This window comes from Mirounga angustirostris, unplaced genomic scaffold, assembly GCF_029215605.1.
Source record: "Mirounga angustirostris isolate CCGP_5_RB_7025 unplaced genomic scaffold, mMirAng1.0.hap1 SCAF_15, whole genome shotgun sequence".
Lineage (NCBI taxonomy): Eukaryota > Metazoa > Chordata > Mammalia > Carnivora > Phocidae > Mirounga > Mirounga angustirostris.
This window is the reverse complement of record NW_026991723.1, coordinates 74,737,753-74,874,551: the sequence shown is the minus strand read 5'-3', so window position 1 is coordinate 74,874,551 and position 136,799 is coordinate 74,737,753. Positions and strand designations below refer to the sequence as shown.

At 50.5% G+C, this 136,799-nt stretch overlaps 1 protein-coding gene and 1 long non-coding RNA gene across 6 annotated transcripts; both read left to right on the top strand.

Annotated features, from left to right (window-relative positions):
* Positions 1–19,189: 19,189 nt before the first annotated feature.
* On the top strand, positions 19,190–22,093 carry LOC135362686 (uncharacterized). Its single transcript, XR_010407647.1, has 2 exons — positions 19,190–19,543; positions 21,831–22,093. It is a non-coding gene; the product is annotated as an uncharacterized LOC135362686 (long non-coding RNA).
* Positions 22,094–44,975: 22,882 nt separating this feature from the next.
* WHRN (whirlin) lies at positions 44,976–135,774 on the top strand. Of its 5 annotated transcripts, none has more exons than XM_064580142.1 (12): positions 44,976–46,352; positions 68,990–69,208; positions 80,971–81,096; positions 114,840–115,042; positions 115,987–116,023; positions 117,229–117,441; positions 118,205–118,414; positions 130,024–130,095; positions 131,391–131,913; positions 133,739–133,917; positions 134,473–134,595; positions 134,887–135,773. In XM_064580142.1, exons 1-12 carry the CDS (start codon positions 45,735–45,737, stop codon positions 135,067–135,069), a joined length of 2,706 nt encoding a protein of 901 aa, XP_064436212.1. In that variant the 5' UTR covers positions 44,976–45,734; the 3' UTR covers positions 135,070–135,773. The 5 variants fall into 5 exon arrangements, with proteins under 5 accessions (XP_064436212.1, XP_064436211.1, XP_064436215.1 ...); XM_064580141.1 differs by having other exon boundaries at positions 133,736–133,917; XM_064580145.1 differs by having other exon boundaries at positions 133,736–133,917; positions 134,768–135,023.
* The last annotated feature ends 1,025 nt before the right edge of the window (positions 135,775–136,799 follow it).

Below are 136,799 nucleotides of genomic sequence, written 5' to 3'. Positions count from 1 at the left end.
GTCCTCTGAAATTTTCAGGCTGGTTTGTCTTTTCTGGTTATGTGAGTGGGTGTTAGTTGTCAGAACTTGGGTACTCCGGGGAGATGTCCCAAAATAACTAGGAAATGAGGGTGAAGCAATCACCCTTCAAGGGAAGCCTTGAAGTCTTGAGCCTGCAGTCCAGAGCAAAGATTCACAAAGTCGTCTTAAGGATCCCAAGTGGATCCCAGACTTTGTATCCCTGATGAGTGAAAGTATTAGCACATCTAAGAAAAGACTGCCCATTCAGATGTGTGGCTTTTCAAACACAAGTGGAAACAAGGTGAAGGAGCAATGGTGACCTTCACAGGCTCCAGGTCAGCAATGACTCAGGGAAGTGGGGCCTCTCATTGCCTTGCCTAAGGAAACTAGACGGCTGGGTTCAAATCCAGCTCTGTCGTTTACTTGCTGGGTGACCTTGAGCAGATTACTTCACCTCTGTAAGCCTCAGACTCCTCATGTGTTAGAAATGGAGCTAATAATCATATAATAGGGTAATTGTGAGGGTTACATTAGTTAATATATGTAACTAGCTTAGAATGTACTCACCACTCCTAATAACATAGGTATCTCAATCCCTGTGGTAGTGACTTCTCAAAGAAAAATAATCAATGGGCCTTTTACTTTTATCTGTTAACCTGGTGTACTCAGTGAATGGAAATTTGCCTCAGACAAAGTGACTGCCCTAGAGAGACTTTGCAGGGCCAGTGCCATGGCTGAACAGGCTGTTCACTACACAAGGAAGTGCGACTATGCTCAAATCCAGCCCGCGCTCCACCTACTCTACCCAGAGGGAGCACCTTTCTCTCATTCATTTGTAGGCTCCATGTGGTCAACCAGGAGTCCTGGAACAAATCCAGGGTGGGGGCCTGACTTGCCCCATGGGATACTCACAACGGCCCCAGCCCCACTCCCAGCCCCTATGAGACGCTTCCTGGCCTCTGCATATACATTTTCACATTGGAATGCTGATGATTAATAGTTAACCCTTACTCTTCCTTGGCTTATACTGAAAATAATTCTAAAGAGACTAAGATCACATTCTCAAATCTTAGTGGTGTTAGAGAGATAATATTTATCCTCCAATGAACCCAGTTTTCTGTGTGTTGCTGAGATAGTGACAGAGTTCAGGACACGCCAACCCAAAATATAGCATCTTGACATATTGACTATTTTACACTGAAAGAATTTGAGAATCAGCAGGTGCAGGAAGGACTCTTTGACCCTCCCTTGAAGCAGGTCATGAGACCTTCATGTGAGAAATGCCCTCCCTATATCCAGAGGAAAGGAACATCCTTATCTCCAGGACCCCAAGAGGCTAGTCTTTTTTTTTTTTTTAAGATTTTATTTATTTATTTTGACAGAGAGGGAGAGACAGCGAGAGAGGGAACACAAGCAGGGGGAGTGGGAGAGGGAGAAGCAGGCTTCCCACCGAGCGGGGAGCCCAATGCGGAGCTCAATCCCAGGACCCCGGGATCATGACCTGAGCCGAAGGCAGATGCTTAACAACTGAGCCACCCAGGCACCCCCCAAGAGGCTAGTCTTAATTAAAATGTGCTCTCATTATAAAATACATACCAGATTTCAAAGGGTTTGTATCACAGAAATGTAAAATATCTCATGATTTTTTATTGATTATAAGTAGACTTGATAATATTTAGATATACTGGGATAAATAAAATGTCTTCTTAAAATTAATTTCACAACCTCACACCCATTAGGATGGCTACTCTAAAAAAATAACGAGTGTTAGCAAGGATGAGAAGAAATGAGAACCCTTGTGTGATGTTGGTGGGAAGACAAAATGGTGCAGCTATGAGCCTATGTCCAGCAGCTTGTCAAAAAAATGAAAAGTGAAATTATCATATGATCCAGCAATTCTATTTCTGGGTATATTTCCCACAGGAATGGAAAGCAGGGTCTTGAAGAAATATTTGTACATCCCCCATTCATAGCAGCGCTATTCGTAATAGCCAAAATGGGGAAGCAACCCAAAGGTCCCTGAATGGATAAACAAACCATACAATGGAATGTGATTTAGCCTTACAAAGGAAGGAGATGCCGCTACCCACTACAAGGATGACACTTGACATTATTCAGTGAAAAAAGTCAGTAAAAAAGACAAATACTGTGTGATTCCACTTATCTGGCATACTTAGAGTAATCAAACTTATGGAGACAGAACATAGGACTGTGGTTTCCAGAGGCTGGAGGGGAGGGGAACAGGAAGTTGTTTAATGGGAAGAGAGTTTTGGTTTTGCAAAATGGAAAAGCTCTGGAGATTGGTTGCACCACAACGTTCAACGCTACTGAGCTGTGCACTTGAAAATGGCTCAGATGGTATGTTTTATATTATGTACATTTCACCACAGTTAAGAACTGCAAAATTAAAACACAAAAGTCTTGAATTTCACCTTTTCTTTTTACTTTTTCCAAATTTGCCAATGGGAAAATTTACTATTACACATGTGGCTCGCATTGTACTTCTATTGGTGCTGCTCGAAAGGAAAAGAGTTTTGATCTCCATGGATTTTTGTTTTTAGGAAAAAAAATAACCATTCATTAAAGTAGTTACAGAACCTTTGTTTGCTCAAAATTTAATAGTGCTTCACATGTTGTGTTTGTGAAACAATTTCTATTATAATGTTTATAACCCAAAATTTCAACAGATTACAGATTTATGTAAACAGTCACTTGTCAAACACACAGTTGACAACCTTGAGGGGAAAATACATCAAAGGCATTTGTACAGTTATGGAAGTTCTTATTGTACATGTATCATGGAAGATACATTTATCTATCACTTTTTACATATTCTAGAAAACATTCAAATGAAGATAAGTCACTTCAAAGTAGTTGATAAATTTCTGGTGGTTGAGGGATCTCCGGCAGTTTTTAACTAAGGAACCTGATTTGTACTGAAAAGGAAGAAGTAACCAGACAAACTTGAAGTGTCTATACTGGGGTGGGGTTGAGGTCACGAGGGGTGGAGAGCTTTCAAGGCAGAGAAAACGACTCGGGCAACAGTTTTCAGGCAAAAGAGAGTGTGGAACATTCCAGAAAGAGCAATGAAGGCTGGAATGCACAGATGGAGAGGTAGAAGGCTCTGAGGTGTATGGCAGGCAGGAACCAGATCAGGTGGGCCCTGGAGGCCTTGATCAGGATTTTGATCTTTATTTCAAAAACCATGGGAAGCCAGCAGGGAGGGGACAGGGATGCATTTGTCTTTGGAAAAGATTGCTCTTGCTGCATCTGTGTGTATATGTGTGAGTAGTTTTTGTTTTTATTTATTTGTTTACTTATTTACTTTGAAGATTTTATTTTTAAGTAATCTCCACACCCAATGTGGGGCTCGCACTTAAAACCCCAAGATCAAGAGTCGCACACTCCACCAACTGAGCCACCCAGGCGCCCCTGTTTTTATTTTTTAAACAAATGAGGCATAATAATGTAATTAAATGTAGTTTAATGTTGTTTTTTTTTTCGTGAAATTTACCATGTTAAACGTTCTCTGAGTCCTGTGATCCTGGAAGACAGCAGCCGTTCAGAAATCTCTTTTCCTTTGTTTTCCAAAATCCCCCCATCCTTGTGTGTTCCTAGAAATGACTTACCCAAAAGAACCACTCTTTCCCATGTAATTTAGATAAGACTCCCTATACGCTCATTGTCGTGACTACCACAAATTCACAGATGACTCCCTTGTTTACCTGTGACAAAACTGAACACAGACAACCCTCCCACTTCCCATTCTTTGTCTCACCAGTGATTAAGATTAGAATCGTTTGTCCCTCCAAAACCAGCCACACGCAAAGATAAACATTTCCTGTTCAGCTGGCTGAGACTTCCTCTGACTGCAAAACAATTCTAGTTCTACCTCACCCTACCTGTAACTTGTCTATTCCTCCCTTCAGGTCTAAGGTAAAGCCACCCTGCCAAGGCACTTTGATCTTCACACCAGGATGGCTCTCTCTACTGTGATAACTTGAACAAAAATATCTTCTTAATTCCTCTGTGCATTTTGTCTCTGACAAGGTCTTTCCAATAAACATTCATAAACCAGAACTTCTTGGTTTGGAAACTATGATCTTATGTACCCGTATGTACGATGCAGCAAAGATGGATTCAATTTGGCTGAACGCACCATTCATTGAGCATCTTCTATGTGCAAAGCACTTTGTGAGGCTCTAGATTGTGGGATGAATAAACCTGCCAGGAACAATATACAATTACCTTCTAAGTAAATTGTTATCACCACAATTTTCATTGAGCACTTACAACAACCTTTTGAAAATGATACCCTCAAAGAGTGCTTGGGTGACTCAGTTGGTTAAGCAGTTGCCTTCAGCTCAGGTCAGGATCTCAAGGTCCTGGGATCCAGCCCTGCAGCCGGCTCCCTACTCAGTGAGGAGTCTGCCTGTCCCTCTGCCTCCCCCTCTGCCTGTCCCCCTGCTCGTGTGTGTGCTCTCTCTCTCTCAAATAAATAAATAAAATCTTTTTTTTAAATATTTCTTTCTTTTTTTTTTTTTTGTCAGAGAGAGAGCACAAGCAGAAGGAGAAGCAGGCTCCCCGCCAAGCAAGGAGCCCAATGTGGGACCCGATCCCAGGACCCTGGGATCATGATCTGAGCCAAAGGCAGACGCCTAGCCGACTGAACCACCCAGGCGCCCCATAAATAAAATCTTTTTTAAAAAAGAAGAAAATGATATCCTCAAATAGGCATTATTATCTGTTTTCTTAGCCTCTGTTTTCTCTTCTGTGAAATGAAAATAATAGCGCTATCCTAGAGGAATGTGGCAGGGGTGGGGTTGGGTGGTCAATGAGATAACGCATGAAATGTTAGCCTGTTATTATGGACTATGATGGAAAACAGTTTGGTCTTCTGGAAGGAGAGGTCATTGTCTACAAGAAGAACCTAGATCACATTCAGTGTCTGCCACTCTCGAAGCTCGCTTATGAGCCAAGTGGCCAGAGGCAGATCCTTGCGCACAGGTCATCATGCTTTTGCTCATATAACCCTGCCACCCTAGTCTAGCAGAAGCTGTCATTGCCCCACCCAGTTCCCCGTGACCTTTTAGGGGGCTCTAGCCCATCTGCAGCGGTCAGTATCTGCATCTCTCAGCCTGAAGACTTTTTTCTTTTCCAGAATTGAGGACTGTGGCTCTCCCCAGGGACAGAGCCAGCTGAAAGTGACCAGGAACTGACATCCCCAGGAAGCAGCCCTCATCCAGGGACGCTGGGGAGCTGGTGTATAAATACCCCCAATTCCTTGACCTTTGAGTGGATTAATTCTAAGGCAAATGTTTTGTGTTGGGTTTTTCCTAGGGAATTAACTCTAGTCTCCCACTGCAGTAGCTGGCTGAATAATGTACTTCCCCTTCCTTGGATCACTTCTGTCCTCCCCTACCAGTCTGCCCTGCACCTTCCCAATAAAATCTTGTGCTCAAATCACTGCTTCAGGGTCTGCTTCCCAGAGGACCCACACTAACGATCAGGTTCAACTGATTAGACAAAGATTGAGCCTTGATCCAAGACAGCCACCAACCTTTGGCCAGAACGCCACTCTGCACATGATTACAATTAAGCAAAGCCACCCGATTCTTTCTCTCAGGGAGCAGAGAAGAAAGAAACTAAAGGAGGAAAAAGGAGACAACAATAGATGGGCTGGATGCTGGGAAAGGTGACCCGTGGCATCCCGAGGCAGGCTGGTGGCAGCTCCGCAATTTCCTGGGTATGTGCCTTTCTCTGTGCAGTTTTATGCCAAATTCCACCACCTGAGTCAAAGCATGGTGATCCTCACAGTTCTAAGAAGTCCGATTCGCATAGACATCAGGGTCAGATGGACCCAAGTTCAGATCCGTTCTGTGTGGTCTTCAGCAGATGGCCTAGAGCCTCTGAGCCTCAGTTTCTTTAGTACTGCATGGGATAATACTAACTCTCTTGCAGGTTTTTGTGAGTATTAGATAAACAGATGCTAAGCAAGCTGGGACATAGTTTATTGTCAGTAAACATAGCTTCGTCCCTTACCTGAGATCTTCCACAGGTACTGGCATCTACAAATAGTTCCTGTCTTCTGGTCACCATGGCGACCCCAGACAAGCTCATAAATTTCCTCTAATGAAGCTGAGATATTTTCACTTTTCCCTGCTGTGCTTGTCTGTGTCTTGGATAGATTAAAAACTCCCAGAGGAGTCACAGTTTTGAGTATACAGTCTGGCCACTTATAATCCACATCACTTACTGTGATATGGGCAAAAACAGTCAAATAGGAAAAATAGAAAGGGTTCAATTTAGTCTTCCTTGAGCACAAAGTTGCCTCTATATTTTAGATGGTTCAGGGAACACCTAGAGGGTGGGAATTAGAATAATTGTTGGTTGGTTTTAGAAGGAAGATCAGCCTTTGGCCAGTTGGTGTAATTCAAGAGACCACCAAGCTAGCTGCCTGCCTTTCATTCTGCCTTCCCTTTGGGTTTATAATTCATTTCGATTCCTCTTGAGTACCTGATCATAGCAGGTCCTGAGCTAAGCAGGAGGGTCCCAGATATGAAATTGGCTCACCATCCGTGACATCATTTGCCTTTTTCATAAGATGAAGGCATTAGACCAAGTGATTTTTAAATCCCTTCTCATCTTGAAATTCTGTGATTTTTTATGACTCTGAGGGCAATTCTAGGAGGAAGGCCTGTGAAGAGAGGCTTTACTTGAAGATAAAGATCAGGATGGGAGATAATGGAAATATCATGGGTTTTTGCAAAGAATCTAAAATATTACCAGAATCTTCCCCTAAATTTAAAAGACGATCACAAAACTGGGACCCTAGCATGTGAATAAGCTGCATCCACTGCTGAGATTCGGAATGTCTGGGCCAGACATCCATAGTCAGCTGAGCTTTAACATTTGCTTTGAAATATGAATTTGTCCCAATGCCATTGACACATTGGTGAATAATTTGAGCATAATACAAATGTTTATTTCATCCACAAGAAACACTGGGTGAAGGCAGAACTCTGCACCCTCCTGGACCAACTTTGTGGTATCAAATAAAACACAAATCTGGACCAAGACAAGCAGACACTTTATTTGAAAGGTTTTGGCAAGGGTGGTGAAGGAACAATAGCATTAGGGAGGACACTCCCACTGTGAGATCTGCAAGGCTCAAAGATTAAGCAAAAGGATTTTTCTTTTACGGAGAGGAGTAACCAAGGCCCGAAAGAGCCAAGCATGGAGAGAAGGACGAAAGGCTGGCATGTTCAAGACCAAGTAGCTCAGAGGATGTCAGCCTACACTCAGGAGGACCCTAAGGAGGGGCTGTGTGCTGGCTCAGGTTGAGAGTGGGCCAACAAAGCTTAGGGACCTGGGGGAAGGAGAGAGAGCTTAACCAAAGTTTGGTTGACAAGCATTGTGTTCCGACTGATCAGTGGGACAAAACAACTCAACTAATCATTTATAAGGCGAAAAAAGGGAATTTGGAGGATCTGTGTCTGGCCTTACCATAGGTTAACAAGGGGTCATCTGTGGGTCTTACTTACCTAGGTCACATGGGAAGTGTGGTTCTCTGCAGTAAGCTGCTTCTGGAACACAAAAAGGAGAAGGGGGTTCTCTAGTCTTCCCTGTTTTCCAGGATCGTAGGACTCCAGTTAAATTCAACATTGCCAGTAGGATTACACAAAATGCACACATACATACACCTCGTACGTCATCAGCTGCCTGAGTTCTTCCCCGGATCTGGGGTTACAGCGGTCTCTCCGACTTCAGATAACCCCCCTCCCACCACTTCACCATAACTCACAAGCTGTAACCTTCCCCCACTTGTACAAGCAGACTTCAGGTCTTTCTCAAGGTAAGGGGCCATGTGCATTGTGGTATTGATGTATTTCTTAACCATTTAGTATGTGCAAGATTGTGACATCATTTTTATTAGGTTCCTTTCTTTCTTCTTTTTTTTTTAATGTGTTACTGAAAAAGTTTTTGAGTATGGTGCCCTAAGTCCATTTTCCCCATCAGCCTGTGGTTCGTCATTGCACAATTTTACATCACACGATGATTTCCAGGAGCTCACATCGTGTTAGAGCGGAACTGACCATGTCGGCAATGGGTCCAAGGAGCTTCCTAGGAGGGTAAGCACCCAGAGCAATGCTCTGGAGTGAATGAAGCACATTCCAGGGAACGTGGGTCTCCCACATTCTCTGTGGAGCTGCTCTCCACCCGGGCCATGAAGGTTGTCATGACTCAAGACAGTTGGGTTGGGTGGGGGCTGAGATCCAGAGCTTGCTCTGCCTGCCAAGCCCATCGCTCTGTCTGCTCAGAGGGAGTTCCCCGAAAAAGCAGAAGGAGAGTTTTTAATTGCATTTGGAATTGGAGTGAGTTAATTAAATGAACAAGATTATATCTTAAGCACCAAAATGAGACCCTACTAATAACCTAAAGAAGCGCTTCCAAAGCCCGTAGAGTTAATTCCCAGTCTTCTCAAACTGTTCCCAAAAGATGATATTTATTAATCACACATGGCCCCAGGCAACTGGCCAGGAGCTCTGACTGCCCCAGACCCCACCCAGTCATTTTCGATTTGGGAAAAATGGACTGAGGGTTCAGGGGACCCAGTGTCCCTGCGCCTTCAGAGTCCAGTGTGCCACGGACAGCTTTGACCCAAAGAGAAGATAAAATCGAAGAATCTTACCACAGTGAAATCATGGGACTACGACTAGGGAAAGGGGGAGGGGGGAGGGAAAGAGAGGTATGTGACATTGAAGCACCTACTTGAAGAAATAAAGCTGTTTCTGTTAAGGTAACCACGCATCCCAATGCAGCCAGCATAGTCCTAGTTAATGTGACCCCTTTTATTCTCTAAAGGGTTCCACTCACCCTATTTATATTCTAAAAAGTTGAGACTCCTTAATAAATATTTGGCAAAACTGTGGTATAATGAGAAATATACGTTTGGTCTTTGTCCCTGGTATCTGGCGTAGAGATCCTAAACCCCTTGCAATTTCCTGAGTGATAGGAGCATCTTTTATTATTCATTATGACCCCTTTTCAACCATACCTGAGTTTATGCTAATAAGGTGAGTCTTTGGTGGGCCCCTAGAGAGCTTCAGATGGAGGCTGGTCCCCACAGAAACCAACCATGTGATGATAGGGTTAGAACTTTCAGCCTGGGAACCCTCAGGTTGGAACTCTTCCTCTGGGAAAGGGAGAGGGGCAGTCTATTACGTTCAATCACCAATGGCCAATGATTAATCAATCATGCCTGGAAAGGGGAACTTCCATTAAAACTCCAAAACCATGGGATTTGGGAGCTTCTGGGTTGGTGAACATATCTAAGTGCCAGGAGGGTGGCACACCCCATCTTCCTGCACTCTGGAGCCTTCAGAATTTCACTTATATACCTCTTCATCTGGCTGTTTCTTTGTGTCCTTTATAAAAAAGAGTAGTAACATTAAGTATAGCATTTTCTCGAGTTCTGTGAGTCATTTTAGCAAATTAACAAACCTGAAGGGAGAGAGCTTGTGAGAGAAAGCCTCTGAATTTGGAGCCAAGCCAAACAAAAGTGGGGGTAGCCTGGGCCCCCCCAGACTTGTGACTGGTGTCTGGAGTGAAGGCAGTCTCATGGGACTGAACACTGAAACCTATGGAGTCTAGCTGTGGGTAGTTACTGTCAGAAGAAGATTGAAATGTTGCACACCCAGTTGCTCTCTGAGAAGCAGACCCAACCATTTCGAGGTTTAATTCTAGCACCCTCTAGAAGACCTACAGTCCCAGACAAATGGTTCGGGACAGATCTGAGTGGCAAACGCCAAATCGAAAATCGCCCCTCCCCGTCAACAATAGCGGCAGTGATCCTGGGCCACGTGCCTCCCTGATAGGCAACAGGGCTGCCATATTGCATCATTGCTCCTCGGGCACCATTCACCGTGTTTCATGTGGAGGTGTGGACCCCATCTTCTTTAGCTCCTATGAAGGGGGAACTCAGGACCACATTTCTGGCATGCTCTCTGTCTGATCACTCCTGACTCGGCATCTCTTTAACGATTTTCTTTTCCCCAGCTCAGGTAGTAGATGAGAAGTCGTGCAAACCAGCTGGCTAAATAGATGTCTGTGCAACAAAATGCCGGTGCCCTTTTTTGCAAACACCCCAACTGGAGCCCTGTGCTTGTCTCAGTCTTTGGGAGGGAACAAGAGGGTCTCCCCGCCTGAATGCAATGCTATCCACAAGGCCAGACACATGCACCTCCCTCAGTCTACTTCTTCCATCTCTCGGGGAGGGTGTGGATCAATCCACAGTAATATTTGTGGGGCCGTACACGCTCTGAGGAGGACATGTATCCACTATCACGGCAACATGGTTGAAACATCTGCCACGGAGTCCTGCTTCTCACAGGGAGGAGGGCTGAAGCTAACCAGGCCTCTGTTCATTCGTAAGCACACGTGAGACTCCACAGGGGCCCCCAAGAAACATTAGGTGAGACGAGACGTCACCAGGCTCTGGGGTCCTGCGTTAAAAATTGAATTACCGGGGAGCCTGGGTGGCTCAGTCGTTAAGCGTCTGCCTTCGGCTCAGGTCATGATCCCAGCGTCCTGGGATCAAGCCCCACATCGGGCTCCCTGATCGGCAGGAAGCCTGCTTCTCCCTCTCCCGCTCCCCCTGCTTGTGTTCCCTCTCTCGCTGTGTCTCTCTGTCAAATAAATAAAATCTTTAAAAAAAAAATTGAAATACCCATTCATTCATATACATAGTTGTGTGTTCATTCAACAGACATTTAGGGAGCACGTGCCTGTGTTAGGCACTGGTGATTTCAATCTAATCTAATGAGAGAGAAGGAAGAGGTGATCTTTTTGGCCTGGCTCAAGGGTATTGCCTACTTTGAGCCTTTCTCCATCCCTCCTTCACCTCCAGCTAGAGTAGATCACCTCCTTCTCCGAGCCTTGGTGGTGGAATAGAGACCTAAGACTTCAGGGCTTCACTTTCAGCCCTCAGGAATACTTTTTGGCTACAAGTAACAGAAAACCCACATCAGCAGTGGCTTAAATAAAGCAGACATTTACTACTGTACCTAAAGAGACAAGGAATCTGAGAATCCAGGGCAGGTCAGAGGTCCAGTAAAATCCTTCAAGGCCCCAGTCTCTTCCTAACTTTTGGTTCATCCTTCTTAAGTTGTTAGAGTTTTTTGTTTTGTGTGTTTGTGTGTGTTTAAAGATTTTATTTATTTATTTGACAGAGAGAGACACAGCGAGAGAGGGAACACAAGCAGAGGGAGTGGGAGAGGGAGAAGCAGGCTCCCCGAAGGGCAGGGAGCCCGATGCGGGGCTTGATCCCAGGACCCTGGGACCATGACCTGAACCACCCAGGCGCCCCAGTTTTGTTTTGTTTTTGTTCTTCATTTCCACACTCATCATCTCAAGATCACACTATGGCCATAACAGGAGTAAGTCCTCATACCAACATCCCAAAAAAAGAAAGAAGGGGCATAAGGAAAAAGCCTTTTCCTTCTGAGGCTCAGCCTTTTTTTCTAGAAAATGAGGGCTGCAAGCAGACCTCCCCTCTGGTGTCTTTGGCCAGAAACACTCAGAAAGAGGGATGGGATTGCCAGGGCTGCCTTAGACATATGGTGACTCACCCCGGGGCTGGGGAGGGATCTTTGTCCTTCCTACACCCCAGAGAAGGAGGTAGAGAGCGGGGAGTGGCCACTGGGCTCTTAACCATGTGTTTTCCCTTGCTGGTCAGTCCCTCAGGGCCTCTGCCTCCACAATGCCTGCATCCTTCTTGCAGACATCCAAAATGGCGGCCCCTCCTCTCCTCTCTCTCCCAGGAATACTGCACTTCCCATAAGGAGCTGGATAGCACTCAATAAATGTTTGTAAGGAAATGACAACCAAAAAGAAAAAAAAAAAGTTTGATTTTATGGAGGGTATGGGGAGAAGAATTTGTTTCATAGACTTGGTGAACAAATAGAACCCATAGATCAGGAGTGCTTTGCCAGGAGACCATGCCTGAGTGTCAGGGGGTTCCCTGAACCCCTGAAACTGTATGAAGCATCTGCATAAATGTGTATATGAATTTTGGGTGGGCTGTGTCCTTGGTTTCTATGGAATCCTGAAAGGTTCTGCAACCACCAAAAGACTTGGAAGCCCCACCTTCAGTGGCCTGTGACAACACTGTCCAATCCCCCATGGGCGTGCCAGGAGCCAGCGTCCTATGGTGAACCATAACCTGACTGGGCAGAGCACCCAGAGCCCCCAGGATGCCCCTGGATTCCTACAACCTCTCCTCCCAGGTCACAGACTACATCTGTCCTATTTTAAAGAGGCCAGTCCAAATGGGTTATTATTCTGTCTTCCAGCACAGCCTGGAAAGAGTCTCTCACCGTGACTCACCACCATCCTCCCCTGAACAATGGTCTGTGAGCTCTGTCACTCACTCTTGCTGACACCCTGGACTGGAAAGAGCTGATTCTAAGTGACTGGTTGTGTGGGTATATGGAATACTGAGGGCAGGGGCAGAGGGAGGGAGGTGGGGTGGAGGTAAAGCCGGTGCCCACCATCCAGATTTACCTTACCTGTTAGGAGGGAACGGAAATTTACCTATAGCTGCTGGAGGCTGGTGAGCTACCTGTTAAGCTCCAAGCAGCCTCTGCATGGCCCAAAGCTTGTATGTGGGAGTGGGGAACTAAAAGAAGCCCCCTCTCCTCTCCTCCCTCAGTGGGCAGCTCCTTCCCACCAATCAGGATGGAGAACAGGCTGCTGCTGAGTCCGCTTTGAGAGGCTGAGTGAGCTAATTGGAGGATAACACCCCACCCCATAATTCAGAGTGAGACCAGACCCAGGACAGTTTCCCCTGTTCAGCCTCCCTGGTTCGCACCCTGGTTAAGCCCTGAACTTGTTATGTGATCTTGAGACACATGTCTGGTTCTTGGTTGGTTTCCTTAAAGAGAAAGTTGCAGGCCTGGTTTTTACTATTGTTTCCAACAGCCTCTGATCACATGAGGTAACTCTAGAAAGGTTCCAGTGAGGATCCCAAGAGACCAGGAGGACTAACAGGAGGCCCCCTGGGAAGAGGAAAGAGACAGACCCTGGCCTCTGGACATCTGATACCTGTGGTTTTCCAACCAGGCTGCTCTCTCCAATCAGAGAGCATTGTCCGTATCAGGATTGCTTACCCCTTACCTACTGACTCAGAATCTTGCAGAGGATGGGACCAGCACCTGGACTTTTACAAAGCTCTCCACGAAATTCGGAAGCAGCTGGTGGTGGAGATCCAAGTTCTGAGCCAACCCCAAGAAGCTGCTGACCATCCCTTTTCTAGCCACTCCACTGCCTGCATTGGAGATGCCCATTCCAGGGACGGTCCCCCCTTCGAAAGGAAAGGAAAAGCCTCTGAAGCCAGGACTCTCTCAAAGCAATGGGCTCCAGACCTCAGCCAGGTTCTCTGGGGCTGCACATCTGCTTCCAGCTACTCCAAGCCCACTGAGCCCACGCACATCTGTCACCCTGCACTGCTGGTCCCCTCTGAGAGGCATCCTTCCCAGAGCCACCAGTCTATCAAGACCCTGAGTGGAAATATGTCTGTCGTTTAGCTGGTGATAGACACAATACCAAGAACAGTGTACTTATTTATCACTGGAGGAAAAGAAAATTGAATGGGTTTCTGCATAACCACGGAATGGTTCACACAGTGTGCAGGAATTCATTATCGAGTTGGCTCTGCTCCTCTCAGACGTGCCTTTGGCACTCTTGGTTCTGAAATTTGCATTCCTAGATGGAGGATAGGGCTGCAGAGAGCAGACAGCCGAGATGGTGTGGGGAAGGGAAAGATTCAGAAGCGGGCTGAGTGGTGGTTGCCTAGGGAAAAACCAGTATCAGCTGGAATTGTTTGGTTGCAATGGCAGAGTCTATGTGGTTTCAGAAAAGCAAACATGTTTATTAGCATTCATGGAATGGCCCAGAGTTATACCTGATTCAATGTCATAAGGAATCTTTCTCCGGCTCCTGGTTGTGCTTTCCTCTCTGGGGGCTTCAGTCTTGGCCAGGCCTGCCCAATATGGCAGCAGAGATGGTCCCTGTGGCTCCAGGCCCATGGGCTAGCAGCTTAGCCACCTCAGGGAAAGAATTCCTCTTTGTCCTAGAACATCCAGCAACAGACTGAGGGTGGGATCTCATTGGCAGGTGTGTCAGTGGTCAGGCCTGACGCCGAAAGGTGAGGTCAGCTCCACTCAAACCACGTGAACTAGCAGAATGGCAAAGGCTTCTTAAAGGGAAACCAGGGTGCTGTTATTAAAAAAGGGGGTGCCATGGGCGCCTGGGTGGCTCAGTTGGTTAAGCGACTGCCTTCGGCTCAGGTCATGATCCTGGAGTCCTGGGATCGAGTCCCGCATCGGGTTCCCTGCTCAGCGGGGAGCCTGCTTCTCCCTCTGACCCTCCCCTGTCTCATGTACTCTCTCTCTCAAATAAATAAATAAATCTTAAAAAAAAAGGGGGGGTGCCAGATGCTGGGAAGGCACTCAGGAGCAGGAATGAAAAGCACAGGCTCTGCCTTCTCTCACATGCAGTGCTCATTTCTACTATAGATTTTTCTAGATGGTTATTTCTTCACTCTCCTCCACTGGTAATGTGCCTTGGGGGTATCATCTTGACACTAGTCACTCGACACCTATTCTTTTTTTTTTTTTAAAGATTTTATTTATTTATTTGAGAGAGAGAGAATGAGAGACAGAGAGCAAGAGAGGGAAGAGGGCAGAGGGAGAAGCAGACCCCCTGCTGAGCAGGGAGCCCGATGCGGGACTCGATCCCGGGACTCCAGGATCATGACCTGAGCCGAAGGCAGTCGCTTAACCAACTGAGCCACCCAGGCGCCCCCGCTCGACACCTATTCTATAGGAGGTGCTTAATAAATCCTAGTAGAATGGTGTAAATAACACAGAACAGGGATTTAAAAATACTGGGGTTCTATCTTGATTCTGTCCCTAACTTGTATGTAAACTGTGACCAGTGTCTTCTTCTCCTTGGGCCTCTTTCTGATATACCAGATGAGGGGTTAGCAACTTTTCTTTGTAGAAGACCAGAGAGTAAATATTTTAGGCTTTGTGGGCCACAGGGTTCCCAACTGCTCCGCTCTGCCTTTAAAGCAGACAAGCAGAGAAAGGCCGTATGTGAGTGAACAGGCATTGCTGTGTTCCGATAGCATTTCATTTACAAAAATGGGTGGTGGCCCACATTTGGCTATCTAGCCATAGTTTGGCACCTCTCTAGTATGTGGTTCTTTCTTTGCTTTCCCTATTGCTGTGTGACAGTCCACTCAAACATCCAACAGCTTAAAATAACAGCGAGCATTTATTTTGCCAGTGAATCTGCAATCTGGGAGACTTGTCAGGTCACCTCCTCTCTGCTCTGGGCAGTTTCAGCCGAGGAAGCTCCACGGAGGCTGGAGGAGCCACTTTCAAGACAGTTCACTCACATGCTTGGCAAGCTGGTGCTGGCCGTCAGCTGGGAACTCCCGGGGGGTAGTTGGCCAGGGGCTTGATACTGTTTCGTGTGGGCTTCTTCGTGGGGCTGCTTGGGCCCCCAAAGTTGTTCTCATCCAACACATGGGAAGTAGAAGCTGTCAGAATCTCAAGGCCCAAGTTCAGAAGCTGACACAGTGGTGGACTCTTGGTCAAGTAGTCACAGAGCCCACCTAGATTCAAATGGAGGACACACAGTTGACTCTTCTCAAAAGGAAGAATGTCAAAGAATGTGCAGCCATTTACAATCTACCATAGTGAACTCTTAGGGCTCTGCTTAGTTTGGATGTCCCATGGTTTGAGGGCTTAGGCTGCCCTTGGATTCCAGGAACCACTGTTCAGTTCCCTAAACTGACTCTGTAAGAGCATCACCGTCCCCCATACTTGAATCCCTCAGGTCCTTCGACCTTTATAATGTCCCTGCAATCTATCCCTCTTCTCCCTCCCTGCCACCACCACTCAGAGCAGCCTGAATGTTACAGTGGCCTCTTAACTAGTCTCTTGGTTCCCAGGCTATCCCCATCTGCTTTCAGAATTGTCCTCCTAAAGCACTTCTCTAGTGCTCCCTAGTCAAAATCGTCAGTGACTCCCTCCTACCACACTGGGTTCCGCTTCCTCTTCTAGCCTTACTTCTGAAAACTTCTTTCAGGCTGAAAAGAGCCAACTTCCTAAAGCCCCTTGATGCTTTTCCTAATGCGTAGACTCTAATTGTATGGTTCTTTTCATACGGCACGGGACCTTCACGATCTAGCCCTCACCTACTTGTCTCTTTGTTGCTGTCAAATCTCTGTCCTTGGATCAGCTTCCCCCATCCCATTATATGACACACTTCAGATGCTCTGAATTATTTGTTATTGTTTTTTAAAGAGAATGTTATTTTGTTTTGTTTTTAAAAAGATTTTATTTATTTATTTGACAGAGAGAGACACAGCAAGAGAGGGAACACAAGCAGGGGGAGTGGGAGAGGGAGAAGCAGGCTTCCCGCTGAGCAGGGAGCCCGATACGGGGCTCGATCCCAGGACCCCGGGATCATGACCTGAGCCGAAGGCAGACGCTTAACTGACTGAGCCACCCAGGTGCCCCGCTCTGAATTATTTGGAATCTCTGAAAAGATGGAGCCTTTCGTTGCCTTGGGACCTTTGCCTGTGTTCTTTCCTTTTCCTAGAATGCCCTCCTTGTTCTGTCTAATTGAGACTCAGCTCTAATGCCACCACCTCCAGGAAGCCTTCCTTCAATCCTTTCCTCCCCTCCCAACCGGTTAGGATGCCCTCACTCTGCACCCAGGGACCCCAGGGTTTCCCTTGGCCATAGCAACTCTCACACTGTGCTCATGGCACCTTTGCAGAAATATCTGTTTTCCACTAGACTCTGATCTCTTAGATGGTAGAAATTTGGGCTTTTTTTTTTTTCCTCTTATAATGCCAATGCCTGGCACAGAGCCTGGCATATACTTGGCATTCAGCAAGTGTTTATTGGGTAGATAAATGTTTGCTCATTACTTTTTAGACAATCTTGAAAAACAGACTAATAAACCTTAAAAGTCAAATAACACACTGCGGAAAAAACTAAACAATCATTATAGATATGATAAGGAGCTAATATATCTATATGGCAAAGATCCTTTATAAGCCAATAAGGAAAAACTTAACCTCTGAAGAACAGAAAAGAATAAACCCAAATGGCCAATAAACATATGGAAAAAATGTCCAACAAAGCCTTTCAAATTAAACATTATACCATTTTATGTTTCATATTAGTAAACACAAAAAGTGGCAATACTTGGTTGGCATGAGGTTGTGAGGAAGGGAGCATTTTCATCCACTGCTGGTAGACTATTCTTAGGCTCATTTTCACATGTTCTAAAAGTCTTTCAAATGTGCAGCCCCTCATAACCAACCGTTCTACTTCTAGAATTTTAATTCCAAGGAGTTAATTGGTAATACATGTGCATCATCACCTACAGGTCCTATTAATTCCTCAATATTTTCGGATGGATCACTCAACAGGCTGACATTATGGTCATAGGTGCTGATAGAATCTTACCTAGTGATAGTATCATACCAATTTAGGGCCAAGAGCAGAAACTCCCTGACTTTGGTGGTGGTTCAATTATTGGACACCAGCCTGGGGGAAGCATTTCTAAGGTTGCTATAATAAAGTTGGTCATGATTTATATAGGGGCTGACAAGTTCCTGCATCTGCTGGGCCAGTTGGAAAACACCTAGCAATGACTTGAAAGATCAGTTCGGGCATGGAATTCTAGCTTGGCAACTAGAAAGGAAAAGTATTTATTGAGCACCTTCTATGTGCCAAGAAGTTACTTATAAGACTTCATTTTAGCTCTTCCTGGGCAGTCAGGATTATCCTATTTTACCAATAGAAAAACTCAAGATACAGTGTGAGGAGGAAAACTAAAATAAGAGCCAGGCACGCCCCACTCCAAAGCCCATGAAAATTACCCCTGGAATAATCCTTAAGAATTTAGCCCTTGGGCATGCTGTTCGTTGTTTATGCAAAGGAGATTGAACATAGCTTTTCTGGTTGTTCTTCATTAAATGGCACTGAGTGAAATATTGTACGACATCCACGTTCAGGAGCCTCAAATCATCTCCCAGGTACATAATAATAACCTATCATTCAAACGGGAAGGAAATAATCTGATTCGGAGCAGGACAGAGTGGGACAGGCTACTGAATGGATTCTCACGTGGGGCATTTTCTTTTAAGCAAGTTCTCAATCAAGATACTTGAATATATTGTGATCATTTTTTTTTAAGATTTTATTTATTTATTTGACAGAGAGAGACACAGCAAGAGAGGGAGCACAAGCAGGGGGAGTGGGTGAGGGAGAAGCAGGCTCCCCGCTGAGTAGGGAGCCTGATATGGAGCTCGATCCCAGGACCCCGGGATCATGACCTGAGCCGAAGGCAGACGTTTAACCGACTGAGCCACCCAGGTACCCCTATATTGTGATAATTGACTGGGGACAGACTGCCCTGCCCTGGCAGCTTGGAAGTTCCTCTGAAATTATTCCTTTTTGTACATTCTGTAAAATAAACATGCAAGCCCTAAATGTGCATTTGCATCCACACCATAAGCAAATAATGAGTATTTGGCTGATGCCTCACGCCTCCACCCGAGCCATATGTATTGGTTTTTCTTACCTCCAAGGCGCCCTGTGGTGAATGTACAGAACCTGGACCGGGGTCTGAGACTGGGGTCCGCAGCAAAGAGGAGGGACAAGAAAATATTAGACTAGTTAGAAATGACTTATGGGGTCTTTTTGTTTTATTGTTGTTATTGTTTTGGGGGGATTGGTTCAATTCAGTTAAACTTTCAAAAAATACTTGGATTTGGTTTGTTGGAGGTTCAACAAATACATGTAATCAATTTGTTTTTGTTTCTGTTTTTAGTTTGTTTAGGTTTGTTTTTGCTTGCTTTAAGTTCAAATACCTGCTTTGAAGGTACGATAAAATATAAAATCATACACAGACATACACCCAGCAATAAAGCCAAGGGATATCATTGTAAGCATTCATAATAAAACCAAATGGTACCACTCATATCAGCTGTCTTCGTCCATCCTCTTGGTATTCCTGCTTATCCCCATTCTACAGATGGGGAATTTACTGAAAAAAATAGTTAACTGACTTATGGCTTGTCTAATATATCCAGTGATTCTCAGTCTCCTTGTGGGAGAAGATGCCTTTGAAAACTGGAGTTTGGGGCAGGCCACTTGGAGGGAAAAGACTTAAAATGCCAGAGTGCCAGAGCATTCTAGAGCATCATTAAAGGAGACAGTTACCACACCACTTCCTGGAAGGCACCACGCCCTGCAACTATGGACCTCACCAACTACACTGCTTCAGTACCCTGACGGTGCCCCGTAGATATTCTAGCCCCGCATTGTCCAGTATGGCAGCCACCAGCCCCATGTGGCCTTTGAGCACTTGAAATGCGGCCGTTCTGAATTGAGATGTGCTGTGAGTGTAAAATACACACAGGATTTTGAAAATTGAGTACAAAAGAAGGAAGGTAAAATTTCTCAAAAATAATTTTTTCTATGGGTTGCATGTTGAAATAACATTCTGAATATATTCGGTTAAATAAAATATTAAAATTCATTTCACCTGTTCCTTCTAACTTCTTGTAATATGGCTACCAGAAAAGTTAAAATTACCTATATTGTTCACGTTATATTTCTGTTGGACTGTGCAGCTCTGGAGGTCAAGTTCTCCCATGTTCCGGAAAATACAGAACACCTCATTAGAGCTGGCTTGATGTTGCCCTTTGTTTTTTTACCTGTAACAGGGCAGTGCAAGGGACATGGTTCCTGAAGATCTCACAGGATTCAAGACAAATCCTGAGCAAGGAAAATGGGTACATTAGTTTACCTGCTAAAGATGTGCAGCCATGAATCAATAGCATAAACCCAGAATACAATGCATCCCAGCCCCTTTCCAGTTTGGAAATTATTCTTTCCATGGTGCTTTTTTTTTTAATTTCAATTTAGGGGAATTTGCATCCTTTCACATTTTACATGCAGCCTGGAAGCTTAATGAATATGTTTTACATCACACCATTTAGAGTTCACCAAATTCAGACTTACTTGGAGGACAGGGAGAGGCATGTCCTGCTCTGCCCTGCATCTCATAACCACTCAGTGTCCCCTGGACAGAGAATACAGAGTAGCATCTCTTCTCAGTTATAACCAAAACGTTTCTTACATAGTGATTAAAGCTTTGCTCCAGACGGGTAGAGACAATCTAGTGGTTGAGAAATGCTGAATTAGTCAGGATGGGAGCAGGGCAGGAAACAGGGCAGAGAACACTTCTTACCCTCAGCCTAACATATAATAAATAGCACCAGTGTTCTGAGTGTGAGCTTAGCGCCCCTGATGGGGAAGGGACCTCAGAAGTCTCAGGGCGGCCCTCCACCCCATGCAGGAGTCTACTTGGCATCAGGTTTCGTAGCAGCCATGAGGCTTCTACTGGAACCTTTCTCATAATGGAAAGCCCCCTCCCACTCTAGGAACCAGGTGGTTAGGTTTGGGCGTTTGTTTTCAACAGCCCTGGCTGCATAGAGTTCATGCTTATGATGTAGAACGTGGTCAGATGTTTACTCTGCGGTGAACTAAATGAGATCTAGACTTCAGATCTCCCCCAACAAGGCTGAGTTTGAACGCAGGCTTAGCTATTTATGTGTTGGCATGCCTCATAACCAATTTCAGCGCAAGTTGCTTCATTTAAAAAAAAAAAAAAGGAGGGGGGCAGCGAGAAGACTGAGCTAAGTTGTAAAGAGATGGGAGAGGGGAAAGATGCTAAATGCTGCATGCGTGCTGGTCTATTTGTCTTGATTCAGAGTGCCTACTTCTTTAAAACAGGCAGGGGCTGCCTTCCAAGTGCCCAGCAAGCTCTTGCTTTCACAAAGATGCATTGGCAATTACTCAGCCCTGCTCTCGTCCAGGCGTTTACAAACTGATTTGTTCCCATGTTTCCAGGTACAGAAGGTAGGCAGCTGAGTAATGATCCATGGGTGAGGACAGGGAGTCCAGGGTGGGATTTGTATATGGAGGAAGAGGTACAGGGTGAGAGGAGGTGACCCAGAGACGCGGGGGAGGGCCGAGGCTGTGTGCGTGGTGTCTACTAACTTCAAGTCAATGGCAAAAACATAGAGAATGGGACAGAAAGAGCACTTGATTTGGAGTCAGCCAGACGTGGGCATAAATCCTAGCTCTGTCACTTACCCGCTGTGTGGCCTTGGAGAAGTCCCGTCATCTTTTTGATTCTCTTTCATCTATAAAATGGGAATAGCAATAGCCACCTTGCCGTATAAAGTGGTATTTAAGTGCTTAGCATCTGGAGCCAGACTGCAATTTATTAGCTGTATGACCTGTGGAAACTTGTTTTGTAACAGATTTATGGAGGCATGATTGACATATAATAAGCTACACATGTTCGAAGTGTACAGTTTTATGAGATTTGACATGCATAAACACATGTGAAACCATCACCACAGCCAAGATAACGAACACATCCATCCCCCAAGTTTCCTGATGCCCCTCCTGCCTCCCGGTGTCCTCACCTCCAGGGACCCACCCCCCTGCTTTCTGTTCTACAGATCAGGTTGCATTTTCTTCGTTTAGTTCCAAATGGTTTCTATTGCTATGTCACCGAGTTCACTAATCTCTGACGTCTAACGTTCCATGAATCTCATCTAATGTATTTTTATCTCTGACATGGCAGTTTTCATCTCAAAGAACCTCAATTTGGGTATTTTGGTTTTTAAAAATATCTTCCTTGTATTTTTTTTTTTTTTTTAGAGAGAGAGAGAGTAAGGTGGGGAGGCGAGAAGGAAAGAGAAAATCGTAAGCAGGCTCCACACCCAGGAGCCCAACGCGGGCTTCCATCTCACAATGCTGAGATCACGACCCTGAGATCATGACCTGAGCCGAAATCAAGAGTCCAACACTTAAAATCGACTGAGCCATCCAGGCGCCCCTCTTCTTTATATCTATTTAACATGTCTGATCGTCTGATCCTTCCTCTGGCTTCCAGAACATATGAAATAAAGTTATAATGACTATTTTCCTGTCCTTATCTGCTAATTCTATCATCGATGTCATTTCTGGGTCAAGTGTGATTGATTTTTCCCCTTATTTTGCTGCTCCTGCGTGATTGGTCATTTCTTTCCTGGGTGCCAGACATTATAGATATTACCTTGTTGTGTGCTGGACCTTGTTGTATTAAACAAACAAACAAATTTGAATAGATCCCATTTTAATTTAATATACTTATAACTGCGAATGATAAAATGTATAGCCATTTTAATTAATTAGTGTATTTTATTTATTTTATTTTTTTACTTTTTACACATTTAGTCCATCCACTTAAACATCTCTGGCCAGGCCACAGTTATATATTTCTAAAATGTATCTTCGAGCTGTTTTTCTGGGATGTGGTTCTGTTACTGGGAGGCAGTTTGATCCTTTGAGGGCTTCCTTTTAAGTTTCCCTAGGCAGGGCTGGAGCAGTATCTAGTCTAGTGCTGATTTTCCCCACTACCGAGGCAATACCCTTCCCAGTCCTCTAGCCAACCCCATACATGATGAGAGTTTCCCACGCTGGTGGTAAGACACAGGCACTAGTCTCAGTCCTGGGTGAGCTCTCAGCAAGCAATGTGTCCTCTTATTCTCTTGGGTGGGTCTTTCTCCTTCCTCAGACTCGGTTTCTTTACACACAAGCAGTGATCAGTGAACTGGATACTCGCGTGTAACCCTTTGCAGAGCTCCAGAGTTCTCTGTCCATGAAGCTCCCCTCTCCCTGGTGCTCTGCCCTGCAGACCCGAGCTGCCTTGACTTCCTTGGATGTCCGGGTGCTGCGTCCTCAACTCAAGAATGTGCTGGGCTCTGCTCGATTCCCTGTATCTGCACTGTGGACTAGAAACTCTCCAGGCCGCAAGCTGGATCATGCCTAAGGCTCACCTCATTTGCTTCCCATCTCTCAGGGCTCACTATCCTTCATTCACTGATCGCCAATATTTCGAGAGCTGTCATTTGGTTTTTCAGTTATTTCAAGGAGGAGAGTAAATCTGATGCCTGCCTGCTATTTCAATTTGGCCAGAAATAGACGCCAGGAAAGCTGTGTATTTAAATTCTCTATGACTCCATTTCCTCACCTATAAAATGAGAATAAGAATGGTGCCTACATCACAGAGCTGTTGTGAGGATTAAATGCATGAATACTTGAATCTAATGCATAGTAATTGCTCAGCAAGTAGAAGCTGCCATTGCTCTGATTGTGGTTGGTGGTGGTTATTATTATTATTACTGTATATCTGTAGATGGGTTGCTGGGATCTGCGAAACTCCTGAATTTTCAGTCTCAAGCGTAGGACTTGACAATTCATTGGTATTAAATATTTGTACTTCTACTATTCTACCCCAGACCTCTCCAGCAGGTAACTACTCATCCTCTTACTTTGGAGCAGGCTAAGAATGATCTTTGAGATCTTTAACAGCCATAATTTCTATGCCTCAGAGATCTAATTGATATTCTCATCGAGCAAATTAGCATTTGCAGCAAACATACCTCACTCCAGATTTATTATGCTCCCTAAATTAATGTAACAAGGATATTCTGAAGAGCAAACCAGAGTTTAATTCGTAGGAGTCTGGAAGTCAGTCTCTGAGTTAGCTAGAGGAATTCAAGGTAGGAAAGAAAAAGTCGATTCCAATCCTTCCCAGGCTGCCCTTCTGGGCAAATGGGATAGAAAACTCAGCTCTCAAAAAAAAAAAAAGAAAAAGAAAAAAAAAAAAGCCCAAAACAAACAAACAAAAAAACACCAAACGAGCTATTTGGGATATGCAGTTAAATCAAAAGATACAGTGACTCCAGCCCCTCAGTCCCCTTAATCTCCCATTCGGGCTTTCCTTCAGTGTTGATGTGACTGGGGTCAGATGCAATGTTCCTAACTCTTCATGGACCAGACATCTGACTGAGTCCTCCTGGAGGCCTGGGGAAAGCCAGCACATGAAGCAGGTGACAATGTGTCACCTGACCAAGTAGGACCTGCTCCAGGGCAGCGTCCGACAAAGTCTACATCTCAGTCTTCCCATGAGACTTCTTCCCACCACCTGCTTCCACCACCAGAAATAGGGGCTGCCCATGCTTTTCCATCTACCCAGGTGGTGCAGAGACTTCCGTCTCCATGGCTTACTCATGCCCCAGACATGAAGCAGGAGCCCCCTTGTACTGTTTTATCTTGTTTAAGAAAAGTAGTTTTATGTCATAAGAACTAAATTCCTTATGCTCGAATCAGCGGTGACGTCTTGGTACACTGGTTTCTCATAATTGTACTCACAGTTCATTAACAAACTGGCATTTGCCCTTTTTTCATCTCTGAAAGCAAGATAATTTTCACAAATATCTATGCACTAAAAAAGATGAAGTCTGGTCCCAAAGGGTATATTAGGGTTGATGGGGCATGGAAGGATCCATGACGTTCAGGGAGCATGTCTGCCCTTAAACCTGGGGCCATACTTTAGGGCTTGCATCGATTCTTTTATTCAACAGTTATTAAGAAAAGGTCTGAGATAATCTCCTATTCTCAGAGGGCTGCAGTTCAATAGGGGACATAAGACAAAGACATAAATGATCGGAACTCATGGTAAAAAATGCTTAGGGCTCGGAAGTTTATCACTTGGTAGTTAAGATTTAGAACTTTGTGGAGTCAGACCTGCATTTAACCTACTGGTCTTGTCCTTGACGAACTGTGTGTCCTTGGGCAAGTCATTTTACTTCCTGAGGCATTGTATTTCCCATCGGTTTCCTCTTTGATAAATTGGAGATCAGAGAGCAGTTGCGTGAATCAAACAAGGTGAGATATGTAAAGTAGTTAAAACATTGCTCACAGTCAGTTAGCTAATACTATTGTTTTCCTAGTCCAAAAGAAGACAAGATCTTAAACAGTTTCCCATAAGGAGTGGCAGCCACTTGGTGGCTCCCCTGGACCGGGAGAGAGGGTGGGGTTTGGGAAGCTGGAGCATTCTGCTTCTGCTCCCTGCAGGTTTCAGGGAAAATTCAGAATGGTTCTACTTCCATCTGGAGGCCAGAGCAGCCTTGGTGTAGGTTAGTAAGTCTCTCTACTGCTTTTCTTGCCTTATGCTCCTTGAAAATTTCATTTCCTCTTGGAGTTTGAACTCCCACCCTAAGATTTCGTATCTCTGGACGATGCAGCTTGTCCCAAACAAAATGTTCCCCCCTCCATGGCTGCAAACTCACTTATGATGGCGTCATCTTTCCAGGGACTGAAGCCGGCAAACTTACTGACCCCCTTGGTAGCTCCTTTTTCTCCTTTCTCTTGCCCATTCCCCCATGCTGATCCCATACAATCAAGTCTTGTCAGTTTGATCTGCTAAGTATTTCCTGAATCCATGCCCACAGCCACGGTCCTCTGCGGGTCATCGTGCCCCTTCCCCTGATGGGCTGCAGCAGCCTCCCCCTGGTGCCTCTCCTGTTGGCCTTGCCCATCGTCAACCCATTCTTCGTGCTATGGGAAGGATGCATGAAATCCACCTGTGGGTCTATCCTGCTGATAAGTCTTCCATGGCTCTCTATACAAACTTCTTCCTACTAACCTTATGTTCTTCCCCATTCTTCTTTTCTAATAGATCCCAATTTTGCTTGGGGCAGCCATATGCTCAGCTAAAAATTTTACTTTCCAGAATTCCTTGAAGCTTGCAACCAGGTTCTGGTCAAGGAGATATAAGCAAAAGTCTGTGGGCTGGGCTTCTAGGGAAATTATGTTTTTCCTGATAGAAAGGAAGGGATTCAACTGGTACAAAGCACCTTTTTCTCTTCCCTCTTTCTTTCTGGCGCACCGACTGATGCCTTGGGAGTAGTCAGCCAGCCCCCAGGAAGATGAAAGTCACCCATTAGGTTGGTAGAGCAGGAAGCTAGAGGAAGCCTATTGGCTTGATGACTTCCTGGACCAGCCACAGTCACCCGGGAGCACCCAGCTCCAGATTTCTTGTTACGCAAAGAAAAGAAATCTCTGTTTGGTTGAGTAACTGCATCTTGGTTCCTGTTACAGAAGTTGGACTCAGCCTTAACTGATCTACTCTCTCATCAACTAGAGGTGCAGTTTGCAAACTTTATTGAGCGTCCAAATTGCTGGGGCACCTGATAGAAATTCAGGGTGGGAATCCCACCCCACCGGATTCTATTCTAAGTGGATCTGCAGTGAGGGTCTGCCACTGGTATTTACTGATGTTCCATGTAGAACAATTAGAAAAACACCAAATCCTGGAAATTACACTTAGATGGTTAAGGAAGGAAACAGAGATTCTGTGTTTATAAGGAATTTTATGAGCTGGCCTCCATACCTTCTCCGGTCTCATCTCTGGCCGTTCCCTCTGCTGTCCCTGCCCAGAACTTACCATTTAGTGACTTGACTTGTGCCATTTCCATGTCTACGAAGCTCTTCCCACCTTTCTGGCCCTGGGCCTTTCCCAGACCACAAGATGTAGCTTAGGTATCACCTTACCTGGGAAGCCTTCCAGGAACCCTCAGACTGTCCTTGTTGTCAATCACCAAGGAGCCCTTGAAAGGTTCTGGATGGAGAGAAAGATCCAGAAGGTGGGGAGGGAAGAAATGGGAGGATATGTTTGTATAATCAGATTGGCATGGCCACCTGCTCCCCCTGCTTTGGTTTGAATGTGGAGGTAGGAGGGTGGGAACTGTAAATTGTATTGGTTTTAGTTCCAGCTCTTCTTTTATGATAACTCCTAGGGACTGGGATCTGCAGCCAGAGTGGAATGCCTGCCTCAGAAAATTATTAATTTTAGTGGGCTGTTCTCTCCTTTTCACTTTTCATTTACATTTTGAGAGTTAGAGTCAACACCAAGCATAATAGAAGCAATCAGATAGGCTCCGGTGGAAACCAGGAACATCTAATTAAATCCTTATATTTGCAGGTCTAGTTCTCAAGGGAGGAAAAAACATGTGACTGGTTCGATATTTATAGAGTGCCTTCATTCATTCAATATGCATTCACTCATTTAGTCACTCCCTTACACTGCACTGACAAGATTCTCCTGGTTACAAATAAAAGAAACACAACTCAAGCTGTGTTAAGTCAGACAAAGGGAATTCATTGGCTCCTGTACCTGGATGGTCCAAGAGTTCAACCGGCTTCCCACCCTGGGGGCTTAAATGATGTCCCCGAATGTGTCTTCCTCCTCTGTTCCTTCTTCTTCTCTCCTCATTTTCCTTTTTCCTTTCTCCTGCCTCTCCTTTTCCTGTCCTTAAGTCAGGCTCTTTCCTTGTGGCAAGTAAAGGAGGCTTCAGCAGCTTCAAATAAACGTCCCAGCAGTTTAGCAACCCAGGGAAGAGAGGTTGTCTACTGCTAGAAGCAACCAAAAAAGTCCCAAGGTGAACGCTAATCTGGCTCATGTTATATGTCCCTGCTTGAAACCAATTTGTGTGGCCAAAAGTTTGGAATAGTCTGATTAGCTTGGCCTGGGATACATGGCCAGAGTGGAGAATGTGAGGGGTCAAGTTCAGCCCCTCCTGTCACAGGGAATGTGTACAGGATACTGAAGAGACATAACCAACAAATCCCACCATCACATCCATCCAACAATCCATCTATCCACCCATCCTTTCATCCACCCATCCATCCTTCCATCCATCCACCCACCCACTCATCCTTCCATCTTTTCATCCATCCATTTTTCCATCTAACAAGCATTTTTTAGAGACTTTTCTATGCTTGGCACTGCACGGGCACTCATGTCAGTTCATCTACCACACAGTAATGGGCAGGATCTGGACTTAGCACAAAGCTTAGCCCAAAGTAGGTGTTCAGTAAGTGTTTGAATGGATTAAGAGATGACCTGAGTCTTAAGCCTGGGTCCCTAGGAAGATAGGATCCCTGATGTAAAATGAGAATGTGGACAGGAAAAGTGGCTCTGGGGTGAAGGGGCTATACCACGCAGAGTGCTTGAGCATCTCAGGTTGCCCCCACGATGGACGGTACACCTCCTCTCCCCTGGTAGCAGGAGAGCTGGGCAAGGACGGGAATTCTCTGCTGCTCTGCACAGACGGTCCGAGACTGGGGACTGAGGCAATTATTCTGAGCCATCAAATGAATAAATATTTTGCAATGAGAGTCAGCAGGGAGATGTGATGGGATTTAAATGCTGATACAATATGCCAAGCTGCTTTCAGGAGCCGTAGTCACTGGGCAGGACTGGGATTAGGCAGGCAAGAGTCCATCAGCCAAGGCACTCACGCACCAGTAACTAGGGTCCTCGTTCCCTTCCTCTCTTTCAGGGGATGCTCCCAGGGAAGGGAAGGACATCTGCTCTGCTCTCAGACTTGGACTTGGCTGTAAGAATGTCCACCATGATGCTTGCCACCCAGCATTAAATAAACATTAGCCCTGGGGCGCCTGGGTGGCTCAGTCATTAAGCGTCTGCCTTCGGCTCAGGTCATGACCCCAGGGGCCTGGGATCAAGCCCCGCATCGGGCTCCCTGCTCCACGGGAAGCCTGCTTCTCCCTCTCCCACTCCCCCTGCTTGTGTTCCCTCTCTCCCTGTCTCTCCCTGTCAAATAAATAAATAAAATCTTTAAAATAAATAAATAAATAAACATTAGCCCTATAGGTTGAGCAGGGTTGGAGCTCAGAGTTGGTTGTAGAACAGGATTTTTATGAGCATTCTCAATTTTCAGTGAATTCATTTTTTGTTTGATTGTTAATTCACTCATAAATTTCCTTCTTCCTTCATTCACCCAACAAACATTGGTGAGGTGTATTATTAATGCTGCACCCAGATCCCTTCTTACTGCTTCTGTGCCCTACTCCCCCTCCTTAGATGGGCCTTCCCTTCCAACAGCCCACACCTGTGACTCTTGCCAGGCCTGTCCTGGGGAATATTCATCCTCCCCATTCCCAGGGTGCCCTTAACCAGTGACTGCAGAGTTCAGGAGTCAGAAAGCCCCAGATCCTGACCCTAATCAAGAAAACCGTGGATGCAATTTATATTCTAGCGGCCCCACGGGATCAGACTGAAGCTGCTTGGGAGGGATTTTGTCTGAAATCACATTCCTGCCCAGGAGGCTGGGACTAGGATGAAGCAAGTGACGTACTGGGGCACAGATTTTAAGGGGACACTCACCCTGAGATCCGTGCACCAACCTTCACGTTTTTGCATCCCTTGTGCCTCCCTCAGCTCCGCCCGCCCTTGCCCTGCTTGCTGGCCCTCCTCCTCTTCCGGTCTGCATCCCCTACTCCTTTACGGACTTCCTGGGGGAGCATTTCCATGATACCCACTTGTCTGCACATCTTCCTCTCAGGGTCTGTTTATGGAAGCCTGACCAAAGTTGACTAAGTGCTATGTGCTGGAAATGGTCCGATACACACAAAAAGGCATGTGACCTGGTCTCTGCCCTCGCAGGGCTCACGTTCTGCAGGGACCACATGGTGCAAGGCCCTCTCTCCGCAAAGAACCGTGCCGCCTCTGGGTGTAGTCCTGAGGACGGGAGAAGCTCAGCCCAAGCGCTCCATTTACCGGCTTCAACTGCCTTGTCACTTAAAGCTGCCCCAGCCTGCTGCTTTGAGGGGGATCATAGCATATGAAAAATTAAAACACTTTTTAAAAAATAATTGGCTCTGGGGGCGCCTGGGTGGCTCAGTCGTTAAGCGTCTGCCTTCGGCTTGGGTCAAGATCCCAGAGTCCTGGGATCAAGCCCCGCATCGGGCTCCCTGCTCGGCGGGAAGCCTGCTTCTCTCTCTCCCATTCCCCCTGCTTGTGTTCCCTCTCTCGCTGTGTCTCTCTCTGTCAAATAAATAAATAAAATCTTTAAAAAAAAAAATTGGCTTTGTACAGTCAATTGCTGAGGACATCCACGGATTTGCATGCTTTAAAGGCAAAGAGATTTGTTCTTAATGAAATTATCTTGCAGTATTTGGATTTGAGGTTGAGCACAATCCCAGCCGCAGGGGGGACATGTGCCTCTTGTCCCCAGAGTGCCTTCGTGTAGAGATCGGGCACGAAGCTAAGGTGTTCTGAGGCCTCTGTGCAGAGGAACCATGGAGTCAGCACAGGGATTCCAGTCTCGGGGTAAGCCTCAGGGAGCCCCCCAAATTCACCCTTGTAGTGGGTGGAATGGTGTCCCCCAAATCCTTGTCTACCTGGAACCTGAGAAGCAAGTCAAAACCACGGACTGGGCATCAAGAAATCGCACAAAGTGACAACTGACTCGCAAGCCGGATGGGGTCCCTGCCGGTCTCTCACTAAATCTTTATGACGAGGCAGGAAAAAAGAGACATAAAGTTCCCACCCATGTGGGGAACTAAGATGGGCCTTCAAATTAAGGCCAGAGTCTGCGAGGAACTGACACTAATTTGAGGATACTAGCGCAGGGGAGCTGGGGCAAGCCTACCCAGGCTTAGCTGCAAGGTGTACCCTCCTTTCAGTCGAGGTAAGAGAGAGACAGCCAGGTATGGTGCGCCACAGAGAAGAGCTTCTCCAACTGGGGGATCCTGTTAAAATGCAGATTCTGATGCAGCGGGTCTGGGGTGAGGCTGAGGTTCTGCATCTCCAAGGAGCTTCCTGGTGATGCTGACGCAGCCGGACCACGCCTGGATAACAAGGCTTGAGGCTGTGTTAGAACGAGGCACTGGGCCTGGGAGGAAGATCCAATCACCCCTGATGGGCTGCTCACCAGGGAAGGCCTGCTGGACCCCGGCAGCTGAACTGAAGTTGTGGTCGACTGTTCCGTATTTACTGTCCACAATATCGGATGGCCCTTCGTGCAGGAGAATGCTACCGTCCTGCCCCATGACTCGCTCCGGCCAGGGTGCTGAGGGTGGTGGTGGTCAAGGCTGATCAAGGCTTTCAGAGCATCGCATGCTCCCTTGTCCCTCTGCTGAACGGTTGGCTGTGCCGCTTGCTAATCCCAGACCCACGCGGCTCTACTCTGCTCTTCAGTGCTGGCTCTTTAGCGAATGGTTCCTTTTGGTTCCGCCATTTACTCTGGATTGAATGTTTGTGTCCTCGCCCAAATTCGTATGTTGAAACCTTAACCCCCAATGTGATGAAACTGGGAGGTGGTGGTGGGGGGGTCTTTGGGACGTAACTAGGGTTAGATTAGGTTCTGAGAGTGGGGCCTCCTTATAAAAACAGGAAGAGAAACAAGATCTGGCTTTCTCTGCCGTGTGAGGACACAGCAGGGAGGTGGCCCTCGCCAAGAACCCAACCACACCGGCACCCTGATGATCTCAGCCTTCCAGCCTCCAGAACTGCAAGAAGTACAATTCTGGGGTCTGAGCCGCCTGGTCCAGGGCATTAGGTAATCGCAGCCCCGGCGAAGCCAACAGCAGTGGGCACTGGGGGAGGCTACAAGGCCGGAGGAGGGGAGAAGGCTTCTCCTTGTGCCTGTTTGCCTGCTGATCTGTCTGCTGCCACAGCAGCAGCCCTTTGTCCTGCACAAGCCACTGCTCCCAGTTTCCAGGTGTTCTAGCCCTCCCAGAGCCAGGCTCATTGCGCCCACGGTGAGGCACCAGCCGGCGGCGGCCGCATCCACTCTCTGCGCACCAGCTCTGTGCACTTGGCTTCAGAGCAAGTCTTCCGTTTGGTCCCCCAGACCCAGAGTGGTCTTTGCTGCCTGCAGGGCTCTCTGCAAAACCTCCTGCTTCCCTTTGACTTGTCAGTCCTCCAGCGCTCATGAGAACTCCCTGTATTAAATTCTCTCTGTTAGGGGACACCTGGGCGGCTCAGTAGGTTAAGCCTCTGCCTTCGGCTCAGGTCATGATCTCGGGGTCCTGATATTGAGCCCCAAGTCGGGCTCCCTGCTCCGTGGGAATCCTGCTTCTCCCTCTCCTCCCCACCTGTATTCTCTGTCACTCTCTCTGTCTCTCTTTCTCAAATAAATAATTTAAAAAAAAATTCTCTGTTCAAACAGCAGAGCTGTTTCTATCTCCCTGACTGTGATGTCCCATATGGGAGCTGCTCTGGGAGCCTCGATCCAGCAATGATGATGTGGCAGAGTCTCGGCCAACCTGCAGTAGACACATGGTCTGAGTGAGAAATAAACCTGGGTGCTGCAGCCCGTCAAGACTTCTGGGGTCATTCTTTTAGGCAGCACAGTCTAGCCTATCCTGACTAACACAGAAGCCGCGAAGTCACATCGTCCTCTGGCCGGGCTCCTAGGGGAGGATTCTCTCATAGCGCCGGTGGGCAGAGAACTGCACCCACAGCAAGCTACACACTCTGCCAATTTTACAAATGCCCCAAAGTCTGCGCAGATTTGCTGTGTTTGAAACTCAGTCAAAGAGAAAAGCCTGGAGTCTAAGCGTGAATATTTTTATTATATAAAAAGTTTTAGAAACAAATAAGGAAGAGACAAATACCCCTGTGGAAAAAGGACCTAAGGTACATATGGGAAAATGCTCAATTTTACCAGTAATGAATCAAAATTTCAAGTATGTAATCAAAAACTGCCAATCAGTCAAAAATTCAAGTATGTAATGCCATCGTTCTAAGTTGAATGGTGCCCCCTTCGCAACCCGGCAACAGAAGGTATACTGAAACCCTAACCCCCGGTACTTTAGAATATGATCTTATTTGCAAATAGAGTCATTGCAGATGTAGTTAGCTAAGATGAGGTCTTACTGCTCTAGGACTGGGTCCCTGATCCACTATGACTGGTGTCTGTATAATAAGACGACCGTGTAAAGACAGAGACCCAGGGAGAAAGCCATGTGATGATGAGGGTAGAGACTGGAGTTATGCTGTGCAAGCCAAGGAACACAGAAGACTACCAGAAGCCAGGAAGAGGAGGAAGGATCCCTCTGCACTCTTCAGAGGGAAGACGGTCCCGCCAACACCTTGATTTGGGACATTAGCCTTCAGAACTGTGACACCATAAATTTCTGCTATTTTCAGCTGTACCGTTTGAGGTACTTCGCAAGAACAGCCCTAAGAAACTGATAAAACCATTTGTTATTTTTCCTATTGGAAAAGAATAAATTACCCAAGGCTTGGTAGAATGTTGATGAGGGGTGAGGCGCAGGCATTCTTATGCATGGCTGAAGGGAGACCAGACTTGTCCAGTTATTTTTGATGAGTCAGTTGGCAAAATGTATCAATAGCAGCCTTAAAAATATTTATATGCCTTTTGGACGTGGCAGTTATAGTTCTACAAATTTATCTGAAGAACCGAGAAGACAAAAAGATGATTACAGCTATATTGATAATAGCTGTAATTATCAAGGAAATTATTATATCCAGGCAAGTTAAAATAATTGTGTGTACAACAACGGGGGATTGCTAAAATAACTCATTGCATATTCTATGCAGCCATTAAGAATGAGAGTGTAGATTTATATGTAGCTTCATAAAAAGGGATGTATAACAAATCATTGGAATGATAGACAAATTTAAATGATAAAACACATATGTAAGATGATCCTGGTTTTTGTAGGAAATGATGTATATATTTTCACATATATACATATGCAGGGTTTGGTAAAGTACTTGGCAATTGGTAGACACCGTAAAAACATCTATTAAATAAATTAATGAATAATTAAATGAATAAAAGTTATAAACCAAAATGTTAACGTTAGTCTTCTGTAGGTGGTGAAATTATGGGTGATGGTTTTTTTAAACTGTTTTTGTTTTTGAATTATAACTATTTTCTCATTTTTATACAATAAACATGCATTATAACTGTAATAAGGGGGGGGAAACCCTGGTTTTCTATTTCAGTTCTGCCATCAACTTATTTGCTGATCTGGGCCCCTACAACCCCAGCACCGCCCTCCTGCCTCAGTCCCCAGAAAAAGTGAGGGGCTGGTGAGATGACCCCCAGAACCTTCCCCAGTGGCCTGGTGGAGGAGGGGAGGCATGGAAGTCTCTACAGAAGAGGAAAACGGGAATGAAATAGAACAAAGAACAGTAAAGCTTCTGCACAAGTCCGAGGTAAGCAGGTAGGTGAGGGAGCCACCGGCCATAAATCCTGCCAGAGCCTCAGAGGCTTGCAGGAGGCCCAGGCAGAGCTTGCCCAAACCCTGTCGGCTTCACTGGGCCTGAAGCCACATCTCATCTGAATCCTGGTCTATAAAAAGCCAGCAAAGGAACAAAGCAAACAACAGCAAAGAGGGAACTAAAAGTTACATGTATAAATGTTAGCTTAGAAGGCCCCCAAGGCTGTAAAACTCCAAGGCTCCATGTAGCCACTTTGGAAACAACCTAGCAGCTCTTGGAAAGGGACCCAGGAATTCTACTCCTGAAAGAAATGAAAACTTATATCCACACAAAAGCCTGTACATGAATGCTCAAAGCAGCGTTGTTCACGATAGCCAAGAGTGGAAACAACCCAAATGTACCTCAACTGATGCATGGACAAACAAAGTGTCGTGTAGCCACACTGTGGAATATTATTTGGCCGTGAAGAGGAATGGAGAACTAATACATGCTATCACCTGGAAGAACCTTGAAAACGTTATGCTAAGTGAAAGAAGCCAGTGTACAGCTCTTGATCTTGGGGTTGTGAGTTTGAGCCCCATGTTGAGTGAAGAGATTACTTAAAACTAAAATCTTTTTAAAAAGATAAATATGGTATTAATAATTAAATTAATTTTATATTTATATGGAGTTTACGGAGGACAAACCATGCTTAGCACATTATATGCATTATCTCACTGAAGTCTCAAAACAACCACAAAAATAGGAAGAGTCAATTAACGTAATACTTGAAATACATCAACCTCAGGTAATTATTATTAACCATGGGTATTAATTTCCTAGGGCTGCAAACTGGGTGGCTTAGAACAACAGATATTGATTCTTGCACAGTTTTGGAGATCAGAATTCACAAATGTGCTGGAGCCTGAGCCCCAAGTTACAAATCCATGATTTTGAGATATTTGTGTCAGTTATCTTGATGATCATGCCCACCATCAACAGCGCCTAATGCATGCTCAATAAGAAGGTGCTGCTGGATAAGCTAATGTTGAAAATGGATCAGCTATCCCTGAGATTCCTCCGCCAACGACCATTTCGGCCCATGGTCAGGTCTTCCTGGCCCCATCACCTACAAGAAAGAGGAATGACCTTGGCTTATTCTGACATTGTTCAGAAACAATGCCACAAATCCTTCTCCATGTGACCAGCAGAGGCCCCCACAGTTTCCCTGAGCCACCCTGCCCAACCTCCTCACAGCTGGGTAAAAACTCCTCATTTCCTACAACTCCAAAACCAGAACGATGTGATTCTGAGACATAACTGCAATCTCCTTCTTGCTACAGTGCCTTTTAATTAGGCATCAAAAGCCCTGGAGATCATCCTGCTCCCTTGTAATGGTGTGTTCTGGAAAATTACTGCCATTGGATTAAATTAAAGAAAGGTTATTCAGCTGCTTTGTTAGGCATATTTCAGTGGGATTGGGGTCCCATCAGGACATGTGTTGCTGGTACTATTAGTTACAGAGCGAGGCGTGAACGCACGTCCTTCTGGAAGGTGATTGACGAGACAAATCAGTTCTTATGGAAGAGCTAGAATATGAGAGGCTGAGAAATCATGCCTGCAACTGGAGCATGAAAATTTTCACCATCGGAGGTGGAGGAAGATGTACTTGACGTTAGTTAGTTAAAGAATATACTATTGTGCGCTGAGTTGTCCCCCCCCCCAAATTCCTATGTTGAAGTCCCAATCCCCAGCACCTCAGACAAACCATATTTGAGAATAGGTCTTTAAAGAGGTAATTAAGTTAAAAGGATGAACCCTAATCCAATATGACTTGTGCCCTTGGAAGAAGAGGAAATTTGGCAAAGGGAAGACCATGTAGATACAGAGGGAGAAGGTGGCCATCTGCAAACCCAGGAGAGAGGACTCAGAAGAAACTAACCCTGCCGACATCTTGATCTCAGACTTCCAGCCCCCTGGACCGTGAGAGAATAAATTTCTGTTGTTTAAGCCCCCTGTGGTCCTCTGTTTGGGCAGCCCTAACAGACTAACACGCTCATACCAGAGGAGCGCTTGGTGTGTATAACTGCGTTTGGTTCTCACTACACTTACTTGTGCAAGGTCTTACCAGCCGGCAAGTGGCAGAATCAGGATTTGAACCCAGGTCGATCTGATTCTGAGGCCTGCCACACACAACCGAGCTGCACAAACTGAGGCGAGGAGAAAAGACAGTCACTGGCTGGCAGGAAGTTTAAAAGTTCCTTCCTACATAAACAGTTTGTGGCTTGGTACGCCGTGGAGGCTCAGACATATTTTTAGCAGGCTCTGGTGTCTATCATACTCTTAAAAGGGTGCCACTCTCCCTGAGGATTCTTTATGAATCTTCTATCAATCTTCGAGAACTGTTAGAAAAGGTGCCAAGAATCCGAATCCGCACCTGCAAACTGATGGCTCTCTGTTGCTTGTAGAATACAGTCAAAAGTGCTTAGCCCACCATTCCGTGTCTTTCATGAGTCACTGCTGCCCGCCTTCTCTCCAGCTATATTCTGGCTACATGCTTGCTGGATCCAACTATGCAGAACTTCCTTGCAGTTCCCTGAACAATTTGTAGTCTTTCCTGCCTTCGTGTCTTTGTCGACGCTGTTCCTTCTGCCCAGAGTGTCCTTTCCACCTTGTCCAACAGGTGCCCCCCCACTCATCCTTCAGTTGTCACCCTTCAAATGTCCCCTCTTTCAGGAAACCTTTTTTTTTTTTTTTAAAGATTTTATTTATTTATTTGACCGAGAGAGAGAGACAGCGAGAGAGGGAAAACAAGCAGGGGGAGTGGGAGAGGGAGAAGCAGGCTTCCCGTGGAGCAGGGAGCCCGATGCGGGGCTCGATCCCAGGACCCTGGGATCATGACCTGAGCCGAAGGCAGACGCTTAACGACTGAGTCCCCCAGGCGCCCCTTTCAGGAAGCCTTCTTGACCTCCCCCTAGAAGAAGCAGGGGCTTCCTCCTCTGCACACCTGTTACCCTTTTTCCTGCGTGGCACACACACCCTACAGTGACCCGTGCAATGAGTCACATCTTTGCATAATCTCCTCCCCTTCCATTTGGGCAGAACCAGGGACTTGCTTCTAACTATGGTATAAGGCAAAAGTGATGGGATGCAACTCCCTTGATTAGGTTACTTTATATGACAGAGATGATGGGATGGCACTCTTAAGATTATTTCACATTATAGAAGACTCCATCTTAGTAGACTGGAGAGAGAGATGCCTTTGCTGGCTTTGAAGAAGTCAGCTGCCATGTGGGGACCACATGGCAAAAAAACTGTGCCTGGCTTCCAGGATGAGAAAATGGCCCCCTAGCCAACAGCCCGCGAAAAGGCGGGACCTTCAGTCATACTGTCACAAGAAATGAACTCTGCCGTTGACTGAATGAGTTTGGAAGTGAATCCTTCCCTAGTCAAGCCTTCACATGAGAACACAGCCCTGCCAATACCTCAATTGCAGTCTTGTGAAATACTGAGCCAGTGGAACCAGCCAATCCATGCCCAGACTCCGGACCCATGGAAACTATGAGGTAATAAATGTGTATTGTTAAAGCCACCAAGTTTGTAGTAATTCATTACAGAGCAATATATAACTAATATACTCTATTATAACACAGAGTCAGCATTACTTGTCACATGTTATTCCCAACTAGATGGGAGGCATGAGAACAAGGACAAGAGGTCAACTCTTTCAGCTCCCACACAGTGCCCTGATACACAGTAGGCACTCGAAACATGTTTGTTGAATGAATAAATGAATATGATCTTTAAGGTTCTACCCGGCTTTAAAAAACGTCACTACGATTCCAAGGTGTTGAAACTCCATTTATTGTTACCTTCATAGAAGGTCAACGAGGATATCAAATCTCCAAGGAATAAAGAAGAATTCAGAGAGCAAGCATTCTTCTGTAACAGTTATAGATTCTTTGACACAATTTGCCAAGCAGTTGGGCACACCGGGCCCTGTAAATGTAATAATGATGTCTGCCGAGGGTCTTTAAAGATGGTCAAAGTCAAAGGCAAAATCACAAAACCTGATGAAAGGCAGCTAGGACCATTAGCTGCTATTGGAAACCCGGAGGCAAAGAGACATTATGAGCTTCAAACCAGTCAGAGGAAGAGTCATCAGTCAGCCAGGGAGCCAGGGACAGAATTCTAAATCTAAGTCTGCCTAGAACCCCAGAAAGCTCTTCCTGCTTCCCCCTCATCCTTGCCTTCCCCTCCCACCTCCTCCTCTGCCATAAAAACAAAAACACGGTTCTCAGAGCCAGAAAGGCCTCCAGATCATTGCCTCCACGTCCCTCATTGTACAGATGGGAAGACTGAGGCCCAGAGAGGAAGGACTTGGCCGACAGTATACAGAAAGCCCCGGGAACAGTATTCTTTTTCAGAATCCCCTGAAGACTGAAGTTAAAAATAAACAAAACAAAACAAAACAAAAAGTCTCCTTGAGGATCAGTGAGGACATGAAGCAATTAACCAGAAATTTAGCCACCTCATTATTAAAAAAAAAAAAAAGAAAAAGTCTTACAGGATCCACACAGATAAGCGAAACTAAGAGTTATTTTCTCAAAGCAATTCTTTTTCTTTTTTTTTTTTTTTAAGATTTATTCATTTTAGAGAGAGAGAGAGCGCGCACCAACGGGAGGGGCAGAGGGAAAGAGAATCTCCAGCAGACTCCATGCTGAGCACAGAGCCCGATGTGGGGCTCCATCTCAGGACCCTGAGATCACATCCTGAGCCGAAACCAAGACTCAGATGCCCAACTGACTGCGCCACCCAGGTGCCCCTCAAAGCAATTCTTAGAGCAGCCTAGAGCTGCGCTGGTCCCAGGCACCATGCTAAGTGCTTTACCTGCATTATTTCCGTTAACTTTCCAACCATTACTCTTTTATAGCCCTTTTTATAGTCCTTTTTTTTTTTTAATAAATAAAGAAACTGAGGCTCAGAGAGATGACACGATTCCTCCAAGGTTACATAACCAGGAATTATTTCACCAAGTCTGCCTGCAGTACGGATAGCACTTTCCTAAGATGCCAAACAGCCTGGGAAGCTGAGGCTCAGAGAAGGGGATGCCAGCCGGGGAGCATTGCCTGGGACCCTGACATCAGAGGTCACCATTAGCATGTTTGAGGCTCACAACACAATAGCTCCTGACCGTCAGCTCCAGGAGGGCAGGAACCCTGCTGGTCTTGTTCCTGCTAAATGTCCAGAACGTTGCCTGGCAGAATGGAGGAGGAGCTAAGTAAAGTTGGAATGATGAATGAACGAACGGAGTGAAGGCATGAATGGATGCCCCAGTTAACTACGCTGATGTGTACATGGTAAAGATGTGTCCTCTGGGGGCTTCCCTAATCTGAGCCAAGCTGATATGTGGAGTGAGTACCTGGGGGTAACCAATATATAATCCTCTGATTAAAGAAGCTCTTCTCTACGTAGCAATCGGATTACAACACAGCATGCCTGATAAGGTCACTTCCACGGCTCTGCCTCTTTTTAGCCACAAACTGGCTCCCAGCAATTTATTATTGCCATCATTATCATTTGTTATTTTCCCCAAAGCTATATGAGAGAAGTCAGCATCAATCCCATCTATCTTGATGCCAGGTGCAGAGAGGGCGCATTGTGGGTTCGTACGGGGGGGGCGATTAACGGTACAGACTTTGGGGGAACCGCCTCAGCGCCTGGACACAGTTTTCTTAACTGTTAAGTCGGGTCATAGGATTATTGTGAGGATTACAGACAGGATGCCTTTACAGTGCTTAGCCCTTTCATTGCAAGTTCTCAGTACATTTTCCTTTTAGCTGCTCATGAGACCTTGAGACAGGCACCACTGGCGCCCCGTGGGACAGTGGATAAGACAGCAACCTTCTCTGGCCCTTGATTGTCCTATCTGTAGTGCAAGAGTGGGAGAGGGAGAGTCAAGGATGCACAGAGAGACACAGAGAGATAAAGAAGCCCATGGCTCTATTCTTGGGGGGGCTCCTGTGTGGTAAGAACTTTAACCACGATGGATGCAAGCCTCGTGGGAACACCTGGTCCTTACCAAGCACTGCACATCCATGAACTCAGGCAATCATAATGCTGATGACAATGGCACTGTCCCCATTTCACAGGCAAAGGGCCCTGAGGCACGTAAGACCTCCATGACTTGCCCAAGGTCACACAGTGAATGTCAGAGATGGGTTTGAAACCTGGAGATCAGTTCTAAGCTCTCTCACCCTTCTAGCACAAATATCACCTAATTCTTTATGACCATGAGACAGACTCTTTGGAGATCTTGCCAAGGCCAAGATAAATGCAGGTATCCCCCGCTTTTCAAAAGGTTGCTTCACGTCACCTCACTTTCACAAAAGACCTCCGCTGGTATCTGTTTTTGCTAACCCAAAGAAATTCGAAGAGGATTTTTGCTTTTAGGGGGGAAAAAAGGCAAAAGCAAAAATAGCATTCAGGGTTTGTGTTGCAGTGAGCTGTCACAAAGGCAGTGCAATCCCTCCCACCAGCGAAAGTGGCCCCCCAAGCTCCTTCCCCAGAAACCACACTCAGCATCAGGCCACCATAGCTCTGAGCTGTGTCTGTGAGCATCTGTGCTGGATCTTGACTTACTTTGTGCATCCGTTAGCAAGATGTGTCCTAAGGTATCAGAACAGCCTGAGAAAGGTTATTTTTGGCGTCTGAGGACGCTCAAAAGTTTTTCCATAACAATGAATGTTAATTCTTTCTTTGCTTCATTTCAGCTTCCAAAAGTTTTCATCAGAAAACACTCTACTTTTGGATGGGGGGGGGGCTGCTGTACCTGTATCCTCTTTTCCTGATGTTTTGTTCTTTCTCTTTTTCTCGCCTCTCTCTTATCTCCCTGCACTTCCATCAATATTGTCTGCATTGTCTACCAGTCATAGAGGTAAACATTTCCCTTTTCTCTGCTGATACCATCCCGACTGACATTGTGGGGTTTTTGACATTGTGGCGACCTCCCGGAGTGGATGTGATAATTCCAAAGCTGGGAGATACTCCCTACGACACCTTGCATCAGATTGCTTTGAGCCTCTCTCTCCGTATCCAGCCTGGATCCCAATCCTCTCTACTCCCATCTCTCTCAATGAGGTGTTCCTTATTAAACACACCCCCACACGTTCTCCCCTCCACCAAATGTCAGCTTACCAACTGGGAATCATTAGTATGTGGCTTGTGTTTAACCTCTGACGTTTCAGCCCAACTTTCAAGGAAATATGGCCTTCATACCATTCCCATCTGGGACCTTTTAGCATCTTTGAACCAAGCATTTGGGAGGCTGCGCATCATAGTGGTTGAGTAAGAACTCTGGAGCCAGACTGCCTGGGTTCAAATCCTAACCCTTCCATTAACTACCTCTGCAATCTTGGGGACAGTTACATCCCTATGTCCTGATTTTTCTGTCTGTTTTAGCAGGATGATGATGGTGATGGTAGTGGTTGTATCTCTCTTTACAGAATAGTTGGGAGGATTGAGTGTTCAAAACCGCGTCTGGCACTCAATAAACATTAGCTGTATTTTTCTTTATGTCCCACAGGAAAGGCATCTTAAATTAAATTAATCTCTATTGTCTTCTACAGATACATTCCAGTGGATAAGAAGAAAGAGGAGGAGTTCCAAATGACTATGCAACAGAAAAAGGCTTTTTAAGATTGCCATAAAAAAAGAGGAAAAAAGAACCGACACCTTCATGCTATTCCACGAGCTGCTGCTTGCTGTTTTGCTGGACAGGACGTGGCCTTTTGGGGACACAGGAAAGGTTTAGAAACTCTCCAGATGAGAAGGGAAGCCATTTGTTATGGGGCACTCCACTAGTAAAGGGACGTTCTGGCCTGGAATAATGGTTTCTTTCCTGATGTCCAGAGTGCAACTCAGTATGCTCTCTCCTCATTAGAACAAAAACATAAACAAACAACCAAACGTCCAGTTTGACACAAAGCACTTTGGACTTGAATACAATTCACTCTTCCCTCTGTGTTTCAACTGCTCCAGTGTCTTCAAGGTTCCAGAAACATCCATAGGAGAAGGGCATTGATTCGCCAGAGTTGGGGCACAATAACGCACTACCGAAAGTGACTTTGGTGAAGTCAGCCAAGGGAAGCTGCAGCATATGTGAGAGAATAATGCTTTTCTTCTGAAGAGGGCAGTATGCAACCAAGGCTAGCTCGGCTCCCGGAGTCAGGGCTTCCTTCCAGGTCTGGAAGCCCTGAGGCAGTGTAGCCCTCAGGAGCCCAGGCATCTTGGGTTTCCAAGAGCTTATTTCTGAAGGACAAACACATCTTCCGACATGAAATAGGATTCTTGAGGTTTGAGCACAGTTACACACTGCCTCTCATCAGAGGGTACACAGTGCAAACTGATACTAAGGCGGTTATGCAAGATGGATGGAAGAAGCCCCAACGAGTTCTTTTTCCATGCTCTTGTACTTGTCTGCCCCCCCCACCTCGAAACTGGCCTCTATGAAATTAAATGATAGCATGGCATCCCAGATGGTCTCTGATGTTTGCGGAGGAAAGTGTTTCTTTCTACACTAAGACGTGTGTGTGATGTAGTTTCTACTGCTTGAAGCAAAATACCTTTTCGCAAGCATCCTTGCACCGAGATAAAGTGTTGGGAATGGGGAATCTTAGCTCCTAGGTGCATTTATCAAGCCAATCACAGTAATTGTAATTAGAACCACAAACTAAGTGAAAGCCGAGCATGAAATACATTTGCAGAAAACCTGGACTGCCTATAATTAAGCCCTGCTTGGTGTCATTTTGAGATATGTCATTAATATACTTGGGGGGGGTGGGGGAGATTGATTTTTTTTTTTATCTAAATACCTTTGGCTTGTTGCATCAAAGGCTTCAATGGCAGTTAAAAGGGAAAGAATGATACACATCATTAACTGCTAAACTTAGGGCCGTGAGAGATATGTCCAAAGGTAGCTTAATAGGTTATTTAAAACACTCCGTCAAATACCCGTTCATTGGGTATTAATTTAACCTAGATCTGTCTTAGGGAAGTGAATAAGACACCTGAAGATTGGGGGTGAGGGGGAATTTAGCTTCGATTCCCAGCCTCAGCTTTGGGCATGCACTGACCTAACAGTGCTGAAAATCCTTCTGTGATTACCCAATGCCCAGAAAAGAAAGCCCATTCTCCTTAGGGAGACCTTGTTCAGGTGTCACCTCTTTGATAAAGTCCTTCAAATATTCCCCTCCTCTAAACCTGGGCTCTCTCAGCCATCACAACACTTACCATACTGCTTTTTAACTTTATTTATTCATGTGGTCTTTCTCCCCTGCGAAACAGTGACTTCCTTGAGGCCAGCGATTTCATTGTTTTTTAAAATTTTATTTATTTACTTGTCAGAGAGACAGAGAGAGCGCGCAAGCAGGGGGAACGGCAGGCAGAGGGAAAAGCAGGTTCCCCGCCAAGCAAGGAGCCCGACACGGGACTTGATCCCAGGATCGTGACCTGAGCCAAAGGCAGATGCTTACACGACGGAGCCACCCAGGTGTCCCTCGATTTCATTTTTTTTAAAAAAGATTTTATTTATTTATTTGACAGAGAGAGAGAGAGCGAGAGAGGGAACATAAGCAGGGGGAGTGGGAGAAGGAGAAGCAGGCTTCCCGCCAAGCAGGGAGCCCGATGCGGGGCTCGATCCCAGGACCCTGGGATCATGACCGGAGCCGAAGGCAGACGCTTAACGACTGAGCCACCCAGGCGCCCCTCGATTTCATTTTTTTAACCACTGTCTCCAACACCCAGTACATGACCCAATACAGAATAGGTGCTTGGAAAACACTGAATAAAGAGTGACCAAATAAGTAAGTGAATAAATAAATGGATGCTCCATCTTTCTGGGGCTAGCTCAAACTACTCTGTTAGGTGATATTCGATCTCTCCCACGGACATAAGTTTTCACTGGCAATTCCACGCTGTTTTTAGGGAAAATAAAGCTTTCTATTGGATAACAATTTAGGAGAGTCAATTGATTGGAAGGTGTGTGTGTGTGTGTGTGTGTGTGTGTGTGTGTGTGTGATCCTTAGAAAGCCACCTTTGAATTTAGATCACATTTGGGGGAGTGGGGTGGGACAGGAGGGCTCTAGGCCACACCTTGGAATATCTTCCCATTTCGTCTTGGGATGGGAAGACGCAGAATACTTTTCTTCCCAATCCCTTATATAAATTTTTAAAATTTTTATTTTGAGATAATTGTAGATTCACATGAAGTTGGAAGAAATAATACAGAGACATCCCATGTTTTCCCCTGTGTTTACAAGATCACAACCAGTACATTAACATTGATATACAATCCACCCACCTTGTTCAGATTTCACCAGTTTTGCACTCACCCATTTGTGTATGTGTGTACGCGGGTTGTGTACACTTTTATTTCTGAAAGCGGCTTCCCCGCCTACCAGGCAGTGTGGTCCAGTAGGCAGGCACCAGTATACGCTTGTATATACTCTTGGACACAGTAGGTGCCCAACGATCGTCCACATAAACACTTGAACTCGTATGTCAGGGCGTGCAAGAGGGGAGCGCAACGTTTTAAGGTAGAAAACCGAGCCTGGAGCGTTTGGTATTTTAGAGGCAAAAAGTTGGCTATTTTCCCCCATAATTGTGAATTAGCTAGCCGGCTAATTGCTCCAAAGCGGTCCTGAGGCTTAGGCTTCGATCCCAAAAGAGCACAGGTTTGCAGCCCACCTCATCTCAACTTGGGGCTGGAGAAGTGGGGGAGGGGGGGCTCGCAGTGCCCCCGGAGCTCCTCCCACCCCAACCCCCACTTTCACCCCTTTCTTCCCCTGGGCTGGACTGTTTCACCCCGTCTCCAGGCAACCGCCAGGCGCGAGGCGGGACGTCATTTCCTGAAGAGCCCGTGGGGGGAAGGGGTGAGAGAGGGGGAGGGGCAGGGGGCGGGGCCAAGTCTGGGCAGGCGGCGGCGGCGGCGTCGGAACTCGCTGGAAGATCGGCCCCGGGCAGCTCAACAGTTCGCAAAGTCCCGGCTCGCGGCGGCGCGGCTCCGTCTGAGCTCGGGCGGCGCAGGAGCGCGGCGGGCCCCGGACTGCTGCAGCCCCGGACATGCCCCGCAGCCCCTCGCGGACGCCCGCGCGGCTCCACCGGCTGCGGTTCGGGGGGCTCTGGGACTAGAGCGCCCCCCACCCCAACTTATGACTTTGGGGTCCCCCAGCCCGAGAGGAACGGGCGGCCCGGCTGGGGGAGCCCCGGGCATGGTGTGACGGGGCGGTCAGCTTTGCTGCGCCCCCCACTCCGGACACCCGCCGTGTCTGTGCCGTCCAGAATGTAGCGGCTCTCTCCGCGTCCCTCCCCTCCCCCCCGGACTCCAGCCGCAGTCTCCGCGACCTCCGGGCTCCAGCCGCCAACTCCTTGTCCCCCAGGACCCTGTCGCCGTCTCCGCTTTGCCCGGACTCCGGCCGCCGTCTCCGTGTCCTCCCGACTCCAGCCGCCGTCTCTGCGCCCCTCGGACTCCAGGATCGCGACCCCTCCGTCTTCCCGCGCCCGGGACTCCGGCGGCGGTCTCCACGATCCACCCCCCTCCCCCGAGATTCTGCCACTGTTTCCTCGCCCCCCCCCAACCCCAGACTCCGGCCGCGGTCTCCGCGCCCCCCCGCCCCCCCCGGACTCCGGCTGTCGCGCCAGTGCCGGCGAGCGCAGCAGCTGCCCCTCCGCGCGCCCCGGGCCTCGGCGGGGAGATGAACGCGCAGCTGGACGGCCTGTCGGTGAGCTCGTCCTCCACCGGCTCGCTGGGCTTGGCGGCCGGGGCGGGCGGCGGCGGGGGCACGGGGCTGCGGCTGCTGTCGGCCAACGTGCGCCAGCTGCACCAGGCGCTGACGGCGCTGCTGAGCGAGGCGGAGCGGGAGCAGTTCACGCACTGCCTGAACGCCTACCACGCGCGCCGCAACGTCTTCGACCTGGTGCGCACCCTGCGCGTGCTGCTGGACAGCCCGGTCAAGCGGCGCCTGCTGCCCATGCTGCGCCTGGTCATCCCGCGCTCCGACCAGCTGCTCTTCGACCAGTACACGGCCGAGGGCCTCTACCTGCCCGCCACCACCCCCTACCGGCAGCCCGCCTGGGGCGGCCCCGACGGCGCGGGGCCCGGGGAGGTGCGCCTGGTGAGCCTGCGGCGCGCCAAGGCCCACGAGGGCTTGGGCTTCAGCATCCGCGGGGGCTCGGAGCATGGCGTGGGCATCTATGTGTCGCTGGTGGAGCCAGGCTCTCTGGCCGAGAAGGAAGGGCTGCGAGTCGGGGACCAGATTCTGCGTGTCAACGACAAATCCCTGGCCCGGGTGACCCACGCTGAGGCTGTCAAGGTAAGGATGTGGTTTGGGGACAGGACAGAGTGACAGGAGCTCTGCCGGTGTGCGTCCTTAAGGCAAATTTACCTAATCTTTCTGGGCTCCCTTTTTCTTAAAAAATGTTTCTTTAAAACAGGAACATCTAGTTTTGTTTTAGCAGATAGATGCCAGGCACTGCGGATAAGGTGGTGGGCAAAACAGACTTGGACCCTGCATAAAGGCTAGCAGCGTGTGGGAGACAGACATCAAATACACCGGCAAATGTATGACTACAAAGTGTGAAAAGGCGTAGGGATTCTTATGAGCATTAAAAAAAGAAAAGGAAAGGTCCCCTCTTGGCATATGGTTAGTAATCAGTGGGTGGTCTCGCTTCTGCTGTTGCTATTCTCATTGTTCAGTCGGGTTTTGACCCTGAAAGAAAGTTTTGTTAGCACCAACGTGGCCCAAGGAGGCCATTCTGGTGATCCACAAAGCTCTAACCTGACTCTGCTGTTTATGTACCTGGCTGTGTATCCTGGGACCAGACGCTTTTCCTCTCCAAACCTCTGGATCTCCACTAGGAAAATGGGGCAACTGGACCTGCTAAGTGTCCCTAACCTTGTTGGAAAGGAGGCCCCTGCCTGAATGTCAGAAATAAATCCTCCACCCCCTTGAGAGTAGCTGCACTTTTTGCATCTGTTAATTGAGAAAAATAACCTCATGACAGCAATCTCCTAGGGATTTAATCAAGCTGTTTAAAGCAGTTTCGTGTTTGCTAATCTCACACCTAGGGCTGTTGAAAACCAGTTGGAGTTTGAGATGGATAGTGTTTGGTATACATGTGGATTCGAGAATCCCTTGAAGGTGTTTACACACACACACACACGCACACACCACCTTTGCCCACCTTTGAACAGGAAGTGGAGAAGTTTGAGGAAAAAACAGTGACCTACTCAGCTTGTGGGCGGGGTGGGGCAGGGGAATGCTTCCTAGAGGTTTAGGGTGCCCTGTGACCCAGCTTCTCACCACCACACCTTTTGTCCCTGCCTTGGGTCCTCCCCAGCGCAGGTGATTGGAACACCGGTTAAGGGCCTGCTGGGCTACTTCCGTGTCCTCTTCAGTGACCCGTGGTCAGGTGTGTATTGAGCCCATTTCCTGACTGTTCACTTAGGGCACAACCATCTCCTCCCTGACTCTCGCTTTCCTTGTTTGGTTGCCAACTCTTCTACCCCCTGCCCCTTGAGGATTTCAGACACTTCTCTGCTGTTTCTGGGAAAAGCCCGATGGGTTTATATTGTTGGAGGGGGGTGTAGCAGACAATGGTTCTGGATTTCCATGCACCTGCCCTCCTCTCTGTCTCCTCCCCCCACATCAGTCTTTCCCCCTTCTCTGACATTCCATATATTTATAAAGAAATAGCCCATTAGCCTTTGGCCCTAAAAGGTCTGGAGTTCCCAGATGATAAATTTATACTGAAAAGATACTTGATCCAAATGGTCGATTATAATTGTGGATTCAATTTTAGTGGCAATTTTAAAAGACTTGTGTAATTCTGTCATCACAAGGTGACAGACTTTGGAAAGGCCTCCGGTAACCTGGACATTAAAAGCACAGGCCCTCCTGTCGGTCTGCATCCCAGTGTCAGGCATGTCCAGAGGCTGGAGCTGCCTGGCTCTGAGCTTCGGCTCGGCCCTCCTGTATTTCATGGGAGTCGCTCTGCATGTCGTGTCTGCACCCTTCCTGACTTACGCCTCAGTCCCGTTACTCTGTGACTTGGGGTGGGCCTTAGCTCATCTAGTAAAACCTAAACTCTCCGTGGTGTGGTTTTTGAGCACCCAAAGGAGCAGAACTGCCTTCGGATGTGTGTGGGAGCCCTGTGAGCTGAGCAGCCACCCGGGTCCCTGACTGTCACTTTCCCTATGGAGGGGTCGGCTAAGGCCAAATGAGCTCCTGCCTTGGGGTGCCCCTTTTCTGGCCAACGCCAGACACAACCGGCCCGGGACACACCCCTTTGGAACCTTCAGAAGCAACAGGCAAAATGAATACGGCTTTGTGTCACCTTAACTCCAGGGGGAAAGGGGACCAGACTTTCCGTGTGGGTGGAATTTAAAACGGAGGAGGCGGAACCTGGCTCTGTGGTTGCAGGATGGGCAGGCGGTTTCAGGACACTTTAGAAGAACCCCTGGGGTCTATTGACACATCTCCACAAAATTAAGGGCATTAAGTCCCCGAACTGAGAGCCAAAAGAGGCCCCAGCTTCTCCACTAGTTACAAACTGCCCGAAACCAGGATTTTTCTCCACTTTCAGCCCCTCTTTATGAGCTTCAGTGCCGGAAGGCACCGTGTCAGGGATTTTTATGGTGTAGGTACATTCCTTTTAACTGAACTTCAGGCTTTAGTCAAATATCACCAGTTTTTCTGCATTTTCTGTACCATATACCGCACTGCATTTAGTACAAGACCTGTTTTATTTCTCCTTCAATGTTATTTTATTTGTTCATTTATTCATTTGTTATTTCCTCCCCCAGCTTTCTGGAAGTAGAACTGGCAAATGAAAATTGTATATAATTAAGGTGTACAATGTGATGATTTGTGATACATGGTAAGAGGATTACCACAATCAAGCTAATTATCCATCACCTCACAGAGTTATTTTATTTTTGTGGTAAGAACATTTAGGATGTACTCTTTTAGCAAATTTCAAGCATACAATATAGAATTATCAATTATTCATTTTATAACTGGAAGTCTGTACCCTTTGACCAATATTTTCCTGTTTCCTTCCCCGCCCCAGCCTCTGGCAACCACTGTTCAGCTCTTTGCTTCTGTGAATTAGACTATTTTAGATTCCACATATAAGTGAGATCATCCAACATTTGTTTTTATGGGTCTGGCTTATTTCACTTAGTATAATGTCCTCCAGGTTGATCCATGTTGTCACAAAGGGCAGAATTGCCTTCTTTTTTTTGTGGCCGAATAATATTCCTCTGTGTGTGTGTGTGTGTGTGTGTGTATACTTTTTTCTGTTCATCTGTCAATATACACTTAGGTTGTTTCTGTGTTTTGGCTCTTGAGATGTGTTTTCAATCTTAAAACCTTTATTTTTCTCCTGCAGGTAGAAAGAGGGGGAAAAGATCCTCTGAGCATCCTGAAGGAGAGATACTGTGTGTGTGTTGTGTGTGTGTATAATAAAAAGAAGATTAAATTTTAGGAATCAAGTTACTTAAGAGTTCATGAATCAGAGAGGGTCACCTCCTCCCAGGGAACAGAGGAGAGATTGAACATACAAAGTTTTTTCCACTTCTCTCTCTCACAAATCAAGTATCCATTGTTGCTCAGAGTGTTTCAGCAAGGATTCTGTTCCTCTGTCCAGGGGGCTCCCATTCCTCTCTTGAAGCCTATTTGCTAAATCATCAGTGACAGGTCCAGATAAGGCAAGCCATTTACTATTTGCAATTATGTTGAAATGTTTGATTTTTGAAAAATCTATCTTGAATGAACAGGAGCCAAACTAATAATAATAAAAAAGTAGACCTTTCAGAGGTTTTCAGCCAAAAAGCGTTGGTAAATTAGCCAAGGGGCCCACAGACCAGGGCTGCTGCACTGGGCTCTGCCACATGCTTGCTTTGTGACCATGGGGCCAGTCACTGACCCTCTCTATGTCCTAGGGTGGATGGGCCAGTGGCTGCCCAGGGTCCCTTCCGGGCTCAGACAATCTGCGATTTGCTCAGTATGTGCTACACAGAAGGCGTTTAGAATGTCTAATCCGGTGTTTTCTTGTTCTTTTGGAATTGATTTCATTTAAGGCAGAGTTAAGAAAGTTGGCTAAGGATTGGGAGATGAGAATCTTGGCACTCTTGTGTAGCCTCCTACTAATTCAGGAAATTGACGGGTTACACACTGTACTGATGAGAACTTGCCTGCTCTCCCTTGACCCAAGAACACCAACCCCGGTGTTGTTCCAGAGTAAATGAGAAGATGACCATAGGATTGTGGCGTGTACAGCATTGCCCTGGGAGCTCTCAAAACCACGTTCACTTTCCGGCTTGCCCTCCGAGTCCCTAATTCTGCGGGTAGCAGGACACGGGGTAGCCGGGTGCTGCCGGGATGTGTGTGTGGATGTTTGTGTTTCATCTAGATAAAAATGAAATGGCTTCATTACCATCTCAGCATCCCCCCACCCGGAGTACCTCCAAGGGGCATATTAGAATTTGAAACGTTCCAGAAGATACAAACAGCGGCCGGCCCTTTCATTTAATTAGAGTCATCACACCCTCCCTTTCTCTGCATAATAACCCACAAAAAATCTGTCCATGTTAACATAAATCACTGTGTTTAGTCCAGCACATTCTAAACGACACATTTGTCATTTTCCCATTGTACATGGTTAGCTGAAGCCATTATAAATTATTACCACTTCCACCTTTGTATCTGAAATGCAGCTTCTCCCATTGGTGTGATTACTGTTTTCCAATTTGGAAACCGTGGGTAATGTGTTCATGGGGACGCGCACACTTTCTTCTGGCCCCGTCCTCTTTCTTGGGTCCTGCGGGTCTTGCCAGCAATGACATGTTGAAAGCTCACTATTAATAAACTCTTTATTGAATAGATGTTTGCTTGCTGGATCCAGAGTCTGATGCAGTGCATTGAGAGGGTCCATTTCTTTAATTTAATCTTACTTATTTATGTGGCCCAAGCTGATACTCAAGGTTTTAGACAATGACAGTGCCCAGGGTAGGACAAAAATCTTCTTGCAACTGGTTATTTCCTCTTCAAATGAGGGAAGCATTTTGTAGGCTGGAAGAGAATGCCCTTATTTTTTTGGGGGGGGGGGGATGATATTATTATTAGAAGATTCCTGCCTCTTGGCTTTCAGCTGGACACGAAAGAGATAGAGAATTACCCCGGCACTAGCTTCTTGGTTTGCTGTCACCTTCCTCTTGCCACAAACCTGGCGTTGTTTATTACCTGCCATAGATTCATCATCTGGATGGGGCTGCAAAGATACGTATGATCCTGTAACCCCCGACTAATTGGATTTTGGGTGTGTTGTTGCTTTCCACCTCTGCCACACTGCACACAGCCTGTACGCACCTGTCAAGTGCGCGCCGCCCCTCACACCCTGTCTGCTCATGCGCCCAGCACATGTGCATCTCCTCCGAGTCATAATCCACTCCCCACCCCCACCCCCCTCTGCCCTGCAGAAGGCTTTGCGCTGAAGCAGGCATCCGTGGGGGATTAGGCTCCAACTGGCTTTCCAGCAAGGTTCTTTTATGACCTGGAAGAGCAGCATTTGGTCTCTGCTGCTCAGGGACCCCAAACTAGTGCCCAGCAAGGACCAGAGAATTTGATTAGAAGGAATGACATTTAACGGCTGGAGGTGGTTGGAGGTTGAAATACAAATCTTTCGAAACCTATTCTTTTTCTTCCTTTTTTTTTTTTTTTTTTTAAACCCCCAAGCAAGAATCTGACGTTAACAGGGAGCTCACACAGGCTTCTAGTTGTGCCCCAGGGTGGGGGGGCTGCTTTTTAAAGATTTCCTGTGCTGCAAACATTTCATTTGACTTTTATAGCACATGGCAGGTGGCAAAGGGTGCCGCGAACAGGAATCAGACCATTTGTTTCCTGTGCACTCCTGGCGTCCTCTGCAGGAGGCAGCACCATGGGGCGGGTGCACTTGTGTTTGAACTTCGCTTTACTGGAACGCCGCCGGGAAGAGAGGAGGCTGGTGTCAGTGAGTGAGCCCCTCCTCTGTGCCAGGTGCTTTCTCCTTCCCAGGGGAGGCAGGGAGGCCAGGCAGGTCAGGCTCCAGGAGGAGAAATTGACCAGTCCAGGGTCACCATGGGGATTAGAAACGAGGTGGCCCTTCTGCCCTACCTTCCCGCCTGGAAGCCAGCCCTGGTCGTTATGCAGCCAGCCTCCTGGAAGACACGGCCAGGCCCCCCGCTGGAAGGCAGGCAGCCGGCATACTTTGTGCCTGACGTTTGGGAGCCTTTGAGGAACCATCCACAGACTTCATTTTATTAAGTGGGGATTCTGATGCCCATGCTTCAAGGGCAGGCGGCGTGTTTGAGCCCCACCTGTGCCCGTGGGAGCCCTTTATCCATGCAAGCTCTGAGGGGGGCACTTAGCTCCCCCAGGGCTGTGGCTGGTCCTTGGAATTCAGAGATGGATGGTCAATGGCCCCTGCCCTCGGGGAGCCCTGGGGCTGGGGGGGCATGGACCCACCCAGGGCCACGGGTCACCAACGGTTTTAAGAACTGTAACATCCAGGGCGCCTGGGTGGCTCAGTTGGTTAAGCGACTGCCTTCGGTTCAGGTCATGATCCTGGAGTCCCAGGATCGAGTCCCACATCAGGCTCCCTGCTCAGCAGGGAGTCTGCTTCTCCTTCTGACCCTCCCCCTTCTCATGCTCTCTCTCTATCTCATTCTCTCTCTCAAATAAATAAATAAAATCTTAAAAAAAAAAACAAAAAACTGTAACATCCACGTGCCTCCACATCCCTGCCACCCTCTCTCCAAAGCAGGCGCCCACGCCATCCCCTCATCCCGCTGGAATTTCCTTCAGCACACCGGTCACTATGAGAAGGACATTTCACCGTGTTTGTTGGTCATGTGCCTGCCCCACTACAAATAAGCTCCACAAAAACCAAGATTTGGTCTCTGTCGCTCCCTCGCCTACCCCAGCGCCTGGAACACAGTAGGTACTTTAGTAAATGAATATTTGCTGAATGAATAGAATGATCTCGCATCCAGTGCAATGCTGGTGAGTTCAGGATCCCTTGGTTCCTGAGTGGGATATCCGAAGAAAATCTATGTGTTGCAAGGCAGTGGGTGCTTGGAGAAAAATGTCGAGGAATGCCCTAGACTCTAATGTATGCTTTACCAAGAAGCTGATGGTGTGGCTGTGAGCAGATCACGTGACATCTCTGGATGCCTCAGTCTTTGGAGCTATGAAATGGGCGTAGCCATATCCTACTTGCCTTTCCGGGATGGGTATGGAATCGTATGACTTAATAGGTACAAAAACATTTGGTAAATAGGAAACCCTATACTACTACTTTTTAGTGAAAGACCTTTAAAAAAAACCAAACGTCTGTGCCTGGGTGGGCAGGAGCTTTTCCCACCCTCTGCAGCCCAGCCCACCCTACGAGACCTCTTTGGTTAGTTCATTTGTTGCTTTGCTCTTAATTTTAAAACCACATTCCCAGAAGTGGGTTATTTCTGCAGCCTGTGTCTGTGATTCCAAAATAGAATCATTTGTGCATTCTGAAGCAATCAATGAACCAATTTTGGGTGAGATATATCTTCTGGCTTTTTGTTTAAAAAAAAAAAACAGAAACAAAACCCAGCACAGTTCAGGTTTTAAGAAGCCCCAGCATTTCAGGTAGAGGCCAAGTTCCTGCTAATCACATGTATGTTTAAAAGCTGCTTTATTCTCTATCGAGAATGCACAAGTGAATTTATTTTTTTCTCCTTTTCCGGTCCCAACCCCTTTACCTCCTTCCCCTTTGAGAATTTTTGTTCCTTATGCTAAATTGGCTGTGGTTTTGCTTCAGCTGGCAGCCAGTTTTATAGTTATTTTTCCTCTCTACCTGAATTTTCATAATATCAGCATCCTCTCAACTTTGAATGCAAAGCAAATATTTCAACCTCCCATAAACAAGTCCCAAAATGTCTTCTTCACCAGATTCTAAAGCTGCAGGTTACAGGGAAGAACATGGCAAAGTGACATCTAAAAGGGTATTTCTAAATACTCTAGAAGTCGTGGTTCAGAAATGTAGCTTGCCCAAGAATTAACAAGCTCCCTAGGCAAGTCTTCATCATACTGAGGTTTAGGAAGCACCACCTTCCTTTGGGATCTGTCCCCATCCCCAACATTTATCCACAGAAAGACTTGACCAGAGAGGTGGACCCATCCTGAGCTGTTTTGGAGCAGGACTCCAGAGGTGCAAGGTCAGCTGATAAGTTGGACAATCCAGGGAAGAGAGGTTGGAGATGGCTTTTGGAGATGGACCTGGGTTCATCTGACTGGGTTACTTGGCCGTGACCTTGAGCAGCTCCCTTGGCCTCTCTGTGATGCAGACCCCCTCACCCTTGAACTTGGCCCCTAGCCCTCACAGTTTATTGTTGCTGTCGCACATCACAAGTTTGAGAAATACGGCCACGGAGGTCTTACTGCAGTATTGTAATGAAAAATGTTATCGACTGCATCCTCTTGGCTTTGAAAGTCTTCTGTTGCGCCTGCTTAGTCCAAAAAAAGAAAAAAAGGTGCCTTTGGAAGAAAAGACCGGGGCTCAGGGCCTTCTTGATGCATGGTAGCTGCTTGAATTGCAGAGTCATTTACTAAATGTGGTCAATATTCCCACATAGAGTTTCCTTAAAAACGTTAACTGCTCCTGTTCGGGTTTTGGCATCTGCATTTTCTTTCGTTTTTCAGTGGCAATAAAGCCCAGGGATCGGATGGAATTGCGTGTCCCAACCTCCCTTAAAAACGTGGGGCAGGTGCATGGCTCAGAGGCCGGTGTGTGACAGTGTGCTTCCCAGATCAGCTGCATCTCCGGCCTTGTTCCCCAGCATCCTTCCCTGCTGGGCTCCCCCGGGGCCCTGATGAGAAGGGAGAGAAGGTAGCTGTTTTTCCAGAACCCATTAAAGCAATTAATGCAGGTTGAAAGTGGTGATTTGACAATATGGCATCTGGACTTAAAAAAAAAAACAACAACAACAAACCCTGGAATGTATTTGAACCACATCTGAAATGGTGTGTGAGGCTTCATTAAGGGGTTTCTGATTAAGAAAAGAGAAGAAGAGTGGTCCAGCTTTCAGAAGTTACCCTTCCATGCAGGTGGGGAAGGGGGGAAGTCTGGGGGATGTCTTCCTTCTGCCGTTTCCATCCTGCGGGCCGTGGAGGATGTGGTGTCCTGCGGTGTGTCTGAGGCCAGCGGGACCTTCATCCTTGCTCCATCTCTCCTGCCACCTCCTCTTTCTCCTCAGGGGGCCCCAGGCCTATCCCAGGTTCTCCCAAACTCTCTTAAATCCTCTCCTCCCTCCACGAGTTCTTCCAGTCCTGAGGGTTTAAGTCAAGATGTTCAGTTTGTCCCCAGATCCCTTCCTCTCTGCCGTGCTTTCTCTGAACAGGACCTGGGCCTCCTTTTGGTATCTTTATTTTTTTAATTTATATTTTCAGCTCTTCCCCAGTATTAGGAAAAGCATTTATTTGCCTTGGAAGTCAAGGCTCCTGTCTGACCCTCTGAAGGCACCTCATCCTCTTGCCCACAAATCATGGACATTCCCCAAGTTAGTAACCTTGACCTGCTATCCTCTCTGCAGTCTCCCTGTTGGGGATTGCATGAGCTCTGGCGAGCTCAGACCCTCCAGGCCCGATCCCTCCCCAGCACATCCCAGACCACACTGCCATTGGAGGCCGAATTCTCTGCCATTGGAGACCGAAGTGCAGCGGCCCCCTGGCTGGCTGGCTGTCTCCGGTCTTGCTCATCCAGTCCATTCAGCATCCCGGAGGCAGGGCACGCTTTCGAAATTTGTCTCTCATCAAGTGGTGCCCTGCCTAGCACCTTGCACTGGTGCTGAGAGCTTTCAGGGCAGAAGCCGAGCTCCTGAACCTGATGTTCAGGCTGCCCATGATCTGATCCCCTTCTGTCTGCAGACAGTCCTTTTCTCTGGCTGTTCCCCGAGTGCCATCGGGCAGCACGCCCTCCTCTGAAAGGCGGCTCTGTGTCCCTGCACCTGTCCACACACACGGTCCCCGTGAGGCCAGCCCCAGTGGATCGCCCTGCCCACCTGCAGCTACCCCATCTGCAGGAACCCCTCCCCTGCGGCTCCATCAGCCTAGTGACCCTGTTTCACTTGTTGGGACACAGATTATACACCCCCCAGGGTTTCCTTGAATTGCTCTGTGGCCAGTAATAACTTCTGTACTGAGGGCTTACAGTAATCCGGACGGCATTCTCAGGACTTTCTGTGTATGAACTCACTTGAACCTCACACTAGCCCAATAGGTTCAAAGGAGGTACCGCTTTTATTGCTTCGTTGGGCAAAAAAATTGCAGAGTTTGTCACTTGCCTGTTGTCACAAAGATGGACAGGAAGGCAGAGCCAGGAATTAAAACCAGGTTTTGTTGACTTGAGGGGATGTATCTGTCGCTCCAGAGCCAGGGAGAGGTGGCCTCCCGTGATGCTTCAGCCTGGGCTCTGGAGCCAGGGGCTCTGTGCACCCGTGGGGCCTTGAACAAATTCCTTGACCTCTCTGATTCTCACATGCCTCTTTGATAACGTCGTAATGCGAATAATAGCCAAATGGTAGGCAAGTTTCTTAACTTCCCTATTCAAGTTCCTCGTCTCTAAAATGGGGATACCAATGGCCATGCGGGTAACCGTGAAAGCACTGGGGTTATCTGTCGATTTGAGCATTTCATGATTACCTGTTATGTTCACCCCGTTGCGCTGGGGTGAACATAGGGCTTTTCCCTACCAGGTAACACTCTTCCTGGTATAAAATACATAGCACCTAACGTGCTTATGAACTTGTAATACTGAGCCCACGAATAACTACGGCCCCCAGGGACGGGCGTCTCTGTGCCACCTGGAGTTCTGCGAGGGCTTGCCGCAAATGTCCGCACCAACCCTTGGGCGCAGCCCCCAGGGACAGGAGGCCGAGCACTGGGAAGAGGAAGGGCCTGGCCACCAGTACACACGTAGGAGGTGGCAGGGCTGGGATTTGAACTCCTGATCTTCTTGCCTCCCACGTGTGTGCTCCTTGCCACCTTCTGGTGGGTGTCCAGCCTAGCACCGCGCTGGCCGGAGCCCCATTTCAGTAAATGTACATTTCCTCTCTGATGTTTTTTTTCCTTATTGAAACGGTGTTGCAGCCTTTTGATCAGAAAACCCAGGAGTGAGCAGACAGCCCAGGCCACGGCCGCCCTGCCCTTTCCTGGGCGAGCTCTGTGCATCTTAATTGACTAGACGTCAGGTACCCAGGCGGCCCTGCGCACTCTTGGCCTTTTTATCCGCCCCCCTTCTCCCCCTCTTAGCTCTCTTGCCATGCCCCGACCTTTGTCAGGATTTTATTTTGTGCCTTGTCTGTGGAAATTCCCTAAACAGATTAACTGTGACCTCACCTCCAGCCCCATTAGGATAAACCCGTGACTTCGGAGATCATCTCATTGATTGGCGGAGGCTGCGAATCTGTGTTGCCTGCTTCGTGGGCACGGCGCGAACAGGGGTCCCCGGGCCTCTTGTAAGAGGCCGGTGGTCGTCAACACCATCACAGACTGGACAAAGGAAGGGCCATTTTGTTTGGTTCATAGGAGACATGAGGAGCAGAGGAGTCCGCCTGCGCATTTAAAATAAAATATGTGTGTGCGTTAATGACCCGAGAGAGATGGGTTCAGTTTAGAGAGCTCGGAAACCCCAGGAAAACACAAAGGAAAAGGACCCCCCCAATCATCGATAATCCGCTCCACCCAGAAATAATCACTATTGACAATTTGATTGTCATCTTTCCAGTCCCCCGCATGCCTACGTGTGTAAATCCCTATTGGGAATTTTCTACAAAACTGCCTTTCTGAACATAGTTTTTGAGCCTGTCTCACCAAACAGTGGATCATGACTCTTTTTTGACCCCAATAAATGTTTCTAGAACATGGTTTTTAATGATTACGTCATAGCAAAGAGGTGCGTGATTTATTGGACTAATTTCTTCTTGTTGGACAGGTTGTTTTTTAAACGTTACCCACATTGCCGCTTTAGACAATGTGTCCTGGCATGTTAATCTGGAAGCATGTCTCTAAAAATTCCTTGGGCTGTCTTTCTAGAAGTGGCATTGGCTCTGGGCATAGGCAGAATTTTAAGACTTGGGTAACTGTTGCCAGATTGTTCTTGGGGAAGCAGAGTTTGTTATTTTACAGTCCGCTCTACCAGTGTTAGCCGTGTATGCGAAGCCTCGTTTTCCCCCAGCCTTGCCAACACCGGATATTATATTTCTTTTCCGTTTTTGCTTATCAGACAGACAAAAAAGTATCCTATTTTAATTTGCATAATTTAAATAGTGAAGTTGAACTCCTTTGCATGTTTATTATTTGTATAGCTGCATATACGTACATTATTATGTATGTATGTGATATATATACATTTATTTATTTTTGGTGTGTAACTTATTGATGTCCTATGCCCATTTAACCACAAGAATGTTACATTTCCAGCTCCTCAGATCTATCAGCCTTTTTCTTTAAGAGATGGTTATTAGGAGTAGCTGTTAGGTGGTTGATTCATCCACCTGGAATTCAGATCTTTCAGTTCGAGGGTGAGTTAAATTGGAGGCCTATCCCTTGTTAACGGAGTGCACAGAAAGTGATGAGGGACAGGAATGTTAAGTGTCCTCCAGGACAATACACCCCATCCATGTATCCGCTCTTGGGCCAAGAAAATGTTGATATATAATCAGATTTTTCTGATGGTGGATGTGCTGTGGACATTGGTTCTAGATCACAACAACGCCATTGGAAACCCATCGAGGCTCACCTTGAGTGATTATGTTTATGACTCCTAGAATCTTGTTTGTTCTTCCCAAAAGAAAAACGAAAAGAATAAAGAGACCAAATTTAAAAGAACATTTGTAAAGCAATTTACTTAAATTATAAGAGACTAAAAGCCAGGCTTAGTGGATAATTGAAGAATTGCATTAAAAGGGAATCAATATCTTTCTGGAATCTGCTCTGTCCTCATCTTCTGAGTTCTTCTGCAAGGGGATGGCGACTCTGTCACTGTCTTACAAATTTCTCATGGCATTGTCCCCAAGGACAACATTTTCTCTCTCTCTTTTGATCCTTCATGTTTTTCCTTTTCCTACAGCCTTAACTCACTGAGACATTTAGGAGCAAAGATACCAGGGATCAGGGGCTTTGAAATGTCAGGTCCCTGTTCCAGCCTCCGGGATCCTGGTGTTCCCAGTACTGGAACAAGGGCTGCCTTCTTCACCCCAAGCCTTTGGAGAAGGTCAAACTCATAAAGAAAGAACAGTGGAGGGGATGAAGAGTTGATTTCTTGAACTCTACTTTGTAAGGCTCCAATTAAAGGCAAACTGAAACAACATTAAAAAAAAAAAAACAACTCAAAAGGGGAAAAGAAGATGTTGATTATTCCACCTTCCTAACTAGCTGTCGTTTCTCTGCCCTCTCCCCTGGCCTTTATTTCTGTGCATTCACATTCCTTGATGGTTGGATCACGTGCTTCTGTTTATTTTTGCTTCATGCATATGTTGAGCTGCATCTCGTGGAAGGGGGGACTGCTCTGCAGTCCATATTGATTTCCCTGAGGATGTAGCCCCTTGAAGAGGTGAGGTGGCCACAAAGAGCCAGAGCAGGTGTGGTAAGCTTTGCCCCAGATCCTGGCCTCCTGACGGGCACACAGCTGTGAGGGACACCAACATGAAGCCACCGTTCTTTGAGACCCAGTGACTTTCTCAGCATACCACTACCCGCTTATGTCAACGTTCCAGTAGAATATAAACTAACAGTTTTTGGACTTTTATTTAAGGGAATGTTTTTAAATGACATGATTCTGAGACCAAAGTCAGCAGCAGTAAAGTATTTCTGGGGAGTGGAAGGAGAGAGTAGGATGAGAAAGCAGAGTTATTGCCCAAGCATCTATGAAAATATCTCTGCCTCCAACTCTGTGTATAAGGTGTCTGATCCTTGAGATGTACTTCAGCATTCATTCATTCACTCGGCAGCTGTTTTCCTGAGCTCTTCCTATATGATTGGTGTGATTGAACATCCTCTTTGAACTCCACATGTCCTATTTACTTACTTGTTAATATATTTGTGATTAATATTTCTTCCTACTTCAGAAATAATTGAATGACTTAACCTAGAAAGGACATCATGAAAAAGTCACAGAGCTCAGAAACCATATTGGAAAGTGTGTGTGTGTGTTGCCTTTAATAAGAATAATATTTCATATTTAAGTGGAGTTGTGAGCTTCCTAGCAACCAAGGCAAAAAGGGAAATTCATGCATTGTTTACATTCTACTAGAGAATTCATTGGTATTTCAAGAGAGGTAAAATTCTTCATTGGCGGTCAGTTTTAAAAGGAAGGCAATCAATTTCAGAAGGAAGGCAATTACAATTGCATTTCTTCATTGTCTTTCATTTTATGTGGAATCACCCACGATTTCCAGTCTTTCATATTTATTGACACATCTGTGCCCAAAACAGAAGAATTCCCCGACTTCTCTATCTACTGAGAAGGATATAAATAAAATAATCACTGTATACGTATGTTGATGTATGTACCTTCAGGGATAGGGAGCAGCACATGCAAAGAACTTGGAGCGTTTGATACTGTAAGAAAGGCCAGTGGCAGGGACAGACGATGAGGCTGGCAAAGAGGCTGACCAGGCAGGCTCTAGGGCCAGCCGCACAGGCCTGAGACACACTGTGAGGTCTTCGCATTTTACATCAGAAGCAGTGGGACCGTTTCGGCGGGGAGGGGACAGGGTCCACCTGCATCTTAAAAGGATGTCCTGGCTGCGCAGCAGAGACTGATTTTAGAGGCTGTTGCAGTTAGTGGTCTCTGTAAGAGGTAATTAACACAGATAAAAATGTGATGCAGAGGAAAGGAGCTCTGAAGACAGGACTAATTAGGGCTTTACTTTTTCATGACATTAAAATACACCCCTGGGGCAGAGAGCACACGCCATTAATTTCTGTCCTCCCTCAAAGTGGGGCTGAATGGGGAGGGTCTTTCTAGCCCATGTGGCTGAACCCAGCACCAGCTCAGGGTTCAAGAGTTCGGGGGGTTCTCACTTGTTTATGGTCTGTAAGTCCCACATCCCCTCTTCAGACCTTCTCCTTGTCCATCTTGTGAGGCCAAGACAGAGGGGTTACCCTTGGGTATCTGAACCCCCTTTCACTACTGGTGAAAGAAGCATGAGTTTGGAAAGTCCAAGATTCAAATCCAAACCCTGCCTCTTATCCTTTTTCTGACCTTGCTTAAGACATGCCACCACCTAGAGTCTCTTTACTCATCTGGGCAATGGGAAGAATAAAATGTGTGGTCATCCCTATAACTTTGCTGTTACCAATAATATTAGCCACCATGGTTGGGCACCCGCTATGCACCGTACTTAGCGCAAGGTGCTTTGTGTACATTATCTCGTCAGTCCTCACTTTGTCCCCACAGTAACTCTGTAAGAGTAGGCATTAGTAGCCCCATTTAACAGGTGATAAAGCTGAGGCAACTTGTCTAAAGTATCTTAGCCAGGAAGAGATAGAACTTTGTTTGGGAATGGCTTTCTAGTGAATATACCTTTCACTGAAAAACTCTCGGGGCGGGGGGGAATCCTCACCCTAAGATACCTTTTTATTTTGGTGCTTGGCAATTCTCTAGTTTCCAGATGCGGTTGGAAAATAGAGCCAAGGTTTGCCTATAACTAGATTTCTGGAGCCTGTGGAAGAAAGCATAAAAGAGGATGGATCCCTGCACCAGAGTGAGCTCTGCTTTGGGAAAAGGCATTGGAAAGCCCGCACCCAGTCCCATCCACAGCGCCTTCTGTAGGCACGGATGTCATGGTGCTGCCCCCTGCAGGCGGTTGTAGGAACTACAACAGGGAGGGACAAGGTTGCATATGAAAAAAGATGCATTAATTTTGCCCGCTGCCTTAGGAGTTCCACTTATCTCTGATCTAGAGAATTAGACCCGTGTGTGCTTCAAGATGCATGAAAAGGTTTGTTATCGTAGCTTTGTTTGCAGTGGCAAAAACCGAGAAACCACCTACATGTCCGACAATAGAGTGAGAATTCAGTGGTGGAGCATCTCTGCCAGGGAGCGGGCCCTAGTGCATGCACAAAGACATGAGCTTAATGTCATTGAACTGGTGAGCAAAGATCTTCAAAATACATCTTTTCAGCTGGAAAAAACATGGTGATGAAAATGTTAAGTGTGAGTCAATTTCTATGAAGATCAGACAACAGTAGTTTTTTTTTTTTTTTTTTTTAAGGTTTTATTTATTTGACAGAGAGAGACACAACGAGAGAGGGAACACAAGCAGGGAGAGTGGAAGAGGGAGAAGCAGGCTTCCCACCGAGCAGGGAGCCCGATGTAGGGCTCGATCCCAGGACCCTGGGATCATGACCTGAGCTGAAGGCAGATGCTTAACGACTGAGCCACCCAGGTGCCCCGACAACAGTAGTTTTGTATATGTGCATCCACATATTTATAAAATGCACAGAACATTCTGGAAGGACAGACAGTGGTTATCATGGATGGTGGGTTGAGACTTCTACTCTGGGTTCCCTATTATAATCATACCTAACCCTTTTGCAGCTCTTACCTGTGTTCCAGGCATTAAACATTTTATGCATGTAAACTAATTTAATCCTCACAACCACCCTGTGATATAATACCGCTCCTAACCTGTCTTATGCCTGTGAAACTGGGGCACGGACTGGTAACTTGCCCAAGGTTGCCATTGGCAGCTGGCAGAGCTGGGATGGGAATCTCGGTAGCCTGGCTCCAGAGCTGTAGCCCCCCGGCCACTCTTGCTTTTCTCACCAAATCCCATGCATGCCTGAGGTGATGTCTCCCATGAGTGTGGAGAAGCATGGGGTGCTGACCTAAGGCTGCCTGAGCCCTAGTCTAGAGCACTGATCTTTCTGCAGCCTCATTTGAACAGATTCCCTGGGGGCTGCCTGGCATTTAGAGAGCTCAATAAATATTTTGTTGGAAGAGGTTATAAAGAAAACCGAACATGCACTGTGTCTCAAGGAACATATCTTGTAGTTCTAGAGGCAGGATGTATGAAGCTGATGCAGAGACTCTAGTATACATGGTAATGAAAATATAGAAGCGTGCTGGGTGTTCTTGGAGATGGAGGGTCAGTCGCAATCCAGGAAGGCTTCCTGGAGGTGGCGGGCATGGGCTGAATGTCAAAGGCAGGGCAGATGTGAGGAAGTGTGGATTAAAGGAAGGAAGGATGTTTCTGGAGATGAGGAAAGTCATGAGAGAGGCTAGAGCTGCCTCTGTATTTGTGTCCATGTAGATTAGAGCTTTAGGGAATTCTGGGGCTTGGGTTTGGGAGAAGGAGCTGGTAGACTCAGGAAGGAAATTCACATTTAGTACCTACTATGTGCCAGATGCTAGATACTATGTATAGGCAGTCTACTTTTTTTTTTTTTTTTGAGTTTGTTTAAGTAAACTCTACACCCAACGTGGGGCTCGAACTCACGACCCTGAGATCAAGAGTTGCACACTTCTCTGACTGAGCCAGTTGGGCACCCCTATGTTATCTTAATAATGTTTACAACAGTTGCATCTTAAATGCAGAAACAGACACAGAGAGGTTAAGTAATTCGCTGTGTGACACAGCAAGTCAACAGCAGAGTCAGGATTGGTGCCCAGTGAGCCCCAGTTGGGCAGGGTGGGGTCAGGAAGAGCAAGCGCTCATCCTTCTTTCCTCTCTTCCTGATCACTAACCTGAACCTGGCTCTTAGACGGGCTCCCCTTCCTGAGGCTAAGCATCTCTGTTCCAGAGAAGAGAAAACCTCGCCCTTCAAGGTCTGTGTCCTGAAATAGGCTGGGTGAGTCACCATGATGTGCCCTTCCTTGAGACTTCGCAATGTGTCCTCCATGCCCCTGAGGACAGTAGTCTCATCATCCTGTGACCTTGTGGTTCACTTCACACTTGCGCTTTGGTGTGTGTTCTTGAACATAGGAGCATCTGTGCATCTGCCGTGTGAACACACAACGCCCCGTCCCCTTTATGCTGTGGCCATCTCCCATGGCTTTCTCTGTCCTCTGCTGAGCAGAGAATCCCGTCGCCTGGGCTGTGAATCCAGTCGGCTCTGAAGAGCTGAGTGACGCAAATTTGCCTCCTGAGAGCATTAATCCAAGTAGCAAGTTATTAAGTGTGAAGACATACACATATAATTTACATTTCTGTAACCATAACACGCTGCCTCAACAGTCATCTGCTGCTGGATGGTATCTGAACCATGCTGTCTGCTGGGTCAGATCGAGATTTCAAGGATCTGACTCCGTGGAACGCACGCGAGCCCTAGGTCAGGTTTTAGCAGCAAACCCATGGTAACAGCGTGGGAGTAGTGCTCTGATGACCGCTCCGTCTATAGTGGACTCTCCCTGGGTCTCACACTGTGCCCTTTTTAAGCCACAGCTCATTGAATTCTCCAGTGATAGGCACTGTGCCATATAGGGCCCCTCTATCCAGAGAGAGAGTGGAATTATGATCTTCGTTTTACAGGAGAGAAAGAGATGAACAGGGAGGGTCAGTAACCTGTGTGAGGTGGCACAGCTAATAAACAGTTGGTTCAGGAGACCGGCTGTGCGGGCCGCCACGCAGGAGACAGGCATGGGTGACAGTCACCAGCTTGCACAAGCAGAGCATCCACGTTGCTTTAAGGTGGGTATTGGATGTGGTTTTCCACCCACAGGCTGCAAGGAACAGAGCTGCACAGCTGCAGTCCCATTGGAGGAATGTCTGTTTCCCCGGCCCTCGGGTCCCTTGGGAGGTCCCCTGCTGCCGACAATAAAGCTGAGTTGCCGCGTGCATCCTGCCACACCTCGGATGCTCCGTCTGTCCTTCTGGCTGTTGGTCCCTTCCGGCTGACAGGGAGCCTCGGAGCCCCCAGGCTCAGGATCTGGTTCAAGGACCTGGTAGCAGCCTCAGCCCACGCAATCTCGAGGACTCACTCCCTGAGAGCTGCCTGGACTCTGTCCCTGTGTATTTCAAAGCCCCTGATCTCTTTGCTGCCATGACTCATGACTGTCATGGGTAAATACAGCCTTTCCTTCTGGATGGAACCACTAACCAGAAGACATTGAAGTTTCCTATGGGGGCAGGACCTCCGCTGTTAGTGAGTTCAAGCTGCTCATTGCCAGTTGGCAAAACCGAGGCCCAGCGAGAGAAGGGCATAGCCCTGGGCCACCCAGCGAGCCAGTGGCGCAACGGGGACGTGCTTGGGCCGCTGTTTCGCAGCGGGAGTTCCTTCTAGGTTCCTCTGCCGCCTAAGCTGCGTGCTATATGGAGGCTCGCTCCGGCCAGAGAAGCTGCTGGTTCTGAGAAATGAATGGCCGGGTGCACCTGAGGCGCAGTCGGCGCCCGAGCCCGGGGGTGGCCTTCTGTGTGCCAGGCTGGGGGCACCGGCCAGCCCTCTCTAGGAATTCACTTCTCCGTTCAGAGCCACTCTTTCCAACAAGCAAGCGGCTGTCTGGGAAACTGGAGACAAAAAGGCAGTAAGAAGACAGAAACCAGCTTCTTAGACCATCCCCCGCCTCCTTGCCTTCCGTACGTGACACATATTTAGTTGAAAAGGGCAGTGGGCATTCGAGCGGCGTCTCCCGGCCCCTGCACCCAGGCCTATCCTGAAAGCCTGCTCTGGCGTGGCAAGCGCTGTCTCAGGAATCTCGGGTTTGTTCTTGGGCTCGTTCAGTTTTGGATGGTGATGTTCTTGCTCTCCAAGACCCCACTGGAAGCCCCCAGTTACCAAAAACGCCAACATCAGAGGTTCTGGAAGGGTCTCCACTTGAGTGGCCGTCAGATATTCTGGCCCCTCAGTCTTGTGATGGGGAAACCGAGGTGCACAGGGGAGGGGGCCTGCCCAGGGCTGGCCTCCTGTGTGTCCTTGGCTGTCCTTTTCATACTCGTTCCCTCTCTGTCCCTTCCCATGTCGGGCTCCCACAGTCCCCTTCTGTAAGATACTGGAGGCAGGCAGCACGTGGGGGACTCGTTGTGCTCCCAGGCCCTCCCCAGTGCCCGGTCTCCATGGTCTTCTCATCAAAGGCACTAACCTCCTCTCCGTTCTCAAGGTTGCTGCCTGCCTATTTATAGAACTGACCAAGAGAGTTCCACTCTGGCCAGCCTACAGAATACAAAGCGTGCTCTCCCCCACCTGCTTCCTTGTGTAGCTCCTTGGACGAGGCTTTTCTGCATCTGGTTTCCCTTCTCAGTGCAGACACTCCTGGAAGAGCGGCGAGTGGGCTCAGCCCCGCTGAGCTCCTCCTGTGTGCACAGGCTCTGGACCTCCTGCGCATGGTCTCCTGGAATCCCCACCGCGCTGAGAAGTGGGTATTGTCCTTTCATGGTGCTGCTTTCAGGCAGGAAGCGCCGGCCCCGGGACTCATGACTCATAAGGGACAGAAGTACGGCTTAAATGCAGTTCTGCCTCCGTCCACCGTTTCTGTTCTTACCACTTGCATTCCTCTGTTCCTGATTCTGGCGTTGCCAGACTTTTCCGAGGACCTGCCAGGGGAAGTAGCATCTCTAACCGGCTGCAGGTGCCACGAGGATGTGCCCACCTGTTCTCTCTGGGCCCGGCACGCAGTAGGCCCTCAAGTCAGCCCTTGTCGAGTAAGTGGCGGGCTCGGGCCTCACAGTCTGTCGAGGGAGGGAGCGGGGAAGAAGCCGGCCAGTGGGACCGCCTCCAGCCAGCAGTGCCCTCACGGGGGAGGGAGCGGAGCCCTGGGCGGGGAGGAAGGGTCAGGAAGGCAGAGGGCCTCACAGGTATCTGCTGAGGTTGCTTCCGCCCTGTGACGCCCCCCTTCCCTGTTTGCTCCCCCAGAGGCCTCCTTGCTCACTAGCCTCTCCATCCTGCCCCTCAAACTTTGCACAGATTTTATCTTCCCAGCTGTCCTATCGGGGGAGTCCGGGGGACTTGCTAAAAGGGCACCAACTCTCTCCCTGCTCATCTTCTCAGAAATCTTTTGTAAAAGCAGCCTTTTGGAGAGCTGCCAGATTCTCATTATCCCTCCACCGGGGACTGGCATTTAGCTGTGGAATTGAGGGGCCCCGGCACCTCCCGGCTTACCCTTCCTCCTCTGGAAGAGGCTCAGACATGCAGCCGGGGTTCTCCCCTATGGGGGAAAGCTCCTCCCTTGGTCCCTTTGGTCTGTCCAGAGTCCTGGGGAGTCAGGAGAATGCAGTCCGGGGCACATCCAGGCAAGCTTGGGGGAGGCAGAGAGCTAGGTACTTCCTTCCCCCTTTTTGAGGCATATTCTTGTTTTCTGAGATCAAAAGCAATGTATCCTCATTCTGGAACACTTGGAAAATACTGAGACACAGGAAGAACAAAATAATAATCACCCATAATCCTGCACTGTTGGCATGTTGGCGCATCGCTCCTCAGTTTTGTTTTGTTTTTCCTGTGTGATTTTTATCTTAACGTCATCACTGAGATCATACTGTAAGATTCAATGGGTGTCCTCTGACCCCACTGTGCGGTAGAGCGTATCACGGATCCACGGCGTTAGGTACTCTTCGTAATCATTTATAAATGTGATTTTAGCAGCAGCGTGGACTTCGTGTGAGCAGCCTCCGGCCCCCCAGTTGCAGGGTTTGCTATTAATCCTCGCGCTAAGTGACTGTCCCTCAATAAACGGCGTCATTCAGCTCCAGGTGCCCCGTAGGAAAGCAGTATGGCCGATCTCAGCATCCACCCCGGGGCAGAGAGTTTGGACTCCTCTCTCCTCGAGGTGCTTCCATCCCCAGACTGGAAAACGTAGAATGAAGGTGGTGTCTACACTCAAAATTAGTTACTATGGAAAAGGAACCCCTCCCTTCTAATGTAGGCAGACGATTTCCCTCTATTTCTTCATCTGGATAATGGACCTCTCTCCCGACAAGATTGGATTCCATGAGGATTTCAGGAGGAGACAAAGCATGCCAGGTGCAGGGCTGAGTGACACAGGCAGGCTCTTTATAAACGTCCGGCCATCATTATCAGTCATTTCATCTCTTGACTCTCTTGTCGGGGCCACTAAGACTACCCCTGGGTTCTGCGAGGGCTCACAGGTTCAGCATATAGTTGTACTTTGGCTCAGATTGATGACAGCAAGGGGCACCTGGGCGGCTCAGTGGGTTGAGCATCTGTCTTCGGCTCAGGTCACGATCCCGGGGTCCTAGGATCGAGTCCCGCGTCGAGCTCCCTGCTCGGTGGGGAGCCTGCCTCTCCCTCTCCCTCTCCCTCTGCCCCCTGTCCCTCGTGCTCTCACGCGTGCTCTCTGTTTCTCTCAAATAAATAAAAAAAATTTTTTTTTTAAGATTTATGACAGCAAAAGGATACCCAGCAAAATGAGCACAGGGAACAGGTGCAGGGGACAAAGTCTGTAGGAAACCAGGCGCAAGCCTCTGAGTCTCCCTTTGCTGCAGGATGAGCCCAGGATGAGCTGGGAAATATTGTCCACCAGGGATGCTCCTTAGAGAATCAGTGCCAGGGCTTTTATTGGGGTATGGTCACATAGGTCCTCTCTGCCTGGACCCACATTCCAGACCCCAACATAGTTTGCACAAGGAACCTAGGCACGGTGAGCCACCCTTCCCAATTAGGGAATGGGAGGAACACTCAGAATCCAGGTTCCTAGGTGCCAGCCAAGCAGGCCTTCTTGAGGATGCAGTCTTAGGCCTGCTGTGTTAACTCTTCTCTGCACAGCTGTGCTGAGAGGTTTGATCCACTTCAAGATAGGGTGGGACGGATGTCCTCGTTTCCATAGGATAAAAATTGAGGGCTAGAGAAAAAAAATGGGGGATGATTCAGGGACTGGCCTCCTGCTCCCGGTGTGGGAAGTAAGTTCTGGGTACTGGGAGGGTTGTCCCTCACTGCCCCCTTCCTACTAACCCCTGTATCCCTCTCTCTCTCTCCCTCTCTAGGCTCTGAAGGGCTCAAAGAAGCTGGTGCTGTCTGTGTGCTCAGCAGGGCGCATCCCTAGGGGCTACGTCACCAACCACATCTACACCTGGGTGGACCCACAGGGCCGCAGCATCTCCCCGCCCTCAGGCCTGCCCCAGACCCACGGCAACACCCTGAGGCAGCGCGAGGGGGACCCGAGGAGCACCCTGCATCTCCTGCAAGGCGGGGATGAGAAAAAGGTGAGCTGCCTGGCCTCGGCCTCAGCAGGCCGGCTAGGGGCAGAGGGCTGGTTGGGGAGACTGGTCCCCCGAGACCCCGTTCTCCCTGCCACACCCAGAACAGGGACGCTTCTTAGAGGCTGGACAAAGAGGCTTGGTTCTTTCAGGGTTCTGTTCTTCTCTCAAGGCCCTACCGAAGGGTTTCATCTTGTCTTCTTTTCTTTTTGACCCATGCAATGTATATTCTGATACAGCCTAAGGTCCTACCAACCAAAGAGCCTGAAGACTGTGACTTAAATCAGATCATTTATTTCTCCCTGACACAGAACAGAGGGGATGGTGGGGGCTGGAGTGGCAGCTCTGCTCCCCATCTTACTCTGGGACCCACCCTTACCCCCATCGTCATCCCCTGGGCCCTTGCCCCTTCTGATGTTTAAAGCTGCGCCATGCCAGGTCCCCCATTCTAGCCTCTGGAGTGGGAAAGGGAGAAGAGACAGCTCAGGGCCCCCCTTCAAATTCAGCATGATTCAGCTTCTCAGTGGTCAGGACCCAGGCGCACGGCCACACGCAGTTGCCCGGACTCCAGGCTCCACAGGGAACCCCCTGCAGCTGGGCGTCTCGGGTTGTCAAGAGCAGGAACTGGTGCTGGTCACCTTGTACCAAGTGAGAATTCACGGGGCGGGGTGGGCAGTTCCAGAACCGAAGCGGAGGAAGGAGCTCAGCGTGCGCCTCCCGGGGCAAAGGGATTTCCACCGTGTCAGCTCTCTGCCTCTTTCCAGAGGCAGGCTTGTGGCCCACGAGCACCAGGGGGTGTGGTCACCTGAAGACGGTGGGGCGGGGAGGGGGGGCATCGAAGCCCTCCTCCCCTCATATCGTGACTGTTTCAATAAAAAAAACAACCAAACAAACAAAAACCACCCACCGGGAGATGATTCCCCCGAGTTTCTGAGCGTTGCTGTGGGTGCTGTTTGTACCGCCCCCCCTGGTTGCTCCGGAGACCAGGAATGTAAGTCCTGCGTGCAGTTCTCCCGGTGTGCTAGGACCTGGACACCCACAGCCCGGGGGCCACGTGGCTTGGGGTTCCAGGCCAAGGCCTGCCCTCTGGAGACCCTTGCTCAGCTCTCCTTTCCCGTCCATAAGGCCGCCCGTCCATTTAGCGTGCTTTGTGTTCTTTGTGCAGGCGGCGGGTGAGAAGTGGCGGGGAAGCCGGGCGGTAGGCCCCTCCGCCGGAGCCGCCTGGGCCTCTTTGTAGTGGCCCCGCTGGGTGGGGCAGAGGTGGGCTCGGACCCCCTCCCCGCCAGGCGATCCATGTTGCTCCGCAGCGGTCTTGAGCCAGCAAGGCTGCCTGAGGCGTGGAGTCGTTTTCAAGGCCAGCCTTCCAGAACTGGGCAGGGAACTGGCTTTATCTTTCCCTTGAGCCCCTTTCCTGCGGAGGGCATGGCGCTGATGGGTGTTGGGCGCTGTGCTTACAGCGTCTTAGTGAATCCTCATGGCCACCCGGCTGAGTAGCTGTCCTCGTCTACATTTCAAAGCGCAGGAATCCGAGAGAGACTCAGAGGACTGTGGCAACTAGGACCCATTCCACAGGCCCCCCTGGTCACCCCGTACTTAGTACTTAGTGAGCACCTGCAGTGCGCTTGATGCTGTGGTAGGGGGGAGGAACAGAGAAACGGATAGGAGAATGAGGTCCTGCTGTGGAGAAGCTTCTAGTGAGTTTGGAGGTCATGGGAGGCGTGAGACCGTAATCCAGAAAGGAGCATGAGTGAGCAAGATCATTAAGGTGGTGAAGAGTGATGAAAGGAAGTAAAATCCAGAGAGGGAGGGGTGGAGAGTGACGGAGAGGGAGGCACTGCTTCGGATGAGGTGGTCAAGGAGGGCCTCTCTGAGGGGATGACTTCTGAGCTGAGACCTGGGGAGGAAGAAGGAGCTGCCATGCACTTGGAAAATCCCAGGCAGCAAGGACAGCATGGGCAAAGGCCCTGAGGTGGGAACCAGGTCACGTCCTCAAGGCTTAGCAAGAAGGGCCCTGTCGCTGGAATTGAGTGGGTGGGCGGGCTGGGAGGAGATAAGGTGCCCTCTAGAAGTCTTAGAATAACCTAGGTAGGAACGTGGAAGGCAGAGACTTAGAGAATCGTGCTCCGGGGAGGACCAGAGACCTCAGGGGGCAGGAAATACCTTGGACCACACCAGAGTGGCCTTCACAGATCTCACAGCTCCAGACAAGCCCCTGCCCTCCCTTCTGTTCCTCTTCTTGCTGGATGCAGCCTGGAAACCCCCATTTCCTGTTGTGAGGGTTGTGGGAAAGTCTCTGGGGCCTGCACTTCTGTTCCCTGGGCCCAGAGCTTGGCGGGCTCTGACTCTCTTCTCTCTGGTGTCCTGGAATTGTCTAATATTCCAGATCCCCACAACCAGACTCCCAGACTTCCTGTGCCAACCTTCAACACTCCTAGCCTGACCCCAGTGGACGCACACCTTCTAGGGACAGAGTGCCCAGGGCAACAGTGGATGTAAAAATCCCACATGTCGTAAAGCAACTTGGGAAAAGCACCTGACGCTGTCCACTGAAGCTGGTTCTAGCGTTACGGCCGTTCGTAGTAAGGCTGTTCTCCACACGGAAGTGTGAGAGCCGTCCCGTGAGGCTGAAGGAAGGAACAGAAGGGAAGAACAGATGTAAATCTCTGGGAATCAGACCCATCAGCTCTCAGGTTACGGTCACGTCCTCGGAGGCAAAGAGGGGCAGGGTGCAGCAGGGCTCATCACTCCGGGTTCCCAGTCCGGAATATCCCTCAGCCTCCACGGCTGCAATAAACTGGAACGTGCTTATTTACACGGGATACTGTCAGTACGACAGGGCGGGTAAGACACCGGAGCCAGGCTCCGCCGCTTGCCAGCTGTGTGACGCTGGACAAGTTGCCTAACTGCTCTGAGCCTCGGTCTCCTCTGCAAGATGGACACAATGGTGGGGCTACTCTCCCCAGCACTGTGTACGTGTCACGGCAGTACGGATGTTGATTCTGTGCCCTGGCAAACTCACAGTGCCTGGATCAGTGCCTGGCACCGTGTAGGCGCTCAGTATTTATTACATGAATGACTGAATTAAAACGAAAACACCTTGCCAACAGCCCGGGGCATGGTAGCAACTCGTTAAATGCTTGCTGGGTGTGAATCTGAGTCCTGTGTGATCAGACCCTCACACACTGTTCTTTGCAAAGTCACAGAGGAGGATGTGGCCATCTGTTTCCCCAGTTGGCATTGTTGTGTGGGCGTGAACACCTGCCACCCTGTGCCCTTGGGGACTGCTGCCCAACCCGTCACTGTCCAAGGAGGAAAGGCACGTTCTCTGTCTCTGTCACCTCTCCTTTACCCACAAGGGAGGTGACGCTCATCCGAGCTCAGCAGGTGTCATGCCTTCCTCTTTGGGGTTCTTTCCTGGTTAGCTGGGGCCGATGGGGTGGAGCCCACTGGGGCCCACCCTGCTGGGAAACCTTGAACAGTGGCTTAGGGGCAGGGTGATAGAATCCCAGTGCTCTGGGGTTTCTTTTAAATTGTGGCAGAACACACGTAACATATATTGTATCTTCTTCACCATTCTAAATGGTACCAAGTTCAGTGGCATGAGGTGCGTGCGCACTGCTGTGTGACCCCAACTCTAGGATGCTTTTACTCTAACCAAACTCAAACCTGTTAGAGGACAGTCGCCCTGCCTCTCTCTTCAGCCCCTGCCAGCCACCAGTCTTCTGTGTGTCTCTGAATTGGACCACTCCGGGCACCTCGCATGAGACGGTATTTTGTCTTTTTCTGACTCATTTATTTCACTTTGCCTTCACGACCCCCGAGTTCATTCCGGTTGTAGCACGTGATGAGATTTCTTTCCCTTTTAAGGCCGATAACATTCCCCTGTACGGAGGGACCGCATTTTGTTCACCTGGGTGGTGTCATCCTTTTGGCTCTTGTGGATAACGCTGCTATTTGTGGGTGGGCAAGTATTTCTCGGAGACCCTGCTTTCAATCCTTTCAGGGAAATACCTAGAAATGATGTGGCTGGAGCATGTGGTAATTGTATTTTTAATGCTTTGAGGAAGCTCCATACTGTTTTTCCACAGCGGCTGCCCAATTTACATCCCCCCATACAGGGCACGAGGGTTCCAGTTTCTCCACAGCCTTGTCAACACTTGGTATTTTCTGGGGTTTGTTTGTTTCGATAGCAGCCATGCTAATGGGTGTGAGCTGGTATGAGTTCTTCCCCAGTCTTCACGTCGGACCTTGGTGCCACAGCAGAGCATGGCAGTGCCCGACAGCACCCGCCTGGGAGGGGTGGAGTTCAGGGGCAAGGCCAGATCTGTCTCTTTCCAAGCCCTCTGTCCTGACATCACCCTTGGCAGCCTTCCCAGCGTGAGGAGCCCAGAGGAGGCAAGCCGAGGTGCCCCAAGGTCCGGTGTGATGCATGCTCTGTAAAAGGGACAGGGAGGGGGCGCCTGGGTGGCTCAGTTGGTTAAGCGACTGCCTTCGGCTCAGGTCATGATCCTGGAGTCCCTGGATCGAGTCCCACATCGGGCTCCCTGCTCAGCAGTGAGTCTGTTTCTCTCTCTCATGTGCTCTCTCTCATTCTCTCTCTCTCAAAAAAAAAAAAAAAAAAAAGGGACAGGGTGGGTGCTATGGTGTGCAGAGGAGGGAGATCCTGCCAGCTAGAGATTTGGGAAGGCTTCCTGGAGGAGGTAGCCTTTGGAGTTTGGCTACATGGCAGTGGCAGGAACGGTGGTCCAGGCAGAGGGAAAGGTGTGGCAGTGGGGGAGGGAGGTTAGGAAGAACCAGGTGGGTCTGGGGAACCCCCCCCCGCTGGTGTCACGTGAGAGTTACAGTTGGGGCACAGAGTGCAGGGCTGGGGTGGCGGGCTAGGAGTGTGTGTGCCTCAGAGACATTTTCCTGTAAGCGGCAGGGACTCACTGAGTATTCTCCTGGCCAGCAGGGGAACAGGGGCGACATCCATGAGAGGTCTGCAAAGACCTTTACAAAAGTGGGAGGAAAAAGGGGTGCTATGAGCTCACCTTCAAGGGAAGTGGGACTGGTTGTAATAAAGATAAAACCAAAAGAGACCCTGGAGCCAATCATGATGTTTCTGGTTCTAGAAGATGAATCTCAAAGGTGGGAAATAGGTCTTGGGGAAGTTTCCAGGGCTCTGACGGCCTTCTCTCTGTGGGCTGTTCAGAGTAAGATTGTTCTTGAGCTGGGGGGGCAGGGGGCAAGCTCATTATTTCACATGGCTTGAAGCAGAGGGTGGTTTGAACGTGCTTACAGGGCTGGGATGTGGTGGGAGAGAAGGAAGGAAGAGCGAGGTGGGTCGCGGGCCATCTTCAGGGTGGAGGGAATGAGCGTAGTATTTCTAGGTCAGCGCCTCCCTACCGACCTGCCACTGATTCTGACCTTCTGGGCACAAGCACTGTTCTTGGGTTCTTAGTTCGAAGGGGCAGTCGCTCTGGGAAGGCACGTGCAGAACACCCTACAGAAATGGAGAAGGGCTTTCAGAAGGGGCTCTTTCTCCCGCTTCTGTTGTTTCCATAGGCCACACATATGTTGTCATCCTCTTTTCTTGGAGAGGGGTTATGAATTGGGTGATGCATGCCAGCAACCAGCACAAGAGAACCCCAGACTCCCAGCGGCTTCCCATTTTCAGATTTCAATGCGATTGCATAGAATCATTCGACTCTGAAGCCAAATCTGAGAGTAGTTGCAGATGGTAGCAATATTCCCATTTTCCAGATGAGAAAATGGAGGTGCAGAAAGGCTGAATGAATTGCTCCAGGCCACACAGCCTATGAGTGGTGGGGCCAAGTTGTCCTCAGATCCTAAGTTCTGTCGTCCTTACCTTCTGGTGCCTGAGGGGGAAGAGCCTCCCCTTTCTCCCCCCGCCTCCTCCAGTGTCCTCTGGCTCTGGCTCTTCAGGCCTGGTCTGCACACAGCCTCAGGAGAGGCCCCCTCTGGCTGGACTCACAGCAGGGCCTGGCTGCTCAGCACCTGGGATTCGCTTAGGAGAACGATGGGGTCAGGAGCAGCCAAGCGTAAGGCTCAAGGGTCACCCACCCGGGGCATTTTTCCCTGAGCAAATGGGCAAGTCCTAGGCTACCGTGGTGTCTTTGGCCCTCGGCCCCCACTCCAGGCTGAGTGATCAGACCCCGCTCGGGGAGTGGCAACTGCCCCAGACTCACTATATCAGCCACAGAGACAAGATGCGACCTGCACCTTGGCTCAGGCTGAGGCCCAACCTCGTACAGAGGGAGCCGGGACTTTGGGCCTGGGTTTGAAGCCTGGTTCCTGAACTTCCTGACCGTGTGACCTTAGACAAGTCACTTGCCCTTGGGTTAGTCACTTAAGCTTCCTTCTCCACGATACAGGGATAGTCATGGTGGCCATGTGGGATTGTTTCAGGGGTTGACAACCACGTGCAGAAGTGCAGAGCATAGTGCCTGGGGTATGGTCATTAAGTCCAGTAACCACCATCGTGTATCAAATGCCAACTAGGTGCAGGTGCTAGGTACCTTTTGTATCTTTTTACCCTGAAATGTTTATTGAGTACCTCCAGTGGGCCAAAAACTGTTTTGAGTATTGGGAATACAGCAGGGAATAGCCAAGGATGACTACCTTCAAAAGCTTATGTTCCTGTGTGTGTGTGTGTATGTGTGTGTGTTTAAATAGTGATGTATAGTATATAGTAAATGGGATAAACAAGAAAAGAAGAAAAGGGCATGGGGGCAGTATATTAGTGGGATAATTCTAGGGAGGGGCCCTGAGAAGGTGACATAAGATCTGAGGTCCATGAAGGAGTCATCATGCATATATCCACCCTGCCCGGGGCTGGATCTCCAGGCTACAGGGTGCCTTGAGGAGTGTGGGGCTAGGTGGCCTCAGGTGTGGTTTGTTGGTGAGTCTGTCCTTCCTCTTGTTGGCTTTTGTCTTTGGCTTATTGCTTCACAGTTGCAGAATGGTAGCCACTGCTCCTGCCATCACAGCTGTGTCCAAAGCAGAGTGGAAGCTGGGCAGGCATGCAGAAGGCCCTTCTTATCCTGGGCCTATGTGTCTTTCTTCTCTGAGGGGAGAATTGCTCCCAGCATCCACCAGCAGACATCCTCCATCATGTCCATTGGCCAGAACTGGCCCAGACTACCCACATCCCTGGCAGAGGGGAACAGCCTTGGCCCAGACTGACTTCATCTTTGGGGGCTGCTCTGTTGCTTCCTGGACAGGGTCAGGGTTCTAGGGCAAGGCAGGAAGGGGAGTGGCGGCAGTGCCTATCCCAGGTACATTGTTCGATTCTCAGTTTACTGACGGGGAAAACTGTGAAAATCAGAGACAAAGTGGACCCTGCCCCCTGGTTCCCCAGGAGTAAAGGGCAGACTCAGGACTTGAACTCTCAGCGCTGTGGGAGGCAGCGCAGCGTTTTGGTTAAATGCCTTAGGCTGGCCAGCTGCCGACCGTCTGGCCTTGGCCACGTCAATTCACCCCTCCTGCCTCAGTGTCCTCATCGGGAAAATGGGCGTAATAATAGAAACCACAGAGGAAGAGAAAGGATTAAATGGGGGTAATGCAACCAGTGCCTGGGATTCAGGAAATAGTACGTTTCGCAAGTAATTAGTTTAATGAGTTATTCATATTATCGGTGGAGGTGGCGTTCTTCTTGCTGTGCAGCTCAGTGTCCTTCCCGTAGGTGAATTTTTTTCCTGCCAAACACTGGTTGAATTCCAGCCAGTGATTGAGGCAGATTACGCTGTGGTTGATAGGACTGTTATTACAGCCCTGTGATACGGGCTCCGTTTTATTCCCGCGTAACGGATTTACGGGGAGGTAGTGGGGAGGTGGGGAGGTGTGTTTCCATCCTCGGCATTCAGAGGGGGCAGACAGTCGCTGCCATCTGGCTGTCGTGGGCTCCTCTTGGCTCTCTCCTCCCGGAATCTTTTGCACTTAGAGCTGGAGAGCCCAGGTGGGGGAGGGGAGGGACGGAGCTGGGCTGGAGCCTTGGTGTGTGGACCCCAGGCCCTGAAGGCAGAGCATGAAGGAAGGGGTGCATTGTGCGGGCATGGCAGGGGATCGGGTGGGAGCTGCACACTCCGTCCTCAGCCGGTCTCACTGAGCTCCCCCAGATCTGAGCCCCGCCTCCCCCACTCCCACCCCGCCACTGTCTCAAGGTGCACACCCTCTCCTGAAGGATCTCCAGGAAGCGGCCCGCTCTGCTGGCCGGTAGTCTTCCTAAAATCCGAATGAATCTGAGCAGGTCTCTCTTCCACCTAAAGCCCAGTCTTCTCGGCCTGGCTCATGGCCCCCCCACTGGCTAATCTTGTCCCTTCCCTCCTTCCCTGTCTTGCTTTAGCCAAACAGAACCCTGCGGGACTCCTGGGGGCTGTGCTGTGTCCGGGTCCTGAGCTTTTGCACACCTTCCTGCCCCCGGAATACTTGTCTTCCCTCCCCCTTTCCCTGGCTGACTCCCTAGGTCTTCACGGCTCGGAGGTCATATTTCTGGGATACTCTGACGGAGATCAGGCTCCCCAGAATGGACTCTGAGACCAAGATTTCCCTGAGGAGGTTTCTAGGGGAGTGTCTGTGGTCGACAGAATGACGATCCAAGACACCCACCACCTCTTCCCTGGAGCCTGGGAAGAGGTCCCCTTCCACAGCCAAAGACACTTTGCAGATGTGGGTAAGTTAAGGCTCTTAAGATGGGGAGAGTCTCCTGTATTCTCTGGGTGGGCCCAGTGCAATCACAGGTGCCTGAGAAGGAGGCAGGAGGGTCCGAGTCAGAAAAAGGGGGTGTGCTGCCCGGAGCAGAGAGAGGTGGGAAGGTGCTACCCTGCTGGCTTTGAAGACAGAGGAATGGGTCATGAGCCAAAGAAAGCACGGGGTCTCTGGAAGCTAGGAAAGGCAAGGAAACAGTCCCCGCTAAGAGCCTCTAGAAGGAATGCAGTCTTGTCTACTCCCTTTAGACTTCTGACCTCCAGAACTTGTAAGGTAATAAATCTGTGCTGTTTGAAGCTGCTAAGTGTGTGGTCATTTATCATCACAGCAGGGCAGTGCCCTGGGTTCGACGCTGGTAACGGGACACGGGGCTGGGCTGGGGGCGCAGTGGCTGGGACATGAGCCCCGCCCAGGCCTCAGCCGGTCCCGTGGGAGCACTGGGGGTGCAGTGGGCCCGCAGGGTTGTCCTGAATTGAGGCAGGGGTGGGGCTGTCGCCTGCTGTCTTCTCCCGGTCCCTGGATGGGAGCTGCTCTGGGAGGAGGCAACTCCTGGCAGGGACTCCGCTGTGAGCCACCAGTCCCCACCACTCCTGTGATCCTGCGCCCAGCACGAGGCCCAGACTTGGGAGGCTGGGTGAGCGAGTGGAGCGAACGCGAGCCACAGCCCAAGTGCACACCCCGTCCCGGCCTCTGAGGCAGCAGCATCGGGGGGGACACCTCGGCCTTCTTTCCAGGACACCCTGTCTGTGCAAGCGAGCCCCGTGGCTGGCCGGCGAGGGCCACCGGGAAGATAAGAACAACAGCGAGAGTCTCCGCTGTGCCGGGCACGATGCTAAATGCTCCCAATGTGGGGACCCACTCCTCCCTAACAACAATCCAGTAAAGTCTCGTCTTTAGAGAGGAGAAAGCGGTGGCATCCACTCAGGGTAACACACCCAGCAAGTGTTGCTGCCAGGATGAACCCCAGCGGTTTGGCTTCGGAGCCCGCACCCGTAACCAACACACCGTCACCCCCTGGGGGCCCAGGCCTGCGCGTGATCGCAGACAGGGCGGGCCTCGAACCCACGTCACCTCGAAGCTCTCCCAGCCGCGGTGCTGTACTGGGCCGGGAGGGGCAGATCACAAGGGCTGGGTTGTCAAGCCCGTCCTCAGAGCCTGCCGCTTGCAGAACATCCATCTCTCTGACACTTCCAGGTGGCCAATCCCATTGCCCCCTGAGAGCAACGTGGGCCTCACAGATGTTCTCCTTTCTGATGTGGTCTTCCTGCCTGAGGAGCAAACCGGGGAGCTGACTCCGGCCTAAAGGGGCTGGGGCCACCCCCAGAGCCTGCGGTCCTAGAAGCAAACGCCCCAGAGGCACTCCCATCTGTTAGGCTCTCTCCTGACGTGTGTCAGCCTGCAGGAGTCTGCTGTGGCTATGTGACCTTGTCTGGTTTTGTCATGTGCAAAGTGGAACCAACAGTGGCTAATGAAGCATTCACCGTGGGCCAGAAACTAGCCTGTGTTTGTCTCTTAATGTGACCCTTTCTGTAGAATAAGGCTATAAGGCTATTTTATAAGGCTATTTTCATCCTCCTTTTGTAGGTGAGGAGGCTGAGGCACAGAGAGATTAAGTAACTTGCCCAAGGTCACACCGCGGTTCCCCCCATCGGGCAGTTTGGACCTGAGTCTGTCTTCTTCACCACCTCCACCCAGGGTGGTTGAAAAATTACATGGGATAATATATGTAAAAGGCTTCAGATGATGGCACCAAGCCCTTGGTAACTCGTAGATGAGTAACTTCAGAAACAGAAAGCTGATTGGGTGGCTTCTGTAACTCCATGACCTCCATCCTCCCGTGACGCTGACAGGTACCCATGCCCCCCACTGTCCTGCGGGCAGACTGTGTTCTCTTTGGGTCCCTTCCATGTCCCTGGGGCTTAACCTGGTGAGGGATATTTTCTGTCCTTTTGGGGTAGGTTTCAGCTCTTTGGGTGCAACTTCTCCTTTTCCATAATTCCTCTTTCGTACTCAAGGCACATTTAACCTGCAGACACCTTCATGGATTATGGGGCCTTCCTGAATCTGCCCCCAGCCTCTCCTGCCTGTCCTCCCTAGCCGCCCCCCCCCCCACCAACTACCCCTCAGCACTCCCCGCCTTGGCCACAGCAACCCACCTCTACCATCCTATCCTGAGCAAAGCATGCTCCCCTACGGCCAAGCAGTGACACATGCTGGCCCGTACCTGCACCCCTGCCCTGCCCCTGCCCAGTTGACCTGCTCACCCTCCAATCTCATCAGCGATGTCACCTTCTCCGGGAAGCCCCCCAACCACTACCCTCACCCCCAGTCAGGACCTTGCATCTTCTCTGCATCGTCATGGCCCCTGAGCCACCCCATCATGCTCTGATCACACCGTGCTGTGAAGGCCTGCTTCCTGGTCTCTGTGCCCTTCTGCTCAGACCCTTGGGAGCAGGACTGGGTCTGTGCTGTCTCTTGGTCCCCTGGCCCAGCACTGGGTCTGCACTCGGCAGGTGCTCCTGTGTTTGTAGAAGGAAGGGCAGCTGGGGGCCTCACTGCTGTGGGCCGCTGGGATGGGTGGCAGAGCAGGAGACTCCTGGGGGAGGCAGGGGACCCCTGGCCGGTGGGAGATCTCCAGGGAGGCGGAGTGGACTTAGCCTTGATCCTAAGGAGGATGGAAGGTGAAGGAGCCTGGGGCCAGAGTAGGCTCTCCCTGGCTGAAGGGTGTGGTGAAGGGCAGCTGGGGGGTCTGTGGCCCCCACAGTGTGGGGAACATGTAAGAACCTGAAATGTTACATCTCTCTGGGGATCTCAAGAGGTCACCTCCTTCATCGCCTTTCTTTTTCTGCACTTAACAGCTGTGGCCCCAGGAGGGAGAGGGACTTCCCTCAAGGTCACTCAGCAAGTTGGAGGCAGAGCTGGAGCAGAGGATCTGGAATGTTCCAGGCCTGAACCCACGTGCCCTTTGGGGTAGGCCAAGGACTCCAGAGCCTGCTGTGCCGCCTCCCATGACGTTCATGTCACCCTCCAGGCCCTCGAATAGCGATCTGTCCCTCCTGCAGGTGAACCTGGTGCTGGGGGACGGCCGGTCCCTGGGTCTCACAATCCGCGGGGGAGCCGAGTACGGCCTGGGCATTTACGTCACTGGCGTGGACCTGGGCTCAGAAGCAGAAAGCAGTGGACTCAAGGTGAGCAGCTGGACTCCCACGGGCGGGGATGGGCGCCAGGGCTGCATGCGCGGGGCTGAGGGAGGGAAGGAGCTGTGTGTGGAGCTCTTTGCAGCTGATTTTTGGTCAGACCTGCAGCGGGGCAGTCAGGACCCCCGGCCCCCCCCGCCCCCGCTGAGGACTGGTCGCAGCCGGGAGCCCCCCTGGCTGCGTGCCCAGAGCAGGCAGCAGGGGCCTGCCCCTACCTCCTGAGCCCACCTCCCAGCAGTCCTCGGAGCAGGGCAGCCTCCCCCACATGCAGCTGGGGGGCAGGCCAGCTGAGTTCGTGACCGCGTTTGCAAACGCCGCCGGCAGCTGCCGTGGCCCTGACCTCAGGTTCGTCGCGGAGCGTGGAGAGGGGAGAGCGGAGAAAGCGGGAGCTGGGCTGGGCTTGCACCCAGCGGCTCCCGGCTGCCGGGCCATCAGGGCAGCCGGCAACAGCTGAAATAGTATCGTTAGCTCGCGCTTTGGAGAAGGCTGACTGTGGGCCAGGTACTGGTGATGGACTTCACGCAGATCTCATTGAACCCTCAGGCTGCCGCTCGGGCGAGGTGGCTCCGACCCTCACGTTTTCCAGTGGGGGAGGCGGACACGTAAAGAAGGTGACACCGACCTCCAAGGTCACGCCGCCGACAGGTTGCAGAGCAGGACTGTCTGGTCCACAGCCCGTGGCCTTAGCCGCTACGCCGCCCCATCCCCGCTGCCAGAGCTTGCTCAGGGCTTGGCGGAGTGGAGATAGTGAGCGAGGCAGGGACAAGGACGCCGGGCCCAGGAGACAGATCACCTAAATAAATGGCGGCTGTGTTTGGGCTAAATCCTGATGCCAGGGAAGCCAAGGCAGCAGCAATGGGAGCAGTGACCTTGGGCACAGGTGGCGTCTGAGCCCGCTTTGCAGAATGAGACAGGTTGGGGATAGAGGGGCTGGGGAGGAAAGGGGTGTCCCTGAGGGAGCCAGAAGGTTTGACTGTGGGTAACCAGGTGGCTGGGGAACGGAACACGAGATGAGACTGTGTCTTCACAATCTCAGCTTCTTTTTGGACGTACGATGCAGTTGGAAGAGCTCTGGGCTTGGAGTCCGGAAGATTGGGTTCGAATCCCAGCTTTGCTGTTTTAGCTTGAATAGCTGGGTGACCCTGGAGAGCCCCTCCACCTGTCTGTGCTTCCCTTCCCTTTCCCAGATAAGCATCAAAAATGACACCTCTTTCTCAGGATTGTTAAAAAGACGAGAGGAGGTACGAGCTGACGATGACATTAATAAGGAAGATTAAATTTATTGAGTGTCGCTGTTAGGGACTGAATCCATGTGTCCCCTACATTCATCTGTGGAATCCCTACCCCCCAACATGACGGTATTAGGAAGGGGGAGCCTTTGGGAGGAGCTTAGGTCATGAGGGTGGAGCCTCGCGAATGGGATTCGTGTCCCACGGAGCTCCCTTGCCACAAGAAATGGGCAGTCTGCAGCCGGGAAGAGGGTCCCCACCAGAACCCGACCGTGCTGGCCCTGATCCCAGACTCCCAGCCTCCAGAACTGCGAGAAATAAATGTCTGCTGGTTTTAAGCTACCCAGTGTGCCATGCTTTGTCACAGCAGCCTGAGACAGGCTCCTGTTTCTCCCGTGCTTTCTGCCATTAAGTCACGTACCCGCAACACCCCCGTGAGAGCAGCTTCTCGGGTTAGCCCATTTTACAGGTGCAGCCGCTGAGACTCAGAGTGTCGCGCAGCTAGTGGGACTCCCACGTGGGGATGGGGATTCTGGTTCTAGAACCGTGCTCGGCACCTGGCCAGCTGGGCTGGCGGTAGAGGCTCCACGAACGTTGGTTGGGTCTGGTTGATTCTGAAATGCCCCTGGGTCCCCAGAGCGCATGCCGTGTTCTCAGGTAATGAGAGGGGGACTCCCAAGAGGAAGCAATCTCCCAGTAGCCCGTGCATACATTTTGTTTAAGAAGTTCGTTATTTTGGGATAATTTTAGATTTACTGAGAAGTCACAAAGGGATTTCCCGTTTATCCTTCATCCAGCTTCCCCTAACGTCAACATCTTATATAATAACCACGGTATGTCCGCCAAGGCCAAGAAACTGACGTTGGTACGATGCTATTCGACAAACCACACACTTTCTTCAAGGTCACCAGTTTTTCCACTAATGTCGTCTGCTTCAGCCGACCACGTTGCATTTGGCCTGTGTGCAGTTTTAATTCCATTTATTTCTCACCCACCCCCAATTTCAAAAAAGATGAGTGGCAGTTTCTCGGCACCGAATAGGATTTTTTTTTTTTTATTAAATAAATGAGTGAGAAGATTAGGGAGAAGAAATACGGGGGCTTAGAGAAAGGGATGAAGCCAGGGTGAGGGTCTTTTCCCAGAGCACTCGCTTCAGGCAGGCCGCAGATTTGGCTCTGAGCTTCCTGGCAGCCAGTTCAAAGACGGAAGCAGGTCAGAGACGTCTGTGAGGTGAAAACAGACCACCTGTGCTTGAGAAGTGCGGTTATTCCTCTTCCTGAGGCCTGAGAGCAATTTTCCTCTAGTCTCTCATAGAGAGAATGCTTGTGATGACGTGAGCCGTGTCCTCCGTGACAGGAAACATCTGAGCACATTCTATACTTTGTTGGTGGCAGATGCATTCTGACTGAATCCACGTTAAAAGAAAGAGAGAGGGAGCGTGGGAGAGGACATGTTAGGGTCTGGCCTGAGAGCCCTGGGCACGTTCCCGGTCTCTGTCTCTGCATCTGTCTCTCTCATCACTGACAGATGGCAGGTTTTATTATCATGTTGTCCACTTACTGAGGAGTCACCGTGCCAGGAACTGTGCTAAACACCTCACAGTGTTACGTGATTTTTAGGACAAGGTGTGAGAAAGGAATATTCTCGTCCCCATTTTACAGGTGGCAGATTTGGGAGCAGTGTTGAGCAACTTGCCCAAGGTCACCCAGCTGAGACGTGCTAGGTCTGTGCCCACCCAGCACACTCTAAGTCTGTGTTCTTTTTTTTTTCCTTGTTTTTTCTTTATAATTTTATTTTATTTAAACTCAATTAACATATAGTGCACTATTAGTTTCAGAAACAGAGTTCAGTGATTGATCAGTAGTACATAACACCCAGGGCTCATTCCATCACGCGCCCTCCTTAATGCCCATCACCCGGTTACCCCACCCCCCCACCCCCTCCGTTCCATGTTCTTAACCGCTAGGCTCCACTGCCTCCCCTCCTGGTGGTAATAGGTGTTGCAGTCTCCAGTTTACAGCTGAAGAGACAGAGGCTCATGGAATTGCAGGTCAAACTCTTTCTAATGTCAGAGCTGGGGTTTGAACCCAGGCCTCACAGAGCCTGGGCTTGCCTTGTGTAGGGGAGGACAGGAGCCCTAAGACCTGCTGCCGACCAGCTGTGTGAGGGTGGCTGTGTCCTTCCCCTCGCTGGGCCTCGGTCTCCCTGCATGGACAGCAAGTAGCTGAATAGTTGGGCTGGATGATTTTGGAGGCTTTCGCCTGGATTTGTACATTTTCCTGGCCCGAGAGAGCCAGAGGGTGCCCAGACGCCAGGAACATACTCCGTTCCCCTTCAGGGGAACCCTGCGGGTCCCCATAGCCACAGAGAGATGGCGAAACAGGTAGCCTTCTGGCAGGTGTTTTATGAGGAAGGAAGGGAGGAAGGGAGAATGGGAGGGCGGGAGAGAGGGGACATTATATGAAGGCAGTGAGTGTCCATGGCTGCCCCTCCTTCTCTACCTTCCTTTTAATCAGCAGGTATATACTGAGGACTCCTGCGTGCCAGACACAGTGCTTGCCCTGTGGCTTCTGAGCTGAGCAAGACAGAGTTTCTGACCTCCAGGAGCTTACTTTCTATTGGGAAGACAGGGCGGGTCAGGGGTGGAATTACTCAATTGTGTAATTACAATCAGGATAAATAATAAGAGGGCAAAGCACATGGAACCATGTGGGTATATAACAGGGGAGACCGGCTCTGATCTTGGATATCTGGGAAGGCTTCCTGGAGGAAGAAACATTTCAGTTGAAATTTAAAAGAAGAGAAGAAAATTAATGATGTAAAGGAGGAAATGAGAATTCCAGGCAGAAAGAATAGCAAACGCTTAAGTCAATGGGAGTGAAATGTTCCCAGATGCAGAGGAAGGCCAGTGTGGCTGAATGCAGGGAGCCGGGTGGGGAGAAGGTGCCAGATGATGCGGACAAAGTGAACAGAGCCCGCTCACACAGGGTGTGTAGTTCACCCAAGACCGTGCAGCCGTGAAAAGATGATGCTCAGGATCCGCAGTTAGTAATAGGGAAGGATGTCCAAGGTCTGTTATTAAGTGGGGAACACAGGCTGCAAAACCGCTGACCTAACAGGATCTCACTCAGACTGTAGATGTGTGTAAAAATATGCGCAGAGAACACGGAGAAACAGCCACACCGACCTGTACCAACATGTCAGCCTGGTTATCCGAAGGCGGTAGGATGACAGACGACTTTCACTATTCTTCACGTCCCTGCGCAGGGTCTGAATGGAGTGAATGTTACTTTTATAAGCATGAAAGCAGCAACAGTAGAACTGTGCCCGTTTTGAAACAAGGCCGCAGAAAAACATTCCATGGAAGTTTCCCGGTCATTTTGGCTTGCTACCCAGTGGCAGGCAGTCAAAGGCTTTATTTGCTCATCAAATGCCCGCCCCCGGAAGAGGCCTTTCCTTCTTCGGTCCCCGCCGCAGGAAAGCACTTTACATTCCCTGCCACTATCTCACGTCCCCCCTCCAAGTTCCCTCGAATGTGCTAACACCTGCCCACACTCACTCGGGCATCCAGGACTGATTAATTCCGTTCATTGCCAATGCGCTGTCAGTGGAATCAGGCATATTGAAACGGAATAAAGGGGCTTGGCTGGGTGGGTGGCGGAGCCAAGAACAGGCTTTATTTGTCAGTGGGGCTCCTTGCCGCTGGGCAGAGCTTTCCCGGGGTGGAAACGCTGCCTTCTGCCTGGCCTCCAGCTGCTCACTTCGCTTCTGAGTCCAGGGGAGGGCAAGTCAAGTACTGGGGGAGAAGCTCTCGGGAGGAGGTCAGGCACTTCCCAGCACTTAGCCTGGGGGTGGCCGGGGTGGAGCGTGGAGCTGTTCCCACCCTCCCAGGAGGGGCTAACTCTCCTTCAGCATTTACCTTTAGACCTCTCTTGTTCCTTTGCACCTGCCCCCCGCCCGCCCCAGCTTCTAGCCCCAGTCACAGAATGGATCATAAAACCTTACTTGTTCCTTTGAGGACAGTCAGATCAACTGGCATTTAAAAATGATAATAATGATGGCAGTTGCTATTTATTAACTAGTTATTATAAATCAGGCACTGTGCTCAACCCTGTAGGGTACACTCCTACGTAATCCTCCCAATAGCCCCCTGCTGGGCATCAGTAGTGCAGTTTCATAGATGAGCAACTGAGGCTCAGAGAGGTGCAGTAACTTGCTTGGGATCACACAGGGATCTGGGGCCCTGGCCCCTCAGGCCCTCCAAAGGCCACGTGCTTTGCTGTCACCTCCCTAGTACCCTAACTTGACCAGATAACAGAGGAATGCAGAGAGAGGAAATGAAGGACATGTGTTCTTCTTAGAAGTCACCAAGCTTCTCAAGCACAGCGCGGTTGTCCGGATCCTGCCCGGCCACACAGCCTTCACCCCTGAGGTCATGCCAGGGTGGGAGGCCCATTTCGCTTCCGCTAGTAGGAGTAGGCTGCCATCCTGGCTGGGGTCCCTCTAAGCAAGATCTCTGTTCCCAAGAGTGTCCCACGTTTTGGGTTATCAGTCTGCTGCTTGCAGCTGTGGGACATGTGGCTGGGGACAGCCTGCTGCTTGCAGATCTGCCCTGTTTGCTGGGCTTCGCTGGAGCCCACACTGTGTGTCGGCTTCGTTGGTGAAGCCGGATGGGCTGAGCCTGACCCCTCCTTGGATGGGCTTTGCCAGTGTCTCTTCTCCCGACTCTCCCTCTCTAAACTGAGCCTAGGCAACACCCCTTTGATGAGCACCCACCAATAGCAGGTGATCTACCTGCGTCACCCCTGAACCCTCGCCACAGCTGGGGGGTGGGGGAGAACTCTTTCATCCCATTGTAAATTGGGAGTATTTATTTCATGACTGTCTCTGTTTGGCAGAGCCTGGTGGTTCTTTAAACACTTCATCTCCCTGCCCACGACAGAGCCTGGCACACAGTAGGTGTTCAGGAAATATTTCTTCAATGAAGGAGTGAGTCTGGCTGAGGCAGGCCCCAAACCAGGTCTTTTGACCCTAAAGCTCCGATCTTGACCACTGTTTTATTTGCGTTCTGGCCTGAACACAGCACAGAGCCTGCATTTTTTTTTTTTTTTTTTTTTTTTAAGGATCAAATCCCACTAAGAAGTGTTAGTGATCGTCATACTCGCTTAGGATATGAGCTGAGCAATCAGACCCTTTCCCTCAGGGATGCTTGCCTTTGTGTTGAAAGGAGCTGAGAGGCAGCCATGGCCCACGGTGAGGTCTGCTCATCACAGGGGCCCTGTGGGCCTCAGGTGCCACCCCCAGCTCTTCCCTGATGGAGGGTAGGTGGTGGAAATCCATCTGTGAGGACAGATCCCAGCCCCCAACCTCCCATTTTATACATGGGGGTGCTAAGAGCCAGCAGGAGGGGAAGGGACTGGCTGAGGGTCATGGAGAAGTGGGCCGGAACCCCTCGCACAGAGCCCCTACCTGCATCATCAGGGATTTTGACCTTGCCAGCTGACTGTGTCCCCATGCTTTCCTGAAATAGTTCTGCTGGGAGAGAAGAACGAGCTTGGCAAACTCTCTAAGGCTGCTTCCTGCTGATTCTTGGTGGGGGAAGGGGTGAGGCTACCACGTATCACCTGTTTAATGAGGACCGTCTAAGGGTATTTTTATTTGTGATTGTGGCTGATTTTTATGGCAGTCCTAATGAGATAGCAAAAATTCAATATTCATATTTATATAATGCCTGACAGCTGAAAAAAACTTTAGATAATTAGGGCATGTTACAAACAATACGCAGCCTATAAATTCTACAACTTAGATGAATAGACCAATTTCTTAAAAGATGTAAACTATGAACACTCAAGAAAGAAAACTAGAAGAACATGGAGTTCTGTGTATGTGTCAGAGAAATTGAATTTGTATTCAAAAACCGTCCAAAAAAGAAAACTCAGGTCCGGATGCTTTCACTAATGAACTTTTTTTTTTTTTTAAGATTTTATTTATTTGACAGAGAGAGACAGCAAGAGAGGGAACACAAGCAGGGGGAGTGGGAGAGGGAGAAGCGGGCTTCCCGCAGAGCAGGGAGCCCGATGCGGGGCTCGATCCCAGGACCCCAGGATCATGACCTGAGCTGAAGGCAGACGCTTAACGACTGAGCCACCCAGGCGCCCCACTAATGAACCTTTTTGAACAGTTAAGGAAAAGAAATACTATGCCATCTTTTCCTGGAAATAAAAGATGAGACAATGCGGGGCGCCTACGTGGCTCAGTCAGTTGGGTGTCCAGCTCTTGGTTTCAGCTCAGGTCATGGTCTCAGGGTCGTGAGATCAAACCCTGGATTGGGCTCTGCGCCCAGCAGAGAGTCTGCTTGAGATTCTCTCTCCCTGTCCCTCTGCCCCTCCCCCCTTGCTCTCTCTCTCTCTGTCTCTCTGTCTCTCCTCTAAAATAAATAAATAAATCTTAAAAAAAAAAAAAAAAGATAAGGCTGTGCTTCCCAGCCCATTTTATGAGGCCAGCATCATGTAATACCATAACCAAATACATACATTGCAAGAAGACCACTGACTGCTACCCTTCAGGATATTCAGTGCAAAAATACTCAACAAAATATTAGCAAATCAAATCTTTCAGTCTATAAAAGGGATATATATACTGTGACCAAGTGGGGATTCCTTTATCCAAGGAATGCAAGGCTGGATCGACATGCGAAAACCAGTGTCATTAGCAGACTAAAGGGAAAAAAAAAACATGAATGGAAAAAGCATTTAATAAGGTTCAATGTCCAGTTATGATAAAAACTCTCAGCACACTAGGAATCAAAGGGAACTTCCTTGACTCGATAACGGGCACCCACACAAACCTCCAGCTAAACATACTTAATGGTGAAAAACGTTCAGAATCAGCTTGTAAACATTTACAACAAAGCTATCTTCTAAGAAATAAAAAGGCTTTTTACTAAGTGCTTTCTTCTAAGATTGAAATGAGGCAAAAATGTCTTCTCTCACCACTCCTGTTCAGTATCATTCGAGAAGTTGTCATCAGTGCAGTGAGTCAATAAAAAGAAATAAAAGGCACACAGATACGAAAAGAAGAAATGAGACCCTATTTATAAAGACTGATCGTCTACATGGAAATTTCCAAAGAATCTCCAAAAAAGCCCCTAGAACCAATAAATGAATTTAGCAAGGTGGAATGATAACAAAGCCTACAAAAATCAATTGTATTTCTTTAGGCTGGCTATGAATTACTGGAATTCAGAACTCATAAATACAATTTAGAGTAGCACCCAAAAGTCCTTAGGTATAAATAACAAAATATGTGTCGTATTTGTATGCTGACAAGTATAAAACAAAAAAGTAAATAAATGGAGAGACACACTGTGTTTGTGGACAGGAAGGCTCAGTGTGATTGAGATGTCAGGTCTCCCTAATTTGATCTGGATTCAGTGCAATCCCCATTTCCAAGTCTAGTAGGCTTTTTTGTAGATACTTACAAGCTGATTCTAAGCATTTAAATGGACAGACAGAGAAACTAGGAAAGCCAAAACAATTCTCAAACGGAAGAGCACTGTTGGAGAACTCACTACCTGACTTTGGGACTTACTGTAGGGCTGCATTAAGCAAGATAGAGCGGGCGGTATTAGTGGAGGACAGACACATCGCTCAGCGGACCAGAGGAGTGAGTCCAGAAATAAACCTCCACAAATAGACTTAGCTGATTTTTGGCAAGAAGCGCAAAGGTAATTCAGTGGAGAAAGGATAGTCCTTTCAACAAATGGTGCTGGAGCAGTTGGATGTCTGTGGGCAAACAAATGAACCTTTACCCAAACCTCAACACCTTCCATGAAAATGAACTCAAAACGGAGAAGATAAAGCCAGACTACCTCTAGGGGAAAAGGCAGGAGAAGATCTGTGTGACCTCAAGTCAGAGTTTCTGGATACAACATCAGAAGCAAGCTGCATAAAAGAAAAATTTGACAAATGGGATTTTATCAAAATTAAAAAACTTCTGCTTTGCGGGAGACACTTTCAAGAGAACGGAAAGACAAGCCATGAAGTTGGAGAAGGAAATGGGTTCTAACTGCGGTTTTTGACCAGGACTTGCCTCAAGAATTTGTGAAGGACTTTCAGAATGGGCAGCAGATCTGGGAAACAGTTTTGTATGAACAGTGGTGGACACGTGACTCCATGCACTTGTCGAAACCCACAGAACCCTACATCGAAGGGTGGATTTTACTGTATGTAAATTTTTAAAAATCAGCTAGGCTGTGGGGGGTATAGACAGAGTGCAGACTGAGCCACATGAAGACAAAGGAATCTAACTATTACCGATGAGTCACACCACCACACTGAGAGAATGGAGAAGAAAGGCACTCGTGTAAGTAATTTTGGAAACATTGTTTTGACTGATGTTGTAAAGCAAAAGACAAGGAGAACTATACGCAAACACTGTATTCCAGTTGGCAGTTTTGGTTTGGTTTTTTTTTTCCTCAAAAGCGTATGGGGGGGGCGCCTGGGTGACTCAGTCGTTAAGCGTCTGCCTTCGGTTCAGGTCATGATCCCAGGGTCCTGGGATCGAGCCCCAAATAAGGCTCCCTGCTCGGCAGGAAGCCTGCTTCTCCCTCTCCCACTCCCCCTGCTTGTGTTCCCTCTCTTGCTGTCTCCCTCTCTCTCTCTCTTTCTCTCTGTCAAATAAATATATAATCTTAAAAAAAAAAAAAAAAAGCGTATGGGGGCGCCTGGATGGCTCAGTTGGTTAAGTGTCTGACTCTTGATTTTGGCTCAGGTCGTGATCTCAGTGTCATGAGATCGAGCCCCGAGTCAGGCTCAGCACTGAGTGTGGAGCCTCCTTGAGTTTCTCTCTCTCTCTCTCTCTCTCTCTCTCCCCCCCTCTCCTTCTGCCCCTCCCCGCCAAAAAAGAAAAAAAAAAAGCACATAGATTAGGAATTCTGAAACTACCTCATTTGTACTCTAGGGTTGAAAAACTAAGTAACTATGTTTTAGATAATGAAAGCCAAGTTCTCACTTTCAGAAAACATTACAAGTAAGGAAAGTAGGAAATAAACCTTGTGAGACTGACTCAAAGGTATCAATATGGACACATTTATCAAAAAAAGAGACAAAATGTAAATGTGGACACATGCAGATACGGAAACATAGCTGTGTGTGTGTATGGGTGATTTCAAACGCCTATGCATAGTTCTTTGCTCTAGTCACGGAGAAGGGCTGGAAGCAGGGAAACCCCAATAAAAATAGGTACACCTAGTGCCCAGATCTTAGTTTCTAAATACTATTTTCTAAATAAAAGGAGCTGGGGGCTGGGGGTGGTGCCTGGGTGGCTCAGTCGGTTACGCGTCTGCCTTTGGCTCAGGTCATGATCCCAGGGTCCTGGGATCGAGCCCCGCTCTCCCTCTCTCTCCTCTCACCCCTGCTTGTGCTCACTCTCTCTAATAAATAAATAAAATCTTTTTTTTAAAGATTTTATTTATTTATTTGAGAGAGTGAGAATGAGAGAGAGTACATGAGAGGGGGGAGGGTCAGAGGGAGAAGCAGGCTCCCCGCTGAGCAGGGAGCCCGATGCGGGACTCGATCCCGGGACTCCAGGATCATGACCTGAGCCGAAGGCAGTTGCTTAACCAACTGAGCCACCCAGGCCCCCAAATAAATAAAATCTTAAAATAAAAAAAAAAAAGGAGCCGGGGGTCTCTGTAGAAATGGTGATTCCAGGTCTTGGGCAGGGAAGGTAGGAGCCCGGGGCATCCTCTGGTAGGTCCCACAAAGTAAGGACATGCTGCAAGTTCGGTCGCTGAACCCACCAGAGTATCAGAAGAGCTCCCCGTGGCCGGAGAATGCAGGAGATAGCCATGAGTCCGTCCTAATGTAATTACATAAAGAACGAATAAATAGATGAGGGAGAAGCAACAACTCTTCCCTAAGGAAAAATTCCCATTAATAAACACAGAAGGAATGAGGGAGGAGGAAATCGCCATTAAAACATTACATTATACTAACAGTTGCCACAGGCAAGATGCGCCAGGGGGTGTTAAACGGCGGGCAGAGATTTAGGCAGAGACAGGATTCTTTCTCTTGCATAGTGTGAAAATACCTCTACCAGAATATTTCCTAATTGTAAAAGGAAAAATAATACGTCTACCGTGGAGAGTCCTGGCAGATAGCAGCTCGGCTACGTGTGCAATACGTATTTTAAAAAAATCTTTGCTTTTTCTACTTGTAAAGATAGTTGTAGAAAAGTCAAGTCATACCCCGACTCGGGTTGTGGTGACAGCCTGCCCTCCCTTCGTCCAGCCCCAGAACGTGACGACTGTCAGCAGCTGGCTTGTCTTTCCAGACCTTTCTCTGTCTGGCCTGTTGCACCCACAGTGTCTCAGCGAGCGACTCTTCTTTTCCTTCTGTTCCTTTTATGACCCAACCATCAGCTTCTTAGAAAATTGCTTCCCTTTCCCAGGTTCAAAACCTGACATCTCTGATTTATCAGACTTCGGGTCAGTTATCGCCGCTTCTGAGCATTGAGATGGGCCTCCCCCAAAATCAAAGCCCAAAGGTGTATTTTAGCACCCTCGTTAGGATCGCTGTTCAGTACTGTAATTGAATACCTCCAGTGTTCTCTCTTCTGTCAGTCAGAGAGAGGGAAAACATGCCAAGGAGAAAAGGGCAGAATGTCTCCTGAGTGCGCCTGTTTTCTCGTCTTCCTTCAGTGGGGTCTGGAGAGAGCCCCGTTGGCTGGGTCCTGCTCCCCTCCCCCACCCCCCCAGCACCCCAGGGCCCCGTGGGTCTCTCCTGTTGTTGGAGCACTGCCGGCAATAAGGTGGGCGCCAGGTGCTGGCGGTCTGGGGAACACAGTGAGGTGTGTGTGACATAGCACCTGCCTTTGGGGCCCCTGCGTGCATTGCACGGAAACTGTGCTGAGCGGGCAGAATAGACGTGAGAGACAGCCGACAGTGGAGACTCCCGGTGCCCACGGGAGAGAAATAGAGGTGTTGGGGCGGGAAATGGTGACAGCCGGCATCCACTGAGTGATTATTCTGGGCCCAGCACCCCCCAAAGTGACTTTCATGTTCCACCTTAACGAATCCCGAGGCGGTCCCTGCAGTAAGTCCACGCTGTATCATCCTTCACAGAAAGATGAGCAAACTGAGGCTCAGGGCGGTTGTCACTTGCTCCAGGTCACACAGCAAGGAAGTGGTAGAGCTGGGCTGGGATTGGCTCCAGGACTCCCCTGTTAACTACTCCACCCTTCAACCCTGAATCTGTGTGATGGGGGCCAGGCACTCAGCCCTCCCTGCTCGGGACTCGGAACCTGGGGGAGTCTTCTGGCCATTCAGAATGCGTTTAAGTAAAAGCATGGTGAAAATGGCAGGAGGTACGGCAGCGTGAGGTTAGTAATAATCATAACGGGACAATAATAATGGAAGGAAGTTAGGGCAGAGCAGTCTTCTAGCTCTTTCTACTCGACAGTAATAATAATAGTGATCACCAGCATTTGGGGAGTGCCCTCTCTGGGCCAGCCAGGGTGCACCGTGAGCGCTGTGCCCGCGCTGAGTCACTTAGTCCTCCCAGCGACCCTGTAGGAGGCACATTTTAGAGACGGGCAGCCGAGGCCCAGAGAGGTTACGTGACATGCCCAAGGTCACACAGCTAGGAGGTGGAGGAGCTGGTGTTGGAACTCAGGCAGGACTGGGGCTTAGTCACAGAAGGCCCATTCCCACCCTCCCCTCCCTCCGGCCAACCCCGGGGGCTCTTACAGAACTTCCAGAGATTGTCCCCTTGTGGAGTGGTTCTCCAGCAAACTGAGGGAGGAGCACAGACAGGAATATTTCGGCAGTCTGCCCAACAACCACGGCGCGAGAGAAGCTGCCTATTGACCACTCACAGTCCCACCTAGGTGCTTTCTGAATCCTGCTGTTCTGTCCTCATCACCACCCCACGAGGGGCACTGATGGTCATCATCCCCGTTTTATGCACGAAGGAACCCGAGGCTCGGTGAGATTAAGCGGCCCGCCCCATACCATGCTCTCAATTGGCAGAGGATGGGCGATTCCAGGCGCGGGGCCCGCGGAGGCCACGTGCTCCCCTCTGCACACTGTCGCCAACAGCCTGGCGGAGCCCAGAAGCCCGAAGGTCTGGGATCGGCAGTGCAGGTTTGATTTGATGTTGGGAAGGGCTTTGTCACGTTTCCCTGCCTCCAGATTCTCTGTCACTGATCTGCTGACGGACGGCTCTTTCTGCTCCCAAGGACAGCACATGATCGGTGTCTTGCATCCTAGTGCCGTTTCATGAGCATGGCTGCGCCATGTTTGTATTCGTGTGGTTCTAACCCAGCTCGGCAAGAAAGAATACTCAGCTGAGCTGAGGATTGCTGAGCGGTGTCTGCCGTGGGTCAGGAAGGGGGACCTGTGGCCCAGATGGTTGGATGCATGCTGTCCCCGTGTGAGGCCATGGGCCTAGCTCAACTTGTAAGATTATTTAAATAAGAACTTATGGCTACAGGGGCGCCTGGGTGGCTCAGATGGTTAAGCGTCTGCCTTCAGCTCAGGTCATGATCCCAGGGTCCTGGAATCGAGCCCCACATCGGGCTCCTGGCTTAGCAGGGAGTCTGCTTCTCCCTCTCCCTCTGCCTCTCCCACTGCTCATGCTCTCTTTCTCTCTCTGTATCTCTGTGTCTCAAATGAATAAATAAAATCTTTAAAAAAAAAAAAAGAACTTATGGCTACAGCCATACTTCAGCACGAAGGTGTGATTTGAGGGGAAATTAATCCTAGCGATAGCAAACACTCTCAGGCCCCCTGTGCGCCAGGCTCTGTGACATCATTACCAAGCCGAGTCACATGGTGGCTCGACACAGCCACTCTGGAGTCAGAGTTACTGGCTGTGTCACTCTCTCCCTGGACTCGGCGCCTTCGTCTGTGAAGCTGGGATAATATTTCTTGGACCGTTGCGAGGACAGAGCCAGAGAATCTTTATAAAGCACTTAACACAAATAAAAGTATTCAATAAACACTGACTTTAAACATTATTTCTGGTTTTCAGTCTAGGCCTGCATTAGTTCTGTTTGTGGATGAGAAAAATGAGGCTCAGAGAGTGGGAGTGATTTGCCAGGAAGGGGCCGGCCAAGGCCATGGGTCCGGCCCTCTCCTCTGACCCCCAGCGAGGCGATGTCCACCGTGGGCTGCCTCCCAGGTGAAGGACGGATCCTGCATGGCCTCTCCGCGATGGAATAACCCCAAGGGTGTTCCTTCCGGTTCCTCACAGGCATGCCAGCCCTGGCGAGTGCACACCCTCTCCCGATAAATAATAATAATAATAATAATAATAATAATAATAATAATAATAATAAATAAATAAATAAATAAATAAATAAATAAATAAAATACCACCAGCACCTGTGTCCTTAATACTGTATTGTCAGGATGCAATGAGCTAATGTGTGTAAAGCCCAGTGCCTGGCACATGATAAGCACCCCAAAAACAGTAGCTCTAATTGTGTGGGTGATTTTCACTCGCTCCAGGTGTGGTTGCTGATGGGTGAGACTAGGCTTTGCTGGCCTCTGAAACTCTCCGGCAGCTGATGAACCCGGGCTGATGCACATCTTTCCCAGGGAGCCGGAAGGTGATTGCTTTCCCAGGAAACCCAGCACATACCAGGTGGCTGTTTTAGCCTCCCCCACCAGTGCCACATTCTCCACCCTCCCTTAGGATGCTCTCTTAGCAGGGTTTGTGACCTGGCCTCCAAAGGGGTGGTTAATGAATTGCAAACGTTGAAGTTGCCTGGCCTTTAAAGGGGCCCCTGCTAGGGCAATGATTGCTCCCAGGCAGGCTACTGTCAAAAAGGGAAACACTTAGTTTCTTCAGGGAGGCCTGTCAGGGCAGGAGCCCGGCTGTGGCTTGCCCTGGTCGCAGGATAAGGCGAGAGCGTTCATTCAAGTGCCCAGCCACCCCCCCACCCCAAACTGTCCTGTCCACCGGGTGGAGATGGCCAACAGGGTCTGGCTGCAGGTCTCCTAATCCCTCATTTCCTGGTGGCTGAGGGAAGGGCCTGGAGTTGCTGAGTGGCAGCTGACTGGCAGAGGAGGGGCATCCGTGGCCCTTCTGGCTTCCCACATGCCGTGCCAAGTTCAGTGCCCGCACCTGGAGGATGTGCATGGTTTGCTGACTCTGAGGTCAGCATGCTCCCCCATTTCATTAAGGAAGTCATTATCAGTGGGCACCTCCTCAGCCCCTGCTGTGGAATAGGGCACAGGGGAAAGGCTTGCAGAGAGGTCAGTAACCATACTGCGCGGTGCTTTGGGCACTTGACCATGCACACGAATCATCAGGGTCTTTGTCAAGTGCAGAATATGATTCAGCAAGGGTTGCGGTTATTATGGCTGCAGAACTACGCAGAACCGGGAGGGGCGTGCACTGACCACAGCGCTGCTCACCCCACTGAGCTCACCCCACTGAGGGCCAGGAGGTGGACAGGGCACAGCGGGGCGGCTCACCTGTGCCCCAAGATGTCGCAGACCACAGCCAGAACGCTCAGAGTCGGGGCACTGGAGCCATTAGGAGGCTCTTTTCCTTTTGTGTCTGGAGGTTGGTGTTGGCTTCTGGCTGGGGTCCCCATCCTTCCCTGCGGGGGCCTCCCCACGCCGTCTTCCCACAGAGCTAATTCGGGCTTCCTCCGAGCATGGTGGCTTACGCGGGGCGTCTGAGGGCACAGGTCCTGGGAGAGAGGCAGGCCGAGCTGTGCTCTTTTTACGCCCCAACCTCAGAAGGCAGCAAGCCGCGCTCAGCTGGACTCTGTTGTTCAGGGCTGCACGAGCCCATGCAAGTTCACGGGGGAGGGCGGTCACTCTCACTTCCTGATGGGTTGCCTAGGGCTGCTCGAATACAGGAGCACAGACTTGGTGCCTTAAAACAGCAGAAACTTTTTCTCTCGCAGTTCTGGAGGCCGGAAGTTGCAGATCGAGGTGTGTCAGCAGAGTCGCCTGCTTCCCGAGGCTCCGGGGAGAACCCTCCCTTGCCTTTTGCAGCTTCTGGGGGAGGGGGGAGTCCTGGCCTCCTTGGTTTGTGGCTGCACCCCTCCAGGGTCTGCCTCCGTCTTCACGTGGTCTTCCTGCAGGTGGCCCTGGGTCTCTGTGTCCTAGCTATCCCTCTGCTTCCCCTTTTAAGGGTCCCAGTCATCAGATTTGGGGCCCACCCCAAGTCCAAAAATATCTCATCTTGAGATCCTTAACTTAATCACATCGCAGAGACCCTTTTTCCAGATAAGGTGACATGTTCACAAATACTAGGGGTTAAGGCCTGGGCATGTCTTTTGGGGGTACCGTCCACGCCAGCCTCCTGATAGGGAGGGGCAAGGTTCTGAGAGAGGACACGGGATGTGGATATTGCTGCGGTCATCGGGGGGAACTGCAGTCTGCCCCAGCAGATCTGGGGGGAGCCTGAGATGCTGCATTCCTCACAAGCTCCTATCCTAGGTTGTATGGATCCACGGCTGACACACGGAGTGCAGAGATGCAGAGTGCTGCTCTAAAATTGCTGACAGGCTAGTGAGGAAGAAGGAAGGGTAAATAGCAAACTAGCTACCGTACTCCGAAGACTGAGACTACCCCACACTAGAAGAACACGACCCATACTCCGCTCTGGGCACCTTGCATGTATGAGCTCCTTTCACCCTCACAGCAACCTTATGATAAGGATTCTTATCCTTGCTCACAGATGTGAGGCTCAGAGAGGTTAAATGACTTGCCCAAGGTCACACAGCCAGGAAATGGTGAAGCCAGGACTTGAACCCAGGCAGGCTGACTCAGAGTCCTCGCAGGTAACACCGCGCTACCCTCCCTGCACTGGGAGCCGGGGAGGGGACCGTTAGTCCAGGGAGGAGGACCAGTTGTGGCTGCAGAGAGAACACTCCCACTCTAGCTGGGTCCTGCTGGGCATTCACTAGGTCAGCATTGACTTGCTAAGTGCGTGTGCGTGCACCTGACACGCAAGCAGAAACCCAAAGACCCAGGCTTTCTGCCCTTGCAGAGTGTGTGGTCTGGCCAGGGTGTTGACTGCGGGAGATTAGGCCAGGCAGACAAGTGAAGGAAGGGATCTTCGTGGAGGGACTGGAAGGAGCAAGGCACAGAGACGTGGGCTCGTGTGCTGGGGGGAAGGAGGAGCTGACAGAAAGGAGAGGCGGGGTGAGGGGGCCACGGGGTAAGTTTCCAACAGCTTTTCGCAGACCTCAGCAGTTGGCTAGACAAACCTAGAGGTTCACATAGCACTTGGATTGAGTGTGTTAAATCCAAAGTCAAGGAGCTCTTTGCTGTAAGGGAGACAGAAGACCCAAGCTTTCAAGAGGGTTGGGTGTCCCCAGACCCGGTGGGGCTGTGTGCTGGAGATATTACCCCAAATCCTTTGGGGAACTGTGTTGGTTTTTTTTTTAGTTTTTCTTTTTTTTTCTCCAGCTACTGGAGTAATAGATTTAATACATGACACGCACACAAACAGATGCGGAAAGTAGGACCAGATGTCCTACCTCCTAAAGACAGCCTTTACTAGCACCTTTTATTTCTTTTTTTTTTTTTTAAGATTTTATTTATTTATTTGACAGAGACACAGCGAGAGAGGGAACACAAGCAGGGGGAGTGGGAGAGGGAGAAGCAGGCTTCCCGCCGAGCAGGGAGCCGGATGCGGGGCTCGATCCCAGGATCCTGGGATTATGACCTGAACTGAAGGCAGCCGCTTAAGCGACTGAGCCACCCAGGCGCCCCAGCACCTTTTATTTCTTTAAATATAATTCACATACCATAAATTCCACCCTTTTAAAGTGTACAAAGCTGTGGGTTTTAGTATATTCCGAGGTTGTGCAACGATCACCACTGTCCAATTCCAGAAGTTTCCATCATCCCCCTCACCAAAAAAAAAAAAATCCTGGGGCTCCTGGGTGGCTCAGTCGGTTAAGTGTCTGCCTTCGGCTCAGGTGATGATCTCAGGGTCCTGGAATCGAGCCCCACATCAGGCTCTCTGCTCAGCGGGGAGTCTGCTTCTCCCTCTCCCTCTGTGCTCACTCGCTCTCTCTTCTCTCTCTCAAGTAAATAAATAAAATCTTAAAAAAATCCTATACCCATTAAGCAGTCATTCCCCATTTCTGACTCTGATTTGCCTATTTGGGACATTTCATATCAATGAATCATAATGACGTGGCCTTTGTGTCTGGTTCACTTAGCATAATGTTGTAGCATATCTCAGTAAATGCCTTTTTATGGCTGAATAATATTCTGATGTGTGGCTAAAGCACATTTGTCTGTCCATGCGCTGGTCAGTGGACACTCGGGTTGTCTCCATCTGTTTACATCTCGATGCAGCCTCTTTTTTTTTTTTTTTTAAGTTTTTGTTTATTTATTTGACAGAGAGACAGCGAGAGCAGGAACACAAGCAGGGGGAGTGGGAGAGGGAGAAGCAGGCTTCATGTGGAGCAGGGAGCCCAATGTGGGGCTCGATCCCAGGACCCCGGGACCATGACCTGAGCCGAAGGCAGACGCTTAACGACTGAGCCACCCAGGCGCCCCTCGATGCAGCCTCTTTCATCCCTTTCTCTGTATGCTTCTACACGATCGATATTACACGGCATGTACTATTGTGCATCCCATATTTTTCACTTGCATTTCCCCCACGCAATTAGGAACTTCCCAGAAGCACAATTTGTAATAGCTGCATGATAATATTCCATCCTGTGGCTGAATTATAATTTACCTAACTATTCCCTTGAAGTCAGCTGTTTAGTTGTTTCCAATAGAAATAAGGTTTTTAAAGGAGCAACAAATGAGAGAAACCTCAGAGGATTTTTCCAGAAAAGCTTAAACTGCCTCCAAGCCTATCTGTGCCAGCAGGCTGCTGAGCTCAGTGGGGGAATGGGAATGATTTATCCCGAATTACTAAGAGACATGGGTTGGACTGGGTGGTAAAATGAAGATTCTTCTCCAGAGTGGTAGAGCAGGCTTGCCAAGGGCCCAACGCATTCTTCCCCAGACCCCCAGATGCCGAGGGAGATGTTATGTCATGCCCCCCTTGCCCCATAATTTTTACTTTTCTTTTTAGGATTGTTTTTCTTTCTTTCCTCAACAATATGGCCTGCACATACAATCTTGAAAGCACAGAAAGCGAATAAAGAGCTTGAAATGAAAATTGCCTGCCTTATCTAACCTGAGAATGATTCCAGAATATCAAGGACTTGTTTTTAATCTCTGAATACGGTCTGGTTAACGCAATCAGGTTTTATTCTTTGGCAACTTAATTTCTCGAATTAGCAGAAAACCTTAGAGTTTGGCCTTTCCTAGGACATTTTCTTTGAGCATCTCCCAAATAAAAGGGAAAACACTTTTTCATTGAGATGTAACTGACATATAACATTGCGTACGTTTAAGGTGTACAATGTTTTAGGAAAAAAAAAATAATAAACTCGCCTGGACTTCACGACTCAGAGGCAGCTCCTTTGAACATTTTGGCAAATTCCTTCCCTGCTCCTTTAATACAGTTGAAGACCCCAAGAGATGGCAATGTTAAGATAATAGCTTAACACCTGGATTCAAAAGTAAAGCACATCCACTGGAGAAGATGTAGAAAATCCCGCACGTAAGGAAAAACCACTGCAACAATTTTGGTGTACACCCTTCCGGAGCGTTCCGCTCACACAGATAAAAGTAGTTCCATAAAACCGGGATCAGATTATTTGCTTTTCCTCACCCTCCGTGACGGTGGAGCATTAAGATTCTTCCGTGTCAAGAAGACCTTTGCAGAACAGTAGGCACAGAGTGGTGTTTACAGGATCTCGTTTTTGTTTTTTTTAGGAGAAGGGAAACATATTCATCGATCCCCAGTTACATAGATGGAGAGAAGTCCTGGGAGAATGCACAAGACACTGTCATTGATGATTACTTTTTAGTCTCAGTCTGAGGGCCTGAGATGGGGTTTTAAGGGTAGGGGGCTTTAGGGAGCATAATTTGTACAGTTTTTATATACCTCCCCCCCCCCGCTTTTTTTTTTTTACTGTTTGTTTCCACTATGTTTTTTACATTGGTTTTGTAATTTTTAAAAAGTTTCATTGGAAAAAATTGAAAATATTCTACAACACTGTTCTTTATGGTTTTATGCTCTCACTGTATAGATATGCCATATAGTATTTGATGGATTCCTGGACATTTAGGAGGGAATCTAAATTACTGTTATTATTTTTGGTAATTTTTTTGTTTTGCGTAGCCACGATGACTTTCTTGGGGTTAATTCCTAGACGTAAAGCTGCAAAGGTTTTGCACCGTTTGGTCAAATATTTCTTAGCAAGTTTGAACCCAAGGTGCCTCCAGCTGGCAAAGTGCCAGAAGCCCTGTTAACCCTTCCTCACCCAGCTGAGATGCTAGGAACCTCTTTAGTGTTCAGTTCTCTTTGGCTGAGTGCCTGCCCTGTTTCGAGTACCATCCGTGTAGTAGGCAGAATTAAGGGCCCCAAGGATGTCTGCATCCTAATCCCCAGAGCCTGTGACTATGTTGGGTTATATGACAAAGGGGAATTAAGATTGTTCATCAGCTGACCTTCAGCTAGAAGGGGGAGGGATCCTGGATTATCCAGGTGGGCCCGATGGAGTCACAAGCGTTCTTAAAAGTTGGGGAGGAAATCAGAAGAGAGAACCAGAGAGATGGCCGTGAGAGGAGGACTAGGCTGGAAGAGGCTGGCTCTGGAGATGGAGGAATGGGGACACCAGCCAAGGAATGGGGGTGGCCTCCAGAAGCTGGAAAAGGCAAGGAAATGGATTGTGCCCTTGAGCGTCCAGGAAGGAATGCAGCCCTGCTGACATCTTGATCTTAGCCCAGTGAAATCCATGTCGGACTTCACGAGAACTGTAGGATAATAAATTCGTGTGCTTTTAAGCCATTAACTTGGGGGTAATTTTTTCACCTATAATTTGTAAAGGAAACGAATACGGTGCATACTATATCCCTGACACCCAGCATCGTGCTGAACCTTAGGAGTTGCTTCATTCCCATCCAGATGGTTCAGTGTTTACTCATTTGCCCAATCTTACAAGACACAAAAAGTGGTCTTAGCATTGCCCCCATGTGTGCCCCTGTGCAAAGCAAACCTCCTAGGTGGAGTTTTTGCTATGTTTGCAGTTCCTTTTATCTCTAAACTGAGGGCTTGTAGGCAAAGGACTGTGTTACTTGGGTGATTTCTTTTTCTTTTTTTAAGATTTTTATTTATTTGAGAGAGAGAGCACGAGCAGGGGAGAAGGGTGGAGGGAGAGGGAGAAGCAGACTCCCCACTGAGCAGCGATCCTGATTCAGGACTTGATCCCAGGACCCTGGGATCATGACCTGAGCTGAAGACAGACGCTTAACCACCTGAGTCACCCACGCTCCCCTGTTTTTCTTCTGCTGCTGGGTTCTGTTATCCATTCGACATGGGTTCATTTGTTTCTGCTGGCATTCAGTAGGGTTTCCCCCATCTCTGTTGATTTAATTTTACTTTTTGAGTAACTGAAACATCAAAGCTATACCCAAAGAGGTATACTCAGGGTACCGCTTCTCCCCGCCACTTCCTTCCTACCTGTTCCCACCTGCTCCTGGGAAGTCACTAACTCAACCAGGCTGTGTTCTGTCCTTGTGTCTTTGTGCAAAAATAGGCAGATACCTACATACTTCCTTTCTTATCTGAAAGGTAGGATGCTACAGAGATTCTTTTGCACTTAAGTTTTTCCAGAATCGCTTGTCCTGGCAATCCCTGCCTGTCAGTGCCCAGAAATCTCGGTCATTGTTTTCCACGGCTGCGTAGCCTCCCCGCCCCACCCCACCCCTGCGCAGCTGCACCAGTGCCTCATGCAGCCCCTGTCCTCTGTACCTGCACTTAGGCTGTTTTCAGTGTTTCACAATGACAAACAACGCTGCAAGAATAACTATGCACATATGTATTTTCTTACTCTTGGAAGTGTACCTTCAGGGTAAATTTCTAGAAGTGGGATTTCTGGGTCAAGTGGTAAATACATCGATAGTTTGTTGACTGGTGCTCTGTTGCACTCCGTAAGTGTTGCTCCCCAGGGTTCCCCACAGCTCACCGGGCAGGTGCTGTCAGGTTTTTAACTGTTTCCAGTCCGATAAGGGAGAGATGGCGTTTTGTTTTTTTTTTTAAAGATTTTTATTTTATTTATTTATTTGACCAAGAGAGAGGTCAGGGGGAGCGGCAGGCAGAGGGAGAAGGAAAAGCAAGCTCCCCGTGGAGCAGGGAGCCCGATGCGGGGTTCGATCCCAGGACCCTGGGATCATGACCTGAGCCGAAGGCAGATGCTTAACTGACTGAGCCATCCAGGCGCCCCCAAGAGATGGTACCTTGATGTAGCTTTGCCTTGCAGTTTTCTTTATAAGTGATGTTAAACATCTTTTTTACATAGGACTAAGGACCACTTTTAATATCTGTAACTTGTTCATGTCTTTCATTATCCTTTTGCGATCAGAGTTTCGGATTTTTTCCCCCTAAAATTTAAGAATTCTTTATATATTAGGGCTAATTAGCCCTTTATCTATGATCTATATTACAGATGTTTTTTTCTCCCTGGTTGTCATTTTTTTTTTACTTCGCTTTTAAAGCATTTTTTCAGTGTAAAGGGCTTTTTTAAAATCATCATTTGGCTTACTTATCAATCCTTTTTTTTTGTGAAATCTGAGTTCTCTTTAGAAAACTTTTCCTTAATCCCAAAATAGAGAGGATTGTACCCATTTTTTTCCCCCTCTAATACCCCTAAGTACATTTTTCCCTGTAGATCTCTGATCTGTTTGGCATTTATTCTTGTGTAGGGTATGAGATACAGATTCAGTTTTATCTCTTTCCCAATGGCAACATAGTTATCCCTGTACTACGTATTAAAAGACCCAGCTTTGCCACGGAGGTATGCAATGTCACTTTTATCATATACTCCATCCCATGTGTCCGTGGGACTATTTCTGGTTTGTTCTCCTGTCTGTTTCTCTATTCATGAGTCCATGCCCCACCATCTGAATTATAGAGGCTTAGAGCAGACTTTAGTATCTGGCACGTCTTCTCATAGCCATTGTGTATCAGGGTTTTCATAGACATTTTTGCATTTTGATTTTTTTTTACTGTAAAAGTTAATAGACTCATCTTTAGAGCAATTTCAGATTAACAGAAAGACCGAGCAGAAAGTATGGAGCTCCCGTATGCGTCTTTCCCCCGCAGCCCTTCCCACAACCAGTCCCCCTATTATTAACATCTTAGGTGTGGCACACTTATTACCATGCTGAGACCAATATTGATGCGTTGCTATTTAAATTCCTAGTTTACTTTAGGGTGCACTCTTGGCGTTGTACACATTTTATGGGTTTTAACAAAGGTCTGATGTTACTCATCCACCATCAGAGTCTCATACCAGAAGAGTTCCACTGCCCGGAAAATCCCCCACGCTTCCCTTATCATCCCTCCCTCCTTCTCCGGACCCCTGGCAACTCTGATCTTTATTCTGTCTCCATAGTTAGCCTTTTCTGGAATGTTCTAGAGTTGGAATGTACAGTGCGTAGCCTTTTCACACGTAGTTATACTCACTAAAGATTCCTGCAGGCTTATTTTTTCACATGGACTTTTATATCAGCTTACCCAACAAAAGCTTGTTGGCATCTTCATTGGGATAATATTCAACTTTCAACTGAGCGAGAACTGACATCCTAGGGATGCTGAATCATTTCCAGGAACAGGAGAATTTTTTTCTCTCTGTCAAGTTCATTTTGAGTGTTTCAAGTTCTCATCACCTAGGTGTTTCACACTTCTTGTTACGTTTGTTTTTAAGTATCTCCTCTCTTCTGTTGTTACTATAAATGGGGCTTCTCCGGCCGGCACATCTTCTGGCTGGTCACTGCTCATGTGTGTGAAGGCTGTGGGCTTGAACTTGATAACTCTGATTCTTGCAGGTCTGCGGAGTGGCCCAAAGCAGGTGATGGGGCTGGGTCCTGCGAGGCCTTGGGCCTGTGACATCTCGAGTCCTCACCCCATGTTCTCTCTTCCAAAATGAGGGACTGAATAAGTGTGCACCATTTCCCAGAGTGTAATTCCAGCCGAAACCAAGTTGTGATTGGTGTTTTTACCTCTTTGCCTTCCATTTGATTGAAAAAAAAATGGACGTTCTTTCCCTGCTGCGGGGTACAGGGCCTGCTGCAAGCACCCAGCTCCCTACATGCCCTGGCCTTGTCAAACTCAACCTTTACAGAAATGGGAAATGTCTTCTGCCTGCCTGCAGAAACCGGAAAGGGCAAGGGGACGAGCCTCCTTGTGTGTATTTGCTCATCGTTCACTGAACTGTTTACTCATTTGTTCCCTGAGGCTGTCAGGCATTTATTGGGTGCCTCTCCCATGCCATGCAAGGCAGATGCAGCTCACAGGCCTTGAACTCAATGCTTTCGGCTCAGTACGACCGCAAGCCATGGTAAGAGCTGTGGGGCGTGCCTCCTGGCTCTCTCGGTGGGGACCAGGTATACCTGCCTTGGAGGGGGTGGTCAAAGAAGGCTTCTTGGAGGAAGTGTGAATTGAGCTGAGATCTGAAGGTCGAATAGGAGTTATCCAGGTAGAGAATGGAGGGAAAAATCTTTTGGGCAGAGAAACAGCATATGGAAAGGCCCTGAGGTGGCCAGAGGCTCCCTCTGTTCATAGAACTGAGAGATAACAAGTGCAGATGGATCAGAAAATGCTGGGGCAGAGAAGTGTGAGATGGATTAGCAAGGTAAGACCCCTCTCAGGCTAGATAAAGGATCTTAGAAGTCAGTGAGGAGTTTTAAGGAAGGTATGACAAGATCAGATTTGCAGTTTAAATTGATAACTTTGTGGGCGCCCGGGTGGCTCAGTTGGTTAAGCATCTGCCTTCCACTCAGGTCATGATCCCAGGGTCCTGGGATCAAGTCCCACATTGGGCTCCCTGCTCCACTGGGAGTCTGCTTTTCCCTCTCCCTCTGCCCCTCCCCTCTGCTCATGTTCTCTCTCTATCTCACTTTCTCTCAAATAAATACAGTCTTGAAAAAAAAAAATACAATTTAAATGATCCCTTTGCTACATAGGGAGGTATATTAGTTAGGGTTCTCTAGAGAAACAGAACCAAGAGGAGAGAGAGAGAGGTGGGTAGGTAGGTAGGTAGGTAGGTAGGTAGAGATGTAATTTATTATAAGAGTTGACCCATGTGATTCTGGAGACAGAGAAGTCCTACCATCTGCCATCTGCAAGCTGGAGACCCAGGAAATCTGGTGGTGTAATTCAGTTCAAGTCCAAAGGCCTGATCCAGGGGAGTTGATTATGTAAGTCCAAGTCTGAAGGCTCAAAAATCAGGGGCTGGTGATGTAAATCTTGGTCTGAGTCCTAAGGCCTGAGAACCAGCAGCTCCGCCTTCCAGGGGCAGGAGAAGATCGCTATCTCCACTTCAGCAGAGAGTGGATTCAGCCTTCCTATGCCTTCTTGTCCTCCTCAGGCCCTCAGTGGATTGGACACTGTTGCCCACATTGCTGAGGGCAAACTTCATTATTACTCAGCCAACCAATTCAGATGCTAATCTTTTCCTGAACACCCTCCCAGACACACCCAGAAAGAATGATTTCCCAGCTATGTGGGCATCTGTTAGCCCAGTCAAGCTGACACATAAAAATACCCAATTACCCATCAGAGGAGTGTGTTGGAGGGGATGCTGAGGGTGGGAGCAGGGAGGCGGGTTAGCAGCCATGACAGTGGTCCAGGCGAGGGTCTTCGGCGGCCAGGACCTGGGCGCAGGAGTGGAGATGGAGGGGAGTGAATGGATTAGAGAATATTTTGAAGGGGAAGATGATGGGCCTAGTAGGTTCGGAGGTTTGGGGATTGAGCCCTGGGATGGGAGCCCTGGAGAAGGTCAGCACCAGCGTGGAGAGCTGTCCTGTGCAATATGGCAGCCACCACGCTCAGGTGCCTATGGAAATGAAGCTAGTGTGAGTAGAGAAATGCATTTTTAATTTTATGTAAATTCTACATTCAGTTAATTTAGATTTTTTTTTTTAAAGATTTTTTTTTATTTATTTATTTGAGACAGAGAGAATGAGAGAGAGAGAGCACATGAGGGGAGGAGGGTCAGAGGGAGAAGCAAACTCCCCGCCGAGCAGGGAGCCCGATGCGGGACTCGATCCCGGGACTCCAGGATCATGACCTGAGCAGAAGGCAGTCGCTTAACCAACTGAGCCACCCAGGCGCCCTCAGTTAATTTAGATTTAAATGACAGTGGTTACTATATCAAACAGTACAGATAGAGAATATTTGCCTTATTGCAGGAAGTTCTTTTGGACAGCGCTGGTTTCAAATGCCTTTAAGTATCTCAGTGGAAATGTTAGGTGGACAAATGTAAGTCTAGGGCACAGAATAGCAGCTGGGCTAGGTTCAAATCCTGCTGTGCAGCTTGCTTGCTGGGTGTCCTTGGACAAGTGACTTCACCTCTCCAAGTCTCACTACCCTTACCTAGAAAATAGGATATTGCATTCCATGCCTTGTGTGGTGCTGCGTAAGCCTAGAGCTCAATTGTGGGGGGTAGCTGGCCCTGAGAGGCACTCAGTGGGGGTGGATCCCTGGTACTCCCCCTGGGTCTGACCTTTGTAATTGCTCTGATGTGTTTACTTGGGCGAAAGAACTCCGGAGCGGCTTCTCCACCCTAGCTCTGACTTTGATGCAGAGTAGGACCTTGTGCAGGTCCTTTCTCCTTTCTGGCCTCAGTTTTCCCACTGGTGATGTGGCTGTTAGAGCAGCCCCTCCCTGAGGGCTGGCCCACGTCCTGAAGGGAGTAAGCAAGTGCTGACAGCAGCTGAGCTAGTGTCTGAAGAAGGCACCAGAAGGAGGCGGGGGGACCTACCAGAAGTCAGCGTACATCGGCTTTGCCAGTGCTGTCCGTGGCATTTCTGGTGGGGTCCTGCCTTGTGAGAGCGCTAACCAGAGGCTGGTGTGAAGAGCCCACCCCTGGCCCGGCCCGGCCCGTTCCCCCAGCTTGCTTCAGAAACCTTACCATTTATCTTGGTCCTTTTTTTTTTTTTTTTTTTTTTTTAATATGGACAAGGTTTACTGACTTCTGAACTGTTGGAAAAAACTAATGTTGTCTCATTAAAATTGCATTGCTCACTTGTACCCAAAAAACCCCCCAAAAGCCTATTAAAGTTTCATACCTGACATGGAAGACTATTAAAGATTCATAATTGCAATAAAATCCTTTAGTAGAATTTGAATTTTCATGGTGGTAATGCTACAGTCAGGGGGGTCCTCGTTTGAAGCTACAAAAGCCATTTCAATAAAGGCTGGGGAAGGTGGTGAAGAAGGCCCTGAAAGTGCTTCCATGGAGGGGGGTCCTTGCCCAGCGGTTGGCACTGGGGCGCACGTCCCGAGGGGATGGTCTCCCAGCTCAGTGCGCGGATCAAGTTGTTGGCAGGATTCTCTCCTGAGTGACTCTGGGAAGGGAGCTCAGAGCTCCTGCCATCCTGCCACGGGTTCTTTTGGCTCATTTGTTTTCGGTTCCCTTCCCCAGGCAGGAACAGATCACCTACTGCGTGCATGACATGAAGCCCGGGGCTGAGAGATGGAAGACAGAAGGATAGACTGGTCTTTCTTAAAGGAGCTGTGACTGGCTCGAGCAGGGGCTTTGCAGGCTGAGAGAAAGAGGGCTAAATCCCAGCTCTGGTCGCTTCACTTCCTGGCCTCAGTATCCTCATCTGTAAAATGGGGTAACAGTATGTACCTCATAGATGTGGTCAAAATGTGACTCAGTGGAAGCTGAAGGCAGGGCCCAGGGAGGAGGCAGGTGAAAAGGTAGGGTATAGTTTTGAGAGTCTCAGAGGAGGGGGTCACTTCAGCCATGGAAGCATGGTTTCTCAAAAATGGCAGCTAACATTTATTGAGCACTTACTGGATGCTATAGATACTGTTTTCCCTGCTTTATATGTGTCCATTCAGTAAGTGTTCATTGAGCACCTACTATGTGCCAGATGCTGTTTTAGGGTTAGGAGAGCTTATTAAGTCATTCAATCCTGAAACCCACGAGGGTAGGCACTGATGCTGTCCCCATTTTCCAGGGAAGGTAACTGAGGCACAGAGAGGGTAGGGCAGTTACCCAAGGTCACACAGCTGGGATTAGACCCAGTGGGCAGACTCCTCTGTCTGTTCTCCTGACCGCACGCCTCATGCCCTGTCACTTATAGCATGCCCTGTGTCATTCTATAGCACTTGGTGGCCTTATTCCTGTTTTGAAGGAAGAAATGCTTAGAACAGTAAACTTGTTTTCCTTGGGTCTCTCAGGGAGGAAGAGGGGACCACCCATCGAGGTGGGTCACTCCCAAGCCTGCCAAGCCCTTTGGGCTGTCCAAGGGGCCTTCCCCTCGGTGCTCCTGTACCCGCCTCAGACCCAGAGGGCGGGAACTCCTGCTTCCTGGTGGTTGGCCAAGTTCAGGGGAAACCAGTGTCCTGTCCTTGTTGAGGTGTCTTTGTGCCCTCCTCAGAGTGTCCCACATCTGAGTCTGTCACTTGATGGGCTGTGGATGATGGAGGAGTCTTTCCTCTCCCTTAAAGTAAAGGGCGTTCCTGTGGTCCGCCCCCAGCTCCTCCATCGCTGGTAATAAATAGGGTGCCCGTGGTGACAAATAAAATAAAGCCACCTTTATTCGTTTATCCTTCTGTGTCCTCCCCACCGGCATCCTGTTTGCAAGCTGAGCACCATCAGACACTCGATCACGCTGCGTCTGTCTCTCCTTTCTCCAGGGGGTCGTGTCCTGTGAGCTCTGGGTGGCGTGGCTGTCTTCTTGCTCAGCTAGCCTCAGAGGCTGGGCTTTGCCGTGGCCTTGCTCTGTGGCCCTAGACACGTCCCCGTGCAGCCTGGGCCTCAGTATCCCCATCTGTAGGAGACTAGGGAAGACCCTGGCGGTCATAGCTTCATTGCCTTCCTACTTGTTGCCTTGTTTACCCACATCGTCTAACTCAGGGCTAGCTTCAGAGAAAGGAACAAACACATCGAACTCTTCGTCTTGGGGGAAAGAGCCCAATCAAGGCCTGTGAACATTGCCACCTCCAGCTGCACATTGCCCAGACCCGGGGAAGGGGGCAGGTGGGAGGTGGGGAGGATGGGTGTCTCCCTTGCCTTCACCATTTACTGAATGTCTCCTGTGAGCCAGCACATGCCCGGATAAAGGTGGCAACAGCGGGAAGGTTGTGCAAACAGCTGGGCTCAAATGCTGGCTCTGTTTTTCCCATCCTGTGTGACCTTGAGCGAGTCGCTTGACATCTCAGAACCAGTCCCCTCCGTTTGGAAGGGAAGCGAATGAAAAGCTGTCAGAAGCCTCTCATGTGCCGGTGGTCCTGTTGGATTCTCGTGGCCTCCTGGGCCCTGTTGGTAGCATCGAGCCCATTTTGCAGAGACAACACTGAGACCCAGAGTGTGCTCAAGAGCAGTGCAGGGCCACACCACTACTATTTTACGGTTGCCTGGCTTTGGAACCGGGGGGCTTCTTTGCTGCTGCACTGTAGGGACGGGACTCCACAACCCCGCGGGCCACACGGGGCTCTGAGCAGCCGGGGAGATGCCGGGCTTGTTTGAAGGGGCTTGTGGACTCTCAGTGGCGGTGAGCGTTCAGACCCCTGTTCTGGCGAGCAGGGGAGAGGACCGGACTCGGAGACGCGGGAGCATCTCAGACCAAGCCTGATGCTGTGGGCAGCTGCGTGGGGGCCCGAAGCCAGCCGTGTCTGGACCCTGGGTTTTATTTTTTATTTTATTTTATTTTTTTAAAGATTTTATTTATTTATTCATGAGAGATAGAGAGAGAGAGAGGCAGAGGCAGAGAGAGAAGCAGGCTCCCCGCGGAACAAGGAGCCCGATGCGGGACTCGATCCCAGGACCCTGGGATCATGACCTGAGCCGAAGGCAGACGCTTAACCGACTGAGCCACCCAGGCGTCCCTGGACCCTGGGTTTTAAAACAGACGCTGGAAGAAGAAGAAAGACAGAAGAAGATTGGAAGGAGATTGAGAAGACGGGCGCACGTACCCCCACTCGGGGGGTTCCCAAGCATGACTCCCATTGCACGCCCGTTCCGCAGGTGGGCTGCACACGAGCCCCACGCTGCCCCCCACAAATGCAGTAGAGATGTATTTATGCAGCAGGCGTGAAGGGAAACTATGAGGAGCACAGCAGCCTTGGGACTTCAGGGCCGTTACTGCTGAGCACGGGGCTGGAGTAAGTGGCGCAAGGGTAACTCACGCGATTGCGTAAATGACAGGTGCCCGGCTCCGGACCCAGGGAGAGGAACTGGAGTTTGGAAACCACTGTGCTAAACCAGTGCCCCCCCCAAAACAAACCCCATTGCCCCCCATGGTTACTGACACCGCACCCCAGGGTTGTCAGATTTAGCCAATCAAAATACAGGATGTCCTTTTTAAGTTCCAGATAAACAACGGATACTTATTTTAGGGTACCCATGTGCCGTGTGGTATTTGAGATGTTCTCTGCCAAGCCTCTCCGGAGGGCCAGGTGGCTGCTGGTGGAATTGGGTTGTCCATCCCCTGGCTTCCCCCCGCCTCCCCAGCCCCCAGGACCTGGAGGAGAGGCTCACGCCCAAAACGATGCCCTGGCAGATCAGGTCTCTCAGATGCTAGTTCCTTTAATTAAACTGCTGAGATGGAAATAAAGTGTGTGGGGTAGATTAAAATTGATTCCCTTAGCTTAACAAAAGCCAGAGCTCTTGAGAGAGATACTTAAGGAAGCGGAGCCCTTGAGCAGACGGGGAGTGCAGGCTGGGCTACAACCCGGAGCTGTGGGGGCCGCGGGGTGGGGGTGGCGGAGCGGGCTTGTGCCGGGCAGAGGGCAGGGGTGGAGGCCGTATCGTGACGTGGGTGCAAGGGGGCCCGGCAGGAGGTACCCTCCACCCTCAGGGAGGCCCACGTGCCCACGGAAGTTCTCCTGTGTCATGCATGGCCCTGCTGCTCCACACCGGGGAAAGCCAACCCGGAGAGAGGCCAGGACGGGGCTGCCGAGGCAAGATGAGAAGTGGCAAAATCCATACCTTAATGCATAAGCACTTATGGAGCCCTGGCTGTGTGCCAGGCCCAGAACCAGGGGGTTGGGGCTCGTCTCAGGCTCTTCCCAAGGAGGCCAGCTGGGGCCGCCGAAGTTCCCAGGAGCCTGGGTTCTCAACAAGGGGGCTCAAAGAGGCGGAAGGAGACAGAATTGTAGGTATTGCTGGTAGCACTGGGAAACAGATGCTGATGACTGGAGACATTTGGAGGAGGACAATCCTGGGCCAGCACCCTATTTTTACACCTGAGGAAACTGAGGCACAAAAGCTTTTGGGGGGTTCACTTGAGCTCACATGGCACAGAAGTAGCAGAGTCAGGACTTGAACCCAGGTCTGATGTCTTTGAAACCCTTAACCTCCTGGATTGTTGGGGGCGGGGCGTGTCATTGAGGTTTTGAAGCAGGAAAGGATGTCATGTAAACAAGAAGTTGAGGGAAAGTTAATCAGGTGCCAGGTCTGAGGCCGGTTTAGAAGTTAATGCAAGGAGGAGATGCTCTCTCAGGAACCTCCGTGTGAGGAGGAGGAGACCCAGTTTGGGGGGCCCCTGGGGGTGGAGGGAGGAGAAGATTGGGTGAGACCTGTTGAAGTGTTACCCGGGGAATAAAGACGGAGTTGATGATGGGGCGAGTTTTCAGATGTGGGTGCTGCGGGCAGGGCTAGGGAGCGATGGCAGGATGATGGCTTTGAACATGCTGGGTTTGAAGCAATGCCATGTGTCCCCAGGCAGAGCTCCTGACGACAGCTCAGTAGGAGAAAGCAGGAGGGCCTTGGGGCCATGCTGACCTGGGTCTGTCTCCTGGCTGTCCTCTTCACTGGCTCTGTGACCGCCAACTATTAACCTCTCTGAACCTCTGTTTTCTCTCTGGTGGAGTGGAGAGCAAGGATACCTCCTTTGCGGGATGTTGAGGATATCAAATAAGGAAAAAATATGTGTAAAGGAATGAACAAGGTACTTGGCACACAGCGTCCGGTAAAAGGCGGCTTGAAATTTGGGGCCCCAGGCTGTTGTCATGTTCTGGTCCCCAGTGGGCTGCAGCGGAGATGGTCCTGGTGCAAGGAACAGGTGTCTGACTTTTCATTCATGTGAGGGATTTTTGTTGAATTCCCACTGTGTGCCAGGCCCTGGAGACACAGTGTGGGAAAACCCAATTACAGCGCAAACTGGAGCCCACTCTCGAGTACAGGAGGCATGAGAGCGGAGTGGGGCTGTCTCGCCCAGCATGGCATCCTGGCACAGAGCGAGGCACCTGCTAGGTGTGCAGTCCATGTTGTACGGGCTCATGGAGGCAAAGATGCCGCGGGACTTCTCAGAGCACATCCAAACTGGTGCAGAGGGGAGACGCAAAGTCTGTGTCTGCATCTGCTTTCTGTCCTGGAAACTCCCCCACCTACAGGCCAGGCCTTAAAGGAAAGACGAGAAAGTGGGGACCAGGGTTCTGATTCTCCATCTCATCAACACATCTTCTTTTATCTTCTCTTTCTTCCAAATTCCTCCGTGGCTCACCTTTTCCAAGTTCTGCTTTGAAAAATGCTGGGAAAACCCCCTGGGGCTTGATCCTGAGCCATCAGCAGGCTGGGAAGCTGGGGAGAAGGAAAAGCAGGCAGGGACGATTGGCATTTTGAGGGTGCCCTGCAAGGCCGTGGTGGGGAACAGCCCTGGGCAGCCCCTTCCCCGCCGCGGGCTTAGCGCCCCCTCCAGGAAGAGCAAGGAAGAGAAGCAGTGGACCCTCCGAGTGGAACTGCAATGGGAGTCTGTCAGAGGCCCCATCCCACTCTGAGGCATCGTCCTTCTAGCCTCTTGGATTCTGTCACAGGTTTATTTTTATGGGAAGGCTACTTTTTTCCTTTTGTTTTTTAATCCTTTCACTAAAAAAAAAAAAAAATATTTTTACATAACAAAACTGCCTACTTGTTGCAAGAATCCAGGCGATATGTTATTGCTTTAATGGGAGGCTAGTTTTCTCACTTATTGCTTCTTTCTTGAGTAAATTAATATGTTATTTGTATTTTAAGGAAATACGTGCATGCTTGAGGTAAAAATTTCAACCCTGTAGAAGCGTAAAAGGGAAATAATGGCAGCATGCCTTCACGTCTCTCACCTCGTCCTCCCGCCTCTGCCACCCCTAACCAGGCCTCTGGGATTGCTGTTGTAGCCTAGATAAGGGGACCCTTGGGGAATCTTATTGTAGACACACCTCTCTAAACCACTGCTAGGTTGAGGGGAGGTGGCCCTTTTTAGTAACAGGAGCATGAGCTCAGGTTTAGGATTGGAAGGTTGGCTCTACCATTGACTTGCTGTGTGACCCTCAGGCATCCACATAACCTCTCTGAGCCTCAGTGACCTCCTGAGCAGGCTGGGATCAGGGCTCTGAAGCCCCGGGCATGAGTCGGTGTCCTGCAAGCAGCCCAGGTGACTGTGTCATTTGGTGGTCTCGGCAGGTTGGGGACCAGATTCTGGAGGTGAATGGGCGGAGCTTTCTCAACATCCTGCACGACGAGGCGGTCAAGCTGCTCAAGTCTTCGCAGCACCTCATCCTGACGGTGAAGGACGTCGGGAGGCTGCCCCACGCCCGCACCACTGTGGACGAGACCAAGTGGATTGCCAGTTCCCGGATTGGGGACACCAGCACGAACTCGGCAGGGTCTGATTGCACTCCTCACTCTGATCTGTAACAATCCTGAGAGTCTGGGGTCCCTATCCCAGGGTCCTTTGCAGTTGCGGGCATGACCTTGGGCACATCCCTTCTCCTCTCCTGGCCTGTTTCCCATGGAAAGCCGAACTGCATCATCTCGGGCAAATCACTTAACTTAATCTTGGGCCCTTAGTTGCTTTGTCTGAAAAGTGGGGATCATCACCCCTGCCTCCATCCACCTCTGGGAATGAGGACCCTGTGAGTTACCTGAGGAAAAGGGTCTTGGAAGTCATAAAGTGACTATAGTTGCTGATAGTGTCACGTGTTGCCTTTGGATTTCCAACAGGAGTCTCAGCCTGGCTGTGGCCTCCCAGGCCAGATCCACTCACAGCATCTCTCTCCCTTCCTTTCCTCCTCCTCTCCTGCCTCCCTTCCTTTTCGCCAGCGCAGTATCATAAATTAGTTAGCTACCAACTTTTTAAAAAGCATCAGGTTTCCCATGGAAAAAAAAAAAAACAACTCGATTTCTGGCTGCTTCTTTAAAATAAGGAGTTCTGGTGGCTTGAGCGCATGTTTTTTCATGAGATTAGACTGGAACTGAGCTGCACCTGTGAGTTGCCTCTCTGGGTCTCCAGTTTGCCCCTGTCTTCCCCCCTCCCTAGGGTTGGCCTGACCCTGAGGCCATGGGTTGTCTCCTGTCCTTGTGTTACCTGCCTGGTCCTGTAGGGTTGGAAATGAGTCAGGAGTCCACCTTGCTCGGCTGAGAAGCGCTGCCCACAGGGTCGATTGGGAGGCCAGAGCTGCTCGGCTGTCCAGGGGGTCACATCCCCTTGAGCAGCCCCAGCGGGTGGAGGCCAGGGCTCCCTCCTCCCGCTCCAAATCAGCCTCTTCCTTGCTCGTGCCTATCCGAACTGCTCAGTCAGGCAGCTGAACACAGTTGTCTTTCTCCATAGGTTTCCTGGGGATCTTCCCACGGAAGGGACAAACAAGGTAGGGCGCTCCCCATCCATGGCTATCTTTGGCTTCTTCATGCATCCCTTGGGGGGTGGGGTGCTCCAGGCCTGGCAGGGTGTGCAGCCATCCACATGCATGCTCTCATTTCATTTGGGCAGTCTGCTGACTGTCCGTCCATCCTCCCTTCCGCACATGTCTGTGAGCACCACCAGGTTCTGGGCGACACCCCAGGGCCCAGGGAAGATGGCGCTGAACAGACCGATCAGATCCCTGCCCTCATGGAGATTATACCAAGTGAAGGAGACACACAGAAAAAAAACCTGCCCATATATCTAATCACAGAAGATGTTCAGTGCCATCGGGCCAGGTGCTGGGTAGCATGAGAGAGAGGAACAGATGGGACATCTGATTTAGGCGGGGTGAGAGGCAGAGGGGAGGGCGAAGGCTCTCTGAGTTGGTGACACGATGCTTGGGCTGTGCACTGAATGTTAAATAGAAGTAGCCACATCGGCGTCTGGTGCAGGGGCAGGACGGGATGGTCTAGTCGGAGGGCGCAGCCCGTGCCAGAGCCCCGCGGTGGCAAGGAGAGCACGAGGGGGTGTGGTGAGCGAACAGGAGGTGGGAACAGAGTGACAACAAGCCCGGTCACTGGATCACACGGGGCTTTGTCGGCCGCCGAAGAGGTTTGGCTTCTAACTGAAAATAGTGGGATACCATGGAAGGGCTTAAGCAGGGGAGCAAGACGAGGGGATGTCTGTTTTTACAAGATCATTTCAGCAGCTCTGCGTAGGTGATGGGGGAGGCAGAGGGGATAAGAGGGGACACCGGTGGCATCTTAGCCACAGCTCCGGATGATGCCAGAGGCAGTGGCAGAGAGGGGAAGGGGCTGTAGGCACATCTGCGCCCTATCTCAGAAGTAAAGTTACCATTATCCCCGATTTACCGAGGGAGATCCTGAAACCCGGAGAATAAATTGGAAACCATAATAAAACCGCTCAACTCTGAACAATTAGAGCTGAGATGACATGGACCGGTGCTGTGTAGGGCATGGAGCCCTTTGCAACTGCAGGAGGCCGCACAGTCTGAGAAGGGACCCATAACCTCTCCTGCAGGTGCACCATGCAGGCCGAGGCCACAGAGGACCCCCACCCCCACCCCCGCACTGTGGTCACTGGCGTGGCCCGGCCACGTGGCCCCAGAGCTGTTCAGAATTCCCGGCCCCCTGTCTTCCTGTCTTTCAGCTGGGGTTCTACAAGGGGCCCGCGGGCTCCCAGGTGACGCTGAGCAGCCTGGGGAACCAGACACGCCTGCTGCTGGAGGAGAAGGCGCGCCACCTGCTGACGGAGCAGGAGTGCGCCACCATGGCCTACTACCTGGAGGAATACCGCGGCGGCAGCATCTCTGTGGAGGCCCTGGCCATGGCCCTGTTTGAGCTGCTCAACACCCACGGCAAGGTGACCGGAGCCCCTCGTCCGGCAAGGCAGCGGCTCCCGAGGGCTCTGCCTCCTCCCTGCCTCCCTCTGTCCCCCACTCCTTTCCTGAGAACCGGCAAAGAAATCAGGTGGAATGGCCCTGGGGAGAGACTAGTGACCGAGGTGGCGCCCCTTGTCCCAGGGAAGGCAGCCCACAGACTGCTGGGGAAATAGTCGGTTAAAGTCCCCTGTGATGCGGGCCCTAACGAAGTAGCTGTTGATGCTGAGCATGCATTTAGAATCATCTGGATTGCTCTTCAAAAGCGATGCCCGGGCCCCGCCCCAGGCTGGTTAACTCCACACACATCTGTGGATGGGAGCCTGCCCCAAGCCCCCAGGTGCTGCCAGCTTTGAGAACCCTGCTCTAGAGGAGGTCTGGGGTCCAGAAGCTGCATAAAGAAAGACGTGATTAAACCCCCAGAGGAGTGGTTGCGTGTGGGGAGGTTTAACAGACGAGACGCGATTTGGAGAGAAGTAGGGAAGGGCATTCCAGGTGGGAGGGACAGCCGCGGGCTTCCTGGCGTGTTGTGCGTGCTTGCTAAGATGCCAGTGAGGTGAGAGGGAAGCTGGTGTCAGATGAGGCTGGCCCAGCGTCCAGGCCATGGTGCTTGGACTCCTCCTAGGACAGTGGGGAGCCACAGGGGGTTAAGGAGGGAGAGGCCAGCGGTCAAGTTTGCATGCAGGTCATTTGGAGTAGCAGGGGATGGGTCTCCCCCCTGAGTGCCCTGTTTGTCCCCATCCCCAGTTCTCGCTCCTGTCTGAGGTGAGAGGCACCATCTTCCCCCAAGACCTGGACCGCTTCGACCACCTGGTGCTGAGGCGGGAGATCGAGTCCATGAAGGCACGGCAGCCCCCAGGCCCCAGGGCCGGGGACACCTACTCCATGGTCTCCTACAGCGACATGGGCTCATCGACAGGCAGCCATGGCACCTCCACCACCGTGAGCTCGGCCAGGGTGAGCTGCCCCTGCCCCATCCCTGGCTTGATGGCCAGGGGGTGGGGCGTCAAGATCGTGGCTTTGCAGTGAGACGGATCTAGGCGTGAACCTCAGCCCCACCCCTTACCAGCTCTGTCCCTCGCCTTTCTGAGCTTCCAGTTCTTCCCTTGGAAAAACCTCATCGGCGTTGCAGGCCTGATGCGTGCCCAGCAAGGCACTAGGAGACAGCTAGTGACCAAGACGGATGTGGCCCTGCCTCTTGGGCTCGCAGTCTGCCAGGGGGATGGGGGGGGGAGGGGGGGGAGGGGGGGTGGGGGGGTGGGCAGGCTCAGGAAGAAAGGTGAAAAATACAGGTAATGAGACAAATAGAAAACATAGTAACATTCCGTGGCAGGATCCCACCAGAAGCCATGGCCCTGCCTTCATGGGCGTCACCGTGATGGGCTCTTAGCCGAGACACACCCTCTTGTCTTTGGAGTCCACCTGGACTTTCTCCCAGCCTCCCCAGCCTCCCCATGCGGTCCATCCTGGGTTTTGCCCCTCAGATGCTCAGAGGCACATTAACCCCAGGGGACCTTTGCAAGGAAGGAGCAAAGGAAATGCCTTGCTGCTTGGTATGGGAACCTGTTACCCCGTCCGTGTGGCAGGAAGAGCCGGGGCTGGAGGTCAGGAGAGCTGGCGTGGCTCACGCTCTCCTCTCCTGTCTTTAGATCACTCATCACCACTCTCCTGTGGAAAGGGCGGGGGAGAGCCGCATTTGTCAAGCCCTGCTGCTCCCAGACGCTGAATTGGGCGATCTTACACGTGGAATCTCAGTAGACTTGGGACAGATGCAGTCAGTTGTCCTGCTGGAGGAGCAGAGCTCCGGGGCTGTGGCGACGTCCACGGTTGCAGGCCGGTGGTTAGTGGGCACAGATAGTCGCGACCAGCAGGAGACAGCCCTGGGGCAGTGCCCTTTCCTTTGCCGTCTGCTTTGGTTTCTTCTTAGCTCTGGGGATCTGAGTTTCTGGGGCACTTCTATGCCTCTGCCTTCCACCCCTACCATTCTGAGTCACCGTCCTCCCCAGGAGTCCTTGTCCCCGCCTTGGGGCGGGAGTCGGGGGGGTCGGGCAGCGGCCAGGCAGTCCTCTAGGGCTCTGGCTGTGGTAGAGGTAATGTGACACTTCGGGACGAGCAGGTCTCTTCTGGGGCAGGGAAGAGGGCGTTGCCCACCTGGGCCTGCGTGTTTGGCTCTGTGCATGTGCTCAGATGTGGCACGCAGGTGGTGAGCTGACTTGGGTTGCAGGGACCTGGCCCGAGGGGCCAGTTCTCTCTGGGTCCGGCTCCACTGAGATTGGCCTTGGTAATGCCCATGTGGGGCTGCAGGAGCCGTGAGCCACTGCTCTGAGACCTGGGGGACTGCAGGTCCCTTTAGAATCGGGGATGAGAGATCCGGTGGGGGGGATGGGGTGTGTTTTAGCCTGGGAGGCAGGACCTTTATGTTTAACCCCTGGCTTCTCTGGGCCTCAGTTTCCCCGTGAGTAGAATGGCCCAAAGTCTTTGCCCGAGGTTCTGATGGCAGTCAGGGTAATGATTATGTCCAGCCCAGCACTGGCCTGCCGTGACCTTGCCCAGCCCAGGGATCTCCCCCAAACCTGAGAAGTGCTGGCCCCCACCAGTCTCGGCCCTATGCTTCACTGGCCAGTGCCTCAGTTTCCCCACCTGCACTTGGGCAGCGGTGCTGCTATGCCCAGCTTGTTGGGAGAATTAAATGAGGAGTAACCTGCCTATTGGTGCCAGCATCCCAGAAATACCGTCCAGACCCCGAGGGCAGGTGAAGCCTCTGCTCTCACTGACTTCCCCGAACCTGGCTGGAGAAAACCACCTTGAGGATTTGCAGCCGGGGCCTTGCAGACACCTGGAGGCTTCTGGAAAGCACTAGGTTGAGGCTTTGCTACCCTCCTTCACTCTTTTCCTGCCTCTGGCACCCTCACACGCACAGCCTGGGGCTCCATCCCTCAGACTCAGAGCTTCGCTGTCGGCACAAGGCTTGGGCCTCTCTTTAATGCAGGTTTTCTCTGATCCAGTCTTTTGAACAAGGTCCTCCTTCAGGCTCTGCCTTCCATTAGCAGGTGTGACCTTGGACAAGTCACTTCTCTTCCCCGGGCCTCCCATTTTTCCATCTGCCAAATGGGAGTGATGATCCCAGCCTCGCCTGCTGGCAAGTCCCAGGCTTTCCTTCAAGGAGGCAGTCATCATGAAGGACGGCTGGTTGTGGCAACAGGACCTTTACTTCATCCCTCCTTTATGCTCGCCCCAAGCGTCTAGAGGAAACAGAAAAGGGATCTTGGAGAATCGTGCTCACTTTGCCTTTCTGTGTGTGTGTGCATGCGTGCATGTTTGGCAGAGGGGTGGCTGCTACACCCGCCCCATCCCTAATATTTATTCGATGTATTTTTCTTTTTGCCTTTTGCCCACCCTTCCTCCCCAGGAGCGGCTGCTGTGGCTTATAGACCTGATGGAGGTACCGTCCTTCCTGCCGGGCGGGGCCGTGGGAGTCCCTTAGCCAGGGTGGAGGTAGGGGGCCGTGGCCTTTCTGCCACCCCCTTATGTCTGCGCCCAGCCCTGGTGGGAACTGGGATGCTTCTTGGTGCTCACTGTCCCTCCTGTTGGCCAGTCCATCAGGTTTCCTCAGGCTCTGGGGTGAGAATTCTCTCCGCTTAACCCTCAGCCCTACCACTTCCTTGCTGTGTGACCTCAGAAAGGGATTTTACCTCTCTCAGCTCAGTTTTAGGATCTGACAGATGAGGATGACAATTTCTGCACTGTGGAGCTGTTGAGAGACCTCTTGTCTTTTCACATGCTATAAACTCTGTCTGGAGTGTTCTCTTTCCCACTTCACATGGCCTGGCTGTCTCCTACGTGTGCATCAGCCCTACGCTCACATGCCACCTCTTCCCAGAAGGCTTCCCTGATTCTCTGACTTCCCTATGCTCCTCTAGCCCCCTGGGTGTCCCATTGTCCTGACTCTTGTCTCATTATATTCTAATAACATGTACCAGCCTAGCTAGCTACTCCCCTGACCACAGCAGCGATTGTGTCTAGAGTCACCAATGACTCTCCAGTCCCTAGTGTCTGGCCCAGAGCCTGGCCCATAGGAGCAACTGGGGCCTTTCCTAATAATCATCATTGTTGGCATTTGTCAAGAGGTCTTCGTGGCATTGTGATAATGCTTTCCAGTTGTGTCTTCTTTGACCTTCCCAGTAGCTAGGAGTGGCAGGTACCGCCACGATCCCCACTGCACAGAGGAGAAAACCAAAGTCAGAGAGAGAAGCGACTTGGTCCAGGTCACTCAACTAGTGAGTGGTGGAGTCAGGATTCGGTATTCATCTGCTCACCACCAAGTGCCAGGCACTGGTCTGCGACCCCAGCACGGGTCCATGAGCTTTCACTGCAATGATGCTGGACCCCCAAATCTGGATGGACAATAATCCAAAGCATTTCTTTCTTGTGACCCAAATCCTGTCCCTCATGGAGCTCACCTGCTTTCCTGTCTCTGCTCAAACGCCTGTCACCTGGCTCTCACCTCTTCCTGGGTTTGTCTTCCCTGGTAAACAGGAGGGACCGGGGACCAGACAGGGACAACGTCTTTCTCCCATCTGTATGCCCAGTGCCTGCCCAGGCTCTGGAAGTGACTTGGGGCCCAGGAAATGTGGAGCAGAAACTGAAATGAATCCGCCCGCCCTGGCTACTCAGGATTATCTTCTAACATCCCAGCCTTCTAACCCTCTACCTCCCACATGGTAGGCAAATGTCCTTTGCTCTGGCGTTTGGACGGGCAGAGCGGCAGGCAGCTGGCTCACGTGATCCAGATGCCCCAGACAGTGGCCCCAAATGGAGCCAGTTTCCATTTAGCCCAAATTCGGCAGGCCACGCTGTGCAGTTAGCGATCACAGGTTAAGCGTGGCTCATTCTGCAGCCGTTTTCCCTTAAACCAGACAGAATCGATCAGAGGAGATCAGATGCAGCCTTCCGCCATTGACAAATTGTGTTTCTTTTCCATTTGTCTAATGAGAGCCAGCCCTGGGAATTTTTCCTGCCTCCCAACAATGTCATTCCTTCCCATACGGATGTCAGCTGGGAGAGCTTAGCAGAAGCACGGCCTGCCTGCCATTTCTTGAGTTCTTCAGGTGGTACAAGCCAGCCGGGGGCAGAGGGGCTTGAGTGCACAGGCTGGGGAGTCCCGCAGACCGGGGCTGGCTGTCCCCAAGTGCTAGCCCTGTCACCTTGGGCAGGTGACTGAAGCTTTTGGAACCTCAGTTTCCACATCTGTACACTAGCCGATAAGACCAGTCATCTGTGGGTTGTCGTGAAAATTCAGTGAGCTCGGGAGTGGACTTGCAGGCGTGGAGTACTTGGGAGCCTATTCTTCTGACACTAAAGGCTGGCATAGGGCACTGCGGGGGATTGTGGGGGAAAGGGGGTTGTAGAGGCCAAGGCCAGCCTTCTACCTACGAAGCAGGTGTCGTTGAGGTCAGGGGTGACTGCTGGGACGGCCCCACCTTCACCTCAGCCCCTTTCCACCTGGAATAGAGAGGTTTGCACTCCAAGCCTCTCGTGCGTCTGGAAGGGGGCACCCTGGGCCCACCGAAGGATGCTGGGTCCGGGGCCCTGCCTCTAAAAGCCTTACTGTCCCTGTCCCCAAGCTGTAAGGTGAGAAGTGGGTGCTGGCCCAGCATGGCTGTCAGCGCTTTGCTCCCCTGTGGCCTCTACGCTTTCCTCCTCATCTGAGGAGGAAAAATCTGGGGCGAAAGGAGGGTGGAGAAGCTCAGGCCTGCGTCAGGCCCTTCCGGCTGCAGGGACCCCTAGTGAAGGTAGCTCTTCGCAGAAACAGGGAGCAAACGATCAGAGGACCTTTTCCCACCTCCCGTGTTGTGACTGGATGGGTTTAGAGAGTCCTCTGCTGGGCGAGCCCTCCCGCAGTGGGGGAGCAGGAAGGAGCCCAACTATTGGCTCATTCATCAGCCAGTCCTGTGACAAGCACTCACTGAGCACCCCAAACACCCCCACCCCCCTATCCCGGGCTCTGAGATGACCGCACCTGCTGCCAGGAGGCTTAGCAAGTCCTGTCGGGAGGGCAGCCTCAGATCAAATCACCTACATAATTCACGCCCTGAGAAGTGGGTCGAGGACTCAGGCCCTGACCAATGCAGGCCGTCAGGGAGGAGATGCTTGAGCTGAGATCTAAAGTCATTGGCATCAACCGGGCAATCCACAAGGCAAGGAGCTGAGGGGGCCAGATCGGCATGTGCAAAGGCCCTGAGCTCAAGGTTTGTGGACCCTGGAAGGAACTGTGGGAGGTCAGGAGGGCCAGAATGCCAGGGGTGAAAGGGAGAGGATACAGGATTAGTAGCAGGAGGCGCCAGGGACTCGGGCATTAATCCTGAAACCGTGGAACGCCACTGAGGGTCTTCAGGCAGAAAGTGACATGATCTTGTCTGCATCTTTTAAGATGCTTCCCCTGTGTGTGGAGAGAGCTCAGGGGCGCGGGTGGATGGGGTGACTCGGCGGGGCCACTGCTGCGGTCCGGGCATGCAGGTCTGTCGTCGGGCAGACTGGCCCTGCAGCCCCTGTCCCAGGAAGCTGCTTGGTGCCCAGATCGGGGCACGGCACGGCTGGAGTTCGTTTTTCTGCTTGAGTAGAACAGCCCATTTCCCCCTAAGAGGCCTCAGCACGAGCGCCCCGCATCCTCAGAACCATAAATTCCTCAGAGGCTTCAGTGAGCCTCAGGGTGTCTGAAATAAGCAACAGTCCTCGCTGCCAGCCCTTTGCGGTGCATCTGCCTCCCCGTGTGGGGACTTGGGGGAGTGCTGGAAGCTGTTTCCAGCAAACAGAACCAAGTCCACAGAGGCCAGCCCTGCTCCTCCGGAGCCTGCAGTCCCCGGGGTATAAAACAGGGGTCAGACCAGGCATTGACCTAAGACGAGGGTCTTTACCTTTCCTGTGCCATGAACCCCCTCTGGCAGGCTGGCAAGCCCTGGCACCCCTTCTCAAAAGAACAGTCTTAAGTGTTTAAAAGAAAATACATAAGGGTTACCAAAAAAAAAAAAAACAAATCATATAGCAGAACGCCGTTTTCGGAATACCAAACCGATTGGAAACCGGGCGCTTTCTGATGAGCCCGCGCAGTAGCAAGGTCTGACCGGGTCAGCGAGCCTGTTACTGTGAAGCCGGGCTGAGCCCAAGTGGGGTTTGGTGGAATCTGCAGCAGCCGGGATGTGATGGGAAAGACCTAGGACTTCTGCCGGCGACAGTGTTTCCGGCGCTGCTGATTCTGCTGGGCGGCGTCGCCTCCGTTTATAAGGAAGGAAATGTCACGTATGGGCTGGAGGTTCACGAAAAGAGAGAGGCAGTGTTTTCCCTCAGCTGGGTTCTTGGGTCACCGCACCCCTCCTGGAGCCCTGCTCTCCTGCGCCTGTCCTGAGGGCCCTTCCAGCCCTGACCTGGAGATTCTGGGTCATGCGCTCTGTCCACTGAATGAAGTCTGTTTCCTGAGACCGCTGGGAGGGAGATGCATGGGGGCAGAAGGTAGCACGGTCTGTCTGCGCCGCACAGGCCTACGGGGGACTTCTGTGCTTTGGTGAGCAAACATGATGGCAGGAGTGGACAGCTGGTAAAAGTGCCCAGAGCCAGCCAGGAGCCGGCACAGTTCCCATGGTCTCGGCCACGCAAGTGGGTGTGGGTTCAGCCCTCTGTTTGGGGACCCTGTCTCTCCCGGTCCACCCCTCTGCCCTTCCCTGTGAGCTTCCAGACTTCCGGCCCCACCCCATGCTTGGGGAGCTCGGGAGCAAGACCATCCAGTCTTCACCAGCATGGCCATCAGCCCAGGATCTGGCTCCATGATCCTTTTGGATCCCAGTCCTGTCCCCTTCACTCCAAGCAGCCCCACTGCCCCCCCCACCCAGGAATGCCAGGACTCTGGCTCTACCTAGCTGGTCCCCTCCCCCACCCAGACCTTCCTGGGGTGATGGTCTTGTCCCCCAGCTATAGCTCTTTCCTCTTTCTCCCTCTCTACCTCCCCCTCCTGTCTTCCTTCTCTCTTACTCCCACACCCCTCTCTGCTTTCCCCTCCTCTGTCCATCCACCTGGCCTCGGGCAGAAATCTCAACCCCATGATGACCTTCCAAGAACTTCTGTGACAGGGTCTCCATTTCCCATCTACAGAGAGGGGAGGCCCATTAGCCTCAGGCCTCTGGTGCATTTAGGAGCAGAGTTGGGGGGGAGCCTGTTGTCCTGACATCAGAGTAAAGAAGCCAGAAGAACAAAGAGCTGAAAATAGCACCTTTATATAAGAGCCTTCACTGTGTAATGAGGGGATGAAGGAGGAGATACCAGGGAACTGGGCTGGAGCAGGGGGGGAAGGAAGAGGAGGGCCTCGTTTTGCTGAGGTGACACCTGGGCCAGCAATCACCTGGAAGCATCACCGCTTCCAGAATCACGAGTCCCCCTGGCAGAGGTCAGCATGGGTGGCTGCCCTCCATCATTTCATTTTATTTTGGCCCCATAGTTCCCTCAGACCAGACTCCTGGGATATCCGGGCCCAGACTGGGCCAGCTCAGACAAAAAGAAGTGTTTTTCTCTGAGAGGAAGGGATTTTCTGAACCATCACTGATTTGAGGAGGAAGGAGATGGAGGGAGCAGCTGGTCCTGAGGGCGTCCTGGCTCTTGCAGCAAGCAGTCTGAATAGCAGAGTCAGACCTTGAATATGGCTCTGCTTCCCGCCTCATCCTTGCTGTGTGACCTTGGGCAGGTGGCCTTCCCTCTCTGAGCCTCAGTGACCTCAGCTGTAGAACGGATGAAGGGCCCCCTCTAGCAGGACTCATTGAGCCACTGAGTCTAAACCCTCAGCCGGTCTCTGGCCTCAGTGGGTGAAGGAAGAGGGGGGCCCCAACCAGCTGGCTTTTGTGGGGGGGCACGATGAGGAGGCCAGGATGCACAGGCTGGCTCCTGCGTGAGCTCTGACCTTGATCCTCCTCTCGAAGCCTGTTCCTCGAGCGTTTCTGCTGACGCATCCCCAGGGTTCTTAGCCTGCTGTCTGTAGCTATTTCAGATGCACAAGGAACATGGCTCGGGGACTCGGGGCTCCTGAGCGTCTGGATCTGGCAGATGGGGTCTGGCAGGGCCTGGCTCTGACCCGTCTGCTATTTGCTCCACTTCAGGCCTTCCTCCCAGGGCTGGAGATTTCTCCCCGCTCCTCCCCGCCCCTCCATCCTCACCCTCCAGACTTTCCATCCCTGCCTTCTGAGTCGGCTCCAGGATGCTATTAATAGCAAGGACAGGCTGAGGCCAGGGGCCAGTGATGGCTATATTGTTTCGGGTCAGCAAGGAGCTGACTCCCAGGGCCTTCTGGCTCCTACGATATCGGGGCCCTATCTCATTCTGGGGTCAGGGTAGTGCTGCACGGGCTTTGGGGCTACCCCCACCCGGGTTAGAAACCTGATCCACTGTAGAACGTCTGTGTGGTCTTGGACAGGTCACTTCCCTCTCTGAGCTTAAATGTAGAAGCTGTGAACCGGGGAGGATGCCAGGGCCTGCCTCACAAGGAGAATCAAATGAGATCCTGTAAGTAAAACGCCCGGCCGAGGCCTGGTGCTCCCCAGTTGGTGGTTAGTTCTCTGCCGTACCTCTAAGCGAAAGTCACACCTGCTCTGTGGTCTGTGGCAAAGACATGCTTGTGCTGTCAGGGCTCTGGATCCTTCCTCTCTCTCTCCCAGGGGCCCAGTTGCCACTGTCAGCCACATCAGTGATCCTGAACAACAGTGTGTGGGCACCTGCTGTGTGCATGGCCCTCTGCAGGCTGTTGGGGATGCAGTGACCTGCCCATCATTTACCCCCGTGAGCCAGGGCTGCCTGGTAAATGCTTGTTGACTAAATAAGTGCCCAAAGCTCTGAATGTACCAGAACAGGACAGAATGCTGTGTCTTTGGGCCCACCGTGGACTGTCCCCTGAGCCCCCCCGGGTGCCTGCAGGTTGAGCCCAGGGACAGGCGGCAGTGGCTGCATCTGAGTGTGGCAGAGGCCCCTCCTGCCTGAGCGCTCCTTAGGTGTTAATACGTCAGGCCCACGCGAGAGGGACTGCCGTGAGCCCATTCTGCAGATGAGGAAACCAGCATGGAGCGGACCAGGGATTTGCCCTCCGTCCCCTGGCTGTGAGGGGCAGAGCTGGGGGTGATCTCAGAGAAGCCAGGAGTGGTGCCGCTTACGCAGTGCATGGGAGGGCAGCCCTATCACTGCCCCTCCCGAGGATCCCCTCCTGTCTTTGCATCCCTGAGGCTGCCGGCAGCACCTTCCCGTGAGCCAGTATACAGGGGACAGGGTTGGAGATAGTCGGGACGCTGAAGTTTGCATGGAAGCCTCAGCTTTGTTGGTAAAATGAGGCAGGTGTCCCAGCCTGACATCACGGGACCAGATGAAGAGGCCTGGGTACAAAAGGCTCTAAGCCGGGAGGGTTGGAGGGTTCCCATGACTGGTCTTCGTGATTACGTGTCCTTTGCCTGCCCAGGATGTTCAAGGCTCCAGGAGCATCATTCGAGATGGGGATCAGTGTGGAGTGACCTGGCAGCCTGTGTCCCAGGGAGTATGGCGTCAGGGGACCCCTCCCTCGCTACCCACTGCCTTCACCCTAATCCGAGCCACCATGACTGCTCTCCACGATGGTCTGCAGTAGCTGCCTTGCCTAATTCTCTGCCTGCTGGGGCCCCCTTCATGCCAGCCTGAGTGATTGATGGATTCATTCACCCATCAATTCATTCACGATTCATTTACTTAGTAAATATTTATCAAGCAGCCACAGTCCTAAACACTGAGGATAGAGTAGGGACCAGGTAGTCACAAGTCCTGCCTTTGAAGAGTTTTTACCCTAATAGGAGAGACAAACAAGAAGCAAATCAATAATATAACCTCAGGTGGTGGTAAATCTTATACAGAGAAGTGAAGCAGGGTCAGGGGTTAGACGGGGGTGTGGGGGTGTGGAGGGGTGCTGTTTTAGACAGGGCTGGTCCAGGAAGGCCTCACTGAGGTCAGAGCTAAATGAAGTGAGGGAATGAGTCTGTGGGGGCAGGGAGAGCAGTGAGTGCCAAGGCCCTGGGGTAGGAACCATCCCATCCTGTTGGAGGAGTAGCAAGAAAAGGCCCCGTCACCAGGCACAATGAGTGCAGGCTTTGGAATTTTCTCCAGGGAAAATGGAAAGACCCTGGAGGGTTAGGAGCTGGGGAGAGATATTATCTGACTGATGTTTCAAGGATTGCATCCTGGCTGTTGGGTGAAGGACGCGTAAAGGAGAAAAATAAACCAGGGCGGGGCGTAGGGGTTGTGATTTTAGGTGGGGTCATCAGGGTAGACTTCTTGGAGGAGGAGATATTTGGGGAAGGTCTTGAAGGAGGTAAGAACGGAGTGTGCCTTGTGGATAGCTGAGTGGGAGCATGTTCCAGGCAGAGGGGACAGGCAGTGTGAAGGCCCTGACGTGCCTGCATTGTTCCCGTGTGGCTGGAGAGGGAGTGAGTAAAGGGAATCTTCACAGAAGACAAATTGACCATGTCGCCATGGCAACCCACTGCCCTCAGCCTCAAGTCCCAGCAGCTCCATGCTTGAGTCATGTGGAACAGCTCGAAGATTCTCATACCTCCTTCCTGCTTTATGCATGCCCTACCCTCTGAAACACCATCATTGCCTCCCCTGCCCAACTCACCCACAAGAATCAACTTTAAGCCATGCTCCCTACTCCAGGAAGCCTTCCTTGATAACCCCTCCCCAGCTGTTTATATGCCTGTAACTCCTCACTCTGTGCACAGTCTCCTCCTTGCTTGCTTGTGTTGAACCCACTTCCTCGAGGCTCCTGAAGGCAGGGGTGGTGTCTCCCCTCCTCTGTGGCCCCAGGCCCTCATCAGTCCAGCGTTGATGGCTGCACTTGAGACGTGAACCAGGTGTTGGTGGCAGAGGCTCGTTGCCATCCTGGGCTCTGTGGGGTGGAGAAATGGCTCCCCTGAGCCCTCAAGAGAGCTACTTTAGAGAGGGGTGCTGCTCAGCCTCCCAGGGACGGCCTGCACATGACCTAACGGCAGCTCAGTGTCACTTGAGGGAGCATGAGGCTTCTTCTGGTGAGTTAGAGAAGGAAGCAAGAAATGGGCATTTTTGCAAAATAAGGTATGTTTAAACCTTAACTACCTGCCTCACAATTAAAACCATTAAAATTAAAAAAGAGAGAGACTCTACCTCTCACTTGCATCCTGCCATTGTCACACCTTCCTGGGCTTCTGTCTGTGAGCACCTTTGGATTTTGGAAGGCTCTGAGCGTGTGGAGTGTGGCACCTGGGGCCCAGCTTCGGGAGTTCCCAGCCCAGGCCAGAGCCACCCCACAGATAGTTCAGGGGAGGCCTGGAAAGCCTCAAAGAAAAATTGATTTCAAAATGACCGGCAGGAAAATTGACATTAATTTTAATGTGTAAATTTCCCAAGAGCGGGGCATGTCAGGACAAGCAGAACCACAAGAAGGTGTCACGGGGCCCATCATGGGTTGTGGTATCTCGGAGGGCAAAACTGCTTTCTCCCTCTCAGTTTATATTTGCTCAGATTGCTTTCTTCGTTTCTAGAACACTCTGGACCTGGAGGAAACTGGTGAGGTTGTCCAGGGCAATATGAACACCCTCCCAGATGTTTCCCTGGTAAGGCCCTCTCTGGCTCTTTCCCTGAGTTTTGCCCTCCCTGGTCTGCCTGAGGCCCTGGGGGGCTGGCTCCTCAGTGAGAGCCATGGGGAGGGGACAGAGGCTCTCAGACCCGGCCCCAGGCCTGTGCACAAGGGCGTCGCTCAGCCCTCTCCGGCGGCGGGAGCCGGGACTACTCTCATCCCTTTCTGGGGATTTCAGGCAGGGAGTCAGGCTGTTTGTTTGCCAAGTAGGTGTTACTTTTGATGTGTTATCTGAATGTTATCATAACTGACACACGGAGTGTGTGAACTCCCTGAAGAGGCCATGTGACCACACCACACCGGAAAGGGAAGTTAAATGTGACCTTGGACCCCTGTGTGCACATCCACAGCCTGGGCAGCATCACTCTGATTCTGACCCAAATAACTTCTGAATGGCCTGGACTCTGGAACCAGCTGCCTGGGTTCATATCCCACCTCTGCCACTGACTGTGTGACTTCGGGCAAGTTTCTTAACCTCTCGGTGCCTTAGTTTTCCCCTCTGTAACATGGGGATAATAATTGTGTACCCGCCCCACAGTTTGTGGCCAGGGGTAAATGAGTCCATTTAAGTAAAGCGTTTGGGACAGTGCCTGCTCTGATGTCAGAGCTTTCAAGTGCTGGATGTTGGCCTAGGCAGAGGGAAAATGGCAATGCCCGTCTCCGCCACTGCTGCTCACCGTGCACCTGCTGGACGGCAGGCACCTGCAAACCCGTGGCGCACGGGGCTTCTCACGTCCCCACACTCCCGCTGCGCAGGTGCAGGTTCCCCACTGCCCAGAGAGGCGCTCCGAGAGGCTCTGTGCCTTGCCCAGGGCCACACAGCCCCCCGAGCCCATGTGACTGTCCCCTTCCGTCCATTCTCTCTCCCTCCAGCCCCGCGCATCTCCTGTCTCTAGGAGCCACGATAATCTTCCCAAAAGAAAAGCCAAAGAAATGCTTTTTCTGTTTTGTTTTGTTTTGTTTTTTCCCATTCTCCGCATCTACCTCTAATTAAGTCTTGTTCCCTGTGACAAGGCCTGGCTGATGCCAAGAGCTTCAGTTCCCACAGGTAACGTTGCCATCCAGGGAGATGCACGCCAAGATGCCGACGCTTATCAGCTGCCGAGATGGGGGGAGCAGTTTTCCATTGGGGTGTTGCATTATTCAGAGTAGCGTGGCCAAGAGCTGATAGAGCGGGACAGCATTCCAGCCGCGGCCTGGGCCACTCGGGGCTCCCCTCCACCAGCTGCAATGGGCTCTGACTCCTTCCACTCCTGTTGGGTCTTTTGGCAGGACGATGTGAAAGCCTCCGAGGCGCTGCCGAGCTCCAAGCCGCCGCCTCCCCCACCGCCTCTGTCCCAAGGCCACAACAGGCCGCCCGCCCAGCCGAGGAAGCCGGGGAAAGAGGACCTCCAGCCACCGTCCTCCGCGTCTTCCCACTCGGGCATCGTCTTCTCGGCCCCCAGGAACCGCAGCCCAGCGGCGGGCACCGCGCCTGCCCCGGGGGCCGCCTCAGCACAAGACTCGCCCTCCTCCCCCATCTATGCCTCTGTCCCCCCTGCCAAGCCCGGCTCTAAGAGACCGCTGGACGCCCACCTGGCCCTGGTCAGCCAGCACCGCATCGGCCCCTTCCCGCGAGTCCAGTCGCCCCCGCACCTGAAGAGCCCCCCTGCAGAGGGTGACTGCCTCCCGCCACCCTCCCCCTCCGGCCAGCCCGACGCGGCGGGCACAAACCAGCACTTTGTCATGGTGGAGGTGCACCAGCCCGACAGCGAGCCGGACGTGAACGAAGTGAGGGCGCTGCCCCAGGCGCGCAGTGAGTACTGGCCGCCCCCGCGGGGGCTGGGCTCGGGGCGCCCCCTGAGCCGTCCCGGGGCCATCCAGGCCGATCTGCGAATCCGCATAGAGTGGAAGTGTGCGCAGGGTCAGAGTGCCCCGGGAACAGGGTCCTGAGCCCGTGTGGATGTGGGTGTGAGCCCTAGCTCTGCCACTTAAGAATTGTGTGACCACGGACAAGCCATGGGATGGAGATTCGGTGACAGCCCCGCCGGGTGTCTGGGAGGGTTGGGCTCCTCTTCCAGCGCCCCCAGTCCTGGCCACCCTGCAGTCTCCATCTCCCCAGTGAGACTGGGCTCCTTGAGGACAGGGGTGGCCTCTGTGATCTCTGTTCCCAGGACCTGGCATAAGGCGAGGGCTGGGAGAAAAGCAGGTATGGAAAGTACTGTCCCTGGACCCCCAGAGGTCTCCAGATCCGGGGGGCTGCAGGGTCAGAGTGCAGGCTCGGCCTTGCAGACACCTGGGACGAGGCTGCGGCCCCAGAGTTTCCAGAGGGTGTCCAGCTGAGGAGGTGGACAGCAGTATAAGGCCGGTTTTTCCCTCGCAGAAAGCCGGAAACCTTGGCAGGCCCTAGATCTGGCTCTAGATCGCCTCCCTCCCCTTAGCAAGTTGTGTGCGTTTTGCTGGATTCTGCTGCCATCTTGTGGCTAATGGGATGTATAGGTCCAGCCGTGGCCAGGGAAGGTGGCAGGCCAGGCCAGGGGCTGTGAACTGAGTGCCTGCTGTATGCCAAACAGTGGGCACACTAGGATGCAGAGTGCAGGGTCCCTGGGCTCAGGAGCTCGGTGAGGGAAGGCAGCTGAGGGGACAGCAGGCAGGATGTGATGAGACAAACCGGAGGTATCACCTGGCCCTGAGCCCAACACACGATAATAAAATCCGCCTGTTGTGCAGGGTTTCCTGGGCACCAGATACGGTTCTGGGGGCCCTGCCTCTGTTAGCAACTCGCCTAACCCTCTCAGCAGCCCTGTGAGGCTGGTACTGTTGTCCCCATTTTACAGATGAAAAAGCTGAGTCACAGAAAGTTAACGGTGGGGCAGTCTTGCGCAAGTCTGTTCTCTTGCAGGCTTCACTCTATACATCGTATCTAATTAAGTCCTTATGATAATGCTTCTAGATGGGCATCATTGCTCCTATGTTGGAACAAAACCAGGGAGGCTCAGAGAAGCTATGTAACTCACCTGGCGTTGCTCGAGCTGGGCACAGAGGATTCAGACCTGACCTGCTGGTCTCTAGACTGTCTCAGATTCAGGGGCCCAGCCGTCACACACACAGCAAAGCAGCTGGGGTTTGACTGGTGAATGAGGGTATGTGCCCACCACTCAGCTCAGGCCAGTGGGGTTGTGGAGGGTACAGACCAGGCATGACAAACCTTCCCTTGTTTTATTGAGAAGCTAGAAATTTTTTTTTCTGTGAAATACCCTAATTTGAATGTGTTGGTTCATCATTAAAATTTGACAGCATTGTGCAAGTTAAAAAAAATAATAATAACCCACATCTGTAGGCTGGGTTTGCCTCCTGACCTCTGTTTTCATCACTATGCCGTGGGCTGAGAACTGGGTGGTCAGAGCAGAAGTCTTGGCAGCCTCGGGACCAGCCCCGAGTGGAAGGGCAGATCTCAGTGGTGGAAAGGTGGTGGGGAGTCTCGCCTCCCTCCGGCCCTGTGATCCCTTCATTCCTCCCTAGTCCATGCCTGGGGAATCCCCACAGCCTTCCAGCAGGCAGCCCCATCACCTCCTCCAGGAAACCCTCCCTGACCCCAGCGGTATAAACTGCCACTCTCCTCCCGTTCCCCCTCCCAGCAGGCTCCACACTCTCCCAGCTCTCGGACAGCGGGCAGACCCTGAGCGAGGACAGCGGTGTGGACGCCGGTGAGGCAGAAGCCAGCGCCCCGGGCCGAGGCAGACAGACGGCACCCACCAAGAGTAGGAGTAGCAAGGAGCCACCTCGGGACGAGAGGACCACAGAGGGGGCTGCCAAACCGGTGAGTGAGGAGGAGGGGATGCAGAGGACTGAGGGGAGGGCAGCCCCAGGTGGGGAACAGCAGGTCCCCGAGCAGGATTCAGCTTGACAAGTGACCACCATGGGGAGGAAGTGAGCCCCCATCACCAGAAGGATGTGGGTCCCCAGAGCAAACACTGGATCAGGAGTCTGGAGGCCCAGTTTAGGTCCCACTTTGGCCACTGACATTGACAAGCCAAGCACTAAAATTTGGCCTTGAGGGTCTTCCAGCTCGGGTCTGAGTTGGCGTGCTGGCTAAGGCAGTCAGGCCTGGGTCTGAGTCCTAGTACCACTACCAGGCAGCCTTGGGCCTTCCCCTTAACCTCCCGAGCCTCGGGGGTTATTGTAGCAATCAGAGAGCTGGGAACACCAGTTCTTAGCTTAGTGCTCGCATTCTGGCGCTCCCAGCCCGGGGCTGGAGTCTGAGCCCTTTTGACCCAGTGGCATGTCATGGCCAGCCCAGCCCCCTCCCCCCGCCCCCAGCCAGGCCTGTCCACTGAGAAGGCCTCAGCACTGGTCTCCTTGCTCACACGCGCAGCCTGGACTCCTGGAGCCCATGTCCACCCTGGTCCGCGTGAAGAAAAGCGCGGCCACCCTGGGCATTGCCATCGAGGGTGGTGCCAACACCCGCCAGCCCCTGCCTCGGATCGTCACGATTCAGGTACCTCCGTGGGCCCCACTCGACCATCTCTCCCTACCCCTGAGGGCCCCTCTCTCAGCATCCCCAGGGTTCTGCCACAGACGCCCACCCCCACCCCCCGGGGATGACCCGGCCGCCAAAGGCAGACCCAGGCCCTTTGCCCTCCCTGAGCCTGTTTTCCTCGTCAGGGCAGCGGACACCCAGATTGTAGCCTGCTTGGCGGTGTTGGGCCTGACCTGGCGGGTGTTTAAGGCAGGCCAGCCTCGCCCTCAGCTGCCCCGAGTGCCCCTGCCCTGTGTCTCGCCCCTGCAGCGAGGTGGTTCAGCCCACAACTGTGGGCAGCTCAAGGTGGGCCACGTGATCCTGGAAGTGAACGGGCGGACACTTCGGGGCAAGGAGCATCGGGAGGCGGCGCGCGTCATCGCGGAGGCCTTCAAGACCAAGGAGCGAGACTACGTCGACTTTCTGGTCACCGAGTTCAATGTGATGCTCTAGAGGCGGAGGCCCGGAGGCCTCCCACTATTGCCCAGTCCCCGGCCCCGGCCCCTCCTCCCTCCTGGCACTGTTAAGCTCCTTGAGGGCCCGAGCTGCATAGCCAGGGAGCAAGAAGACGTCCCCCGACTCTTTCCCGGCCCACTGGCCCGGAACCAGGAGAAGAAAGCCGGGGGAGGCAAACAGAAGGTCAGGTCGGGATCTGGTGCCATGCGTGGGGTACACGGTAGGCGCTCAGTATAAGCAGTGGGTGTCAGGAAGGAGAGAAAGTCCACCTGAGGCCTGCCAGGGCCTGTTCCCCTGGGTTGGGGAGGGGCACTGGTCCCCGTTCCCCCGCCAGCTAGGACCTGGCCCATCCTCCAGATGTCTGAGCCTTTATGTGGAGTGAGGCCACGCGAGAATTCGTGGACACGGCCCCCAGCCCAGGGGGCATCTCGAAGGACCTATAGTGCCACAAATAAGCATCAAGCACCCCCCCCCATTCACACCCCCATTCTTCCTGGCTCCTCATCCCCCCATAGTATTTATTATTTATTTCCCTCTCCTCACCCCTGGGGACCCCAAGACCCCAGCTTCCCACCCCGTGCCCAGCCTAACCCAGAGGCCTTGCAGGGGACGAGTGATGTCAGTGTATTTATATACAGAGCTTATGTCTTTAATTTTTCAATAAAGAAACCTGAACAAGGTTAGGGTCCAGCGTGCTGTGTGGCCTGCCTTTGTAGCTGGGTTTTGATTGCTCCACCTGAGGAGGGGGGTTAGAACAGAGCAACACACACCACCGGCCTCTCCCCCGCCCCCCACGGCTCCGTGTGGGACACACAGCAGGTATGTGGGGGCACCCGAGCCACACCCACATCTTGGAGCGCCTTACTTGAAGGTCGTTCACAGAAAATACTTTTAAATTAAAACACACAGGTGTGTCGTGGGACCGAATGCACAATGTGCAGGGAGGTTTTCAGACACAGGGAGGTGGCCTGCCTCAGGGGGATCCCAGAATCGGACTCCGTGATGAGTCACCGTATGCAGGTGATTCATGAAGGCAGCGCTTTAGTTAGACCCGTAGGGAGTGGAGAAATCCGGATGGGGAAAGGGAGGAAGCCAAGCAGGGGGGGATTTCAGGGCAAGTCCCTGGAGGGTGGCAGCGACCTGATCCCACAGGGGGCTCTGGAGTCTAATTGAGCCCAGAGTCATCCCCACTCAGGGCAAGGGGACAGGGCTTTCGTGCTGTCAGTCTTTGGATAAGGCCTGGGGAGGAGAAGGGGGAGAGAGGCAGTAAATTCCCAATCACATTCCCATTCTTCACCTGTGCAGGCCAAGCTGTTCCAGGAGCCAAGGGCAGGGGGTGTTAGAGGCAAAAACACATGGGGGGGGGGGGGTTGCAGAGAAGGGAGGGGGGCAAAAAATGGTCTTCTGCACAGCCCCCAGGCCCATTTCCTTCAACCCCAGGGTTTCTCTGGGACAAGAAGACTCTGAGAAGTCCTGCTTTGTGCAGCCCTGTGTTCAGAGGTCAGCCAGAGGTGGGTTAGGGCAGCTGATTCCACAGACCTGCACCAGATCTTGCTTTTAGCTGCCCCTGCCCTCTCCCCAGCCCAAGGAGACGACCTGAGGCCAGGGCCCAGGATTCCACTTGACCTCTGAAGCAGCCATTATCTCTGAAACCCCAGCCTCTCCTGCAGGAACTCTGTATGCCCCTTCCCAGTCCTAATACCCCTGCAGGGAATAACTCCCACCTG

Bases quoted from the DNA above. Each gene is read 5' to 3' on its own strand.
- WHRN (XM_064580141.1), top strand. From the start codon at position 45,735: ATGAACGCGCAGCTGGACGGCCTGTCGGTGAGCTCGTCCTCCACCGGC. The intron at 117,442-118,204 runs GTGACCGGAGCC...CCCCATCCCCAG, and splicing joins TGCTCAACACCCACGGCAAG to TTCTCGCTCCTGTCTGAGGT. The intron at 134,596-134,886 runs GTACCTCCGTGG...TCGCCCCTGCAG, and splicing joins CTCGGATCGTCACGATTCAG to CGAGGTGGTTCAGCCCACAA.